The sequence below is a fragment of the Aulostomus chinensis genome, chromosome 13 (genome assembly GCF_037954235.1).
Source record: "Aulostomus chinensis isolate RoL2024-O1b breed Wild chromosome 13, RoL_Achi_v1.0, whole genome shotgun sequence".
NCBI classification, from domain to species: Eukaryota; Metazoa; Chordata; class Actinopteri; order Syngnathiformes; family Aulostomidae; genus Aulostomus; species Aulostomus chinensis.
The window spans coordinates 6,753,309-6,870,000 of record NC_141332.1 but is presented as its reverse complement, the minus strand read 5'-3'; the positions used below and the strand labels follow the sequence as shown (position 1 = coordinate 6,870,000).

Genomic DNA, 116,692 nt, shown 5'->3' with positions numbered 1-116,692 from the left:
GCCCCCCCACCATTACACACAAGTGCTCCTCAGCACTTGAGAGGCCTGTGAGATGGCAGATGGCAAATTTCCTCTTTGAGATCATTCTGGCTCTGCCACACTGTTATGAGGTTCAGGTCTGGGCCACTTAGCTGCACAGAGAGGTTGGCTCTGAAGCCGCCTCGGTTTTGAAGTGCGCTGCAGTGATCACCTGAGATGTGGGGGTGTGGTCCTGGAATCAGTAGAGGGTTCTTGAGCACACAGAGTCTGCATGGTTCTGTGTGTGACTGGAGGACATGAGAAGGGCAAACACAGCTCATTCCAGAGCTCTGGAGGACCATCAGGAACCAGCAAACCAGCTCATGGTGAGTCTGCAGTCCTGCGTCATCCACAGGCTGACCGCCACGCTGGTGCATGGGCGTGGGTAGGAGGTAGGTGGGAAACCCCCTGATGACCTGATGGTCACACTTTAAATATTTGACATCATTTGATTTCTTCAGTGATGGAGAGGCTAACAACTATAAATATCACAGTTAGTGACTTCCCCTGCTAAGTAAATGTTTTCCTTCCTAGTACTCAGAAACAGTCTTCAGCTCACCAAGATGTTTTTCCCACTTCTTCGTGACTCCAGAATGGAATGCAGTAAGAACCAGTCACGTATATTTAGCTTGACGCTAATGGAGGCGGGTAACAACAGCAACTACACAAACTATACACAAACACCTGCACGTGAACTCAAGATTCATCTCCTGAGGACCTGAAAGGTCAAACACACTTCTGGTAGAAGTCCAACTTTAAAATCATCACTTGTGTGTTCGTTCAACCAGTCAGACACGAAAAACCACACGAGTCCCATGTCCTCACAAGTGTGCAATATTCATCACGTGAAAACAACAGCTTCTGTGTGCCATGAGTGCAGTGCATCCCACCGACCAAACAGCAATGTTTTTATTATTATCATTATTATTATTATTATTATTATTATTGTCATCATCATCATCATCATCATCATCCCTCCATGTTCTCCCTCTTCTCCTGTTGAGGGTGGTGGGGGTGGAGCCTATCCCAGCAGCCTTCCCCCTGGACGGGTCACCAGTCCATGGCAGAACTGACTGAACCCCCGAGGTCACAGCTGCAAGCCCACAGGACGCATGTGGACCTGCTATCGTTCCCTCCCTCCCTCCTCCTTCCCCCTTCTGCTCTCTGGTCAGGCACCAGTGAGTAGTCTTACAGCCTCTGTCCATCTCTAGCAGGAGCGAAGCCTCCATTGATCCGTTAGTAGGTCTTCAGCCCATCAGTCGAGAGCTTCCTGCCGTCACCGCTGGCCGTTTCCCAGCGAACCATCACAATGTGTGAAAGCACTCAGCATTGGAAGGGAGGCAGCAGCAGGAGAGTTCCAGCAGCAGGAGAGTTCCAGCAGCAGGAGAGTTCCAGCAGCAGGATGTTCTGTTTGGGCTCTAACGTGGATCCTTGTCATCTCATGGCAGGATGCTGGTTGTTGAGTCCCCCAACACTTTTACCAGCCGGACCCAAAGAGGCAGATGGGAGTTCTGAACCACCGTCTTTATGCTGTATGCTAAACTTGAATTACTTCCTGGTTCAGCTTCATGTTCTACACCGCTGAGGTTCATGGTTCTACCAGCAGTAAGAGGGTTCTAATGGACCGTATTTCTTTGGGATGGCACAGCAGCTGCAGGTTTTTCGAGGTTAAAACCCTCCAAGAATGTTACACCGTGTGGTTTTGGACGATATTGTTGAAGATGTTTTATCTTTATGAGAGAGTGACAAGGCTACATGTTTATGGGGTCTTGTGCTGCAGCCAGGAGTGGAACCGTGAACTCAAATGCTAATCAGTGCTGTGAAGCAGAGGAATTCAACTGCCGGTCGTCCCACACGAGCCCCATCAGAACCAGCAGGTTTCTTCATGTCCCCGCCGCGTTCTTACCCGAGAGGGGGGCATCATTTCCACCAGCCTAGATCTCTGCTGTGCCACATGCAGCAGTGGAACTCAACACCTGAGTTCAAAAGGCCTGAAGAACATTGGCTCACGGAACACTTGAACTCCAACATTCTGAGGGAGGGTTCCCTGTTGTTTGGCTGCTGAGCTTCACTTTGTTACTTTAAGTATTGGAGGTTCTTCATATCGATGCCGACAGCTTCATTTGATCCCATGTCTCAGAATCTCCCAACAAGACCCTGGTGGAAAACAGTGAACCACAGCATTGGTAATCAATAGTGTCTCCAATCAGTGTCTCTGAAGTGAGTGAACCCGACGATCTTCGTAACGAGTGACTCACAAGCGCGCCGTCTCCAGCACGCAGGAGCACAGCTGCTGTAGGCGGCCGTCTTTTCTCTCACACTCTTTTGTATTTCTTCTTTCTTCCCTTAGACACAGGCAGAAATGAGGCGTTTACACATTTAGAGATCATCCCTGGCAATGATTTTCGATCCGTCTGTAGGGGACATGGCCAGTGGGAGATGCAGGAGGAGGCGTGTGCATGTTGGCGGGAGAACGTGTCCCCTGCAGCGTGAGCCTCTGTGTACAGGAACATAGGTAAGAACAAAACAATACCAAGGTAGAGCTTTGAAAGAAGTAAAAGTTGAATTCATCCTTGAATCGCATGACTGACTGAGCTGTCAGCTAAAAACACAGCAGTGTAGTGGAGGCGATGGCAGGGCGTCCCAGTCCGCTCCTGCTCTGCTCCCCCAGTCCACTCCACACCAGTGGAACCCCGCCAGCGGAACCCCGCCAGCAGCAGCAGACGCAGCACAAGACTTTGCTGAGCCATGACAAGTGCAGGGTGACACCAGATAACCTTGGTTTCATTGACACACAAAGACACACTTGGCATGTCACTATGGCAACTGCATCATCATTTTAATGTCTGCAGGCGGCGTGAAGTCGCAGAGTTGAGTTTGCTCACCAGTTCGAGGGGCTGTTTTTAAATGACACTCTATGTGATAAGGTTGTAAATTAAGCGAAAGTAAGAGAGGTGTGTGAATCGTAATAAATACTCTCCACCCTCATTACTCCGTCAGTCCTGGTACTGCACCAGGTCAGGTGACCTGCTGCTGCTGCTCGGCCACGGCAGACAGAGCAGCAGGAAGCCAGAGGAAGACCAGGTTGGTGAAATGGTCGCTGAGCAGCTTCCTGCCTCTGACGGCTGAAGCCTCTCCATGATGGTCCCCTCCTTAATGGGACACCAACAGTTTCACATCGCTGTGGTTATAAATATTACGCCATAATTCCACAGAAGAGAGGCGGTTCATGTGAACATGCGTGAGCATGTAGGGGGGCAGGGAGGCGCGACAAGGCCTTACTGGCTCGAGACTTCAAAAGCATAAACATTATGTGCACACATGGAAGCTACAAACCCCTAAATCACGAAATGAAAGTCCATAAATACTTTCAACAACATTCCAAGAGTCCCTTCCTTTACCCTTTGGAGAGAGAGAGAGACAGACAGACAGACAGACAGACAGACAGACAGAGACAGACAGACAGACAGAGAGAGAGAGAGAGAAAGACAGACAGGGAGAGAGACAGACAGAGAGACAGAGAGAGAGAAAGACAGCGAGAGAGAGAAAGAATGCGAGAGAGAGAGAGACAGACAGACAGACAAACAGACAGAGAGAGAGAGACAGAGAGAGAGAGAAAGACAGAGAGAGAGAGACAGAGAGAGAGAGAAAGACAGAGAGAGAGACAGACAGACAGACAGAGAGAAAGACAGATATAGAGAGACAGACAGAGAAAGAGAGACAGAGAGAGAGAGAGAAAGACAGCGAGAGAGAGAAAGACAGTGAGCGAGAGAGAGAGAGACAGACAGACAGAGAACACACCTCCGGTCAAAGCCCCGCCCATTTCCTCATGGCAGACGAAGGTGTCTGGTTACATTGTTTCATGATTGATGGCTCTCATGTTTTGAGTCCAACTTTATGCAACTTTTTTTATTCTGGGAGCACAAATAGCTGCAGGATGCTAGAGACATGACAAATTCAGTAAAACTGTTCAGTGAACACTTTCACAAGCTGCAATTCCTAAGAGACAGTCCCAGGAGGTCAGAGGTCATGGTGATAACGGTTTACTAGCTACAGTCTCTGAGCCCAGTGTTGCACCATCAGCGGACACCACGCAGCCGATCTGTGTCCTGCCTGTAGTGGGAATGAGGGTGGAACACTTGGGTCATCAGGTGTTCGTCGGGCCTGGTCTGGGCTCTGCGGTGGTTTATCCTGGGCTCTGTCCTCTAACAGCAGCCTCTCCTCTGCAGTCGTGCATGTTACGCATCACTCATCAATAACACACTTGTGGCCAAATGGGTTTCAGGAGTCACACACGATGATCTCACATTGATCGCATTGATTAGTGAAAGAGTTGCTGGGATGAATCCACGTGTCTGACAGTGACATGAGACTCTGATCCAGTGAAGCCCTCCGTCTGCTGGCCTGATTGCTGGGAAGTTCTTGCTTCATTTCGCCTCTATTGAGGCAGGCACTGTATAAATAGGCACGCTGGAAATAGCCCTCCGCTCTCAGAGGAGCCTCTCTGAAGAGGGCCTGGACCAATGGCCAGATTTCCAGCGCTGAGATGTAGGCCAGCACATTACAGACATCTGGACTGGGACGATGGTTCAGTGGAATCCCTTCGCGTTCTGACGAGGAGCAAGACATCTAGAGAATGACTGGACCTGATGGGCCACAGGAAGCTTTCTCTGATTGTTTCCTCCTGCAGCCAAAACCTGCATGGTTCCAGTTCTATTCCACCGTGTCCATGTGCTGCCTCATTGACTGCGAGCTGTGACGTCAGTGGCAGTCGTCCTCTGTCCGTCTCTGTTCTACATAACGCTGCAGTTACGTTGGTCATGGGCGGGCGCGTTCTCCCCAAAGATGTTGACGTTCCCTTCAAGGTGCTAATGAATCACAAGCCAATGAGTTGTTTTGGTGCGTGTCAGGAATCTGAAGACTGCAACTCCTGGATGAAGAACGGAACGGACTACTTTGTTTTCCTGGTTTTAAAACCCTTTGCCTGAGAAAGCAACTTGAGGCTGCTGAGTATAAACCTGTATAAAATACTGTCTCCATTTAGAGAGAAATCCTCTCCTCTGCTGCTGAGTTGGAGAAACAATCTTCCCGCCTTCTAGTTCATCCAATTGTTTCTGAATTACATTTGAAAGGAGCTCAAGTCTCTCACCTGATAGCAGACGGCGCCCTCTGACAGTCCAGCAGTCGTAGAGGGGAGTCAGGGAAGCCCGCCATTGGCTCTTCACCTCACTGCGCATCGGCTCTGTCCCTCTTATTCTTTCCTGCAGAAGTTACTCATGAGTCCCGTTGCTGCCAGAGCAGAGACGTCAGGTGATTCCAGAAGCGTGAGAGTTTTGGGTTGGTACACAAGCACGATTCACTCCTGGTGAGATGAGTGAAACAGTGACTGAGATTGACAAAACACTTCACTTTGCTTTTTTGTGAATGGAAGTTTGTAATTCAGTTTTTCCTCCATCATAGCAAGTAGAAGGAAAACACCAGGGAAGAGAAAGGACAGTGAGGACGGAAAGACCGGAATCCATGTTTATGAATTAGTGTTGTGAGGGAAAAGATGTGCTGACGGCTTCAGGAGGGAGAGGTCACATGAACCAGTCCCCTTAAACACACCTGCAGACCTCCACACGGCAAAACACTCCGTGCAAAACACAGCTAACAGCTAGCATCACACTGACCGACTAGCAAGGGTCAAGAGTTACAAACATTTGTCTCAGAGTCAACTTTGCTTCCTCCATAAACATCCTCCACGTGATCTCCATCCTGAGAATCCCGAGCTGGCTTCTTGAGCCTGAATGCAGCACGACCAGCAGGCAGAGTTCAGAGTCTCTCTCCACCACAAACCACCAAACCAGCACAAAGAAACTAAAAATCTTGCTTCAAGGTGCTGATGAGGCTTCCAGGCTCATATCACACATCCACATCTGGATGTGATAATCAGTTTTGCTGAGGGGAGACTCGCTGATCAGGCGCAGCTTCTATTGTACCTGTTTGAAATGGCAGGAAGAGGAGGAGCTATGTGACCTCCTGTAGATCCTGCGGTTGCCCTCAGTGCAGACACTATGTTGTCAAGCTGGCAGAGAGATGGAGGGAGAATAAACACAAACCCTCAGAGGAGGTCAGAAGGAATCCAACCCATCTCCTTCATTTTTCATCCCAGTGGCATGAAACTGATTTTCACTCAATTGTCTTCTGACTGACTGAGTCCATGCTGAAGCCTCCAGCAGGGGACAGTCTTGGTTTTAGCCCTCAATCCAGTTATGTACTTCCAGGTAGAAATGCGGAATCAGCTCCACACTGGCCTGAATCACTAGATCCAGTATCAGAGACGTGTATAAATATAAAGCAGTCTGACCCAGTTGTCATGGAAATGCTCCAGTAAACGATGGGCGACATGCCGGAGAGAGTCAGACGTAACCAACTTGACAAGTTCACCAATACTTTGAGAGGGTCAGTGGTTTGATGCCCAATTTCTCCTGTATGCAATTCAAAGCGCCCTCGATCGAAACACTGAGCAGCAAATTACTCCCCAAATGGAAGTGACAGGACTGTTCGCCTGCGTTGGTTGTGTAACTTATGGAACCAGCTGTGCCGCTCTCTGGCCCTTCATTGCCCCCCCACGGAAATAAACAAAGGTTTTTGAATCTGAGTCTGAGTTCCACTGGCCTGTAGCAGGCATAAACCACAAAGCAGTATGTGGTCAAATATCGTAAATGTCCAAATTGCATTTTTCCAGCAGCTTTTTATTCAAATCAAACTGCCGCTGAATCCACAGGAAGACAAACAAATATCTGAGAGTCACTGACTGCATGAAAGAATGTTCCTATTCTCTTGGAGTAAATGGTTCCAGATTTAGGGGTATTACTGGGTGTAAATGAGGTAAATTTGTGGGCCAAGGTGAAAGAACTCATTAGCCTTGGTCATTAGTGGTTTGGTCCAAATGGTGGATCCCATAATTCTCAGCAGTCTCTGTAGCAATTAATGTTCCTCGAGCTAAACCATCCATGTACCACCTTTGTAGTTACAACTACTTCCTCTGCGTCAGACAAACAGCTCCCACACAGAGACAAATTGAATGCAAAAAACCCCTAATGTCTATTTTCATTTAGCCAGCTAAACCCTTTGAGATGTCCTTTTGCTGCCAAATTGTCACCCACATATGCAAACACAGACACCATTTTCTCCCAACAAGACCAGGCGTCTGAGTGCTAACAAGTTTTTAATTACATGAGGATTAATTCTGCTGGGATCAAAGCCGACAGCCATGGACGGATCCCCCAAATATTCAGAAGCACATTTCCACTGACATCATTCACAAGTTGCTAAATTTGCTAACGCTATGCATGTCCTCTTTTGGAGTTTTTCTCGCCACCCCACAAAGTTTAGTTCTTAGTCACTTTGGTTTGACCCCTGTTTTGTCAGGTAGGTGACAAACACCGGCCATTAGCTGGTGCTAACCAGCAGTTAGCTTATTCTATTTCTAATTTTTTTCATTTTACATTTGTTTTCATGCTATTCCACTTTAAATCAAGCTTAAAGGTGAGAGACAACAAGTCCTAGAAAACAAGTAATTTCGACAAAGGAACACATCCAAAGTGGAAATTTAACTGAAAGAAAAGATAGTGGTGAAATAATTATCAGAAATGTTACCAGGTCCAAGATCATCATCCATCCACTGTCTTCCGCTTATTCCTTACTAGTAAGGGTCACGGGGGGTGGAGCCTATCCCAGCGTCCATGGGCGAGAGGCGGGGTTCACCCTGGACAGGTCACCTGTCCATCACAGGGCCAACATACAGAGACGAACAACCATTCACACTCTCATTCACACCTACGGTCAATTTAGAGAATCCAATCAGCCTCGTCCCCAAATTGATGTCTTTGGACGGTGGGAGGAAGCTGGAGTGCCAGAGAGAACCCACGCAGGTCCAAGATGTTGTTCATATTTCTACTTACTCTACAGTTGAGGGTCTGTGAGCCAGCAGCGTGATCAGGCTGGTGCCAGGTGTGCCAGGTGTGCCAGGTGTACCAGGTGTATCAGGTGTGCCAGGTGTGCCAGGTGTACCAGGTGTGTCTCCAACCAGGAGTTCTGGAGCTGCAGGTGCAGATTAACCAGAGAAACCTGAGGCTTTGTTCCGTTAGCGTCTCAAAGACTGTCGGCCCGACAAAGGAGCCAGACGAGGGTTGATTCCGGTTCAGCAGATCTAGGCTGGTCTGGGCTGGAGGACCAAAGAGGCATCAGAGGCTGGAACTGGACAGTGCGTTGGACAGTGAGAGAGTCTGGATACAGAGCAAACTTAGGGGCATCACAACACCATGAGATGAGCTGAGTTTGAATGCGCTTCACTTGTGCTTCATCGCTGCCAGGACAGCGGCGACCACTGCAGCTCCTGGAGAGCAGCACCACGACGCAGGAACATGATGAGATGCAAACCACCTTCAAAGACACAGGAGCGTCGAAGAGGAGCTTCGATGGGAGCGCTACTCAAGAAATGACACGGCCATTTAAAATGAGTGAACAAGGAAAAGTGATCCAGGACAATGGTGGTTGGATTCGAGTCCAAGGAAAGATACATTTGTGTTTTATGCTTTATTTCTGCTCAGTGTTTGAAAGTTTGTGTGTGTTCTGTCTATCAAGGGATTTGATAAACCAGCCACCTGTCACTCAAACTGACAATGTAGATGCAAGTGACCAATGAAGCTTACAACAAAAGCATTGTTTCCTGAAATAGGGTTTATAGCAAGTGAGAGAATCTCAGCGAATAAAACATGCCAGCTTGAAAAAGGCAGTTCAGGGCTTGATGTGGAAGCCTGGTTAAGAAACGCAAGTCAAAGTCCTCTTCAGCCGATATAAATCTTGATTAATGTCACAAAAGCTGCACATGAGCAGATGAACTGCGTTATCACCTGTGGAGGGAAAGGAAAACCATGAAATTTGTTGAAATTAAATTGTCTTCTCTGGTGCTGCATGAACATGATTTCAACGAAATTAAGAATGGTTTTGCTTAGATGGTCCAAAATGGGAATTACAGGGTGACTTGAGTTGTGGTGAAAACTGGGTTTGCTATTCCACATCATGGAGTTTACATCCACCCAGGGCCAAGCTGAAGGTCACTTTTGACTGTGGAGCCAAGTTCAAAGGAACCTCATGGAATGATCTGCAAGGTCCAGACCTTACAAGTTCCTTAGTAGGAGTCCCCCTGGGTTCAGACAAGAGCCCATTTACTTTATGTCTAACATTCAAACCATGTTTTACCAAGTAAAAGTGGCAGAGGACGACAAGCACTGTCTTTGATTCCTTTGGTGGCCCAACAGGGAATTAAGAATGCAGGATCGTCGGCGTGTTTGGAGTGCGAAGCTCTTTAGGGAAGACCGGAGACAACTCCCTGCATAGAAACCTCTCTGTTAATGACTGCCTGAAAAGATCACCAGCAGTTTGTCTCCAGGCTTCATGGCATCATAACAACATCCTCTGCCCTCAGAGCCTCACATCGACTGAGGAGAAACTCCATAGAAAACCTTTAACAGGGAAAAATCTGAGAAACCTCAGGGTGAGGAGGGGAGGAGGATCCCTCACCAGGAGGGACAGACGTGCAGGAGATGTTGTTACAGAGAAGAAAACAGTTTATAACACAGAATGGAGGAAACATGGAAATGTTAATAACAGCTGAAGAAGGAAGCTTCTGGTAGGGGGGGCAGGGAGAGCAAGCCAGCTTGATGGGGGACTGGATGGTAGACTGGTTCAAGGGAGGGGAGGCAGGGAGAGCAAGCCATCTTGATGAGGGACTGGATGGTAGACTGGTTCATGGAAGGGGAGGCAGGGAGAGCAAGCCAGCTTGATGGGGGACTGGATGGTAGACTGGTTCATGGAAGGGGAGGCAGGGAGAGCGAGCCAGCTTGATGGGGGACTGGATGGTAGACTGGTTCATGGAAGGGGAGGCAGGGAGAGCAAGCCAGCTTGATGGGGGACTGGATGGCAGACTGGTTCATGGGAGGGGAGGCAGGGAGAGCGAGCCAGCTTGATGGGGGACTGGATGGTAGACTGGTTCATGGGAGGGGAGGCAGGGAGAGCAAGCCAGCTTGATGGGGGACTGGATGGTAGACTGGTTCATGGAAGGGGAGGCAGGGAGAGCAAGCCAGCTTGATGGGGGACTGGATGGTAGACTGGTTCATGGAAGGGGAGGCAGGGAGAGCGAGCCAGCTTAATGGGGGACTGGATGGTAGACTGGTTCATGGGAGGGGAGGCAGGGAGAGCAAGCCAGCTTGATGGGGGACTGGATGGTAGACTGGTTCATGGAAGGGGAGGCAGGGAGAGCGAGCCAGCTTGATGGGGGACTGGATGGTAGACTGGTTCATGGGAGGGGAGGCAGGGAGAGCGAGCCAGCTTGATGGGGGACTGGATGGTAGACTGGTTCATGGAAGGGGAGGCAGGGAGAGCGAGCCAGCTTGATGGGGGACTGGATGGTAGACTGGTTCATGGAAGGGGAGGCAGGGAGAGCGAGCCAGCTTGATGGGGGACTGGATGGTAGACTGGTTCATGGGAGGGGAGGCAGGGAGAGCGAGCCAGCTTGATGGGGGACTGGATGGTAGACTGGTTCATGAGAGGGGAGGCAGGGAGAGCGAGCCAGCTTAATGGGGGACTGGATGGCAGACTGGTTCATGGGAGGGGAGGCAGGGAGAGCGAGCCAGCTTGATGGGGGACTGGATGGTAGACTGGTTCATGAGAGGGGAGGCAGGGAGAGCGAGCCAGCTTAATGGGGGACTGGATGGCAGACTGGTTCATGGGAGGGGAGCGCAGGCCGGTGTAATAGTAGGGAATAAAAGGGGGGGTGGGGGGGCGATGCAGGCAGCGGTTGGAGCTCTGGTGAATCTGAGGAAACACAGAGAGACTGAGAGACACCAAGGAGGAGAGGAGAGGAGGGGAGAGGAGAGGAGAAGAGGGAAGGGCTCCATGTAACCTGATGTGTCCCCCAGCAGTCTAAGCCTGTAGCAGCATAGCTATCAATGGTTCAGAGCTACCTGAACCAGTCCTGACTGAAGCTCTGTCATAGAGGAAGGTCTTAAGCCTGGACTTAAACGTAGTCAGAGTGTCTGCCTCTCTGACCCATGGAGAGATGCTGGTTCCACAGTAGAGGAACCGGTACCTGAAGGCTCTACCTCCCAGTCTGTTTTAGAGATACTGGGAGTCACTAACAGACCTGCATTCTGGGAGCGGAGTGCTCTGGTCGGACAGGAGGGACTAATGAGCTCTTTCAGAGAGGATGGAGCTTCATCATTGAAAGCCTGATGAGTCAGCAGAAGGATTTTGAAGTGGATTCTAGATCCTACAGGAAGGAGAGAAGCTAAAGTGGAGAGATGTGTTCTCTCTTCTTAACTCCCGTCAAAACCCTCGCTGCAGCGTTCTGGACCAGCTGGAGACTCTTTAGAGAGTATTTAGGACATCCTGACAGGAGAGAGTTGCCGTAGTCCAGCCTAGAAGTGACAAATGCATGCACCAGTTTCTCAGCATCACTCTGGGAAAGGATGTTCCTAATCTTAGTGATACTGCAGGTGGAAGAAGGCGGTCCTGGTCACATGATTTATGTGGGAGCTGAAGGAAAGGTCCTGGTCAAAAATGACTCCAAGGTTCCATGCAGTTGTCCTCAGGGTCAGGGTGATGCCATCTAGAGTAGTGATCTGGTTAGAGAGGTGTCCCTGAGGCGTTTAGGTCCAAACAACATTTTTAGATTTCAGAGCTCTCAAGTTTGCATCTCCGCTGTTGGACATTGAAGGGGCAGCAATCCTGACTGTTGCCACGCTGTGGCAGGAAAGGTGACCATTTATCTGGACAACATTGTGGTGCATGGGCCTACGACTGATGTCCATGACGAGCGACTCACCATGGTCTTGACGGCCCTTTCCAAGCACAAGCTGACCCTCAACGCTGAGAAATGCATCCTCTCTGCCACATCTGTGAGTTTGTGGGTTTTTAGCTGTCAGCGAGTGGCGTGACTCAATTCCAGTCCAACATGGATGCCATTCAGGTCATTCCTGAGCCCAGCTCAGCCGCTGAAGTCGTCTCATCTATCAGCATGACGAGCTTCTATCTGAGGTTCCTTCCCCTCTACTCGGAGACTACAGCCCCCCCGCGTGAGCTTCTTTGTAAGGACAGGCCGTAGCTGTGGTCTCAGGCCTGCAGGGATGCTGTGCACAGCCTCAAAGCCGAGCTGACCTCACCGCCAGTGTTGGCGCACTTTGACATATGAAGGCCAACCTTTGTGACATGTGATGCATCTGCGAAAGCATTAGGGGCGTGGAGAAGCCACACAGTCCTCACCTGGAATGGTCTCAACCCTTCAGGATGAGCCGCCATCACCTAGTTATGTATATACAGTATGTATGTGTGTGTGTGTGTGTGTGTGTGTGTGTGTGTGTGTGTGTGTGTGTGTATATATATATATATACATATATATACACACATATACCTGTCAGTCGATTAAAAAAATAACCCAATTAATAGCGTGGTGGTCCAGAGTTAACTCATGATTACTCACATATTTTTTATCTGCTCTAAATCCACCTTAAACTGATATTTTTCCTTTTTTTAATGAAAAATATCAACATAGGAGGAGGCAAATAGTTGCTGTCTGTAAATGCAGCACGTTTATTAGTGTTGGAGCAACGTACTGTCCAGGAGTACAACCAAAACAAAACATCCATCCATCATCCATCCATCCATCCCTCCCTCCATCTTCCCCCTCTTCTCCTGTTCAGGGTGGTGGGGGTGGAGCCTATCCCAGCAGCCTTCCCCCTGGACAGGTCACCAGTCCATATCCTGAGGTTCCAGTTCCCTTTTACACATTTAAAGAATAACAGCAGCTTTGTTTGAGGTGTCGTGGGCAGCGGGCCAGGGGGGCGTTTGGTGAACTGGTGAACTGAGGACACAGGTGAGAGGAGGGGTGCGGCTTGAGTGCAGGCGATTCTGGCAGTGGAGGGACTGGTGGATGTCTGGATGATGGGTGGATGATGGAGGCAGAACTGGAGAGTAAATACATGCCTGGAGAAACTGGAACTCAGCTGGCAGCCATGCGTTCCACTCTTGTGCAGAGGACCAGTGGGTGAGCCACCGCCAGGTTAATGCAGAGGGTCTTGATGAGCTGCAGGTTTGTCAGACATGCAGGTGAGGCTGCTCCTCGGATCTCTCTCTCTCTCTCTCTCTCTCTCTCTCTCTCACACACACACACTCACAGGAGCGGGGGGGCAGGTGGGCCCTGGCCTTCAGGACAAATGGTGTGAAGTTTAAAACTCTTTGCTCTCCTGTTTCTACGAATCTGAATCAAAACCTTCTTCTTCTCCTCTTCTTCCTGTCCTGCGGTGACAGCCAACACTCCCCCGTGTGTTTGCCTTTCTGGAACCCGCCAGCCTGTGGGGGGGCCGGGAGCAGCGGCCTCGCTGAACTGGGATGAGCAGGGGTTGTGGTTCAGCACATTCGCTCACATGTTGGCGATGCAGTCGAGTTCACTTCAGGAGGAATGATCCAGTTCGACAGAGGCAGAGCGAACAGCTCCAGCCAGAAGAACCGCTTTGTTTGTTTGTTTTTTGTGATTTCAGAAACTTTATTCAGAGGTTTGTTGAACAAAGAAGTGTGAACAGGCGTGTAGAAAACCAAGACAGACGTGCCCTCAACAGTCGTGGAGTCAAGATAACAAAGAAGACATAATCAACATCATGGTTGAATAAACACCACTAACTCAGTCTTGAGTCACGACCAAGAACAGAGAGGTCCCGTTGAAGCCACGTATTCATAAAGTTCTTTGTTTTTGCATCAGTACCTCAGTGTTTGGCAGAGTTTTTGCCTGGAACGTTCCAGCTGTGTTCATCCTCCGTCTCCATGATGCTTAGAATTTCACTTTTTCCTTTATTAAGACGGTTTATTATGGACGGTTCAACTCTGTGTTTGTTTTTCCAAAATAAACAAGCATCATCTGCCAGTTGTGTGATTCGAATTTCCTTCTGGAAGGTGGACAGACGTGGACAAGACTGTTCGGACCGCTCAGAACCAACAGAGAAAGTGCGAGGAAAAAAACTGAGACACTGGACAGCCTTGTCTCAGACCCATGAACAGGAAACCCTCAGGAGGTACCGGGATAGAGCGTCAAATTACTGCTGATATCCTCGTATAACATTTTAACAACTGAAATAAAAGTTACCCCGAATCCGAACGATTCCAAAGCCTTGTCCATAAAAGGGCGTTCCACTGTATCGCAGGCTTGACAAGAGTGGAGAAATGCCACGATTGGCTGAGACTCCACAAACTGAGTCGTCAGTGGATCGAAGCCCACCTGATGCCACGGCTCTCCTCTCTTCCGTTGATGAGGGACCTTCGTTAGGGTTCAGACCAATGCTTCCCTGTTTCACTGTCACTGACGTTTCTTTCTCGTCTACATTCCTCATACATGGCACTTCAATAATATTCCAAAAATACGAGTAAAATTCAGCGGGCGACCCGTCGACCCCAGGACCTCCCAGCATTCCTATGTTTCAAAAAGTCCTGAAGTTCACCTTTTAAAAGGATTTCACAGTTCGTTTTGACACAGCAGGCCTTGAATGTCACTGTCACAGGATGTCGGTTCAACTTTCGATGAATAGAATTCCTTGGAGAAGAGCGCTCCATGATTCGCCATTTCTCTGGGATGAGGGCTGGCGCTGGTGTTGATTGACATTGCTGAGATATTATTTCTTTTACGGTTACATTTTTCGAGGGTTCTTTTCTCCACTTCCTTACCAGTTCGCCCTAGAGCGCACAAAGGCTCCTTTTGCAGCATCAGGAAATAATTCATCTGCTTCAATCTGGACTTTCTTTCATTTCAATTTCTCATTTTCTGAAAGATCATCTCTGTTCAGGAAAGTTTCAAGTCCAGTCAGGTTTATTAGGGTGTCACCAAACCCCAACCAAAGTTCTGTCCTGACTCTGTCCAAGTAGAGCAGGTCCAGCACCTCCCTCCTTCAATGAACCTCCACCCAACAATTCTCCATCAGCAAGCACATCCTGCAACAGCAGCCACCAGAACCTTCCTTTACCAGCAGGAAGGTGGAGCAGATCCAGGATCAGTGGGGACGGAGAGAGAGCAGGAGAGCAGGACAGAGACAAAGACAGAGAATGGAGGAGGACAGAGAGACAGAAGGAAAGAGAGGGACAGAGATAAAGAGAGACAAAGGAGGAGAGACTGATGGACAGAGACAAAGACAGAGAATGGAGGAAGACAGAGAGACAGAAGGAAAGAGAGGGACAGAGATAAAGAGAGAGAGAAAGGAGGAGAGACTGATGGACAGACGGGGACATGAGCAGGTGGAGCTACGGGTGGCAGCTGGAGCCTCTTCAGGTCTGGAGCCTCCAGCAGCACCAGGATCTGGGATGAGGGGAGAAGACGAGGAGTTAGTAACACGTATGAGGAGAGGAGGAGGAGAGAGAAGCCCAGTGCATCATGGGAGATCCCAGCAGTCTGAGCCTATAGCAGCAGATCTAAGGGCCAGCCTAAGCAGTCCTGACTATAAGCCTGATCAACAAGGAGGGTCTTAAGTCTGCTGTTAAACCTAGAGAGGGGTCTGGGTCCTGGACTGAAACTGGGAGACGGTTCCACAGGAGGGGAGCCTGATAGCTGAAGGCTCTGGCTCCATTCTACTGTTAGAACTCTAGGAACCAGCAGGAACCCTGCATCCTGGGAGTGAAGGGTTCTAGCTGGATCATAGGGGACTAGGAGCTCTGTCAGGGATGAAGGAGCCTGACTGTTGAGGACTTTGTATGTTAGAAGGAGAATTTTAAATTCTGTTCTGAATCTGACAGGGAGCCATGCAGAGAAGCAGTCCAGGAGAGACCTGGTCTCTGCTACCAGTTCTAGTCAACACGTTGGCAGCAGCATTCTGGACCAGCTGGAGAGTCTTTAGGGACCTGTTAGTCCAGCCTGGTAGCTGCACTGAGATCTAATCAGACCAGCACAGAGACCAGTTCCTCATCTGGTACCAGTAGGAGGTCACTGGTACCTTTGACTAGTTCTGTTTCTGTGCTAGGATGAACCTGGAACCTGACTGAATCCTCCAATCAGCTGTTGCTGTGGAGAAGTCACAGAGCTGTTTAGCAACTGCTTTCTCCAGAGCCTTGGAGAGAAAAGGAAGATGTGATGTTGGTCTGTAGTTGGTAGAACTTCTGGATCCAGGCTTGTTTTTGAGGAGGGTTTAATTCCTGCTACTTTAAACTTTCCATAATTTCCTTTTCCTTAACATTGCTGGATTTTAATGCTTTTGCTACGATTAATTAAAAAAATTCCCATCTTTGAGTATGATTTAATTCTTTTTTTCTAAAAATGTCTTGTTGTATTAGTTTGACTGAATCTTGAATCGTTGCTATTTAGGTTCCAGTATCCTCGTAGTTTCTTCTTATTTTCTTTGGAGCCAGGGAAGTGTCTTCAAAGCAATGCCAAACCTCAGACGTGAGCTGCAGGCGGTCTGGAGAGGTGAACCATGGATCTATCCTAGGCTCATCAGCAGTGTGGGGACTAACGCGTTACTGCGTTATTAGTTACTTGCAAAAAAGTAACTTTGGCAGTAACTAATAATCAAACGCATTATTTTTAAAATTCAATAACTCTGTTATAGTGAGTAAACGACCCGTTTATTAGTTTATTTCACGTTATTTTACTGAGCCACTGTGTTTACTTCCTGTGTGTGTGTGTGTGTGGGGGGGGGGGGGGGCTTGGGGAAGTGCAAGAGACAGGAGGAGAGTGAGACAGGAGGAGAGCGAGCTGCGCTGTGGGGGCGTGTCTGTTTATACCAGCAAGAACGCGCAAGACATCATGGCGGAACCTCGGGCGAGTTTCTCCACGTGGAGGTGCGCTCACTACTTCTCCTTCGTGGAGCAGAAGGACAAACACGTTCGTGTTGAATGCAACTCGTGTCTCGGCCAAAGAGCCTCTCTGCGGCCGCTAACAGCAGCTCTACTCTATTAAAGCATCCAGGCATCATGTTGCTGAAGCTAGCGGGGCAGGGACCGGCACAGATGTCACCTCACCCGTGCACCTGAGTTGTTCTTTTCAACGAGGGAGTGCTACTGCAAGCCAGGCTAAAGTCAATCAATAATCAATCACTTTGAAACATCTTAGTGTTTGTATGAATGTAGACCACATTGCTGAGCAGGGTTCAGTTCAGTGATGAAAATGCATGTCAAGTAGGACAGAGCTCACAGTGTTGACAGTTCTGAACTTTCTTTTGTAACTAAATAGTTAATTTTCATAGTGATGCTTTACTTTTTGGTTTTAATAACTGAGTTAGGAACTGAGTTGCTTTTGAATGGCAGTAACTAGTAACTAACTAATGACTGTTTTGCAGTAACTAGCACAACCCTGCTAATGAGTGCATCCTCCTCACTCCAAGGGAACTCAGGCTCGGGGTAAGAAACGCCACAAGTCATTTGTGGCTTTACAGTGTGACTTTTGATTCCGTCTAGAGGTCATTTGGAGCATCATTCACATCCCCGCCTCTTATCAATACGCATCTTTGTATTTCTCCTGTCAATTTGTAATTTTGGAATAAAGCTGAGTTGACGTCGTTTTTGCTTGTGCTACGGTGACCATATACATGACATATGAAGGAAAGAGAGTTGTCCTGTCTTACAACAACCATGATCCACCTACCATCATCAGAAGAACCGTCCACGCGTCTCAGCAGCAGCGGTGACGTCAACATCCGAGCCAGTCGGGACGCCGGCGAAGTCGATGTCAGATCCGGCGGTGCCACCTGGCGGCGAGCTGGAACATTGGCGTCTGGAACTCTGGAATATGAGTTGGCCAACCAACAAACCAAAGACGCTTTTATTTGAATCGCTCACTTTCCTCCCGGCAGTTGGGGGAGGGAGTCCTCGCATGCTCTCCCTCCACACCAGGAGCCGCGACTGTGGCTCCGGGGCCGACACTAACGAGTGTCTACGGACATTTAACGCTACACGTAGGAGACCGTGAAGGCATCAGTTTCCCTGACAACGGTACACAAACGAAGGGGGGGGGGGGGGTCGGTTTTTTTCGGGGTTTTCTTTCCCTGAAGCGTTACAGACGGTAAGACTACAAATCAACCTGTATTACACGGTAAGACTACAAATCAACCTGAATCAATGGTAGGACTACAAATCAACCTGTATCAATGGTAGGACTACAAATCAACCTGTATTACACGGTAAGACTACAAATCAACCTGTATCAATGGTATGACTACGATTCAACCTGTATTACACGGTAAGACTACAAATCAACCTGTATCAATGGTAGGACTACAAAACTACCTGTATCAATGGTAGGACTACAAAACTACCTGTATCAATGGTAGGACTACAAATCAACCTGTATCAATGGTAGACTACAAAACTACCTGTATCAATGGTAGGACTACAAAACTACCTGTATCAATGGTAGGACTACAAATCAACCTGTATCAATGGTAGACTACAAAACTACCTGTATCAATGGTAGGACTACAAATCAACCTGTATCAGTGGTAGGACTACAAATCAACCTGTATCAGTGGTAGGACTACAAATCAACCTGTATTACACAGGAAGACTACAAATCAACCTGTATCAGTGGTAGGACTACAAATCAACCTGTATTACACGGGAAGACTACAAATCAACCTGTATTAATGGTAGGACTACAAATCAACCTGTATCAATGGTAGGACTACAAATCAACCTGTATTACACGGGAAGACTACAAATCAACCTGTATCAATGGTAGGACTACAAATCAACCTGTATTAATGGTAGACTACAAATCAACCTGTATTAATGGTAGGACTACAAATCAACCTGTATTACACGGGAAGACTACAAATCAACCTGTATCAATGGTAGGACTACAAATCAACCTGTATCAATGGTAGGACTACAAATCAACCTGTATTACACGGGAAGACTACAAATCAACCTGTATCAATGGTAGGACTACAAATCAACCTGTATTACACGGGAAGACTACAAATCAACCTGTATCAATGGTAGGACTACAAATCAACCTGTATTACACGGGAAGACTACAAATCAACCTGTATCAATGGTAGGACTACAAATCAACCTGTATCAATGGTAGGACTACAAAACTACCCGTATCAATGGTAGGACTACAAAACTACCTGTATTACACGGGAAGACTACAAATCAACCTGTATCAATGGTAGGACTACAAATCAACCTGTATTACACGGGAAGACTACAAATCAACCTGTATCAATGGTAGGACTACAAATCAACCTGTATCAATGGTAGGACTACAAAACTACCTGTATCAATGGTAGGACTACAAATCAACCTGTATTACACGGGAAGACTACAAATCAACCTGTATCAATGGTAGGACTACAAATCAACCTGTATCAATGGTAGGACTACAAAACTACCTGTATCAATGGTAGGACTACAAATCAACCTGTATCAATGGTAGACTACAAAACTACCTGTATCAATGGTAGGACTACAAATCAACCTGTATTAATGGTAGGACTACAAATCAACCTGTATTAATGGTAGGACTACAAATCAACCTGTATCAATGGTAGGACTACACATCAACCTGTATCAATGGTAGACTACAAATCAACCTGTATTAATGGTATTGCCAAGCCAACCTGTAATCAGCACCGACAGCCATTTTATGAGCTAGCTAACCTCCCAGCAGTTAGCGTCATCTTCCTGCCCTCCTTGGTAGCTCTGCTGTGGCTTGTCTCCTGCCGGTGGAGGAGCCACATCTGAGGAACCACCGTCCCCAGGAGACTTGCCGCTCCTCCAGACATTCGTGTTGAGAGGATCTCAGATAAAGACCAGCTCAGAGGATCCAGAGTTCAGGTCCTTCATTGGATTTTAAAAGCCCAGCAGCTCAGTTTAGCTTTCCAGGGGCAGTGAGTCGGTCAAGACTTTGTTACCAGGTCGATCCGTCTGCTTGGCAACTCCAAGTTGGCTTTCATCTGTTTCCCTTTGCAATCAGCAGCCATTTTGAATGCTGGAGCAGCTCCTGGCAGACCTGATGTCATCAGCTCGGTCCGGTCCTAAGACAGCGACTTGATTGTGTCCCCATTGTGTCCCTCTGACGTGTTTTCAACAGAGTCCCCCTGAGCCAGGCGCAGCACCCGGTCACTGATCTAGACCACGACCCTTCCTCTCAGATCAGCGTGTGCCGACATGAGGAGGTGGAGGGAGGCCCAGCAGAGTCCTTTCAAAGTGCCTGACAGTAATGGCATTTTTGTACTGAGCTTAAATGAAAAAACAGACCGAAAAGAGGTTGGTGTGTGTGGGTTGGAGCGCAAGAGTGTGAATCCAAGGAGTCTCCCACTGACTGAGTTCTCCTCCGTGCTCAGGAGAAGCGTAAGTTCCTGTCCCTACCAACTGCTGAGAAGACAAGCAGGACTACAGGAATCATGGCCCAGAGGAGGAAGGAGCTGGAGGAAGAACTGGAGGGAGGGAGGAGGAACCAGAGATGGAGCAGGGCTGGGTTCCCTCAGCCTGCTAGACAGGAGCTGAAGATGGCCATGATGAAACCAGGTCTCACGTGTAGACAGACAGCTCGCTCAGTCTTAGTGGAGCAGGGCGCTTGCTAGCATCATAGGTGACGGCTCCTGGTGTGTCTTCTGTCCTCAGAGAGTGTGATGAGGGACAGCAAACATGAAATGATCTCCATGGAGCGGCAGAAGGCGGTGCTGGAGGTAGACCACGTCTCCTGGGACTCTGGCCATGAGCTTCCCTCTGGTTTGAAAACAAATCAGCCGATGTCACCAGCACGTTGGTGCCAGCTGACCTTGTTGTCTCCCCTCAGTCTCTCTGACTGATGGGGTTGTTGCTGCTCTGGTCCCTGGTGGGGCTTTCCAGTGCTGCTAGGAAACGCCACATCTGCTAAACCAGACACAATTATTCATGATTCGTTTTACATTCCTAGTACATTACAACATGGGCTTTCTATATCGTTTAATAATTTCAAATTGGAGGCGGAGACATTTGTCCTGGTAAGTGATGGAGAGCTGAGGGTTTAATGATGCATTGATCCACATTTCAATTCACTGATGCTAAAAGATCCATCCATTCCTTTCGTGAGCGCTCATCTTTGGTGCACATTTATTTTGAAAGTCCCATGACATCTACTTCCTTTTTGCTGCAGCTCCACCACCAGCTTTACTTCATTCTCTCTTAAGGAAGAAAAGTTTGTTTTCATATAATAAGTGGACTTGATTGTGTCTCTTGGGGTTTGCAGATCTGATTGAGACGGACATTCTGAACCAACACAAAACCGACAGCAGCAGGTTCATGAACAGCTGCAGCCTGAAGAGGGCAGGCTAGCGCCGCCCTAGTGTGGCTCTCTGCTGGTCACTGGTACACAAACAGTATTTGGGACACTAAATATGCTAGCTAAAGCTAGCCAGCTCTAAAATTCAGACATTCACTCTAGTTTCAGCGAATGCTGCTGCAAGCAAATATATATGTGTGTGTATACACACATATATAAATGATGAAATACATAAAGAGTACTTACTGAAGCACCTCCCTCCCCCCTTCCTCAGATATCGGTTATGACCACAAGGTCGGAGATTGTGAGGATGGATGAGGCTGTAGCGAAGGAGGAGAGGCAGCTGAATCTGCTGGAGAAGGTCATCGAGAAAGACAATCTGAAGTTCGAAGAATTCCTGAAGGAGAACGAGAAGAAGTCTGTGGAGGCCAGAACGTTGTAAGAACAAGTTTGACTGATGTGTCGTAGCTTCGGAGGAGCTGAGCAGGTATAATACAACTCATATTCTCATATTGGTGGGTGTGTCTGTCCTCAGTTTTGAGCGTGAGGTGAAGGCCAAACAAGAGAAGAACGCAGAGATCAAGAGGCTGACCTCGCAGATAGGGACCGTGAGAAGGTAGCCGTGTTTCAGCCAGCCCGCTGGGGCTGGTTACGGTGGTTTCCATGTCAGTTCCACACTGAAGGCTCTTACCTGAATGCTGTGGTACTTCAACTCAATCAAGTGTTTCCTCTTCAAAGTGAACTCGTCAAGTTGGAGGACATCCTAAAAGACCTCAAACGATACCAGGAGGTTCTGTTCAAGTTGTCTCCTCCAGAGTGGCAGGAGACCCAGAGTGCAAAGCACTCCACCAAAGCCCTGCCTCATAAAAACAGTCAGGATGAACAGGGGCTGGAGCCTGAGTCCACACCCACACACGGCAAGTACTTAAGACGAGTACTTACAAATCCTTAAAACACCTCATGTCCACCTCTCCTCTGTGCTGCACTAGGAAGCTTCGACCCTCAGAGACCAGCTGACTGCTAGCAAGCATAGCATTAGCATACCTCCATCAAAGTCATTCACTATTTGAGGGCTCGGGTTGCGCTGTCCAGCAGTAATCCTCCTCATCCCCCCTCAGAGATAGGGGTGCTCTTTCTGTTCTAGACCAGAGTCGTTGATGATGTTCGACAGATTTGCAACAAAGCTCATCCACTAGCGCTCATTGTGCTAAGCTAGGAAGGGGCCAGCAGGGCAGAGGAGGGTCTCTATCTTCCTGTCTGTCTCTGAGGATGAGGGATCATACGGCTGTTCCCCGAAGAGCTGGCATGTTCCCTTAAACAGGCACTGAGAAGCAAGTGAGCAAATGGAGGCGGTAGACAGTCTGGATCCATCTGCCTTCACAGTGTCAATGCTAACATCTACTCAGGTGTGGAGAGCGAAGCCGCCAGTCCAAGCCACGGCCTGCCGTCCATCAGAGAGCCTGGATGGCCGTCAGAGCGCAGCCCCAGGTCAGCCTCAACACTCCCGTCAGCTGCTCATGTCACCACTGACGCAGCCATAAACGCCCCTGGCTCTCCTCTGGCGTCAACCATCTTGGTTGCAATGAATATAGGATTTGTTTTGCACTCATGCAGTCTTTTTATTTTCCTCTGAACAATGGGACTGACAAAGGTGCTCCTACTGACCCTAAACTCATTTCCTGCTGTTTTAGGGTCATGAACTCTAAACCGGACACTGACAGCTTAGAGTATGAGGTCAGTGCATCTGAGAACCCATGAACGTTTCATCTTCATTTGCAGTGTATAATTGTGTCTTCCGACTGCAGGATGAGCCAGAGCTGTACTTCACCGACCCCCAGCAGCTTCTGTATTTGATGACCGAGCTGACAGAGCAGAACTTGTCCCTCATTCAGAACTCTGCGCGGGTGGAGGAGACGCTGGACGAGCTTCGCCTGTCCATGGAGACGACCAGCATGAAGATGTGAGCTCAGAGTTTGAGGGGTCGCGCTCTCCGAATGAAGGGTTTGACCTGTCGACTTAGTATGATTTTCCTCACACTTGAAATGGTGGTCGCAGGAACGCGGAGACACGGCCATGACCTCCACCCTCGCTTGGCTTGTCACATTGATTCTTGGTCACTGTGGATCAAAGCTTCAGTTACATTTTCAAAACGAGAGGAGCGTGAGAGAGCGAGTCCCACATGTAGCCAAAGCCACCGCAAAGTACAAAAAGTGGCAACAAGAAAACCTCTGACTGAGCGCTTGTTCCTGTCTGTCCCAAGTGAAAAGGATGAAGAACATCGAGAGCTGCTGATAAACGACATGAATCGAAGGATCAGGGAAGAGAAGGGAAGAGCTGCCAAGCTGCAACAGAAGGTTCAGCTGCACGTCTCACTGAACACAGAGGACCAGGTCAGCCGTCCCGTCAGGTGGCGTTAGGTGTCTCCGCTCTCTTTTTCCATCATGTCTCAGTCTTCCTCTGGCTTGCAGGATGACATGTTGGATGCTATCGGTGAGAAGGTGGCGGATGTGCACCGCTGCTGCGTTGATGAGCGGGTGAGCAGCCTCAGCACCCTGGAGAAGCTGGCCAGTATTGAGATCCACATGTCATCACTGCTGCAGAGCCTGGAGAGAATCCCTGAGGAACGCCTGGAGATGATGCAGAAGATCAAGGACAGCGAGAGGAGGAGCCGGTACGTCTGGCCAGGACCGCACCTTCCAACAGGTCACACCCAGTAACGTGACTGGGAGACGATACGGTGTTTCTGTTCACCACAACATCCATCCATCTATCATCCATCCCCACATCCATCTATCCCTTCATCCATCCATCCATCCATCCATCCATCCATCCATCCATTCATCATCCCCCCATCCAGCTATCATCCATCGCCACATCCATCTATCCATCCATCCCCCATCTATCCATTCATCCATCCCCCATCCATCTATCCATCCAGCCACCCATCCATCCATCCACCCACCCATCCATCCCCACATCCATCATCCATCCATCCCCCATCTATCTATCCATCCATCCCCACATCCATCCCCCATCATCCATCCATCCATCCATCCCTCCATGTTCTCCCTCTTCTCCTGTTCAGGGTGGTGGTGCCTATCCCAGCAGCCTTCCCCCTGGACAGGTCACCAGTCCATGGCAGGGCCAACACATAGAGACAGACAACCATTGGCTCTCCCAGCCACGCCTACTGTCAATTTAGAGTCTGGATTAACTTGGTCCCCTCTTGATGTCTTTGGACTGTGGAGGAAGCTGGAGTACCAGAGAGAACCCAGCAGGAACAGGGAGAACATGGAGACTCACCCAGAAAGACCCCGTGCTGCAGCCGGGGCTCCACCCACAACCTTCTTGCGGGGGGGCCACAGTGAGGACCACTGCTCCACTGGGCCTTCCTCATCACAACAGGGACCTGGAAATGTCTCACCAGTGTGTCTGGTTTGTTGTGTTTTTGTTACTCATAGAAGTCTCATTTTTCTGAATGCGTCATGTTGCAGGCAGCGTGAGGAGAAGCAGAGGGAGCAGCGAGAGAAGCAGAGGGAACGGACGAGGAGGTACTTGGAGAGATCGCTGGCTGATGCCCAGAAAAGAGTACGTCATCTTCATTGGTCGTTACTACTACGACTATTATTGCAAGTATTTGGGCAGATAGGCAATTAATATTCAAAACTGAATTAATTACATTATTGATTATTCATTTGAAATAATCACATTTAACTAGAGATCATCCACAATAGTTCTGTTTTGCACCAATTACAAGTTCAGAAGCTTTTGATGTGTCTAGTGAGGGCCAACCTCGTCAGTGCTGGCCCTGCCACAGATCCCCCACAGATCCTCTACAGATCCTCCACAGATCCCCCACAGATCCCCCACAGATCCTCCACAGATCTTCACACTGATTAGGATCCTTTTCAGCTAAAACCATTTCCCTTTCAGAGCGGAAGGAAGCTGATGCCCAGGTGCCTCCCGGGGTCCCGGAAGGTCCGAGGGGATAAGGTGGAGAGCGCTCCTGTGGAGGAGGACGTGCTTGCCTCCCTCTTCACAGCGGATGACACGGACTAAAGAGATTCATGGAAATTGTCTGGAAATAACAAATAAAATGATGCTGTCTACAGAATGTTTGGTTCTCAGCTGTTGATTTGTACATTTAATCTGCATCATTGCCCCATCATGCACCACGCCAGTTCAACATCTGACTATCATTGCAAGAAGTCATCTTTGTGATTGTCAAACTGTCTCCCACAACGACTTTTACTTGATTTTTCTTCGATGAACTTTTCTGCAGCAGTCACATTTTTGAGGACTAGTAGCAAGAAGATACCAGCAGGGGGCGGCGCAGAGGCTCTGTCTGGCGGCCGGAGGAGGGGGAGCAGGACGAGGAAGGAAGTTTGCTGGCTGCCGAGGACTCGCCGGGGGATGTAGCCAGCTGCAGCCGCCGGACAGTGCTCGCTCGCCGGCTGGATAAGCGTCCTCCCCGACCATGCAATGGGTAACTGCTGGGCTCAATGTGTCGGGCTCTTCCGGAGGGAAGCCAGCAGGATCCAGAGAGGAGGCGGGTGAGTCGACAGCAGTTCCGCTAGCACGCTAACTAGCATGGAAGTAGCTCCCACGCCAGCCTGCCGGTCTCGGCTAACGTCTGCCCCCCGGTGTCTGGTCGGAATGGTCTTGTCGGCTCCTTGCTTGAGCCGGGCAGCTGGCAGGGGCAGTCCCGTTGTGTGGGGTCCAAACCCGCAGCTGGGACCTGGACCCCACCCCAGCTGTCACCTGTCAGGACCGGGACCTGCTAGCTAGCGCTGTGGCGGGTTCAGTCACTGGGCACTGGCGTGGGGGACTGGCAGGACCTGGACCTGGACCTAGACCTAGACCTAGGCTCCGGGAGACCTGCAGCCCTGGTTTATCACTACTCGCGTAGGTAAACCATCTACTCCACGTCTGAGAATCAACAGCGATGCTGTGGTCTCAGCTGTACGGTTCCGACGTCATTTACTGGCTGTTGCGTCACCCTTGTGACCAAGCTGGCAGCTGCTGATCAGGGAGCGCTTGCTGGAGAACTTCCTCTCCATGTGCAAGTGCCCCCACCCCAGCTGCAGCTCGGTCGGGATTCCATGTCCTGTGACCCCTCGATCACGTGGGGATGTGTCCTGCAACAAACAGAATAAAGGTGTAACATTATGACGGGAGAGAGTCTTCTACCAAGATTCTACTCAGGCTACCGCGCGCTACAAGACCTGGAATCATGGATTCAGGAGCACGTGACGTCAGCTGGGAACATTAATGGTGACGCCTATCAGAATCAGAACACTTTTTTGATCTCCATGGGGTAATTGAGTCAGTTTCTCCCTAAACATGTAGAGTAGATAAACATCTAGAGTAGATAAACATGTAGAGTAAATAAACATGAAGAGTAGATAAACATGTAGAGTAAATAAATATCTAGAGTAGATAAATATCTAGAGTAGATAAACATGTAGAGTAAATAAACATCTAGAGTAGATAAACATGTCGAGTAAATAAATATCTAGAGTAGATAAATATCTAGAGTAGATAAACATGTAGAGTAAATAAACATCTAGAGTAGATAAACATGTAGAGTAAATAAACATCGAGAGTAGATAAACGTGTAGAGTAAATAAATATCTAGAGTAGATAAACATGTAGAGTAAATAAATATCTAGAGTAGATAAATATCTAGAGTAGATAAACATGTAGAGTAAATAAATATCTAGAGTAGATAAATATCTAGAGTAGATAAACATGTAGAGTAAATAAATATCTAGAGTAGATAAATATCTAGAGTAGATAAACATGTAGAGTAAATAAATATCCAGAGTAGATAAACATGTAGAGTAAATAAACATGTAGAGTAGATAAACATGTAGAGTAAATAAACATGTAGAGTAAATAAACATGTAGAGTAGATAAACATGTAGAGTAGATAAACATGTAGAGTAAATAAATATCTAGAATAGATAAACATGTAGAGTAGATAAACATGTAGAGTAGGTAAACATGTAGAGTAGATAAACATGTAGAGTAGATAAACATGTAGAGTAGGTAAACATGTAGAGTAGATAAACATGTAGAGTAGATAAACATGTAGAGTAAATAAACATGTAGAGTAGATAAACATGTAGAGTAAATAAACATCGAGAGTAGATAAACATCTAGAGTAGATAAACATGTAGAGTAGATAAACATGTAGAGTAAATAAACATCTAGAGTAGATAAACATGTAGAGTAAATAAACATGTAGAGTAAATGAACATCTAGAGTAGATAAACATGTCGAGTAAATAAATATCTAGAGTAGATAAATATCTAGAGTAGATAAACATGTAGAGTAAATAAATATCTAGAGTAGATAAATATCTAGAGTAGATAAACATGTAGAGTAAATAAACATCTAGAGTAGATAAACATGTAGAGTAAATAAACATCGAGAGTAAATGAACATCTAGAGTAGATAAACATGTCGAGTAAATAAATATCTAGAGTAGATAAATATCTAGAGTAGATAAACATGTAGAGTAAATAAATATCTAGAGTAGATAAATATCTAGAGTAGATAAACATTTAGAGTAAATAAACATGTAGAGTAAATAAACATCTAGAGTAGATAAACATGTCGAGTAAATAAATATCTAGAGTAGATAAATATCTAGAGTAGATAAATATCTAGAGTAGATAAACATGTAGAGTAAATAAATATCTAGAGTAGATAAATATCTAGAGTAGATAAACATGTAGAGTAAATAAACATCTAGAGTAGATAAACATGTCGAGTAAATAAATATCTAGAGTAGATAAATATCTAGAGTAGATAAACATGTAGAGTAAATAAACATCTAGAGTAGATAAACATGTAGAGTAAATAAACATCGAGAGTAGATAAACGTGTAGAGTAAATAAATATCTAGAGTAGATAAACATGTAGAGTAAATAAATATCTAGAGTAGATAAATATCTAGAGTAGATAAACATGTAGAGTAAATAAATATCTAGAGTAGATAAATATCTAGAGTAGATAAACATGTAGAGTAAATAAATATCTAGAGTAGATAAATATCTAGAGTAGATAAACATGTAGAGTAAATAAATATCCAGAGTAGATAAACATGTAGAGTAAATAAACATGTAGAGTAGATAAACATGTAGAGTAAATAAACATGTAGAGTAAATAAACATGTAGAGTAGATAAACATGTAGAGTAGATAAACATGTAGAGTAAATAAATATCTAGAATAGATAAACATGTAGAGTAGATAAACATGTAGAGTAGGTAAACATGTAGAGTAGATAAACATGTAGAGTAGATAAACATGTAGAGTAGGTAAACATGTAGAGTAGATAAACATGTAGAGTAGATAAACATGTAGAGTAAATAAACATGTAGAGTAGATAAACATGTAGAGTAAATAAACATCGAGAGTAGATAAACATCTAGAGTAGATAAACATGTAGAGTAGATAAACATGTAGAGTAAATAAACATCTAGAGTAGATAAACATGTAGAGTAAATAAACATGTAGAGTAAATGAACATCTAGAGTAGATAAACATGTCGAGTAAATAAATATCTAGAGTAGATAAATATCTAGAGTAGATAAACATGTAGAGTAAATAAATATCTAGAGTAGATAAATATCTAGAGTAGATAAACATGTAGAGTAAATAAACATCTAGAGTAGATAAACATGTAGAGTAAATAAACATCGAGAGTAAATGAACATCTAGAGTAGATAAACATGTCGAGTAAATAAATATCTAGAGTAGATAAATATCTAGAGTAGATAAACATGTAGAGTAAATAAATATCTAGAGTAGATAAATATCTAGAGTAGATAAACATTTAGAGTAAATAAACATGTAGAGTAAATAAACATCTAGAGTAGATAAACATGTCGAGTAAATAAATATCTAGAGTAGATAAATATCTAGAGTAGATAAATATCTAGAGTAGATAAACATGTAGAGTAAATAAATATCTAGAGTAGATAAATATCTAGAGTAGATAAACATGTAGAGTAAATAAACATCTAGAGTAGATAAACATGTAGAGTAAATAAACATCTAGAGTAGATAAATATCTAGAGTAGATAAACATGTAGAGTAAATAAATATCTAGAGTAGATAAACATGTAGAGTAAATAAATATCTAGAGTAGATAAATATCTAGAGTAGATAAACATGTAGAGTAGATAAATATCTAGAGTAGATAAATATCTAGAGTAAATAAATATCTAGAGTAGATAAATATCTAGAGTAGATAAACATGTAGAGTAAATAAATATCTAGAGTAGATAAATATCTAGAGTACATAAACACGTAGAGTAATTAAATATCTATAGTACATAAACACGTAGAGTAAATAAATATCTAGAGTAGATAAACATGTAGAGTAGATAAATATCTAGAGTAGATAAACATGTAGAGTAGATAAATATCTAGAGTAGATAAACATGTAGAGTAAATAAATATCTAGAGTGGATAAACATGTAGAGTAAATAAACATGTAGAGTAGATAAACATGTAGAGTAAATAAATATCTAGAGTAAATAAACACGTAGAGTAAGTAAATATCTAGAGTAGATAAACACGTCGAGTAATTAAATATCTAGAGTACATAAACACGTAGAGTAAATAAACATGTAGAGTAAATAAATATCGAGTAGATAAACATGTAGAGTGAATAAATAGAGTAGATAAATATCTAGAGTAGATAAACATGTAGAGTAAATAAATATCTAGAGTAAATAAACATGTAGAGTAGATAAACACGTAGAGTAGATAAACACGTAGAGTAGATAAACACGTAGAGTAAATAAATATCTGGAGTAGATAAACACGTAGAGTAAATAAATATCTAGAGTAAATAAACATCTAGAGTAGATAAACACGTAGAGTAAATAAATATCTAGAGTACATAAACACGTAGAGTAAATAAACATGTAGAGTAAATAAATATCTAGAGTAAATAAACATCTAGAGTAAATAAACACGTAGAGTAAATAAATATCTAGAGTAGATAAACACGTAGAGTAAATAAACATTTAGAGTAAATAAACACCTAGAGTAAATAAATATGTAGAGTAAATAAACATCTAGAGTAGATAAACATCTTGAGTAAATAAATATCTAGAATAGATAAACATCTAGTGTAGATAAACATCCTGAGTAAATAAATATCGAGAATAGATAAACACCTAGAGTAGATAAACACCTGGAGTAAATAAATATGTAGAGTAGATAAACATGTAGAGTAAATAAACATCTAGAGTAGATAAACATGTAGAGTAAATAAACATCTAGAGTAGATAAACATGTAGAGTAAATAAATATCTAGAGTAGATAAACATGTAGAGTAAATAAATATCTAGAGTAAATAAATATCTAGAGTAGATAAACATGTAGAGTAAATAAACATCTAGAGTAGATAAACATGTAGAGTAAATAAATATCTAGAGTAGATAAATATATAGAGTAAATAAATATCTAGAGTAGATAAATATCTAGAGTAGATAAACATGTAGAGTAAATAAACATCTAGAGTAGATAAACATGTAGAGTAAATAAACATCTAGAGTAGATAAATATCTAGAGTAGATAAACATGTAGAGTAAATAAATATCTAGAGTAGATAAACATGTAGAGTAAATAAATATCTAGAGTAGATAAATATCTAGAGTAGATAAACATGTAGAGTAGATAAATATCTAGAGTAGATAAATATCTAGAGTAGATAAACATGTAGAGTAAATAAATATCTAGAGTAGATAAATATCTAGAGTAGATAAACATGTAGAGTAAATAAATATCTAGAGTAGATAAATATCTAGAGTACATAAACACGTAGAGTAATTAAATATCTAGAGTACATAAACACGTAGAGTAAATAAATATCTAGAGTAGATAAACATGTAGAGTAGATAAATATCTAGAGTAGATAAACATGTAGAGTAGATAAATATCTAGAGTAGATAAACATGTAGAGTAAATAAATATCTAGAGTAGATAAACATGTAGAGTAAATAAACATGTCGAGTAGATAAACATGTAGAGTAAATAAATATCTAGAGTAAATAAACACGTAGAGTAAATAAACATGTAGAGTAAATAAATAGAGTAGATAAATATCTAGAGTAGATAAACATGTAGAGTAAATAAATATCTAGAGTAAATAAACATGTAGAGTAGATAAACACGTAGAGTAGATAAACACGTAGAGTAGATAAACACGTCGAGTAATTAAATATCTAGAGTACATAAACACGTAGAGTAAATAAACATGTAGAGTAAATAAATATCTAGAGTAGATAAACATGTAGAGTAAATAAATAGAGTAGATAAATATCTAGAGTAGATAAACATGTAGAGTAAATAAATATCTAGAGTAAATAAACATGTAGAGTAGATAAACACGTAGAGTAGATAAACACGTAGAGTAGATAAACACGTAGAGTAGATAAACAAGTAGAGTAAATAAATATCTGGAGTAGATAAACACGTAGAGTAAATAAATATCTAGAGTAAATAAACATCTAGAGTAGATAAACACGTAGAGTAAATAAATATCTAGAGTACATAAACACGTAGAGTAAATAAACATGTAGAGTAAATAAATATCTAGAGTAAATAAATATCTAGAGTAGATAAACATGTAGAGTAAATAAACATCTAGAGTAGATAAACATGTAGAGTAAATAAATATCTAGAGTAGATAAATATCTAGAGTAGATAAATATCTGGAGTAGATAAACATGTAGAGTAAATAAATATCTAGAGTAGATAAACATGTAGAGTAAATAAACATCTAGAGTAGATAAACATGTAGAGTAAATAAACATCTAGAGTAGATAAATATCTAGAGTAGATAAATATCTAGAGTAGATAAACATGTAGAGTAAATAAATATCTAGAGTAGATAAACATGTAGAGTAAATAAATATCCAGAGTAGATAAACATGTAGAGTAAATAAATATCTAGAGTAAATAAATATCTAGAGTAGATAAACATGTAGAGTAAATAAACATCTAGAGTAGATAAACATGTAGAGTAAATAAATATCTAGAGTAGATAAATATCTAGAGTAGATAAATATCTAGAGTAGATAAACATGTAGAGTAAATAAATATCTAGAGTAGATAAATATCTAGAGTAGATAAACATGTAGAGTAAATAAACATCTAGAGTAGATAAACATGTAGAGTAAATAAACATCTAGAGTAGATAAATATCTAGAGTAGATAAACATGTAGAGTAAATAAATATCTAGAGTAGATAAACATGTAGAGTAAATAAATATCTAGAGTAGATAAATATCTAGAGTAGATAAACATGTAGAGTAGATAAATATCTAGAGTAGATAAATATCTAGAGTAGATAAATATCTAGAGTAGATAAATATCTAGAGTAGATAAACATGTAGAGTAAATAAATATCTAGAGTAGATAAATATCTAGAGTAGATAAACATGTAGAGTAAATAAATATCTAGAGTAGATAAATATCTAGAGTACATAAACACGTAGAGTAATTAAATATCTAGAGTACATAAACACGTAGAGTAAATAAATATCTAGAGTAGATAAACATGTAGAGTAGATAAATATCTAGAGTAGATAAACATGTAGAGTAGATAAATATCTAGAGTAGATAAACATGTAGAGTAAATAAATATCTAGAGTAGATAAACATGTAGAGTAAATAAACATGTAGAGTAGATAAACACGTAGAGTAAATAAATATCTAGAGTAAATAAACACGTAGAGTAAGTAAATATCTAGAGTAGATAAACACGTCGAGTAATTAAATATCTAGAGTACATAAACACGTAGAGTAAATAAACATGTAGAGTAAATAAATATCTAGAGTAGATAAACATGTAGAGTAAATAAATAGAGTAGATAAATATCTAGAGTAGATAAACATGTAGAGTAAATAAATATCTAGAGTAAATAAACATGTAGAGTAGATAAACACGTAGAGTAGATAAACACGTAGAGTAGATAAACACGTAGAGTAGATAAACACGTAGAGTAAATAAATATCTGGAGTAGATAAACACGTAGAGTAAATAAATATCTAGAGTAAATAAACATCTAGAGTAGATAAACACGTAGAGTAAATAAATATCTAGAGTACATAAACACGTAGAGTAAATAAACATGTAGAGTAAATAAATATCTAGAGTAAATAAACATCTAGAGTAGATAAACATGTAGAGTAAATAAACATCTAGAGTAGATAAACATGTAGAGTAAATAAATATCTAGAGTAGATAAATATCTAGAGTAGATAAACATGTAGAGTAAATAAATATCTAGAGTAGATAAATATCTAGAGTAGATAAACATGTAGAGTAAATAAACATCGAGAGTAGATAAACATGTAGAGTAAATAAACATCTAGAGTAGATAAATATCTAGAGTAGATAAACATGTAGAGTAAATAAATATCTAGAGTAGATAAACATGAAGAGTAAATAAATATCTAGAGTAGATAAATATCTAGAGTAGATAAACATGTAGAGTAGATAAATATCTAGAGTAGATAAACATGTAGAGTAAATAAATATCTAGAGTAGATAAATATCTAGAGTAGATAAACATGTAGAGTAAATAAATATCTAGAGTAGATAAATATCTAGAGTACATAAACACGTAGAGTAATTAAATATCTAGAGTACATAAACACGTAGAGTAAATAAATATCTAGAGTAGATAAACATGTAGAGCAGATAAATATCTAGAGTAGATAAACATGTAGAGTAGATAAATATCTAGAGTAGATAAACATGTAGAGTAAATAAATATCTAGAGTAGATAAACATGTAGAGTAAATAAACATGTAGAGTAAATAAACACGTCGAGTAATTAAATATCTAGAGTACATAAACACGTAGAGTAAATAAACATGTAGAGTAAATAAATATCTAGAGTAGATAAACATGTAGAGTAAATAAATAGAGTAGATAAATATCTAGAGTAGATAAACATGTAGAGTAAATAAATATCTAGAGTAGATAAACACGTAGAGTAGATAAACACGTAGAGTAGATAAACACGTAGAGTAAATAAATATCTGGAGTAGATAAACACGTAGAGTAAATAAATATCTAGAGTAAATAAACATCTAGAGTAGATAAACACGTAGAGTAAATAAATATCTAGAGTACATAAACACGTAGAGTAAATAAACATGTAGAGTAAATAAATATCTAGAGTAAATAAACATCTAGAGTAAATAAACACGTAGAGTAAATAAATATCTAGAGTAGATAAACACGTAGAGTAAATAAACATTTAGAGTAAATAAATATCTAGAGTAGATAAACACGTAGAGTAAATAAACATTTAGAGTAAATAAACACCTAGAGTAAATAAATATGTAGAGTAAATAAACATCTAGAGTAGATAAACATCTTGAGTAAATAAATATCTAGAATAGATAAACATCTAGTGTAGATAAACATCCTGAGTAAATAAATATCTAGAATAGATAAACACCTAGAGTAGATAAACACCTGGAGTAAATAAATATCTAGAGTAGATAAACATGTAGAGTAAATAAACATCTAGAGTAGATAAACATGTAGAGTAAATAAACATCTAGAGTAGATAAACATGTAGAGTAAATAAATATCTAGAGTAAATAAATATCTAGAGTAGATAAACATGTAGAGTAAATAAACATCTAGAGTAGATAAACATGTAGAGTAAATAAATATCTAGAGTAGATCAACATGTAGAGTAAATAAATATCTAGAGTAGATAAACATGTAGAGTAAATAAACATCTAGAGTAGATAAACATGTAGAGTAAATAAACACGTAGAGTACATAAACATGTAGAGTAAATAAACACGTAGAGTACATAAACATGTAGAGTAAATAAACACGTAGAGTACATAAACATGTAGAGTAAATAAACACGTAGAGTAAATAAGTAGAGTAAATAAACACGTAGAGTAAATAAACAAGTAGAGTAAATAATAATGATTATGTGGACTCCCAGGTACTTGTAGTCCTCCACAATTTCCACACCGACCCCTGGATGGAAACAGGGGTCACTGGTGCCTTGGTCCTCCTCAGGTCCTCGACCCGCTCCCTTGTCTTTGCCACGTTCAGCTCCCGGTGATTCTGCTCACACCATGTGACAAAGCCCTGAGGAGTGACTCCAGCCGGTGGCGGCACGTGCGTGGAGGGTTACAGGAGCCGGGTCATTGAAGACCAACACGTCACCAGTTCTGGCTTTCTGATGTCCCAGCGTAACTGGTTTTGCTGGGTTTGTGAAAAGATAAATTGACACATTTTAAAAGTCAAAATTCTCTTTAAATCTGGACAGAGGCGCAGCAGAGGCACGTTGCAGCTCTGCGGCCACAGGTGCATCTCCCCTGGGAGCCGTGACTTTAAACTAAACACTTATTTTGGCGATTATTAGTATAGTGATATGAGGAGAGATGGAACAGCGAGGCTGAGGTCCTTGCCCCGTCGTACACATGATTAAAACTGACGGAATTCTAGAGCCAAGTACTGGTAGCATGACTGGGTGAGCTCAGGGTCAAAGGTCATTCCGTCAGATGGTCTTGAAAGGTCTTGGCCCTGTTTAGCCTCATTGAAGGTGAGTTTCTGTTGTGCAGCACGTTGACGGTTGTTGGTTCCGTCACACATTTCTTCACCCCTCCCTTGTGTAGGACACCAACTTCATAAACCAGTACACGAACAGAAAACCACCAAAGAAAAAATACCTGAACAGTTCACCTGAAAACTGCCATACCTTACCCAACAAAGTACCTATGAAGTACATTCAGGCTGGCGTACACTTAATTATACTCCTGGCTAGTTTGACAGTGGATGTAGTTCTTTCCAGAGATGAGGATATTTCATTTCTAAAGCGGTTCTCCATGTTCTCCTCATCATCAGGTCCAAGTACTTCCGCAGCAGCACCACGGGGGAGCATTACACCATCGAGGTACGTGCAGCTGACAGGAAATGACTCGGTAACCATTTAGCCTTTCGTGTCAGCATCAGTGGCCCAAACTAGCATGCCCCACGTCTGCCGGATCCGGACTCTCGTGTATTCAGACCGCTCTCCGCACGCCGTAGATCAGGGGTGTCAAAGTGGTCCAGTTAAGGGCCGTGTGGCTGCAGGTTCTCATTCCAACCCAGCAAAAGCAACACCTGATCCAACCAATGAGCTGAGGGGGAGGCAGCTTGATTGATTTAAGTTGGATCAGGTGTTGCTTTTGCTGGGTTGGAATGAGAACCTGCAGCCACACGGCCCTTTACTGGACCACTTTGACACCTGTGCTGTAGATGAAGTGTTTGTGTTGTTGGCTGTGCGTGGTCGTGAGCTCAGTGTGATGCCATCCTGAGTGATTTGTTTGTTTCTGTTTGCAGTTTGAGAATCTGGTAGAAAGCGATGAGGTGAGTGAGACCCAGGCTGATATAAGCTCTCAGTTTAGGTGTGTGTGTTTTTGTGCGAGTGTTTGTGTGAGTGTGCGTAGCAGCATGTCTGATGAGGCAGTCCTCTGTGTGTGGGCGGAGCAACCAGGTGTGTTGTGCTGAGCTTCATTCTTGTTTGTGTCTTGCAGGCTGAGAGCCCGCTGCCCTGCCCCAGGTAAGAGGAGTTGTAGGTGACTGTTGTAACCCTTTCACACTGAAACATGCGGGTCAAAGCAGGTTTTTGTACCCGCGTTTGCTCGGCATCAGGGCGCATTCAGGCTTCCAGCAGACGCGGGTCTGAGCTCCCGCTGTGAGGCTGCGTGCCTGTGTTTTTCTCTCTCGTACGTCATCGCGCTGACAACATCCTCATGACACATAAAAGTGCGCCGGGGTGTCCCATACGGTTGTGATGTGAAGATGGCGGTACAAGTTGTTTGTCAACTCGGTGGCGCCTGCTCAGTTCACGTCAGGGTTCCCGGTTGGTGGGAGTTCCCCAGCAGAGATGAACTCACCTGAGATCATCCTCATGGAACTGTTAGAACAACAGGAGTGGAGTGGCGTCTGGGGACATCAACAGGAGACTGATGTCATGGCAGAGGCCCAAACTTTATTGAGACATGAGTCAGCAGCTCTCACAGCCCCATTTTTAAAAAAATTTTTCCGGAGCTTCCACAATGACAGCCTGACAGGCGGCTCAGTGACAAAATCAGAATGCAACAGGAAGGTCGCTGGAAACTTGAGACAACGCGGGTTGCCTTTTTCTCACTGCAGGCGAGGCGAGCAAAGCCGCTAAACACCCGGGTCGCTTGGAGGGTCGGTGGACACGGGTCGAAATGCAGAGTCGACCCTTTCAGAGTTCACCCGTGTTTTTGGTGCAGTGTGAAAGGAGCTTAACTGATCATGTGACTAGCTGTTTGCCCCCTAGACAAGTTTTGTTGTGTTCTTCTTTGTTCAGGCCCATTAGTGAAGATGAGATGGGTCACCTCAGAGAGCACCGCTACGCCGCCATCTCGGACCAGCAGGTCCTGATAGACCAGAAGCTCCAAGCTGAGGTAAGAGGACGATGTCGCCGGGACAGAGATTCAGCCCCCGTTATTTTGTTTTAAACTTACTTTTGCTCATTTTTCATTTGCTGCATTGTTTTTTCTGTTTAAGTAATTTTCTGTTTTGTCTTTTGTTTCATTTGTGTTATTTCTGCTCAGTTAGAGGAACAAGAGGAGAAGTTAAGGCTAGAAGAGGAGGCTAGAAATGCCGCCCAGCGTGAGGCTGCCAGGCTGGCTCGTGAACGAAAATTGAAGGAGGTGAGGCGACACTGAGCGCTCCTCCCTTCTGCCAGTTTACCTTACTGCTCGAAACAACGAGTCCTCAGACCTGGCCAGCAGGTGCAGAGGCTGCCCAGCATCCTCAAGTCCTCTGTGGCCAGATATCACTCCATCATGTCTTGTTTTTGTCCTCATCAACTTGTTGTCCTGCAAGAGAAATGGTAGTTGTGTCTTAGCCACTAGTATGAATGTCACATAGCCCTCAGTGGGTGCAGGACCTTCCTTGGGGCTATGCTTGTGCTAGCAGGCGTGGAGCAGATGGACGGTTCAGGATGTAATAGCGGTAGACGAAGCAGGAAGGTCACAAGAGCGCAGACTAGTTCTTTGGGTAGTCCCCTCAACCAGAACCAGATTGCCTTGTTCTTTATCACTCCACATTCCACCACGGCTCTGACGTTGCTTTGTTTGTGTCCGATTGAGCCGAGCACATATTTGCTAGAGAGCAGCTTGATTTGACCTGTGCTGCATCTGTGTGCAGCTGCCGACCCACGGGGCACGCGGCAAAGCAGACGGCGGAGAGACCCGGCAAAGCAGGTGAGTTGTGTGTGTCTGTGTGTGTGCGTGCATGTCTACTGTTGTTGTTTTCGTCTACAAAAACCAGGGAGAGAATGAGAGAAGTCAGTCCATGTCCAGCGTGAGTCAGTAGGTGGCGCTATTTTCCTGCTTGGCTGGCCGCCGTCACGCTCTCTTCCCCAGGCCGCACCTACGGCAGGCTTAATTTCAGCCGGCTCTTCAACTGAGACAGTGGACTTTAAGTCCTCGTTGGTCCAGAATTTCATGAGGTTTCTGTACAGTGCTGCTACGATGCCACGCCCCCCATGTAGAACGCCAGGCTGATTAAAGTTTGCAGACGCCTGAGAAGATCGACCCCCAGTCACATCCTTTCGGTGTGTTGGTCTCACTGCATACGAGTTCAGCTGGAGTCGTGAGTTTACCTGTATTTCAAAGAAATATTGCTTTCTCTACCATGTGAAGGCACTGCAGGGCTCCAGGCGACTCGGTTCTGCACAGAAGCATCAGAGATGTGGTGTAGGATGGATGTTGAAGCACATGAAGCTTGCGTGTTCTACCAGAAGCTCTCGGTCTCAGTAGGAGGCAGCGGTAGTGCAGCTGACACAGCTCCTCTCTGCTCCTGTCCAGCCACAGCTGCATCCTTCTTCAGCGACTTGGTTTCTCCATGAGTGAGCAAATGTTCTACAGGTCATTGTCTTCCTGGCCTGTTTCAGACAAACCTCCGGGGAGGGTTTCGCCATCTACCTCCAGAACGTGAAAGCCCAGTCTGAAGCTTTCAGGAGCACCCGTGAGTCAACCAGCTCTGATCATTGCATCTCCAACAACCTTTGTGTAGCGTCTGTGCTTGTCAAGTCGAGCTGAAGCCCAGAGTTTGATACCGTCTGTGTGCGGATGGTCTGTGCTCTTCCAGGTCTGCCCTCAGACACAAACGTGGTGACTCCAAACACAGAGAGCAGCTGGGACTTCACCACCAAGACCCGCTCCACCAATGAAGACGGGACGTCCCTGGATCTCGAGTGGGAGGATGAGGAAGGTGAGGCTTGATGGTTTGGAGGGCTCAGAAAGCTGTCAGTAGCAAAGAGGGTTCTTTTCTTGCGGGGAGTAGCGTTCCTCTCCTGAAACACTGCCGCGGTGCCGTCTCGTTCTAGGAATCAACCGAGGTCTTCCAGCCTGGGAGAGGTCTCGGACGGAGGAGGACATCCTCCGTGCGGCCCTGAGGCCCGCCAGCAAACAAATGCACAGCGGTCCGACCTCAGCCTCCGAGGACTCCAATGCACTGGAGTGGGAGAATGATTTTGTGAGTACTCACCCAGAGGACCACGTAGACGCTGAATTTGAAGGGTTTGTCAATCCTGTCCTGGACACACCCTCTGAGGAGGCCTCGGACACCCAGAACAGATAGTGTCCAGCACCACAGGAGACTGACTCTCCACATCAAAGCTCACCAGCTTTTTGCCTCATGAAATGCAAATCTAGGTTGTACCTGCTCTTCATGTTCTGTGCTGAGACCGATGCTGCAGCGACTCAGACTCTTGTCTTCAGTGCCTTCCTCTCTTGACCGGTTGATGAACTCTAGTTCACCATCAAAGTTCCGTCAGGCCCCGCTGATCACTCATCTAGGGAGACAGTTGAAGGGTGATGGTTACAAAACATCGCTGGTGGTGTGAGAGGTTGTCAGAGACTGCTTGCCCTGATTTTCTGGCATTTACACGTGTGTGTGTGTGTGTGTGTGTATACACGTATATAAAGTATACGCAATAGAGTGGCGCAGGAATGAGTGCTAAAGCTATGGAGTTAGCATAGTCTCTCGGCTCCAACTCAGTGACACTTTGTGGTTCTCACCAGCTTGGGATGTTTTAACATTTTGTTCTACATCATAAAAAATGTCAGTAAATACTCAGACGCACCCTTGTCTCAGGACGGCGTCAGAATTGGCAGATATTGGTCATTTTTGATGAACCGGTACAGTTCAATTTGTGTTGACCCAGATTTGCTCCAGTCTCTTCTTTATTATCTGTTGTTGCATTAATATGATTTACGCACTTTTCCAAATGTTTTGGAAATAAAGAAAAAAAATCACTTTTCCAAATTCACATTGTGTAATCTGTTTGTCAGGATATTCACATGAGCTTGTTTCATAGAGATATTCTCCACATTGGTCGGTACGGGTTAGTAACGATTTGTAAAAATATGATATAAATATCTGATGAGGGCAACAAAAAAATTCCAATTTCGTTCATAGAACATAAACACCAGACGGAGGTTCAGTTCTACATCAGATTCACCAGTAAACACCAGACTGGTGGATGGTGGAGGTTCAGGTCTACATCAGATCCACCAGTAAACACCAGACCGGTGGATGGTGGAGGTTCAGTTCTACACCAGATCCGCCAGTAAACACCAGACCGGTGGATGGTGGAGGTTCAGTTCTACACCAGATCCACCAGTAAACACCAGACCGGTGGATGGTGGAGGTTCAGTTCTACATCAGATCCACCAGTAAACACCAGACTGGTGGATGGTGGAGGTTCAGTTCTACATCAGATCCACCAGTAAACACCAGACCGGTGGATGGTGGAGGTTCAGTTCTACACCAGATCCACCAGTAAACACCAGACCGGTGGATGGTGGAGGTTCAGTTCTACATCAGATCCACCAGTAAACACCAGACCGGTGGATGGTGGAGGTCCAGTTCTACATCAGATCCACCAGTAAACACCAGACCGGTGGATGGTGGAGGTTCAGTTCTACATCAGATCCACCAGTAAACACAGGGCTGTTGGAGTGGTGGAGTCTTAAGAACCTGGGTTGCTAACAAGAGTCTAGAGGAGCCTATAGAGGTCATTAAAGGTCATCAGGGGAAACACAAGAAGCTTGAAGCTTAGTGGTGTGACCTTGAAGTCATGTGACCCTGGTGTAGCTCCTCCATAGGCTAATGTTAGCTTAGCACTGCTAACGTAGCATCCAGGCTTCCAGCATCATCAGAGGGTTCATTAGTGAAGATGATCTTGATGAACTAAACCTGGAAGATCATCAACTTCTGTTCACCAGAGCTGATTTACTGATGCAATCACCACAACCATATGCTAACATCCTGTTGGACTACAAAAGCACCTCATTCCTGACATTTCCTGTGGAACTACAAAAAGGCCTCATCCCTGCGGCACTCTATGAGCCTCGTTGAAACAGCCAACCGGCACCAGTCCAGACAGGTCACTGTCATTGGCTTGGCTCTCAAACTGCTTGTTTTTGATTGGTCCATTTAGATGTGCGTGATTCTCACCTGAGAACCCGCTTAGCATCACTACAGAGATCCTGATGATGAAGACGTCATGTACACTTGAGCCTGGGCTTCCTCCAGTTTTCTGTTAATTGATCTGAGGTCAGAAGTAGCTTGCTGCTCACTCCAGTGTGCATTCTGCATCTGAGTGGATGACTTGAGTGTTAGCAGCCTGTCACTGCTGCAGCAGGGCACAAAAGTCCTTCGTCAGTTTCAGAAAACATTATGGAAAATGTCCATGGGAGTTAAAGCTCGGGAATACGGGAATGTTTTTTTCCAGACCGTCCATGGAAATTGATGTGCATGAAGATAAATGAACTGGACATTCTGGTGGTCCTGACTCCTGGCTGCGTGCTGTGCGCTCTTCCATCATGCGCAGACTGGGAGCGTCTTGTATGCCATTGCAGGGATTTGGAAGCTGCCTCACTGTCTGTTGACCCCGGGACTCTGACCAGTCAGCTGAGTTGGGCGTCCTACAGGGCCACATTCATACTGAATGTTTCTAACATTTTTAAAATCCAAAATGTTTGCATGCTAATTTGCTCATCAGAATTCTTAATGTTTATATTAATGCCTTTGCACAACATGGTAAAAGGTGGGTGTAAATTAGCCCGGTTTATTCTGGTGAATTCCCATTGGAAGTTGAATCCTTCCCAGAATCTTGCAACTGTCCTTTGCAGGATTTCCTGTGGGACCAGAGAGGAGGACACAAGTGTGCGCGGAACCCTGAGCAGCTCCGACCTCACTGTCCAATCACTTGTAATGTTTGAGTGCCTCATTTATTCCAGGAAACTGTCTCAGTGCATTTTGTTCTTGCCTTGCTGTGATGCACCACCTGATTTATCACTGTCACTTTCTGTAAAATCAAATGTAACTTGTCACAATGAAAAAAAATGCCAAGAATGTCTGAGGTGTCACCTGATTGACTGGAGGGACCCACCTGGGGCCGCCGCGTTATCATCTAGCCCTGGAGAGAGAGGTTATTGGGGATGCAGAGGAAGAAGAAATGTTGTGTTTAGGCCGCAAAATCAAACTTCAATTGACCCTTGGCTAAGGCCCCTTAGTTACGGTTACCAAGCTTGCTTTTAGAACAAGCATAGTTTTCCCATTGTTGCTAACGTCTCTCCCAGGAGAAGTACCGTCTGTTTTAGAAAACCAAAGAAGGGACCTCAGACAGAAGACCCAGAACGTGAGAAGGATTTATTCAGGCTGTTAAAGGGACTCAACAACCAAATCCCATTAAAGGCAGAAGCTGAAGCCTCAGCGGGCGACTGAGACAGAGCAGCTGGGAAGCTGGGGGCGGGGCTAGTTGAGGGCCAATTTAATTGATTAGTGAGCTCAATATTAATATTGTCTCATGAAGTTGGTTCGCTTTGATTGAATTGAGGGACTGAGTTCTGGCTTGTGATTTTTGTGTATCTTATCTTTATCCCTCCATGCACAGGAGAAGCGATCTGTGACCTCCGAGGTCTCTGCGTGTCCGTTGTTATGGTGATATTTTTACTACCAAGGAGAGCAAACCCCAGTGGAAGAGTCCATCTGGGAGCTTCATCTGAAAAAGATGTCATTGTCTTTACAAGTGTGAAAACGTCCTGCTGAGGTGGAGCGGTGATGAGCGGCGGTGAGTTGACGCTGCGTCCCTGTGCTATTGGCGATGGCAAGTGTAGTGGCACCACTGAGCCTCAGAGGCCTGGGCTGGCTTCTTCATTCTTCTTCATTCATCCTCCTGGTCTTGGCAGTCAGCAGTGCTGCAGATGCTTCCTAAGATGGACTCCCCACTGGTAGAGCGGCGGTGTGGTACAGGAACCAACACCCTGCTAATGGTGATTCACGTTTAACTCTTAAATTCAGATATCAGAATAAGAATGGTAGAAATACGAAAACGCCTGACTGAGATTAACCACCAACAAATGTTGGCAACACGCTTCCTTAAACAAACATGCGTGTAATCACAATGGCTTGTTTATGGAGTTCATGTCTATTATGTGACATCATTACAGGCCTACCAGTGTTACCTCTTCATGTTTAATGGATGGATTCAAACTAACGAATGGTTTTCCCAGCACGCTTGACTCTTGGCGTCCCAGTTCAAGATCCCAGGAGATGTAAAAGCTCCTTTTGTTTCTGTTGTCAAGCAGAGCGTCTGCAGCATTGCCGCTGCTGTAGTCCAGCTCAACTACTCGCAGACTGTGACCAATCTTCTGCCGCTTCACACTCCTACAAAGTGTGCTGTTTGCTGTCAGCACAGTAACCACGGATCCGTGTGCGTGCAGGTCACACGGGTGCACAGCATGGATGTGACGTCTCAACACGACAAACTCAGGGGGGAATTTGTGTTCTTCCCTCAAAGTGTTCTACAGTAAAACTCAAAACAGCAGAAGCACAGAGGAAGACGTGGAAGAAGGAAGCCTCCTTGGTGGGCGTTGCCAAATGACCTCACGCGATGTCTTGATCCGTGTAGAGAGGTGTGTGTGTATGCATATGTAATTTGTTTATGCAGTACTGTGCAAAAGTTTTTGACAGGTAGGAAAAACTTCTGTGAGGTAAGGTTGCTTTTGAACAGACAAAAGTTTATTTTTTATCAATTTCAAACTGCAAAGTGAACAAGTCTCTTCATCTGGTCAGTGTTTGGTGTTACTTTGCCTGCAAACCAGCATCGGCTCTTCTCGGCACACATGCCCTGAGCCCGGATTTTGTAGGATCCAGTCGGCGTCTGACCAAGCAGGTGCTACTGACCATCTGTTTCACACGTCAGTTGCAACGGTGGAACAGAAACAACCGGACTCGGCCCCCGGTGAGGCTGTGGAGGACAGCTCCATGTCACAGGCCATGGGACCACACCATGGAAGACTGACCAGAGGAACCAAACACAAGGTAGTTCTACTGCACTATGAGTTCCCTCCAGACACCAATTTCACAGCAGCAGACTGGGGACGGGGGTTCAACACACGCTCTTCTCAAGAAACACAAAGAAATGGGTGATGTCGCTGGTCGTAGCCAACGCAGCTGTCAGACGAGGAAAGACGGTGCAGCAGGTTAGAAACCCATCAAGCTTATTTCAGCTCAGAACTCACAGAAACCAGTTGGACCCACCGGTGGGAGGTCTGGCAGGATGGGGTCTTCATGGAAGAGTTGCAGCTCAAAAACAGCCATAAAGCTGCAAACAAGACCAAACAAGACCAAGCAGCTCTCCATGAAATCGTGGGATTCGGGCTGCAGAACAATGGCGGCAGGTTCTCTGGACTGATGTAGCAAAAGAACCATGGTGGAGGTTCCCTGCTGGTGGGGGCTGCACTGTTGCGGTGGAGGTGGAGATGTGGTTCGGACCGGGTGTCCTCCATGCTGAGATATTCAGGCAGATAATCCTCCATCAGGCAGGAGTACGATCGGCCCGAAGTTATTCTGCTGCAGGACAACGACCCCAAACATGCAGCCATGGCATTGAGCACTTTCTTCAGAGTGAAGAAGAAGATGCCCAGGAAGGCGTGGTGTGGCCCCCACAGGACCCTGGTCCCAGCATCCTGGAGTCTTCCTGGGATCACATGAAGAGACAAAGACTTGAGCCCACATCCACAGAGGATCTGAGGTCAGCCCTCCAAGATGTTTGGAACAACCGACCAGCCCAGTTCCTTGAGTGGGGCAGGTGTCCCTGGCAGAACTGGTGCCATTTGAGGGTGGAGGCGGTCCCACCACATACTGGTACCATTGAAAATTCTCCTCTGTTCATTCACTGAATTTTGCTGAATTGATGAAAATAAACAATGAACACTTCCATTTTTTAAATTTAGTTTACAGCATCTTTCAAACCTGCCTAAAACTTTTGCAGAGAGATTTGTGTATACCTGTGTGTTTATACCTGTGTACATAAATATATGCACATATATATATATATATATATATATATATATACAGTATATGTATGTGTGTGTGTGTGTGTGTGTGTATGTATGTATGTATATATATATATACAGATATATATATATATGTATATATATATATATATATACACACACACTGCATATGTGTTTATTTAAAGCCAGAAGGGTTAATATACACTCATATATATCTTATATAAATGTGTGTAGAGGCGGCCCAGTGGAGCAGTGGTCCTCCCTGTGGCCCCCCATCAAGAAGGTTGTGGGTGGAGCCCCGGCTGGAGCACGGGGTCTTTCTGTGTGAGTCTCCATGTTCTCCCTGTTCCTGCTGGGTTCTCTCTGGTACTCCAGCTTCCTTCACAGTCCAAAGACATCAAGAGGGACCAGGTTAATCCAGACTCTAAATTGACCGTAGGTGTGGCTGGGAGAGCCAATGGTTGTCTGTCTCTATGTGTTGGCCCTGTGATGGACTGGTGACCTGTCCAGGGGGAAGGCTGCTGGGATAGGCTCCACCCCCACCACCCTGAACAGGAATAAGTGGAAGAAAATGGATGGATGGAGGGATAAATGTGTGTTCTCCTAGTTCTCCATCTCTGTTAGAAACACAGGCAGACACAGATGCAGGGGTACTAACCCTTCCAATGAGGCCCCTTGTGATACATTCAGGGGCATCATATCTGAGCAGCAAACATCCAGTGGCTGAGCCGGTGTTAGTAGGGCATCCAAGTCCAATATTCGTCTGCACACACCACAAAGGTTTCCTCGTATCTGGCCCTCATGATAAAGTGCTGGGGGTAAAGCAGTGAATGTTGGCCCAGTCTGGCCGCCATGGTTCCATGGACCTCCAGAATCCCCTGAAGATGCTGTGTTTGCCACGTCAAGACTGAACCTGAACCATGCTTCCATAGTCATCATACAGGTTCAGTTTCATCTGCTGCTCTCAACTGAAACTGCTCATATTTTCTGTAACCTTCAATCATCTAATCAATTATCAATACTGAATCTCCCTCTGGGATCAATGAAGTATCTATCCATCACCATCACCACCATCACCACCATCACCATCACCACCATCATCACCATCACCATCACCATCATCACCACCATCACCACCATCACCACCAACACCATCACCATCATCATCACCATCACCACCATCACATCACCATCATCACCATCACCATCACCACCATCATCACCACCATCACCATCACCACCATCACCACCATCACCACCATCATCACCACCATCACCACCATCACCATCATCACCACCATCACCATCACCACCATCATCACCACCATCACCACCAACACCATCACCATCATCACCACCATAATCATCACCATCATCATCATCACCACCATCACCATCATCATCATCACCATCACCACCATCACCATCATCACCATCATCACCATCACCATCATCATCACCATCATCATCATCATCACCATCACCATCACCATCATCATCATCACCATCACCATCACTATCATCATCATCACCACCATCATCACCATCATCATCACCATCACCACCATCATCATCATCATCACCATCACCATCACATCACCATCATCATCATCATCATCACTATCATCATCATCACCACCACATCATCATCATCACCATCATCACCATCATCATCATCATCATCATCACCATCATCATCATCATCACCATCATCATCACATCACCACCATCATCATCATCACCATCACCATCATCACCACCATCATCATCATCATCACATCATCATCACCATCATCATCACCATCATCATCATCATCACATCACCACCATCATCATCATCACCATCACCATCATCACCACCATCATCATCATCATCACATCATCATCACCATCATCATCACCATCACATCATCATCACCATCACATCATCATCACCACCATCATCATCACCATCATCATCACCATCACCACCATCATCATCATCACCATCAGCATCATCACCACCATCATCATCATCATCACCATCATCATCACCATCATCATTATCACCATCATCACCACCATCACCATCATCATCATCATCATCATCACCATCATCATCACCATCATCATCATCATCATCATCATCACCATCACCACCATCATCATCATCACCATCACCATCATCATCACATCATCATCACCATCATCACCATCATCATCACCATCACCATCATCACCATCACATCATCATCACCATCACATCATCACATCATCATCATCATCATCACCATCATCATCATCACCATCATCATCATCACCATCATCATCATCATCATCACCATCACCACCATCATCATCATCACCATCACCATCATCATCATCATCATCACCATCATCATCACCATCACCATCACATCATCATCACCATCACATCACCATCATCATCATCACATCATCATCATCATCATCATCACCATCACCATCACCATCATCATCACCATCATCATCATCACCATCACATCATCATCACATCATCATCACCATCACCATCACCATCATCATCACCATCATCATCACCATCATCATCATCACCATCACATCATCATCACATCATCATCACCATCACCATCATCATCATCACCATCACCATCATCACCACCATCATCATCATCACCATCACCATCACCATCATCATCATCATCATCACCATCATCATCACCATCACCATCATCATCACCACCATCATCATCACCATCATCATCACCATCATCATCACCATCATCATCATCATCATCACCATCATCATCACCATCACCATCATCATCATCACCACCATCATCATCACCATCACCATCACATCACCATCATCATCACCATCATCATCATCATCATCATCATCATCATCACCATCATCATCAACACTTGCAGAGCTCTGTTCTGAGAGGTTCTCCCTCGGCTCGGCTTTGCTTCCTGTCCCAGTTCTAAAATGTCCTTTAGTCAGTGAGAAGTAATTTGTTGGCAGAATATTAATGGGGAAGGATCCAGTGGTCATGTGTCTGCAGTCAGTGACATCATGAGTGTCAAAGGGCTTTCACACCCCCTCCTGTGTTTGTGGGTCAGGTGCTCCCAGGTGTGCACCGAGCACACGCACTTATTTTGTGTGAGACAAGAAACTGAAAATCTTCAATTCAGTTATCTCACACACGCAGGTGATGACACATGGGATGGCGGTAGACGCTGGGGGTGGGGCCAGGGTTTAACTGGACCCTGGACTCACAAGAACAAAGGTGCTCCAGGCTGGCGTCATAGTTGGGCGCATCTCTGCGGAAGGTATCATCAGCACAAGGGAGTGGCAGGAGTGTGTGTGCGTGTGTGTGTGTGTGTGGTGGTGGGGGGAGGGCAGGGACTTGACAAACAGATGACTGTGGCTGAAACGTGTCACATGCTCTGCGTCATCAAAGATGTGCTCATGGAATCCTGGTTCAGACCAGGGGACGTTTTTTTTGTGTTTGGTGCACTGGACTGGAACCCCCCCCCCTCCGGGTGGACTGCTGGGCCAGAGCTGTGAAAGCTGGACCTGCAGATGAAGATCAGTTGTGTGAAATTCTTTTGTTATAATTGATCTCCCCTCCTAAGTTCCATGATGACGTCCTCATGAGCGTCTGCGGCTCCGCAGGTCCTGCTGCAGGGGCCTGTTCGGGGTCCTGCTGCAGGGGCCTGCTGGGGGTCCTCCTACAGGGGCCTGCTGGGGGTCCTACTGCAGGGGCCTGTTGGGGTCCTACTGCGGGGGCCGAGTGTGGCTCCACTCCCTATGGCTGTGAGCAGCATCATGGCAACCCGGCGGCGTGTGGCGTCCACCTTTGAATGGCTGCAGGGCGCTGAGTCTCAATGGTCCGTAGGAGCGTCTGACTTCTGCTCGTCCGGCGCATTTCATGAAGTTTTTGATTTCTTTCTTTTGTGATTCATCAGCTGGTAATCGAGAAACTGCCATGTCATGTGGTCTAGTGCCCTGTCCTCCGGGTCTACAGGCCGGAGTTCAGGCCATGGAACGAAAATCACTCGCGCCAAACAAGGCATCTGTCTGTCACACGCGTGTGTTCGTACGAGCGCGCGACGCCCCCTAGTGGTCTGACGGGGCCGCCGCGTCGTGCGTGGACTGGATGAGGCTCCAAAAGCCGGCGTGCCGGGGGTCCGCGGCCCAACGGGGGAGCCTCTCCTGCCGCAGTGAGTCCCTCCGCCGGTGGCGGGTCCGACGGACCTCGGCCTCCAGAGTGAGCGGAGCCAGCGACTGGCGAGGCGTTCCAGAGCCGCAGCACCACCTACGTAAGACTCGGGCTTCCTAAACACGGAAACGCCGACTCAGACCGAGAGGCGGTACTGGCGACGGGCTCCGGCTGCGTTATTGATCAAGATTATTATTGATCGGAGCTGCGAGTAATGAGGTGAAGTTTCTCTTCCGTCCGGTACGCGAGGGGAGGAAGCTCATGAATCTGAAAGTGTGGTGTTTACTTTTAAATGTCGCAAGCGGTTTGTGTTCTGGCGAAGAAGGTTTGGACGTTGAGTCATAAAACCCTCCTCAAGTGAAACGTCGGCACTAGTTGGTCAGTCCAGCGGCGGAGGGATATGTACTCCGCCTCTCCAGTCTACTTGTCTGCGGGATCTGGAGGACATGGCACGGGCAGAGTGACGGGAGAAAACCTCCAAGAAAGTCGCAAGTAGCGTTACACCTTGGATGGACCCAGAAACCGAACGACTATCCTGCGTGTGAGCCTGGGAGGCAGGTAGGAAACCAAAGGAGGGTCCGTGTGTCTGCGAACGGTGTGAGGAGAACTGAACTACCGAGAGCTTCATCCGCGAAGCCCTCCGCGGCTGGTAGCAGCTAGCTTAGCTTAGCTTAGCTTCAGTTGGGAACTTCAGAAAGTTTGAGGAATGGTGGAAGGGTGAGATGTCTCTAGACTTGTTGCTCCGAATTACAAGGTTTTACTCCCAAAGTCCCATTTACAAGGAGATTTCGCCCACAAAATGTCGGACTGTATGCTTGCGAGGTGTCCAACGGTGTAGTTTGAGTAACTGTGTTAGCGCAGCCTCGAGGCTTCTCACTCCAAGATGCTAACCCAGCCGGGACCCGCTAACTGAAGTCACCTATTGTAAGGCGAGTTCCAGTCAGGGCAGATGTGGGCTCCCGGTCTTGGCCGCTCGGCGTCGGTGGATCATGGGGTGGGTCTGTCCGGAGCCCGTTCCTCCTCATCTGGGTGGGGGTGCCTACGAGGCTCCGTCCTTCCATGTTGTCCGCTCCGGTCGCTCTCGAAGCTTGACAGACTCGCACACCGCAGCGAATACGATGTATCAGCACAACGCTGGTGTCACATTTCAGCAGTTGGACTCGAAGATCAACCTGGGATTGAAAAAAAAAATCAGACCGTCGTTCACTGGCGTTGGCTGGTAGTTTCCCGTGTTCTTTGTCTGGGTTAAAGAGCCTTGAAAGTGCGAGTGCGGTTGATGTGTCCCGTGATTTTGTCTCGACGCTGTCAGATGGACGAGTTGCAGTGAAACTAAACGGATTGATCAGGACGGTCGTCTGTCCTCCAGAGTTCTCTCTCCTGGAGACACAGCGGTCGTGTGTGAATGAATGTCAACCTTTGTTCCATGCAGCTTTTCAGGACTTTTTGGAAGATTGTAACTTTGGTGTCGATGGGTGGGAGGAGGCTTCAGCCTCTCCTCAGGAAGGGAAGAGAACTGAGTGGAGGCCTGAGCCTTCGATGGCGACCGATCTGGAAGGGTTGTGCTCCAGATGTCCACCGGTGCTTGATGATAGCTGTCCGTTCATGCCAGGTATATCAGTGACAGGCTCAATGCGCCTGCTTGTTCCATCAGGATGGGGAGTGTTGGGATGTTGAAACCTCTGTTCATTGCTCATCCTGAACTGGTGAATCACTGCTGATCTGGTCTGGAGCGGTGCAGCTGCGTCTGATCAGGCTTCATAGGGGAGAACGGTCTGAATCTTCGGCATAGCCTCACACCTGTAGGCCAGTAACCTCTAGTCTATGCTGCTTACCTGTCCCTTTGGAGGTTTCCCTCCACTTGAGTGTGTACGTTGAACAATGAACCATGGAAGTGGGCGCAGTGCTGTTGGACAGCTGTGAGCTGAAGGGAGTGATCGAGGCAGAGATGGGATGAGGCAGGAAGCGGCTCTTTGTTGTCACATCCTTTTCTACTAGAGCCGTTTCATAAGCTTCCAAGCAGCTGCTGCTGCAGGCTGCATGTGTTTGTCTGCTCGCTAGGCTGCATGATACCAAGTTGGGATGTAGTTTAGAGGGACCGCAGTTAGTTAAAATCCCTACTCTATTCATTTTAAGGTGAAAAAACGAGTGTGTTTCTTCCCCAGTGTTTATGATTGTAGTGTTGTTGTGTTAAACTGGACTATGACTTTCTAAAATTGAGTTTCTTCCAACATTTGATTCCCTTTTTCTGACAAGTCTGGAAGCACTTCGATGGGCCGCCTCCGTTGAGCCAGAATCACCTTCATCTTAAGGGACTGTGTCTTGATGGCATTGACGATCAGTCTCATCAGGAGAATTGGTTGAAGTCTTTCTTGATTTTGTTTTTGTCTCCTGAATGGTTGTGGATTGACTTACCACTCTCAGCTTAGTGACAACTGTTGGACACCTTCACTGGTGTCTGAAGTCCTAGAAACATGAAGCCATGGACAGATTGATTGTTTCTTTTCTTTAACTTGGCCATCTGTTATTAGTTTGAGGAAAGATTCATTTTAACACTAAGTTCCCTTCAAGTTTGAAAGTACTGATACCACAACTTGATTCGGCATCATTTGTGTTGCCCGTCATGAGCCTTTTTACCTGGTGAGGGTCGATCTGGTCTTCACGGTTGTCTTTCTGTGTTTGTGTTGTCAAAGGCTTCTTACAGGCAACAGATACTTGATCAGGTATCGCCGAGACTCAATAGGAAGCGATTGTGTCAGAAGGCTGGGCGGTGTGGCGCTAATATTCTACTCCAAAGTACTGAAAAATCCAGACGATCATTTTCAATAATCAATTCCACAGATGCTCCTTCCCTATGGACCTGGTGTATTGTCAGCCAGCACTAGAGAGCAGGTTGCGAATGGCGCTAGTGACTATTGAAATACAGTGACTGGATGACACGTAGAAAAAGACTGTCTGTCTGTCTGTCTGGGATTGTAAGGCATCTGCCTGTCACACGTGCGCGTTCGGGGGGTGAGGTAGCACCCAGACCACTGTCACAGTAAATGAAACTGCAACAAGATGGCCACTACAGCTGCAGTGGAGGAACTCTGTTGCTGCTCTAAGTGCCACCAGCCATGATGGCCACTGACTCACTGACTTAATTTAAATGAGTTTTTTCATGAGGCAGTTTCTCTTCTTAAAATTGTTCAGTTAATAAATTGTAGATCTGTGTGTCTTTGCTCTCATTTGCAGAAGGCTGTTGGACTCAACGCTGATTGTGTGACCAGTTGATTGTTTAGCCACGTCGGGTGAAGAGGAGCTGGGAGTTGTTGAGAAGTGGTCTTTTCTTTATTTCTTAGCGTAGCGGCCTGCTGAAGTGAGACCTGCTGCAGCCTGTCAGCACCCCCTCCTCCATCATTGGTGGTGACCCCTCTCCAGACAGCTTGCTGCAAGGCCCTTCCTGAGCAGCAGCAGCTGCGTCCTGCTTGTTGACTCCTCTCCCTCCCCTGCTTCCTGTCCTTGGTCAGACAAGGCTAAAGCCTCATCTCCTCTCTTCTGCCCTGCACTCAAGTTTTTTGTTGTTGTTGTTGTTGACAACGCGCTCCCACACCTTTTTAGGGGACAAACACTCATTGGACGTCATTGGTGCAGGGTGTTGGGTCCCTTTTGGGGTGAGCATCCACCTTCCTGTCAACCTACGCCACAGCCTCCAGCATGACCTCCATGTCCAGTCTCTTCTCCTTCACAAGCCCGGCAGTCAAGCGCCTGCTAGGCTGGAAGCAAGGAGACGAGGAGGAGAAATGGGCGGAAAAGGCAGTCGATGCTCTAGTGAAAAAGCTGAAGAAGAAGAAGGGTGCAATGGAGGACCTGGAGAAAGCCTTGAGCTGCCCAGGGCAACCCAGCAAATGCGTTACCATTCCAAGATCCCTGGATGGCCGGTTACAGGTCTCCCACCGGAAAGGTCTTCCTCATGTAATCTATTGCCGAGTGTGGCGCTGGCCAGACCTCCAGTCCCACCATGAGCTCAAGCCCCTGGAGGTGTGCGAGTATCCATTTGGCTCTAAACAGAAGGAGGTCTGCATCAACCCATATCACTACAAAAGAGTTGAGAGCCCCGGTAGGTACCCATGGTTGTCAAGAGAGCATTGAATAGATTTGATGTAGTTTTGTCATAGTGAAAGTCTGACAATGTACTCATAGTCTGAGATGCATGTACTCTTGAGTATGAGGTGGGAGCTGCTCCCACTGCCACCCTGAGGTGGACATCTCTACGTAGAGGTCCGTGATGGTTAAAGGTCTCGTTCATGTTTCATTCCTATTTCGAGTACATCCTAAAAACCCAGATGAAAAAGAGCTCCTGGACCACAGTGGAGCTGCACATCCTCTAACTGGAGCTCTGAGTAAAGGTCAGAAGGCCATCATCGCACAGGCCTGCTCCACACCCTCCCTTCATTTCACAGAAAATCAATATCACTAGCTCTTTCGGTGTCTTATTAGATTCGGTGCCTCAGGCACTCTAGATGGGGTGTGGCACCGGAGAGTGGCTCAATAAATGCATAAACCACTCAGCCTAAATTCCTCAAACTCAAAACCACCAGCTCTGTCTTTCTCCGTCTGTCACTCACCCTGCGGCTGACCCCGAGGAGCCTGCCCAAGTGACACCAGGCTGGTTTAGGTGTTGTGCCAGCTCTCTGTTACACGTTCAGAGAGGCAGATCCCATGTTGGATACTCAGGTGTCCAGAGCAAACCTCAGTTTGACCTTGGTGTTGAGTGACTTTCAGTTCAGACAGTTGGACTGAATGCACAGATGTGCTTCACTCCAATGCTAATGATCATGAGTGAAGAGAAGAACAAGACGCCTGGCGCCATCTTAGCCGGTAACCACCATCAGGTTTGATGGTGACCAACGTAGCTGGGGCAGGTGATGCACCCGAGTTGAACCCAGGCGTTTTGGACGGTTTTACAATCGACTCCTTGAAAGATGAAGTGAGAGGGAAGAAGCTCCACAAGAGCAAGAGGGTGGCGTCATCCTCAGTCCCCGTTGAAGTTAAATTGCTGTCAGAAACAGTCGTGACCCCCTGAAAAGTAATGTTTGTTTTTTTCAATAAACTCTACCAGCATCTGGATTAAAACGCTGGTGCAAATTTGATTGATTGATGGATTGATTGATGATTGGCAGGTAGCCCATGTTAAAGAACACATCAGGGATTTTGTGCATTATATGACTTTTTAGGGCAGAAAAATTAGCGATTTGTGCAACCGATGAGGTGAATTTTAGTGCCTGAGAGAAGATAAACCCTGTATGTTCACATTGCATCGACTCAGTAAAGGTAGAAGGGCGATTTCTTGAACAAATGACTCACTTTATTAGAAATATTTAACATGGTCAGATATGACCAGTTAAACACTGAAACAAAATAGTGAACTAATCAGGGCGGAGGCCCTGGGGTGCCCTCTGCTGGACACACTATGGTACACCATTCTCAAATCACCATAAGCATTTTTCTGTGCTGTAAAAATGTTTTAATATCTCAAAGCATACACAGAATATCTGTGACAGGCCGATAACGTACGACTTAGTTAGTGTGCGCCTACAAAGCTTCTTTTTCATCATCTGCTGCACTCATCAACACAGAAAAGGCTTAATTATGACAAAGGCTGTGGGTGTTCTGCTGCGAGGTGAGTGGCGGATGTGTCCTCACCACAGACGCTGGGCCGCTGTCTCAAGTCTGTTTCCCACCAGCCCAAACAACGGGATTAATCCACATTCCCTCCTGGGATAAATGAGCCTGCAGCAGACACAGCAGTGTGGTATCTGGTGATCTGCCACCACCTACATGAAACGAGCAATGGGGACTCAAGTACCAACAACAGTGATTTATATCCTTGGAGGCAACGAAAGCTGGTCCCGCCTACCTGTAACCTCAGCAACCTTTGTCACCTCTGCCACAGATTCAGCCAGTCTGCTACTAGCAAAGCTTTCTCATGGTTCTATTCTGGTAGCTCCCGAAAACAAACTGGAGCAAAGATGTAAAATAGGAACCAGAGGAATGGTTGCTGCCACTGCTTTTTGCTACACCAAAGAGTAAAGAAGTCAAAGAGCAGGAACTGTGGTGCTTTTGTGACACCACAGGTTGAATTCTTACTGCTGCGTTGAGTCATGACACTCCAGGTAAAAATAAAATACAGAAGTGCAAATCCTCGTCTACCCCCTGGGGGAATGAGATCAATCCTTTAATCCGTGGTCGTTCCACTGCATGTGCGTGGGTGCATGCCCTGGGTTGAGGCTATAAATGAATAAATTGCACGTCTCTTAATTTCAGATGTCAACTTTCTTTCCCTGCCTCCCAGTGCTTCCTCCTGTCCTGGTACCACGGCACAGCGAGTTCAACCCGCAGCACAGCTTGCTGGTACAGTTCCGCAACTTGACCCACAACGAGCCGCACATGCCGCTGAACGCCACCTTTCCAGAGTCCTTCCAGCAGCCCCATAGCGGCGGCGGCAGCGGTGGAGGTGGAGGTGGAGGTGGTGGGGGCAGCTCTTTCCCCATCTCACCCAACTCTCCCTACCCTCCTTCTCCAGCCAGCAGTGGTACTTATCCAAACTCTCCTGCCAGCTCGGGGCCCTCCAGTCCGTTCCAGCTCCCAGGTAGGCCACAACTCGGATCTGCCCAACCCCGGGCACCGGGCCAAACTATTGTCTTTGTCAGGATCGTGGCTGTCACGGAGCCAGCAGGAGGCATCCTGACAGTCACTGAGCTCCACTGATTTGTTTGTTGAAGTTGTGTTGTGTGAGGGGGAAAACCAAGTTATAAAAGTTCTTGTGTAAACAGGTAAGAGCTTTTAACCAAACGGCTCCATACCCAACACTTCAGCTTAGGCACTTTTTGGGTGCTTTGATTAAAGCATTGATTTCTTCCAGTAGTGTAAAAACATATGTTCATGTTGACACAGTTCATCACTGTCTCTCTAGCATCTTCATAGCACTCCAACAAGGTCAAGTTTTTACATCCATCCACATCAAGCTACACCCTGAAATGAGAACAAAGGAAATGCCATGTAAGCAGTGTCCAGCAGAGCAGGGCAGCTGGCTGCTATCAGGGCCCACACGCTGGACCAGGCAGCCGTTCTCCCTCATTCTTCCTGACTAGAGACAGAACAGATTTATCTAACAGGAATCGTAGCAGACGCCGCTTTCCTGCCGGTGAAACAGTCTTTACAGGAATACCTTTGACCACGTGGATGATTCTGGTGGACCGATGTAGCTGCTGTTCCCCTGTTTTGCTGACTCATCTGGCGTCTCTGCAGTGGGACAGAAAATAATTCAAATGACACTAAAGAACTGTATTTGAACTATTTGTTCAACCCTGATAGTCACTGTCTCCATCTTCTGCCTGTTACTTACATGGAGGTTTTCCTGCATAGTTAAGTGTCTTGAAAAGCTCATTGCATCTCTGTTGATCATAAGTTAGCATGTGGCTGCCCAGCAAGTTTGTAAAATTCTGATTGAGTAATTTAAAAGAAGGGAAAGGACATAGGAATAAACATTTAGAAGTACATGTGCCAGATTGTAGCCACAGGCTCATTCCCACCTTTAGTCCCATTGGCAGGTTGATGCTTCACAGCAAGACAAAGATCCACACATGGATAGAAACCATACAGAACAAAACCCTCCATGCAACAGCTCCAAAACAACCACCAACTACACGATACAGGATGTGGGCTCGGGGCCGCGACTGTGAGAGCGCAGGTGGAGGCGAAGGGCTTGCTTTGATAGAGAGTATAAAGGAATGAAGTGCCGAGGGTTTGATCCATCCACCCGTGAACCAGTTAAAAGACAAAGTGCTGGCAGAAGTGCACATGGACCTGGTGCACTGGTGCACATGGACCTGGTGCACTGGTGCACATGGACCTGGTGCACTGGTGCACATGGACCTGGTGCACTGGTGCACATGGACCTGGTGCACTGGTGCACATGGACCTGGTGCATGCGGACCTGGTGCACACATCTTCAAAGATTATACATGGATGCAAGTTTGGTCAACCCTGCACCAGCTGTAACCAAGCTTGAGGCGCCCCCTCAAAATGATGTGCACCCTTGAAATGACGCAACATTTGAGAGACAGATGTCAGCATGAAAGGGGCGGGGCCACCACCTCTGCCAGGACCTGGTGACCCAGGAAGTGGGGCCTCTGATAGACCTTTCTTAAAAAAAAAAACCCACCAACCTCACTCAGGGCTGGTGGTGCCAAGCCATCTGAGACTGGAGCCAGCAGATTGGAAGTTTTCACATTTGCAAAGTTAGGAAGGAATTGTACTCATAAAAGATGCAGCAGTGTTGGTGGGAGGAGCTTTTCCTGTCTGTGACTTCAGAGGCCTTTCAAGCACAATGCAGTACATTTGAGAGTAGAAGTACACACAAATGAAGCTGCCAATACAGTAATGGATGTGCCAGTGTAGCCTGGAGGGTCTGTGAAATCTCACACCTTTTTTCTTCTGTGTGTGTGTGTGCCACTAACTTGCTCACCACTAACGAGCTCACCACTAACGAGCTCACCACTAACTGGTGCATTCATGTTGTTTTAGCTGACACCCCCCCCCCAGCCTACATGCCCCCCGATGAGCAGCTGGGCCAGGAGAGCCAGTCGATGGAGACGAGCAGCAGCCTGGTGCCCCAGAACATGGCCAGAGGAGGTGAGTGGGTCTGGTTTTGGACACCAAGAACTTCAGAAGACTTATGTAGTCCTGGGCCTGTCTTCAGCCCTCCTGTTCAGGGTGACACATTCCTTTCACACAATGTTGTAGTTTCCTTGAAATGAACGAGGAAGCTGAAGTATCGCGTGACACACACGTTATTGTTGGTTTCAACTGAAAATGTCAGATATTTGCTGGTCCAGGACTCCTCAGACTGCTCTTGTCTTTGTAATTTGGGATAGAAAATCAAGAGTTTTATTAGGGCCTGAGCCAGAAGGTACTTCAGGCGAAGACCCTATGGTGTTTGTTAGCACACTCAAACACTAAAAACTCTAAAAAATCACACTAAACGAGCTCCAAATGTCACAGGCAGGTCAGGGGTCGGGAGAGGGGGTGAGGTATAACATTGGTTTCAATGGGGGGGCAAGAGAAGATCTGTTTCGCAAGGAATTGTTTCTTTCTTTATTATTCTTTCTTATAACGTCACTTCGATCCTTAATTTGACCCCTAAACATGCTCCGATTTTTGCAATTTTTGGCACACACGTTGGCAAAAAATTTGATATTCTGAAAAAAAATTCTGGAAAACTCAATAGCGCCACTTAGGGACAGAAAAAACACCATAATACACCATAGGAACGTCCTAGAGACATGGGACTGACACCGTTGGATTCGTCTCGTCGAGACCGAAAAATCACACACACACTGCTCTAACTCTGACCAAATCTGCACAATTTGGACACAAAGGTCCAATTTTGGCCGATAACACTCCCCAAACAAAATCTATCTCCTCCTACATCGTTCACGCGATGGCTTCCAAAATTGAACACATGACTCAAGACACTTGAAGGATCAAAAGTTCTGTAAGGCTACATTATAACCCACTCGGTTCCCATTTTATAAGCCCTCAAAGTTGGGACACTTTTGTCACTTATAATGGAAGTCAATGGGGAGCAGATGTCCTCTCAGGTACATAGCCTCAAACAATCACTGATCACATCTAAACTACAACTCCCATAGCTTAGAGAAACACACCGCTGGATTCCTGACAAAAATCCCTACAAGACTGTGCTATTTGATGACACTTTGGGCCAGGATGTGAGGAGTTATTAGGCTTTGAAACAGTAAAACTGTCTCAGTCCTCCTCTGCTCTCCAGTGTGACCCAGCTGGTAGAGAGCAGGGGGGGAGGGTTTATTTGAAGGCCAGCTCTCAGCTCAGCACTCAGACCGAGCATCGCACTGAGGCTTCTATCTCCTCAACTACAAGTCGCACCGATTTCGTTCTCACACCGTTGGATTCGGGCCGGTGTCAACAACACGGCTGCGGGCATGCGGGGGCTCAGGCCCTAACAACGCTGCTTGCAGCTTTAATTTTGAACTGTATTTTTATTAAACATTGAAAGACGATACTGAACATTCCTTGGCGACGTCGCAGAACAAATATGACAGTGCGAAAAAAATTTAAAAAGAACACACACACACACTGGGGCCCAGGAAGCTTAACAACAATAATAATAAATGAAAAGTAAACAAATAAACGGGCAGTAAAGACATGACAGCACAGCGGGGGGTCCCCCTCAGATCGAGGGGTGTCTTCCTGCGGCAGCCTCTTCCTCACAGACACCAGACCTCAGCTGTGACTGAGGGTTACGGGATACGCCTCCCTCAGCTGCTGTTGCCACCGTTGGAGGCTGTGAATTCATCCATTTTATTGTCGCCATTTTCCTAGCAGTCATCAAGAGTATTTGTATCAGGTACTTTTGGCCTCTGGTGTACATGTCTTTAGGAGTTAAGTCAAAAAGAAACTGACTTGGGGTGAATCGTAAATCAGTTCCCAGAATATTTTCTGTCTTGCTCTTTACCCCCCTCCGAAAAGGAACCAGTATTGGCCAATCCCAAAGTGTCTGCGAGTGGTCGCCAACCATTCCACGTTTGCCCCATTCCAGCTGGGTCATCCACAGATTTGGAAAGCACTGAACGCGTCTTCAAGAGCCTTGTCTTCATCTTCCAGTCAGACTCCTTCCACACGTTTCTAAGTACCCTTATGACATTGAGTGCTCCTTGTTCCCCACTCTCCCTTTTCAGTCGTAAGATTTAACTCAAGCTCCCATTTATTTTTGATATCTTTGGGGGGGGGTCTGGATTTCCAGGAATCTGCATAACCTGTGAAAGGGAAGCTGTCCCTCTGATTCTCTTTTGGATTATGGACCAAACTTTTAAGGTGTGTTTCCCCCAAATATTTTTGATTTCCAGTTTCCTCAGGGGCGGCTTGCTCTAAAACACTGGAGCGGATAGAGGTGTAACTGGTCGTGGTTGCCCATCCCGAATCAGTGTCATTGTTAATCCAGCCTACCACTGCTGTTAGCTGTGCTGCCCAAAAATAATATTTCATGTTGGGGAGGCTGAGTCCACCCCTGTGCTTCCGAAGAGTGAGTTTTTTCAGACTCACTGTATGAATCCAGATACCAGGCTGATGTCAGGACCCCAACTGGGAGAGACTGAAACAAGAGGCAGAGTCTGGGAGGCAGGTTCATTTTAACAGCCTCTGCTCGACCCTAAAGGGATAACGGTAGCACAGCCCATCCGGCTAATTCATTTCTAAATATCTCAAATATTTTTTATAGTTCGCCTTGAATAGTTGTGTTAAGAGGGGAGAGAGTGTGATCCCTGAGAGGGCGCTGTATCATGAGGCTGGCCGGGCCGGGCCCCAGACACCATCATCGCTTCCCATGTACACTGATTCATTTTTTAACCACAAACTAGACCATATTCGTCAGGATTTTGTTGAAGAGCAAGGATTGAGTGGACAGGCATTTTATGTTGATTTCCACCTTCATATCTTATTCATGTATAAGGAGGTTGCTTCTAATCAATTCCACGAGGGGCTCAGTGCCAAGAGGGAACAGGACTGGCGAAAGTGTGTCCCCCTGCCTGGTCCCCGTCCCAGATGGATGAAATCGGAGCTTTGGCCATCTCCTCTAACTCTCGACCGTGGGTTTGTGTAAAACACTCCAGTCCAACTCTGAAGTTTCATTAAAGCCCTTATGAGCCAGTGTTTGCTCCACAACAGTCCAGTCCAGCCCACGAATGCCTGTCAGCACTGTGGCTGCGCTGCCGTCCGGTGATGAACCCTGTTTGATCTGAGCTAACTGATTACCCGATGTGTCTTTGTACTCCGTTTGCCAAGGTAGACATCAGGACTTTTAAATCCTGACCATGCAAACTTATAGGCTGATATCCCCTACATTGAGGGGGTCCTTTCCGTCTCTGTGTGCGAACCATGAGGATTGCCTCTGACCAGGTTTTTGGGGGGGTCCCTTTCGTTCAGTGCACAATTATATACCCGACATAAAATTGTGGCCAGCTTGTTAACGTAAACTTCACTTTTTAGATTTACTGTTCTTTAACTTATTAATACTATCTATTATTTCTTGCAGGAACAAAGCATCTCACCTCCTCCTGTAATAATCTATTCAGTTGGATCGAATCTAGAAGTTTTATAGAATTGTCTCCTTCTTTCCGAATAACTCTTGACCTTCATATAAGTCTTTATAATATGAGGCAAACGCCTCCGAGACGTACTTCTGTTGATGTCAGGGTGTTTGAGTGTAGGCACCACACGGTTGGATTGAGCTTTCTGGAACTGAAAGCCAGTCACGTACTTGCTTTATTACCACTTCATAACAATTTCTTCTCACAAATCTGAGCATTCCCTCTGCTTCATATGTGAGGGAATCATTTAAGTTTTGTTTCTCCTGGTTTAATAGTTCTAATATATTCTTTCTTACTATTTTGTGTTCTTTCTGACCTCATAATTCAGGTCTCCTGGCTTCTCTTTGTTTTTTAATCTTGATGTAATTTGAATTTTATACATGCATACATACATGCATGTATACATATATGCATGTGTATATGTATGCATGTGTATATATATACATGCATGTATATATACATGCATGCACACATACATACATGCACACATACATACATGCACACATACATACATGCATACATACATACATGCACACATACATACATGCATACATATATGCATACATATATGTATGCATGTATGTATGTATGTATGTGTGCATGTATGTATATATATGTATATATATGTATATGTATATATACATGCATGCATGTATGCATGCACGCATATATACATGCACACATACATGCATGCATGTATGCATGCACGCATATATACATGCACACATACATGCATGCATATATGCATGCATACATACATATATGCATGTATGTATGTGTGCATGCATATATGCATGCATACATATATGCATGTATGTATGTGTGCATGTATATATGCATGCATACATATACGCATGCATACATATATGCATGCATATGTATACACGCATACATATACACATGCATACATATATGCATGCATACGTATACACGCATACATATACACATGCATACATATATGCATGCATACGTATACACATGCATGTATGTATGCATGTATGTATGCATGCATGTATGTATGCATGCATGTATGTATGCATGCATGTATGTATGCATGCATGTATGTATGCATGCATGTATGTATGCATGCATGTATGTATGCATGCATACATATATGCATGTATGTATGCGTGCATACATACATATATGCACGCATATATACATGCACGCATACATTTATACATGCACGCATACATACATGCACACATACATACATATGCATGCATGTCAATGATGAAAGTGACTGTTGGTCGCCGTCTACAGCACTGAGGACATTCACTAACAGAGGGAACCCCTGAACAGGAACCTTTGTTTGAGATGGTGCAGCCTCTGTGTCGTATGCTCGCTCAAAGATTTGTGTGGAAACATTAATAGCAGAGTTGTGACTCGTCTGTTCTGACAGATGTTCAGCCGGTGGAGTACGAGGAGCCAAGCCACTGGTGCTCGATTGTCTACTATGAACTCAACAACCGTGTGGGTGAGGCTTACCACGCCTCGTCAACCAGCGTGCTAGTGGACGGCTTCACTGATCCTTCAAACAACAAGAACCGCTTCTGCCTTGGACTGCTGTCCAATGTCAACCGGAACTCCACCATTGAGAACACCCGCCGACACATCGGCAAAGGTAGGGAGAACAATCCTACAGCGCCAAGGCAGAGCCGTGCGGTGCTTGTGGCTGAACATGCTGACCGTCTGTTGTCCTGGTTTGCCAGGAGTTCACCTGTACTACGTGGGAGGAGAGGTGTACGCTGAGTGCCTCAGTGACACCAGCATTTTTGTCCAGAGCCGTAACTGTAACTACCACCATGGCTTCCACCCCACCACTGTCTGCAAGATCCCCAGTGGCTGCAGCCTGAAGATTTTCAACAACCAGGAGTTTGCGCAGCTTCTGGCCCAGTCGGTCAACCACGGCTTTGAGGCAGTTTATGAGCTTACCAAGATGTGCACCATCAGGATGAGCTTTGTCAAGGTAAGATCTTTGTCATGTAATCACCTGAGGAGGGAGGAGAGAGGGGGACCTGCCCAGGGAACCTGCTCATTCAGTCTAGCTCACATTAGTGACCGGCTGCTGCTGCGTCATCTCCTGGGGTTGTCACAGCTCTTTTTAACTGGGGGTCTGGGCAGCCTGCATCATGTCCAGTTCTAGCTGGGACTTCAGGACAGTTACTGATGGAAACACTCCTCTCATGACCTGCCACATTTCCTGTTTACATAAATCTGCTTGGCAAAGAAAAGAGAAACAGCTGTTTTTGAGGTAATTCTGTCATTTGCTCTGCTGCATCGTCTCAGGGCTGGGGAGCTGAGTACCACCGGCAGGACGTCACAAGTACCCCCTGCTGGATCGAAGTGCACCTGCACGGGCCCCTCCAGTGGCTGGACAAGGTGCTAACACAGATGGGGTCTCCTCTGAACCCAATCTCCTCCGTGTCCTAATGACGGCACTCTTCGGCGCTCGGGAGTCCTCTTTTTGTGTGTTGCCCCCCCCCCCTTTTTTTCTTTTAAACTTTTTCTTCCTAAGTGATTTCTAATTTAAGGTGGTCTTAATGGCTGAACTGTTTACACTTACTGTGGGGGGACTCTGGCTGGAAATGCAACTGCAGACAGAATCCAGTTGTTCAAGCAGTCATGTTACAAACACCTGGAGGGGGGGGCTGAGGAGGCCCAAGGAGCAGTCGCCCCCCGGGACACACTACTGCTTGACAGAGCTGCAACCCCTGCTAGAGCTGAGGGCTCCACTGTCGAGCTGGAACCTGTTCTTTTCTGCATCAAACGTTTTTGTCTGCTCACCTGATTCTACTTCTCTGGAAGTGTAGTTTTAACAAAGCAGTTGGCCTGCTTTGCCTTGTCCGACAGATTAATTTGAATTTTACGGAGCAATTTTCTTACAAAGTTGTTTCAGTGTTGGATATTTACATGTAAGATATAGATGCGATCACGTGTACCGTTAGGCTCGGACAAAACACACTTTCTTTTTGTAGTCTCTACTTCTAGAAATGAACACTGAGCTACTGGCTTTTTGAGGAAGTTCTGTCTGCCAGCCTAATAGTTTTGATATGGGAGATCAATCACTGAACAAGTTAATCATGCCATAAGCTAACAAAATTGTGAATGTTACATCTGTTGCAATAGAAGTAGACGTTTCTGATGTAATCAGCCAATGAACATCATTATGATTCTTGTTTGTACGCTCAAGTTCAAGTAAGGCTGACTGCATTTCCATACTCACTGTATTAACAATATTGTGCACTCATGGATTTTGTGGAGGCATGTTAAATGTTGCCGTGGGTACCAAGGCATTATGTTGTTAGGTAATTAACTTCAATAGCTCGATGAAATAAACAGGTTATTTGGTAACCATGACTGTGTATTTTTCCATGCGTCCAGTTGTGCTTTTCACATCAGTCGGAGGTGGACCTGCAGCGTATTTTCTGAGAGGAGCTTCATGCAGCCATGCTTGTGTGTCACGTGGCTCCTCTCGTCTGAGAATGTTTGTCATCACAAAGCCAGCAATGAGCGATCCAGGCTAATGTCATTTCAAACTATCAGTCAGGACGATCGGGAATGAAAGTCTTAAAAGGGTTACACTCTGGAGCTGCTGTTTTCCAGAGGGCCTTTAAACACGAGAGAACAGCAAGACGATCAAGGCTGTAAAATCAGTGGCTTTAGAAAGCAACCTGATGAGTTCAAAACAAGAAAGAGATTGTGGGAGGAGAACATCCTGCTGAGTGTGGAGTGAGAACGGACAGGAACGCAATGAGATGAACAACTCAGGGTTAAAATCCCTGAGAACAAAGTATCAGTGCAGCATGGCAGCAGTGGAAGTCAACAGAACTGCTCGTCCGACCGGATTGTAACCGACATGTCACTCAGTCTGCATTTTCATTCCCTGGTTGCTGCTGGAACTAAGTTTTTTTTGTCAATGAACTCGAACGCAGCATTGGAGTCTGACAACTTCCTATTGGTCCACGTCGTTAAGTACCGTAAATATCCTAAAAGGTGGTCGGCTCGGTGGTGTAGTGATGCTTTTTAAACATCCTACATCAGGATAAAAATCCACACATTACTTTAATCTGACTGACCGTTTCACACATCGTATCCCACTTCTTTTAACACCAAACACCTGCCGGAGAAGCCGGGTAACTTCTCTCTGGTGGGAGGGATTGGTCTTGCGCCCAATTACCGTAATAGCCGGATGTGATGTGGCTGCCAATAGCGAGCCAAAGATGAACACGTAGCCCGACGGACAGGGGCGAGGATCATAATTATCACAGGGGATCGCAGTAAACGGTGGAAATGGAGTAGCTGTTGAGAGCTCAGAGTTCATAGCAAGCGAGTCAAAGCCCGTCTTCTCTAACCAGGCCCCGCGCTCCCGCAGGCATCGAGTGGGTGAGTCCCGCAGAGTCCAGACAGCTGTAACCGCACTAGCCAAGCTAGCCAGCGGTAGCTAGCACTAGCTTACCCAACTAGCCGCTGGGGTCTGACAGTCTGGTGCGGTGTATTGACATTACTGGTACGAACAATATATGGATTCAGTCGTCTGGAGAGGCGTCAGGAGCTTGTTTACCGTGATACATTGGTTTCTTCTGGAGAAAGGTGGTCAACATTGGTCGGACTTCACGTTAATTTCAACAAATTAGCCTCCGTGCTCGCAAGCTACGCTAGCCAAAGGAGCTTCATCCTGCCCGGTGAAGTCCATGTTAGGGGTTCCCTCGCTGTGAGGGTGCACGGAGTGACCAGTTTGTATTTTGTTTCTGTCGAAACGACACCTATCAGGTAAGAGAAGGACACGGACTTAGTGGAAGTGTCTGGCGTCAGTCCCTGTTGCCTCTGTCCCGGTACAGCAGGTGTAGAACCTCCCTCCTAGTAGAGCAGATGGTAGGAGGTGTCTGTGGTAGTACTACTGGTACCAGTACTACTAGTGGTAGTACTCCTAGCACCAGTAGTACTACTAGTGCTACTAATGGTAGTACCACTTGTACCAGTACGAGTACTGATGGGTCATTGTGATCGGATCAAGCAGATGACCAGACTCAGAACCAAGTCAGAGAGGTTCGGTGACATCACTCGCGCTTTAATTCTGTTGATCTGGCTTCTTCTCTCCGTCAGCGGCACCACCTCAGCCACAACCATGGCAACAAAGCGTTTGCCAGTTCCCCTGTGCTCCAACCTCAGACTTGTTCTGGGAGAACAGGAGCAGGGTTTCACAGGATGCCTCAGCTCCGCTGTCTGGTGTCAGACATTTCAGGCCTGTGGCGTGTGACGCTGACGACCACCGCCCGCCTTTCATTCCAGCAGCAGCCAGATATCGAACCTCAAGTGGCACAAGCCAGGTGCCATGGCCTTGGTGCTTGCTACCATCATTCGCAGTACTTGGATACTGCAGACGTATCAAGGCCACTTGTGACTACATGGCTATCACGTATGTTTGAAGAAGCCAGTTGTACTTTGTGTCATGAAAATGAAAAGTAGTCGATCGCTACAAGACAAAGTCGGCGAGGCGTCAGGCCTCATTTGCATGTGGCTCTGCGCGATATGCCAGCAGCATCCTGTTCTTCTCTGTCCCCTCTGCAGCGTCTGGAGCTCAGTCCATCATGGTGCGAGCAGCCTTGGTGACCGCCACCAGTCTGGCGCTGACTGGGGCTGTGGTGACACACGCGTACTTCCTCAAGCACCAGTTCTACCCCACTGTCGTCTACCTCACCAAGAGCAGCCCCAGCATGGCGGTAAGAGAGCGCCTCCAGCTGTCCTGGACTTGCGTGTTGTGTTGTCCTGACCCGATGTGCTCAGGCTGCTGCTGTGTTTCTGGTTGAAGGTGTTGTACATTCAGGCCTTCGTGCTGGTCTTCCTGCTGGGAAAGTTCATGAGGAAGGTCTTTTTTGGACAGCTAAGGGCTGCAGAAATGGAGGTACATTGAATTAATTGTGCTCTTTAAATTAAAAACGTGTTGAAAATGACGACAAACTGCCCAATCGTGTGTGTGTGTCCTGGTATCAACATGTACTCGCCCTCCCCCCGTCAGCATCTCATCGAGCGCTCCTGGTACGCCGTGACGGAGACGTGCCTGGCGTTCACTGTGTTCAGGGATGATTTCTCCCCTCGCTTCGTCGCCCTCTTCACCCTCCTGCTCTTCCTCAAGTGTTTCCACTGGCTGGCTGAGGACCGGGTGGACTTTGTAAGTAGAGATGAGCTGGACACGGATTCTGCTGTTGAGACAAAGCCGACTGATACCCAAGTAACAGAGTGTCATGATCTGTGCTGGGGGGATGAGAAACAACAATGATTTTTGTAGTTTTTGAGGGGGGGAGGCCTCGTTGGCTGTGTGTGTCCCACAACTTCCTCTGATAAGCAGCCGGCCTGCCAGTGTCTCCCAGCTCCAGGAGTCGACTCCAGCCCCGGTAGTCGTCCCCTGCTGATCGAAAGCATCTCAAGCTTCATCTCAGGCTTTGGGAAACGATGACTGGATAAATGAGGATTCCAGCAACTTCTGATCAGTCCGTATTATTTCCTTAAAGGGTTAACTCTCATCCTTCCATATGAAGCCCCGCCCCCTCTGAGCACAGTTGTCGGTGTTCTCGCTCACCCCAGTGGAGCAGCTCTCTCCACTTGTACATTTTAGATGTGTCTCATGGACATTATGAGATTTTTGATCTGTGCTGTTGTGATGGCGTTGCTGCCTGAACGCCAATGTTTCTTTCATCCTATCAAATGTTGACCTCCGTCTTTTTGAATCCTTGTTCTGTCAGATGGAACGAAGCCCGAATATTTCTTGGGTGTTTCACTTCAGAGTACTATGTAAGTACACGGTCTCTTCCTGCACTTCTCTTATTTCTCAGTCTTTCACTTCTTTCGCTCCTCTTTGTTTCCGTTGATTGCACTTTTGAAACGCGGCGTCTGTTTAAGTGAAACTATGCAAATTACAACCCGTGTTTACGAGGCCAGGTGCAGCACGCAGCACAACACGAGAATGAGCACAGCACATTGCAGGTCTCATCTGCAGTATAAGTATATTCCAGTACCCTAAAATGTACTGGAACAAGTCAGTTGGGTCCTAACATTGCTTTCTTCTCTCCACCAGCTCTCATGGGCCTGCTGGGGGTCCTGGACTTGCTGTTTGTGAACCACGCCTGTCACAGCATCATCACCCGAGGAGCCTCAGTCCAGCTGGTCTTTGGATTTGAGGTTTGATATTTGTAGTTGTATGAGTCGGTCCTGGAGACAGGTGCATGAGCGCTGCAGGCAGAGTGTGGTGGTGTGCTGGTGGTGAGGCTGCAGACCTCAGACCAGTTTACAGGAGCAGACTAAGAAGCAGGGGACCTGGAGAGTCCTGACTCTGGAGGCTTGGAGGCCTTTACAAAAGTCTACTGATGCTTTTGGAGGAAAAGAGCTCACATGTTGTGTTGCCTCCAAACACAATTATAACACAACACATGAGTAAAGCAGTACAAGTACTGCATCAGAACCAGTACTTGAGGATGTGACGTGTACCAGAGAGTCGGGGAATGAGACCTGAAGAAAAAGTGAGTCTGGACCAATGAGGGTCTTCCTTCTATGTTCCTGTGTAGAAACCCGCGTGTTGTTGGCCTACATGCTTCTGACACGTCCATGTTACATGCTTGTGGGACCACAAGTGTTTGTGTAGCGTCGCGGTTGCTGCGTGACAACAGCGTAGACGTGTAATCGCTGCGGAAGCACGTCACCGTCACGCTGATGCAGATCAGCTCCAGCTCCCACCATGACGAGGGTCCCGATGGCAGAGCGGCGCCGTTGTGGACTCAGAACAACAAGATGGGGATAAAACTACTGATCGATCAAGACTGTTGACCACCAGCCGTGTCACTCTGTGTGTGGTGCTTCTCTGGTCATGGAAATTGCGTTGTGGTTTTGGTGACAGAATCTGACCCTGCAGCGGATGGTGTCTACCCTGACTTCACTAGCTTGATGCTGCAGGTGTGATGTCATCGTGGGGTCTGTGGGTGTGGTTGGGAGATTCGTGTGTTTTTCACAGCAACATGATTGATGAGCGTGTGACCATACACAGAGATGCCGTGCCGCTGGGGACAGAAACAGGACATCCGGCAGCGATGGCAGTTCATTGGAACATGGCTTCTGTTTGTGTCTCCGCTTGTTCTTCAGTACGCCATCTTGTTGACCATGGTGCTGACCACCTTCATCAAGTACATCCTGCACACCGTGGACCTGCAGAGTGAAAACCCCTGGGACAACAAGGCGGTCTATATGCTCTACACCGAGCTCTTCACAGGTAGCAGGACCACACCTGAGTGTGGAGGAAGCCTGCATGTTGGTGCTCGTATTGAAACGATCCCTGCTTTCCCTCCAGGTTTCATCAAAGTGCTCCTGTACATCGCCTTCATGACCATCATGATCAAAGTTCACACCTTCCCCCTGTTCGCCATCCGGCCCATGTACCTGGCCATGAGGTGAGGGCGTGTGCGTCCGGCTGCTCTGTCACTCTGGGTTGGGCTCATACACACAGCGTGTTGAAGAGGTGCGTTGCTTCTGTCTCTTCTCAGGCAGTTCAAGAAGGCTGTGACGGACGCCATCATGTCTCGGAGGGCCATACGCAACATGAACACGCTGTGAGTCCTCGCTGTTTTGTGGTTGTTAAAGAACGGCTCTTCAGTCTTTCTTCATTCCTACCTTGATAGGTTGAGCAGACGTGGCGGCAGGAACTTTGCCGTGGCGATGAGGCGCTTCAGCTCATGAGTGAACTGAAGCGCTTCTTTCTCTGAATCCAACAAACCGAGTCCGTACCCTCGGTGCAGTCATAGACTCAGATCTGACCTTTGACAGCCACATCAAAGCAGTCACCAAAACTGCTGTTTATCACCCAGAAACACCAAGGGATGCTCATCCATGCGTTAACATCCAGCAGACTGGACGATTGTCACGGTCCGCGAACGGGCCTTCCTAAAAGAGCATTGAGCAGCTGCACCTGATCCAGGATGCTGCGCTAGGGTTCTGACTCGTACCACAAGAACAGAACACATCACACCAGTTTTGAAGACTGTACACCGGCTTCCAGTGAGCCGGAGAATGGACTTCAAAGCATGACTGTGTGTGCACACATCACTCAAGGGCTAGCGCCCGATGACCTGTGTGACATGTTTAGAACATAGACACCTTGTAGAAATCTTAGCTGTGTGAACTCAGGAACACTGGTGCTTAGAGTGACAAAGAAACAAGCTACCAGTGGAGGTCCAACTGTCTCCAGGCGTGGATTCCTTCAAAACCAGGCTGGACTCTCCTCTTCTCGGGTGCCTCTTCTTTGTCTGCACTGACGTTCTCTCTTTTCTTTTCTCTTCATTTCATTTGATTTCACGTGATGTCTTTCTTTTTCCTTCCTGTATTTTCATCTGTTCATGTAAAGCACATTGAATTCCCTGTGGATGAAAAGCGTGATACAAATAAATTTGCCTTGCCTTCTTTCAGGCAGTTGATTGGGTTTTGAAGCTCATTTTGCTGAGTGTCTGTAGGAACCAGAGTTGAGAGCCAGTTCAGTGGAGAACTGGTTCCAGATTCTCTAGCTGATGGAATTGTACGCTCATGATTTCCTTTAATCAGTGTCGGTTCTTCACGGTGAGACCAAACATCGGTGCCGTGTTCTCCTGCGTGCCGATGTGGTCGGCGTGTGTTTGCGCTGCCACACTTGGCTTGAACACGCGTGTCCACGTGTCTCCTGTGATCAGATCTGTTTGTCAGTCAGAGATGAAAGGTTCCTTCTGATCCTCCTCGTGCTCAGATACCCTGATGCGACTCCTGAAGATCTGCAGGCTTCTGACAACGTCTGTATCATCTGTCGGGAGGAAATGGTGACCGGAGCCAAGAAACTGCCTTGTAATCACATTTTCCACTCCAGGTGAGTCGTGCTGTGAGCGTGGCTCAGCGCGGCGATGCTGCGTCACAGCCGACTGGCACACAAGCGGTGCTGCTCTTAGTGTCCGGCCTCATGCATCCGTCTCTCCGCCCCTCACAGCTGCCTGCGCTCCTGGTTCCAGAGGCAGCAGACCTGCCCCACCTGTCGCATGGACGTCCTCCGGGCTTCCAATCACAATCAGACTCAGGTCCCGGCCCAGGCCCCTCCCCCTGCGCCAGTGGCCCCTGTCAACGCTCCGGCGGCTCCGCCTGCCAATGGTGAGACACTACACCTCTGCTCCTGTGGGTGGAGGAGAACTGCGACTGTAGTTTGAAGCGACGTTGTTTCATTCCCAGCCACAAGTGAACGTGCAGGCTTGTGTGTACTTGTTCTCCTCCATGGAAGTGTTTTGTTCTGTCTCCTGTCCAGTAGCTCCAGGAATGCTTCCTGGCTTTCCGCCTGGTGTCTTCCCGTTCTGGGGTCCCTTTCCTGCTGTGCCCCCCCTCGCTGCTGGCCCTGCCGGTCCCGCCGGCCCTGCTGGTCCAGCTGATGCTCCACCAAACAGCGCTGAGCCTCAGCCAGCTGCTGGTAAGTAGTCAACATTTATCGAAGTTGCTCTGTGAATGTTGGAGACCTGGATCCAGGACCTGGATCAGCATCATTTATTTCCACCAGGTACCAGCCAGCCCACCTCCTCCACTGCAGACCCCGCCTCAGCTGCTGCTGCTCCAGGCTCAGCCATGCCAGGATTCCCCTTCACCTTCCCTCCACCGCCTTTCCCTTCAGCGCCCTGGCTGCCCATGCCTCCACCGCCTCCCTTTGGTAAGCACTTGAGCCCTTCACGCTCCAGTCCCCCGTGTGCTCCACCTGGCTGCTGACTGGCACCTCTCACCTTCACTGGGTGGATCATTAACCCGCCGGTGGTAAAATCAACAGTTTCTCTCTCTGTTGTATCTTTCAAGTCTTCTTCTGTCCCTCAGTGTCATCAATGCCGCCGCCGCCTCCGTCTCTGTCCCGCTTGTCTGAGGAGGAGCTGAGGGAGCTGGAGGCTGAGGGTCGGCGGGGACTGGAAGCCAGACTCCAGTGTCTCCAAAACATCCACACGCTGCTGGACGCCGCCATGCTGAACATCCACCACTACCTCAGCACCGTGGCCACGCTCACGTAACTGAAGCTCCCTCCAGCCTCGCTAGCTTATTTGATTCATTCATGAGAAGAGTTGAGCTCAAACTTTTGATCCCAGCAGGCAAATTTACACACCGCAGCAGCTAACAAGTACAGCTAGGAGAAGAAGTGATAGGAAAAAATAGACAGTGTATAATGTACTGCACAAAGTACATCCAGTATTACACCTTTTACTTTTTACTGAGAGGAACTTGCAGATGTGTTGCAGTGCAGCGTGTGGTGTTCATCAGTTCTAGCGCCGTGTGGATGTTGACTGTTGTGTGGTTGCTGCAGACCTCCGCGGGCCGACGGCAGCTCTGGAGAGGCCAGCGGAACCGACCCGTCCCCTTCACCCCCCTCAGCCGGGAGCGGCACACAGGCCGCCAGCCGTAAGTCACCTAGCATCCGCTGACGCCACAGCACTTCAGCACCGTGCGTTGGTTAAAGCACATCTGATGTGCTGGTCCTTGTGTTGTAGCCGACCACGGGAGCGGAGCTGCCGTCCCCTCGCCGCCTCCCGACTCCACTTCCTCCGAAATGGAGAGAAAAGAGAAGCGGGATGAAGGAGCAGAAGAGGAGGACGATGGAGAGCCGAACGCCGCGGAGCTGAGGCGCCGCCGCCTTCGCAAGCTAGAGACATCTTCATCATCATCATCACCTCCACCTCCAGACAATTGACCCGTGATTCAGGCGTGTGGCTGTGGACCAGCAAGACCTGTGACCATGTATGACGTGTTGCTTTGGTTCTTCGAGGCCTCTCGTCCTGGCGCTGGGAGGCGCGGTGACCTTTAGCGCTCATCTGGGCTGGTGTGTGTCAGAAAGCAATAGCATGTTTTCTTTTCTGTTTTCTCTGCTGCCCCCATGACTACTGGACTGCTGCAGGCGTGTGGTGTCGACTTGGAGGAGGAAGTGGTGCGTCCGAGTGAGAGACTCGTGTTTGGTAGTTGTACGCCGTGGCGGTTGCTCCTCACCCGCCCTGATGTCCACTGGTTCAGTGGAGACGCGCTGCAACCATCAGTATCACATCAGGGGGGTTGAGCAACTTGTTCTTGTTTTCTCTACTTCTCATCACTTCTGTTCTGGTTTCTCAACATATTGTAATTTGGATTATTTGAATGTGTACATATGTATAGAGTTTTAATAGGATGATCTGTACATACAGCAGAATAAACTGTTTGACTGAAAGACTGCGGCGCAGCCCTCCGTTCACCTGGAACCTGACAGCAGGTGGATGAATCATTTCACTTTTATTATTCAGGTGTTGGGGAGTTTCCTGGATGGAAGTCTGTCATCTGGTACTGGCAACAGCAGAAGAGCAGTACGGCCCAGTAGGCGCCGTCTTGAACTGAGTTCTGCGTTGGAGTTTTACTTGTTCTACTTGGTGCTTGTGAGGTCAGCCTGCTGACAAAACGAGTGGCGTCGTTCTGTCCTGATACTTTCCTACACGAGAAGATTAATTCAAGAAGTCGGCCCTGAAGAAGCAACCAAAGACAGTAGAATCAGACGTAACGTTCAGATAGCAACACCTGACAGCAAATATGAGTTGAAGCAACCTTGAGTTCAGGGCGTCATCTGCCCGGCAACCAGATGGCCCAACTGGTGTTTATTGGCTGGTTGCTCACTGAGAAAGAAAGGTGAGAGACCCACTGCAATTATAAGAACTATTATTCAATAAATTAAACGTCCATAGAAACACAGATTCATCATGAAGCAGGGATCAAAGTCAAACCTGGAACGTTACAAAGAGACACACTGATCAAAAGATTAACTACGCCCTAAAACTAGGAATGTTTTCACCATGTTCACCAGACCAGAGACTGAGGCTAAGTCTCAGTTCAGGAGGTCAAGTCTGGTGGTTGGGTCCTGCTGCTTCCTGGAGTTTGTTGCCTCTGAGCTTCAAAACATCTCCTCCTTAAAATGCAGTTTTTCTGTTCAAGAACTAGAAGGTGCAAAGGTTCTCAGTGCAAAGAACACTAGCGGTCCGTAGAGGGAGGTACTGTTGTGTCAGCTTGGTCCTTGCTGCCCCAGGGTCGCGGTGACCCCGACCAGGAGTCGCTCAGTTCTGGGGGGTGGAGTAGAAAGAGTGGTGCTGGTGGCTTTGGTCTGGTGGGTGGCTGGCAAAGAGAAGAGGGGCGGTCTCTGATCCGTACCAGCTGGAACGCAGAGAAGAGAAGCAACACGCTGTTACACAAAGACCTGTGTGTGTGTGTGTGTGTATACTGGCAGGACGGTACCTTGTGGGTGTGTGGGAGCCGCTGCGAGCCCAGGGGACAAGCGTGTCCTCATCACTGCTCTGAGGGTCATCAAAGAAATACGGACGAGGCAGAACCCTGTTGTTGACGCTGCTGCTGACCTGAGTGACACACACACGTTCCCCTCCTCTCTGATATCCTCACAGGTTCATGAGACACACACACACACACACACACACACACACACACCCTACCTCTTGATTTGGCCGACGAACTCTGAAGATGAGGATGAGCAGGCTGGTTGGCAGCAGCTCCCAGACGAAGAGGATGGCTCCGAAGGCCAGGTAGCCGCGATCTCCCAGGTTGTTGTGCAGGTCGGCCTGCAGACCAACACACCGTCAGCGCCGCTAATGGTCACTAATGGTCACAGCACTCGCTCATGGGCTCAGTGTTCCACACCACGCTGGGTAAGTGTGCCAACAGGTTAATTTTCCATTGGAAGTTAATCTCTGGAATGTTGTGAATGTTCACCTCTTATTGAGGGAAACACTTGGAAGCATTTCATGGAAATGAACATGATTGACACGATAAACTGGACATGGAGGAGCCGAGAACTGAGCTCTCCACTGACAGCACCAGGTGTTCTAAACTCAGAGGTCTGTCTGAAAACGAGTCTTCCAGTGAGCGCCGACCGAGGACGGACCCTTGGTGACGGAGGAGCTTCTCTGAGATGCAGGAATCTGTGAAACAATTTTCAAGGACTCCTTCAAAATTTTCTGGCTTATTTTTCTTAACTCTTCCAAGCTTGTAAATTTCTCTCTTCCAATTCCAGGCTTTTCAAGGTTTTTCAGGACCGTATGATCAATCTTGCACGCTTACGCAGGGTTTTTGAGGCCATGCCCCTTTCATGAATTGCGTTCTTCATTGCTGTTCAGGGAAAGAATCCATTGAAATTCCTCTCATGCACTTGTGGCAATGTTGACATTTATGTCTGTGTGACGAGGTAGCAACATTTTGAATAAATAATCCTGATATTCCAGGTCATTCCTGTTAATTCCCATAGACATTTTCCTACTTTGCAATATGCCTGGAATTTTCCTCCCTGTGAAACCCTGCCTCCCAGCATGCACCTGGCCAGCCACCCCAGGATCAGCTCTGACGTCTGTCTCCCTCACTGGCCAGTGAACCACCTCCGTCCATCACTGAGCTGATCACTCTGACAGTTCTGGAGGAAATCCAGAACCAGCTGAGAGGAACCGACAGGTACAGATTCTGATCTCCATAAACTGCAAGTGTACCTGGTCAGAGACGTTGTACCAGTCGAAGTCGAAGGACTCCACGTGGTGGTTCAGGGACAGAACCAGGACGCTCAGGTTGTAGCAGGCCCGGCTGGTGAACAACAAGATCACAGCTGCTCCGAGCGCTGCAGTTCTGCACACCGTGGACCCCTGCTCAGGTACAGAGGACAAGTTAGACTGTCACAGGAGGCGTCTAGGGGCGGCGGCCTCCCCGGGCACTGCTGACGCAGAGACGTCTTAGCGCACCTTGCTGGTCAGGAAGGGGCTGGTGGATCGGGAGTGTCGCGTCAGCAGCAACAGTAGGGCTGCCAGGAACACCGCGTCCAGGATGAAGAGCAGGTCGTTGACCAGAACTCGCACTAGGACCAGATTCCAGGTCCGCCCCCCCGACCCCCCGCCGCCAACTCTGTCCCCGAGAGCTGCGCAGCCCACATTAACACAGAGGAAGATGGCGCTCAGCACGCCATACGTGCACCGTGCCAGCCACCTGAAACACACACACACACACAGTGTATGTACACACACACACAAACACACAGTATATATACAAACACACACAGTGTATATACACACACACACACACAGTGTATATACACACACAAACACACACACAGTATATATGCACACACAAACACACAGTATATATATATATATATACACACACAAACACACAGTATATATATATATATACACACACACACAGTATATATACACACAGTGTATATACACACACACAGTGTATATACACACACAAACACACACACAGTATATATGCACACACAAACACACACAGAGTATATATACACACACAAACACAGTATATATATATATACACACACACACACAGTATATATATATATATATATATATACACACACACACAGTATATATACACACACAGTGTATATACACACAAACACACAGTATATATACACACACAAACACACAGTATATATACACACAAACACAGTATATATACACACACAAACACGCTATATATGCACACACAAACAGTATATACACACACAGTATATATACACACACAAACAGTATATATACACACACAAACACAGTATATATATACACACACAAACACAGTACATATACACACACAAACACAGTATATACACACACAGTTTATATACACACAAACAGTATATATACACACACAAACAGTATATATACACACACAAACACAATATATATACACACACAAACACAGTATATATACACACACAAACAGTATATACACACACAGTTTATATTCACACAAACAGTATATATACACACACACAAACAGTATATATAAACACACAAACAGTATATATACACACACAAACACACACACAGTACAAAGACATACAAGTGGGACACTTACATTCCTCGGTCCACATCTGAGCTGTACGTCTCTCTAGCCTTCAGTAACACCTGTGGAAGCATCAGCATACAAGTATCAGCTCCCAGGTGATGGACTCACTCACACACACACACACACACACACACACTTCCACCAAGGGTCATACCTGAGTAAAATACAGGTTAATGAGGCTCAGTGTGAAGAACTGCAGGCAGACAGGGAAGCAGTAGAGCAGCCAGTATCCGGCCACAGGAAGCTGGTTGGCTTCCAGAGCGTCACAGAAGTAGAAGGAGAACAAGGTGGTGCGCAGTGCTGCCCAGAGCAGGCAGAGGAAGAGGAAGACACTCTGGTAGCTCCATCTCTTGTGTCTGTAGAAGTAGAGGAGCCAGAGCTGGGCGTACACCACCAGGAAGAGCCCGGCATACAGCGCCGTGTAGAGGGCAGTGAAGCCCAGCTGGACCGAGGGGGCGAGGGCCGGCCGCAGGGGGAGAGGGGGGGTCTGGGTGGAGGAGTTGGAGGCGGCGGCTGTGGCAGGAGGTTCCATTGGAGTCCTGATGGGACTAAATGTCCATCATCAGAGGACGAACCTCGGTGTCCACCTGAGAACAGACGTCAATCACCTCAGCTGGAGGAATAAATACTGGGAGGGTTGATCGTGAGGAAATCCATTAATAGATCCATCGTTAATAGATTCCCTCATCAATAAATCCCTCATCAATAGATCCATCGTTAATAAATCCCTCAATAGATCCCTCGTCAATAGATTCCCTCATCAATAAATCCCTTGTCAATAGATCCCCCGTCAACAGATCCATCGTCAATAAATCCCTCATCGATAGATCCCTCATCACTAAATCCGTCATCAATAGATTCCCCGTCAATAAATCCCTCAATAGATCCCCCATCAATAGATCCATCGTCAGTAGATCCCTCATCAATAGATCCCCCATAAATAGATCCATCGTCAATAGATTCCCTCATCAATAGATCCCCGTCAATAGATTCCCCATCAATAAATCCATCATCAATAGATCCATTGTTAATAGATTCCCTCATCAATAAATCCCCCATCAATAGATCCCTCGTCAATAGATTCCCTCATCAATAGATCCCCATCAATAGATCCCTCATCCATAAATCCCTCGTCAATAGATCCCCCGTCAACAGATCCATCGTCAATAGATTCCCCATCAATAGTTCCCTGTGAATAGATCCCTCATCAATAAATCCCCGTCAACAGATCCATCGTCAATAGATTCCCCATCAATAAATCCCTCATCAATAGAACCCCGTGAATAGATCCATCGTTAATAGATTCCCTCATCAATAAATCCCTCATCAATAGATCCCTCATCAATAAATCCATCAACAGATCCCTCACCGATGGAACCAGCAGCAGTGTTGCTTCTCAGCAGACAGGGTTCTCCTTTGGTTCCTCTTTGGTTCTCCTTTGTAAATGGAATATTTCTGGATTATTGATGGTTCAACACAAATTGATCAATAATAGTTTTGATCGGTAGAACTGAACAGATTAATCAAGAACAGCAGTTCCCTGGTTCTCAGTGAGATCAGCTGGTTGATCAGCGATCAAACACGTCATTGGGGGCATGACAGTGATTGACAACCCTCACGACTTCCAAAGCCAACCAACAACCTCCCGACCACCTGTAGGTCGTGGATGGGGACGTCAGCGTGAATCCGTTCTCTCCTAAACTTCTCCTGCGCTTACGTCACAGTGTCACCCGGATGTAGTTTTCTAACCGGCGGGTCGATCTCTCTCAACACCTCCAGGACCTCGGTGACTCTCGAGAGGGTTTAGTTTACCATTAATAACTTAGTAACACACGCGCACGCGAGCCTGTGACGTCGCGGCCTAGCGGGAGGAGACTCGTCCCCAGCAGGTGGTGGTTCTCCAGCAGCGCCCGCGTCTCATCGTGTAACCGCGGCTGCGGTGGTTGAACTTCATGTAGACGCGAACGTTTGCGTGACCTTTGAAACTTGTAGGGACTAAAACCCTGACAACCTTTAAAGCCGCCGCTGGGCTAGCAGGCGAGCAGCTAACTAGCATGTAGCTCATCTTTCCGGTACCGAGTCCAGTGAGTTCTGATCTGCGGGTGTCGGTCACCGGTCGAGGATCAGTCCGAGTTACCAGACCTGATATTGGAGGCTCGGGGTCCGCCGGAGACCAGGCGCGGTAATCCGCGTACTTCCGTGTTGTCCGATCTGCGTCATGTTCGATGGGCGGGGCCAACATTTGGATTTCAACCAGTCAACCGCCAATCAGCGGTGACAGGAAATCGCGGTTTCTTCAATTTGCTGCTACCGCATTTTAACCCTTTTAACGAGCTCGGGTCGGTCGAGTGGCCGCCACTGGGACGGCGCCCGGGGAACTACAGCCCCGCTCCTCAGCGGAACCACCGGCGACGGCGACCGCTCCTCTCTCGGGATCGCCGGCTGGTGTCGAGTCCAGGGATGCCGATGGTTCTACGGTCCAGAAAATCCATCCACCGCGGTCAGACGGCCGGGGCCGGCACCCCCGCCACAGCGAGGAGGTCGACCCGCCTGCACGGGGCAGTCCCGCACGAGGTGGGTACGATTACTCAGCGCTTCCGCCTCCGCTTCCTCCGGCAGCCCCGACGAGCGGCCACGTAGCTCGCTCACCGCCCCGCGGACCGACCCGGACAAAGACGCCTCCCAGACCCTAAAACCAGTTTGAGCCGTTTAGCCTTGAGCTGGTCGGCTAGCTGGACCCAGACTGTACTAACGGCGAGCGCGAGCCCGCTGAGCTCAGCCAGAAATTACCACGTTAACGGTACCGAACCGCTGCGACGTGGTGAGTTTACGGTTCATTAGTTTGAGTTTTCAGGCGCCGCCGGTCACGCTGCTGCCGTCTTCTCCCCCGCCAGGACCCCGACGACACCGAGGAGTGGGCCTCCAGTCACCGCGGGACGGGAAGTCAGATGGATCCCCCGGTAGAGCAGGAAGAGGACGCCGCGGAGGACGGAACGGTAGGCCATCACTCAACTCCCAGCCCGCGCGCGCACGTACCCCCCCCCCCCCACACACACACACACACACACACACACACACGCACACACACGGACTCGCAGGTGCGAGCCCGGGTGTGGCTCTGCTGCTGCAGCGCAGCGGTTAATCATTAACCTGCCGATGAGGAAGAGTCCTCATAGATGGAGGGGTGGATAGAAGGGTGGAGGATAGGACAGCAGGGTGGAGGGTGCGGCGGATAGAAGGGTGGAGGATAGGACAGGAGGGTGCGGTGGATAGAAGGGTGGAGGATAGGACAGCAGGGTGGTGGATAGAAGGGTGATTTAGGCCCTCTTCTTACAGGCCAAGCCAGGTGGGAGGTTGGGGGCGTCTGGCACCTCCCAACTTCTTCATGTCCTGTCACTACATTTCTATTGGATTGAGGTCCAGACCGGGCCAATCCAGAACCCTCTTCTGGTTCCTTCGTAGTTCTGCTAGAATGCGTTGGGTTGTTGTCTCGTCACTTTTGTCCCAGCTTCGCCTCCCTGGCTGACAGCAGACATTCTGCTCAAGCCAAGGCAGTTTTCTTTGTAGCCTGTTTTCACCACCAGTTTGTCTCCAGGCTTCATGGCATCATAACAACATCCTCTGCCCTCAGAGCCTCACATCGACTGAGGAGAAACTCCATAGAAAACCTTTAACAGGGAAAAATCTGAGAAACCTCAGGGTGAGGAGGGGAGGAGGATCCCTCACCAGGAGGGACAGACGTGCAGGAGATGTTGTTACAGAGAAGAAAACAGTTTATAACACAGAATGGAGGAAACATGGAAATGTTAATAACAGTTGAAGAAGGAAGCTTCTGGAAGGGGAGGCAGGGAGAGCAAGCCAGCTTGATGGGGGACTGGATGGTAGACTGGTTCATGGGAGGGGAGGCAGGGAGAGCAAGCCAGCTTGATGAGGGACTGGATGGTGGACTGGTTCATGGAAGGGGAGGCAGGGAGAGCAAGCCAGCTTGATGGGGGACTGGATGGTAGACTGGTTCATGGAAGGGGAGGCAGGGAGAGCAAGCCAGCTTGATGGGAGACTGGATGGTAGACTGGTTCATGGGAGGGGAGGCAGGGAGAGCAAGCCAGCTTGATGGGGGACTGGATGGTAGACTGGTTCATGGAAGGGGAGGCAGGGAGAGCAAGCCAGCTTGATGGGGGACTGGATGGTAGACTGGTTCATGGGAGGGGAGGCAGGGAGAGCAAGCCAGCTTGATGGGGGACTGGATGGTAGACTGGTTCATGGGAGGGGAGGCAAGGAGAGCAAGCCAGCTTGATGGGGGACTGGATGGTAGACTGGTTCATGGGAGGGGAGGCAGGGAGCACAAGCCAGCTTGATGGGGGACTGGATGGCCTTGAGTCCTCTGGGTCCAGAAGCAGGAGACCAGCCGAGACCTCCACATTTCCTCCACCATACCTCACCATGGCGGAGGTTCTTTCCTTGGGTTGCGGTGTTGTTTGGTTTTGATTCTGCCACGTTTCTTCTCTTCTGAACTCATCTGTCCAGTGAAAGGACACCTGGGAGGCCCCTGGAGTGTCCAAGTGCTCTCTGGCAGCCATGTTCTTTTTCAAGAGCTGAGGCTTCTTTCTCGCACCGTCCCGTTCAGTTTGCTCCTGAGGGTGGATGCTCCAGACACACCTGAAGCCCCCCCTGAGTGATTCTTGCTGTGGTGCTTCTGTGTGGTACCTTTGACGGGCGCCCTCTTCTGGACAGTCGCTGTCACATTGAAGGCTTGGATGGAGCCGGAACCTTTGGTCTTGTCGCCCTCCAGACTGCTGGGCTGTCCCAGTCCTCTTCCTCCTCGTAATGACATGACATTACAGCAGATTTGTAGTTGAAGATCCCTGTCAGTCATTCATGTGTCAATCATTTCCTACAGTAATAAGTGATAAATGTGATTGACAGGAGGAGGAGTGGGAGCAAACATTCTGTGTGACATCATTTCCTGTAAGATGAATGTTTACATTTTCATTAAAAAAAAGGTGAAGAACCTAAGACAGCTGTTCTGTAGTCCATCCACCGAACGTTGTAGTTCCATGAGGCAGACGCACGGCAGTGACAGGGCCATCGCCACATGGCGTAGTTTAGTGAGAGTGTAGTCGGGTTCTCTCAGCACCGCCGCCCCCTTCGACCTCCCTCTATATTCTCCTACCCTCTTTCACTTGACCCCATGACCTTTCCCATCGGGGTCCAGGAGTCATGGAAAGGAGGAGCAGATAGGAAGGACTATGGAGTCCAGGAGCAGAGCCTGCAGGGTCCAGGCCTCAGGTACACACGTGGGCAAAGACGCCATCAGGAGACCAGACCTAAATGAACACGCCTCTCTAACATTAGCAAGGTTCTGATTGGCTCTGCACAGCGGCGCAGCCTCTGCTAACCAACCAGGTCCTCTGTGTTTGGTCCTGTGCTGTCTTCCTGTGACATCATCTTAAACAGTTGCGTCATGAACGATCCCAGCGGTGCAACGGCGGAGAGTTGGGTGTGGTTAGCAGCTGCTGTTCTCTCGGAGCAGAGCCACTGATGCCTTTCAAGGTAATAGACAGTTGCTGTCGCCGTACCAGTGTTGTACTTTCTAATTAAAGTTCTGTCCGTCTCAGGTGCTGAAGCACTGCAGTGTGGTCCTGGACCGGGTTGACGAGAGGTCTCTGAAAAGAGAGCTTGACGAGAGAGAAGACACGAGTCGTAAAGGTGGGAAGCCTGTCTCTCGAATTCCTACTTTTCAGAAGCGGCCTGTGAATGCCAGCCAGAGTGCCGAGCTGCCTTTGTCCAGGAGGGATCCTCCCATCCACGGAGTTCAGCCTGCTGAGAAAGCTGCAAACGTCGAAGCTTTGCAGTTCAAACTACTTGATGTCAGAGACAAAGGACTTCCTCTGCCATCGGCCCACATCCCCACATCAGGCTTTGAAGAGGCATCTTTGTTCAGCTGCCCATCAGACGCTGCACAGCAGCTGGTCAACCCCAGGCCTCCCCTGAGAACAAGCCATGGGCTGGAGGAGGACCAGGGTGCAGAAGCTGACGCTGTGCTGTATGAGCCCATGAGCAGTGACCTTCCATGTGAAGTGTCCCTCAGCCAGAGGCCACAGCAAGACGCACCACAGAGGTATGAGGTAACCAGCAGGATGACCCCCGCTGGATCAGGAGACCACGCAGGGTCTGCAGAGGTGGCTCACACTCCTGAAGTTAGCCACGACGAGACTATTATGAATGAAGAGCCGCCATGGGGGGCAGACACGACAACAGCATCTGCCCTCAGATCTGAGAGCCGATCTTCATCAGACACGGATGACGAGGATGAGTTAGCAGCTAAAGAGCCTGATAACTGCACCTCAGTGGAGGAGAGGGAACGTGACGAGCCGCGTGTGTTCCAGTCTGAGTCTGAAGGTCTCCCGCACACTCAAGCCACCACTGACAAATCAGCCGCTGACGCACCACAGAAGCCTGCCAAAGCTACAGCAACCCAGCCTGCCAAGGTCAGTCGTTGTAGTTCCTTGTGAGCTCACCAGTCCGTCCCATGTGAAGGAACTGAGCCACCGCTCCAGAACGCTGGTTGGCAGCAACCCTCTGGAGCGGTGGGCGCCTCCTTACCAGCCCTCTTTAGAAACATCTCCTCTCTCGTTTCACAGAGCACAGGGTGCTCCAGTTTTGTTCTCTTCTGCTTCCTGCCCACCACTTTGCTGCTTCTCGGGGGGTTTGGGCAGCATGTCTGGCACTATGGGCTGCCCTTGTCCGTGGCCCAGCTCAGCGCCCAGCTCCATCTGCACTGGCTGGACGGTCTGGGTTTGGCGGCAGAGCCTTGCAGCACCGACTGCAGGTGAGAGCCTCTCAGCAGCACTGCCCGGCCGCACAGTGGCACACATACTGAATGTTTAATAAAACTACGATGGGGGTGCAAAATTATGCTCGAAGCTCAGTGAAACACCCCCCCCCCCCCAAACATCTGTATCAGGTAGGAAGAGGACACATGAGAGGTTAGAGGTCATAAAAACTCTCTTTAGGGGCTGGTCTAGTGATATTTAGAAGTTAAATTTGAGAATGCAACCTGTCTCTCCAACCCTGCACCATCATTCATGTATATTTGGACAGTTCTTAAAGGTTTGTACTACTTCTAGTACTACTATGAAGTAATCTGTGAATTTTGAGTGTCTGGGCTGCTGTAGAGGAGCCGGGGTCTCAGAGATGCTGCACACACAGCTTTCATTTCAAGTGTCAAAGAAACTTGACAGGGTGAAAAGGTTCTGACTGAGCCTTGTGTCCCTGGTCAGAGTGCGTCTGGTGGAGAGCATCCCTGTGGGTCTCTACCCAAACATCCCCCCCTCCCAGCCCAGCATCGCTGACAGCTGGCTCCACCTGCTGGACAAAGCCAACCACTCCGTCCACATTGCTGCCTTCTATCTGACCCTGCGGGCCAGCGACGAGGAGCGGGCTGAGGCCACTGACTCTCAGGTGAGACGCTGGCACGACCCCACGTCCTGATCCACACCTTTTCTCCTTTCACATGTCTGATGAGACGTTGACTTTTAGGGAAAGAAGGTCTTTGAGCGGCTGAAGCAACTTGAATCCAAAGGTGTGGAAGTCCAGATCGCAGTTAACTCCCCCCAGACCTCGACTGCGGACACAGCCGAGCTGGCCGCTTCAGGTACGTCCTCATCGCCGCGTCTTCTAGGTTGAGCCGGTGGCTGAGACTGACGTGCTGACGTGTCTTGGTCAGGTGCCGATGTCAGAGAGGTGCACCTGAAGGCTGTAACTGGAGGCATCGTCCACACCAAGCTGTGGGTGGTGGATCAGAAACACCTGTACCTGGGGAGCGCTAACATGGACTGGCGCTCTTTGACTCAGGTAATGAAAGACTCTCAAGCACTGTTCTGAGATGAATAATCAGAAGGGTTCTGTGGGTCCAATCAGGCTCCCGGTGCCGCCGCCGCCGCCGCCGCCGCCGCTGGTGGACTCACCAGTCTGAAGCTGTTATGTTTGTGGGACGCAGGTGAAGGAGGTGGGCGTGTCTGTGGAGAACTGCAGCTGTCTGGCTCAGGACGCCCTGCGGATCTTCGGGCTGTACTGGAGCATTGGTGGTTCAAACAATGGTTCCCTGCCTCTGTACTGGCCCGCTCGCTTCTCTGCCTTGTCCAGCTCCCAGCATCCCTTGCACCTGAGCTTCAATGGAGTACCTGCCCGAGTCTACCTGTCTGTGAGTCCATGTCCCTCCAAGCTGCAAATGGACCAAATGGCAAGAAGTGAATACTTGGTGGAAGAGGAACATTTTTCTGAGTCTGATCCAAATTTGTTGAGAATCATAAGAGCCATCATCAGATGTTTACCATGCACTGTTTGGTCTCTCCGGCAGAGCGCCCCCCCTCAGATCTCCGCCCGCCGCCGCTCCGACGATCTTACCACCATCTTGTCAGTCATTGGCGACGCCCAGAAGTTCATCTTCATCTCCGTCATGGACTACCTTCCTCTGTCTCAGTTCACGGAGCCGCTCAGGTGACAGACCCACTCAGCACATACCTGATGGCGGGGAGTGATTCTGTGTTCACTCCACTGGGAAACAACCGTCACAGTGTCTCTAATGAAACCGTGCATCGGATTCAACACGCCAACGACATGATGTCATCAGTCAGTGTCAGGATGCCGTTGAATAAAGACACAGGGAGATTGTAGTTGAGCCTCTACAGTAATGAGGAGGGTCATGACTGGCTTCATGTAGGCTGCTGAAGGGGTGTGTGTGTGTGTGTGTGTGTGTGTGTGTGTGTGTGTCAGCTGCTTTCTACTGCTGTCACTTTCCGCACTAAAACAACAGGATGATGAATGTCTCCTCCTCACTCTGCTGCCTTCCTTCTACTTTGACTTCACATCGTTTCAGTTTCAGACCTGTTTCTGGAACTGTTCTTGCCACGCCGTCTCCATCTGATAACCCACCGTTTGGTGTGAAAGGTGTCGTAGAATCTGGCATCAATTGTCCACCTCATCATCTGTGTTGGCTCCAAAATGTTGGTACTCCTGGTTCAGACTTTACGTACCGGTGCTTATTCTCCCGTCGAGTGTTTTCCTAAATCACGACTGTCACGTGGGAAGTGGCGTACGCCAGTTTCAGTGGCGCTTGTGCACAGCATGTATGTCCTGCTCTCAGGTTCTGGCCCGACATTGACACGGCCCTGCGCGCTGCAGCCTGCACCAGAGGGGTGAAGCTGCGTCTCCTGGTCAGCTGCTGGAAGCACTCGCCCGCCTCCATGTTCCCCTTCCTGCAGTCACTGGTGGCTTTGAACCGGCCGCCGCTGACCTGTGACATTGAAGTGGTACGTAGCAGATGAGCCTCGCTGGCCTGAATGAAAGGAGGACGCATGCTAAGCTGTGTGTTCCATTTCCGTGCAGAGAGTCTTCACTGTGCCTTCAACAGCGGAGCAGATCAAGATCCCCTTCGCTCGGGTCAATCACGCCAAGTACATGGTGACGGACAGAGTCCTCTACGTCGGTATGCTATGATGATGCTGTGACGCCCTGCCATGGACTGGTGACCCGTCCAGGGTGAACCCCACCTCTCACCCAATGTCAGCTGGGATAGGCTCCACCCTCATGACCCTAACAGATAAGCAGTAGAAAATGGATGGATGGATGAGATTTTCAGAGTAATAATCCTTCCAAGTACTCACTTAAGGAGTCCTGTGCTCTCCTGATTCCTACTTGGAGACGCCAGGGTGCAGGAAGAGCCAGCCATGTTTATTTAGCTTGAAGCTAACGCTTCCGTGTCCATGAGCAGCTGGCCGACCACCATGTTACTGCACTGATAAACCAGGGGATGTTTAAGCAGAGAAACCACACTCTGCACCCCCAAGCAAGTCCTGGTTTCAGTAGGTGGTCAGACTGGACAGAAACTACCTAGCTGGTGATTGTGATGTTAGAAGGGGCCGGCAAAGACCTGGCAGGTCCGCTCACACCAGGTGTGCCACTGCCATTTGGGGCTAACTGATCGGTCCTCCCCACTCTGCACCCGTCACTCAAGTCATAAATCAAGGAGGAAGTATGGAGGCTCACGTGCAGGTTCTTCCTCTAAGCTGATTCTGTCCCTGCAGGCACGTCCAACTGGTCGGAGAATTACTTCACCCGGACGGCGGGAGTGGGCCTGGTGGTGAACCAGACCGGCTCCTCCATCAGAGAAGACCAGCTGACTCTGCAGGCCCAAGCAGAGCAGCTCTTCCTCAGAGACTGGACGTCCCAATACGCCAGCGCACTCGCCGTCAATGACCTGCACGTCTGCCCTCACGGCCAACACTGACGATTGGACTCAAGAGTTCCTGCCGACAAGACCCTTGCTTGCTGCCATCATTAAACATCTCAGCTTGCTGAACCGCCTCATGAACACAGTAGACTGGACTCCTGGCTGCTGACGCATGGGTTCTGTATATAATTGCGTTTTTATATTTCGTTCCAAAGCTGTTATTTTTATACCGTTTCTCGTTCAATGTTCTCAACTGAGTTGATGCGCTAATGAACTCTGTACATTTTAATTTGTGCCTGGAGCAGTTTTAGTTTCCTAAACTGATGTTTGAGCTTGAAAAACCTCCTGCAGGACGACCAAAGACACACACACACACACTCACGCTGAAGTTGCCTAACGTATCTGATGAGATCCCAGGACGTGGATCCGGTCCAGCTGATCCTTTCGCTATGAGGACTGAAAATGTGATGAGTGAACATTGCATCTCAAAGCAAAATAAAAACCCAGACGAAGCCGCTGACTCGTTTACTGACTTGCTGGCTTTATTCATGCGTCTTGACTCACAGTTACAACATGAAACTTCCCACCTGAAAGCGAACACCTAGAATGTTCATGGACTGTGTTCTGCGTGGATGAATTTGTTCATGGTGGACTCGTCACAAAACAAAGGCCTTCATATCACAGGTCCAGGCTCCAGGACGCCGCGCTGAGTCAGCTTAAGTTGATGAGGCCCCGCCTCCTCATTCCATGGAGAGCTGCACACTGTCCGTCTGGCCCTGCTGCTGCTGCTGCTGCTGCTGTTGCTGCTGCTGCTGTTGCTGCTCAAATTTCCTGGCTGCAAGATGAGAAACCAACAGATCACCGAAGTGATGAAGGCGCTACTCCTCATCAGAAGTGGTCCTGGTTCAACCCCTGACCACAGGTACCTGAACCAGGATCTGTAATTCTGGACCTTCACTGACCCACAGCAGACCCAGCTGGATCCCGACACTCACCCAGGGAGTACATCTCCAGCTGCTGCCGCAGGCGCACCTTCTGCAGGCTGTCGTAGAAGTTGGGCTCCGGGCTGCTGCCGGCGGCGGGGGGCAGCGTGAAGATGCGCATGATCTTCCGCTTGTTCCTGCAGGAGAAGAGACAACAACATCCCGTCCCAGCGGTTATTCTCATGCCGGAAAAGCTTGAAGACCCTGCGGGTGCTTATGATTACAAAAACAAAGATTCATGACGTGCACAAGTGTCCCTGTGACGTAGAAATAAAAAAACGGCCGCTTCTCTTAAGGAGTCTGGTGCGCCTCTTTGCTGTTAGTGGACGTGGTTGATGGCGTCATCTCACTTTTTGGCGTACATCAGCAGGCCGAAGCTGACCAGGATGACCAGCAGGTAGACGTTGGTGGCCTCGTTCCAAGCTTCGTGCACCGAGTAGTCGATGGCCTCGGGTTCGCTGCCCAGAAGCCCGTGAGCTCCCATCCTGCCGCCGCCGCCGAGCCGCACGGGACAGAACCGCGGGTTCGCTCGCGTTGACTGGAAACTCGACGGCGCCTCAGCGACGTCACATCGTAGATCGCGCTTCCGGTGTTTGTGCGGCTTTCGTCTTCTTCGTCTTCTTCTATGAAGGACGAATTGTGAAGGTGTGGAGCGCACTAGCGCCACTTCGATCCGGAGGAACCGGAGAGACGGGCCGCCGGTGAGGAGCTCGAATCCCGGTCACGTCATGTTTGGTTGCCTGAGAAACCGGAAACTCCTACGACGATAAAAATGGTTTCTTATATACGGGACCTGGGATTTAAACCCTGCTGGCAAATATGTAGATGAAGAAGGTTGAAGACTACAACTGTGAAAGCACGAAGCCGTTTCTTCACCAGAAGAATCATCAGTCAGGCAAACTGGACTCACCTGACTCACCAGGACTCACCTGATTAACCAGGACTCACCTGACTCGCCAGGACTCACCAGATTAACCAGGACTCACCTGACTCGCCAGGACTCACCAGATTAACCAGGACTCACCTGACTCACCTTGCTGCTCTGCTCGTCCCAAGTGAAGGGTTTCACCTTACAAGCGGAAGAAGATGACTTCAGGTTCTTAGCAGCTTCAGAACTTCATTTCTGTTGGACGCTCCTTGGACTTGTGGGTAGGTTGCAGGCTGTCAGAGTGGATGTCTTAGTGACTTCCATCAGATATGGAAACGCGTTCCCTCCAGGCAAAGCCATCTGGCCCAAGTCTATACATTATTATGTAACTATATCAGTTCTGTTAGACAGAAAACCACGAGACCTGTGAGCGGATGCAACATGATTTATTTGTCAGATTTTACACTGCAAGAACATTTGAGAACCTCTGGGTGGAACATTTGCAGCCGCAGCAGCAGCTCAGGTCACGTGGGAACAGAGTTCTATCTGTTATTGCAGCTGATGGTAGAAACGTGTGTCAGAACATGTCAGTTGATGTTTAATCACTTTATTAATCTTCAACAATTACACAGCACTTTATTTACACAGGTAACCGGTGCATCACGCCAGGCTACTTTTCAAAATTATCTTATTTTCAAAATAGAGTTTTACTGATTCAATTCTACAGAATACATAGAGCTGCTTTTCACATGATTGCTGCGAGGAACATGTATGGAGGAGAGAGACCAACACGTTACAGCGAGGAGAACCACGGGTTCCTTCCAGGTGGAGCGAGTACAAACAGAAACATGGAGACTAGAACTCAACGAAAGGCTTGTCTTTGTGTTGGTGGTTTGTCAACGAGACCGATGTCAGAATGCGGGGAAGGAGCTTGTGGGAGCTGAGTTAGAGGCTCGCCGTACAAGTGTAGAAACCTTGGGGTCAGACTGAAGACCAGGTCCAGGTCCTCCCAGGAGACGGTTCTGACAGCAGGAGTACCTGCATGTGCGGCATTAGGAAACCTACCAAAGATCGTGGTCGCTACAAGTCGCTAAAACGATGGCGGCAACGACTCAACTCAAGAACGAGACATTAACGTGACAAAATAAGACGAAATGATGCCATTCAGAGCGTTTAAGCTTTGATGACCAATGAGTTCATTAACTTGTCAGAATAAACACACACAAAGAAAAAAAATGAAGTTAAACCTGTCAGCAACATGGAGCAAGCAGTAATTATCATGTATTTACAACACTGCAAATGATGACGCCAGTTGGATACGCAGCTGCACGGAGACCTGACGCGAAGAAACCCTGCCGCGTTTCAGTGCTCCCTCTAAGCCTCGACAGTGACGTGGCACCACAACACTGAGCAGACAGACCACAGGGCAGCTCACTTCCTGCCCCAGCTGCAGCTCACTTCCTGCCCCAGCTGCAGCTCACTTCCTGCCCCAGCTGCAGCTCACTTCCTGCCCCAGCTGCAGCTCACTTCCTGCCCCAGCTGCAGCTCACTTCCTGGCCCAGCTGCAGCTCACTGGGGTCCAGGGCCTCAACTTCAACCTGTCACCATTTCAAGACCTTGTTCACATTTCAGAGGTTTTAAGTTCTGGATTTTGGTTTTCCTGGCTTGCTGGACAACAGCTGCAGGTGATAATGAAGCCGAGCTCCGCCCTCCGCTGCCTGACCGGTCGGTCTGCCAGTGGTGTCTCCATCACAGCAGTGGAGTCCTGCCCTTTCTGCATCTACTAGCAACCCTCATATGACTGCATGAAGCTGAACTTGTAAGCAGCAGCATTCTTGGTGTGTGTAGCCTCCTAGTATCGTTTAGCGTTAGCAGTACAGCGTAAACAGTCCAGCTCTTTTAGAAGCTCCTGCTGCCTATCTTGTGCTATTAGCATGCTAGCTAATGCAAAGCTAAAGCGTGCAGCCATCTGCCTGTGGGCTTGGTGTTAGAGTCTTGATGCGGAGGGCAGGCGTAGAGGGAGCACTGAGTCCTTCACTGGTGTCACATCAGTATGTCCAGGTCGTCGCCGTGGTCGTCCTCCTCCGTCACCCGCAGCGACAGCACCTCCTCGTTCAGGAACAGGCCACTAAGACGCTCTTTGCGGGCCTGACGCTGTTCTTTCAGCTGACGTTTGCGGAGTGCTTTCTGCTGCAGCTTACGCTGCTTGGAACGTTTCTGAGGAGACAAACAGCAATGATGTGAACATGGATGTTTAACAGCAGACGCAACAACAACAACTGTAAGCACAACAGACTCCATTTTGATATTTCCCAACTTATGGAGAATATTACTATCATTAAGAACTGCGTACTTTAGAGTCTCGTATACGTTCTGCGGCGCTGGACAGGTTCCCATCGCTGTGAGCTCTGCTGATGTTGGCTACGCTGCTCCCACTACAGGCTGACGCTGTACCACCTTCAACACAACACGAAATCCGTTACAACCAAGAGCGCCAACATGAAGGCTGTGTCCATAAATTCAATGTTATATTGTGGATAAATAAAGCAGGCTTCTCGGTCTTACCAGCTACAGAGTTGGAGGCTGTGGACCCAGCGGAGGAGCTGGCCGAGCTGACCATGCTGGCGTTACTGCTGCTGGCGCCACTGACACCGCCGGTGCTGGCGCTGCTGTGGCTGCTCCTTTTCCAGCCCTCCCTGGTGCTGCTGGCGCGCTGCCTGGGGCTGTGCTCCCTGATGTAGCTACGCACCTGGTGACCACACACAGTTGGCAAATCATTCTCACGTGCTGGAGCGCCATCTTTGCCATCCTGATTTACTGCTTCTGCTTAGCCCCGTGCTAATGGTGTGGTGGATAACTAATTTAATGGTGTGGCACGCAAGACTCCCCAGATGTTAGCGACCAAATTAAGATGGCGAAAGGCGCCAATTCCCTGAGGTTGTGTGCTGCAGCTCCGTCGCGTCAGAGTCTCCATCGATTCATCTTCAATTCATCCCAACAGCAGGAGACCTGCACCTGTGCTCCAACCCTAAGAAGAGTCCTGACTCTGAAGGCAGTGGTTGGAGGTGTCAGCGGGGGTGGGGGGGCTCACCTGTTTGAGTTTCTCATCAGTGAGGCAGTTGAGCTCAATGATGAACTCACTGTCGGTGGGGGAGATCTGAGCCGAGGGGTCGATGATCTTGATGATGTCCAGTTGCTCTCTCAGACCCATCTCTGTACTGACCTTTCGACTCAGGTACTCGATGTACTCCACCTGCAAACACACACACACACACACACGGAGGCTACAGTTTCCTTCCTTTTGTTCTGACATTTGATTACATGTACTGACTGTGGCTCAAGTACTCTAGTACTCTAGCACTCTAGCACTCCACCAGAGTACAGAAAGGTGTTGGCTTGCTTTACTTGCTCATCGTTGGTCATGGCGCTCCAAGGCAGCTCATCCAGGTTGCGATGAGGGTGGGCCTTGGGCTTCCTCTTGGAAAACAGACAAGGTGAACTTGGCACACTTGGGATGATGTCAGAGAGAACATCACTGCCACTGGCGATGTCACTTCCTGGCAACTGGGGTGAAACGTGACAAGTTTTAGTGCATTGTTTCAGAAGTTGATACCCAAACAAATGACAGAAGAACAGAGACCCCTGCAGGACTTCAGCTGAACCTGCAAGTCTTCGTAGTTCTCCACCAACCTGCCACTCGAACTCGCTGTCAGACCAGTCCCAGTAGGTGCTGATGGAGGAGGACACGTCGCTGCAAACGCTGCCCTCTGGGAACAAGTCCAGAGACGTCAGTTCCTGGTCATCCAGAAGGGAGTAACAGTCGTCCTGGTCACCCACAGACACGGAGGAGAAGAGCTCCTCGCTGCACTCTGAGCTGGCAACACTCGTTCCACAGGAAGTGAGGTTCCACCTGGAGAGCACAGGCAGCTCATTAGCATGGACCAAGCACTGTCCCCACCAAGTACTCCCCCCTCTATGGAGGGGAACAACCCCCAGGAATCACTGTGCAGCAACATCTTCACTCACAACGGGAACCCTTTCATTCAGTGGGAAGAGTTCAAGGGTAAATGTCTGAGCAAAGATGGAAGCTCCAGCACAAGAGGATGATGGGAAATGTAGAGCTGTCACATCTGGTCCATTGACAGGAACACGGGAAGGTTGAGGTTAGGACTTCTGGTCAGACAACAACAAGGACCAGGTGCCCCCTTCTAGGAGGTTATGGTCATGTGTTGGCCCTTTTTGTTCCTTTCAAAATACTGGATCTCCTCATCAATAAAACAAGAGGATCATCAACGAGGAGTACAGCGCTCCTGTAGCAGGTGAGAAGAGATCACCACAGACGGAGACCTCAACATATGACAGCTTCAGTTCCTAAACAATTATGGTAAAGGTGACTGATGTCCACACACACACACACACACACACACACACACACACACACACACAAACAGCTTGCCTGTTGCTGTGGAAGCGGTGCAGAGGGTCTGTCCTGTGACAGGATGAGAGTTGACATCCAAAGTCACTGACATCCAGCGTCCCTACGTCGCTGAGGTTGGCCCTCTGGGAGAGGAGAGGGAAAGGCTCCTCAGGGGCCAAAAACTTCTCATACAGAGAATCAGACATGGTTACCTGCACCTGGGACGGGTGTGAAAACAGTCGGATGCAGAATGTCAGACACAACACAGCAACAGTGGACAGACTAAACAAGGCCTCCAAGAACAGTAGAAGGTGTTACCAAGATCACGAGGACCGCAAAATGATTGACGTTCTGTCAGGAGACGTTACAAAGCTTCGACTTTACTGCCTCCAAAACTTTGAAGGCTTTTTTGTCAGAGTTCAACCACAGAATGTCTTCATGGACGGCAGCAGGCTGATCAACTAGATGACCCTCTCTCGCTCCCATGGTTACGCGTTTGACCGAACAAAGATTAGTTACCCACCAGATTGATGTCACACACTGATTTGAATTTAAGGCTCAAGGCTGGTCCAGCTAACGTTACCCAACAAGTGTGTGTGTGTGTGTGTGTGTGTGTGTGGTGACGTGCTAATACTGAGTAAATCCTGATATTGTTATCCTCCAGCACTAGATGTCACCCACTCCCACGTCCGTCTCGTCTTATCGATCACTTGTCCCGTTAGCCCCGTTAGCTAACAGCTAAACCTGCTGATCGGCTTCGTTCAATTCTCCATTTTTGGTTGGAGGCGCGTCTCCGCGTTCGGGAGAGTTGGTGGTTGTGTCGTAACAGCGACAGCGATTATCGTTAGCTAGTTGCTAATGCTCCAAACAGCCCAAAATGACTGAGCTCGTCTTCCTCCCCTCGGGGTGGTTCTGGTGGAACCGAAGCGCGCCAAAATAAACGACGGTGTAGAAACGCCAACAACAACACGAACCTTTTGTCGTTCACACGGTGGACATTTCTGCCACCTCCATCTGCAAATCCTTTCTTTTCCCCGATGTTATCGTTGCTGTCACCGCGAGACTCCCGGGAGCGAGACTCGCGTCACGTGACTGAAGGCGGAAGTTGCCAGGTAGAAGGACCTAAGCAGACGTCGGACCTGAGCTCGTGTTGGTGGTTTGGCTACTTAGTGTGCGCTCGGATCGCCCAGCCATGTCCCTGACCCCCGCCAAGGTCTCCAGCTTCCTGGGAGGCAGAATACCACCGGAGATCGAGTCCATGTCCAGGAACCTGAAGGATGTGGACCAGGAAACGTTCCGGAAACTCCTGAAGGGTACATGCCAGTTGAGCATTATCACACATCAAGCAGCTGCGCGGGCTGAATCCCTGCTACAAGGCTGGTTTGTTTATCTACGTACTATGTGAGGTCACCAGCAGCAGTTATTGACGGCGAATGACGTAGCCGGAGCGATCAAATCCCGCAGCATTCTGGGAGCCCGCCAGTGGGGGTGAGGCGGCCCAGTGCGTGCAGGGGGGTGGCAGGAGCGTCCTCATGCGCCGGTCTGCTCTTGTGTTTGCAGCGGTGGTCAGCGCCCTGGAGGGGAGGGACTGCAGGGGGGCGATGAAGGCACTGGCAGAGAGCAGCGTCCTCCCCCAGGAGAGGCTCGGTCTCATCGTGGCGGGGATGCACCGAGTGTTGTCCGAGGCCGTCCGCGTCCCCACGTCACTGCTGAAACAGGAGGTGAGCAGTCGCCGGGAGTTCTACGGTAACACCAAATAGCCGTGGAGACACACTTTAACCTGCCGTCACAACGGGGCGGGGCCAGCCGAGCCTGCTGCAGCTGTCACGGGTTCATTCGCAGGAAAGTTAAGGGAGTCTTCAATCAGCGGCACGAGAGTTATCACGGATGCTTCATTCGGTGTGGGCGGTAAATCAGTTAAGATGTTTAGCTCGATTATGTCTGTAAACGAGCGATAAAGTTAATGATTGTACAGTTTCGTTCGGCAGATACTTTGGTCCAAGGCGACGTACAACACCAGCGAGGATTTAGACCGGAGGGGAACCGTAAGCTCCTTTCACACTGCACCAAAAACACGGGTGAACTCTGAAAGGGTCGACTCTGCATTTCGACCCGCGTCCACCGATCCTCCAAGCGACCCGGGTGTTTAGCGGCTTTGCTCGGCTCGCCTGCAGTGAGAAAAAGGCAACCCGCGTTGTCTCAGGTTCATTCTGATTTTGTCACTGAGCCGCCTGTCAGGCTGTCATTGTGGAAGCTCTGGAAAAATAAAAAAAATGGGGCTGTGAGAGCTGCTGACTCATGTCTCAATAAAGTTTGGGCCTCTGCCATGAGATCAGTCTCCTGTTGATGTCCCCAGACGCCACTCCACTCCTGTTGTTCTAACAGTTCCATGAGGATGATCTCAGGTGAGTTCATCTCTGCTGGGGAACTCCCACCAACCGGGAACCCTGACGTGAACTGAGCAGGCGCCACCGAGTTGATAAACAACTTGTACCGCCATCTTCACATCACAACCGTATGGTGCTGCTTCCTAACTGCCAAGCAGGTCGTAGGCTGTCCGAAACCACAACTGGGGTGAGAAGCGACCCACTTTGTAACCTAAATTCCAGCCTAAACACGCCCACATTGTAGGTCGGTTCAGGTGCATCCTGCGAGCAACCCATGGCCCACAATGCACCGCGACTACTTCTTCGTCCCCTAAAAACTTGTGGACGCGCAAGTCAAGTTTGCACCACCAACAGTCTCCCATTCTTATGCAGCACTAACATTTATAGTCGTTGATGACTAAACTTTACAGGTGTGTTAATGTGCTTAATAATAGAGACTGAGTGAAAGGTGCTCAGAGTGGAATGCAGTGTGACAGCCAGGCCAGCAGGTGGGGCTTCCGTTGGTGCTGTCTACCTATTTGCAGTATCGGTGCTCTGCCAGCAGAGGTCGTGCTTCACCAATCTTCTAGGGTGTCTGAATGGTGCCGCCGTGTTTAGGTTGTAGGAGGACGACGTAGGTTGCTACTTGGCGATTCAAACGCAGCCTGGGACACCCCGGCTCACTTTTACGTGTAATGATGATGTTGTCAGCGCGATGACGTATGAGAGAGAAAAACACAGGCACGCAGCCGCACAGCAGGAGCTCAGACCCGCGTCTGCTGGAAGCTTGAATGAGCCCTGATGCCGAGTAAACGCGGGCTCAAAAACCTGCTTTGACCCGCGTGTTTCAGTGTGAAAGGGTATGGAGTGAATAGACAGAGGGGTTCAAGCTGGGGTGGCCGCGGGTGCTGCCGCCTAGTGGCGGAATAAGTGCCAGGGTTCATGTTGTTTTTCACGATGGCTGAACTCCACATATTTCGTGCACCATGACTACAAGCTGTTCACTGTGGAGGTGGAAAACCTCCCAGAATTCCTGCTGTGACGCCCTCGTGTGCTCCTGTGTTGCTGTTGTCTTTTCCCTGGTGTGATGGGTTTTGTGACCTCACGTAACTCGCAGCATGCTGAGGGTAAGCCGCCGTCTCTCGACCAGGTTAACCACCATACTCAGACGCAGAGCAAATATTGACTGTTGTTTATCATAAATGCAGAAATAAATATTGAGCTTGTGTTTCCTTGTAGGCCTTCAAAGAAGATCTCCGAGAACTGAGGCAAGACTCTCCTTCACGCTCTCTTGCTCCCTCCTCAGTCCGAGCTCCCCCATCGTGCTGACTCTGCCTTTCTGTCTTGCATCAGGATTCCGGAGGAGTTCATCACCGATTTCTCCAGTGTGGTTTTTGGGACTCGGTATGTTTTTACCACTCGCTGAACCTCAGCGGAGCTTCCATCTCCTTCCTGACTGCAGTCTCACCGTAGTCTCACGTGTTGTGGTGTCTGCAGGCGTGTGGCTCTCGAGGCGGCGACGTCTGACAATGATCCCCACCTGCCATCAGTGGAGGAGTTCAGATGGAGGGTTGACGTCGCCATTTCTTCGAGGTAAGACAGGGACGGCGCCGAGAGCGGCTGTGTCTTTGAACCTCTCGTCCCAGAAGTTCCTCTGTCGGGTGTCCGGACGAGCCCAAGAACCAGCTGAGGGTGGTGGGGTGGAGATGAACCCCCCCTGGAGAAGATGGAACCCCAGCAGAGACTCGGGGAGACTGAGATCAGCAGTATTTAGAACATTCATGACTGTCAGCTCAGCAGGAAGTCTGCTAGCACGGCGACTGCTCACAAGCATGTCCTCTGCCCCCAGCTCCCTGGCCAGGGCCCTGCAGCCGTCGGTTCTGATGCAGATGAAACTTTCAGATGGAAGCTTCCACCGCTTTGAGGTATTTAAACCGTTGAATCACTTCTGGCTGCGCTGCTGATCGGGCGTGGCTGGAGCCTCCCCCTCAGCGTCACACGTGTGGAGGTGGAGGCGTAGGGTGAGGAGAACAGAACCTGGCGGGGCGTGAACACTGAGCGAGTCCAGACTAACAGTTGCATTGTCAGGTACTTTGGATTCGTCAGTGAGGGAGAATCAACTTTTGAACTCACAACTATTTATTCTAAGTGTTGTGGGATCCAGACCTGCAAGTTTCCTGGCAGAAAGCAGGAGACTCGGGACAAAGACACAAATCCACTCAGGTCTCATGAAACCATCACCGCTGAGGTTCAACCCCTCCAGGTAGACTCGTCTTTGTCCCAGAAACCCTGGGTCAGGTTAGGAAAGCATTTGACTGGAACCCAGAAGATAATTCCTGGGTCCGCCAGGTTGGGCTGTGCTGCTGAGGGAACATTTACATGAATGGGATAGAAACTCTTGACCTGTGCTGACGGCCCCTCCCCCTGCTAGTGCCGGCAGCCATCTTTGCTCTCACCCCCATGACCACACCTCTACTGATCTCCAGAAGCTTGACTATAAGACCCCGCTGCTCACCTGTCAGGCCACTCATGACCTCACTCCTCCACACCTCTGAGCTGAGGAACATCGCCCCCCCCCCCTCCCCCACAACGCCTTTGTGTCCGCTCCACTGGTTTTTCTTCTGTCAGGTGACCTCCGGGCTTTGAAAGGTGCCTTCGAATAAAACGTGTTGTTATTTTTATCACAAATGAAAAAACTGATACCTCAATGGATCAGTGAGGCGCTCCAGTCAACAGGGGGCGCCACACGCCATATCTGCCACCTCATCCCAAAAAAGACGGAGCCTGAGTTCCAGCACAGCTGCCATGAGGCAGCCTGGTCCAGCGGTCCCCTCATCAGATGACAGCAGAATCACAGGTGAGATGCACAGGTTCTGTTGGCCGATGCACCGCATGGCCACCTGATAGTTGCTGCTGACTGGATCAGGACCAGGCTGGCGTCCGTCAACCAGCACAGCTACAAACCACCGCGCCGGAACCTTTGCCATCAGAAAGCAGACTCACAATTACTGTGGGACTCGCACAACATGGCCCCAGGGCCAGAACCGGCCCACTGAGGGCCTCCATGTTGTGGTGGTGTCGTAGCAGCCGCCGCCATCGCAGTCAACCCACCATCGCCGTCGACCCCCCCCCCCCCCCCCAGAAACCATCTGACTTCTTCAGTTTTTGTTTTTAACATTCAAATAAAGGTGATAACACCCTGAGAAGTCCAGTCTGCTTCCCCACCCCGTCCTGGACTTGAAGGGTCAACAATGAGAACTGACCCCCCAGATTACACCAGTATCAGTCTGACTGTGGGTGATGCTGCTGTTCTCCTCTTCAGGTGCCGGTGTCCAGGTTCCAGGAGCTGCGCTACAACGTGGCTCTGATCCTCAAAGAGATGAACGACCTGGAGAAGAGGGGCATTCTAAAGATCCAGGACTGACCCAGCACACGCTGCCGGCCCGCTGTGGTGATGACGGACTCCAGCTGCCTGGCTGCCAACCGGGGGAACTGGGAGACCATCAGTGTTGAGACGGCCAGGAAGACCCTGGAAAACTCCTGGAAACCAGCCATCTCCAGTCCTGGAGAGTTTTTAGAAAGAAAAAGAAATCTAGAAAGTTTTGTAAACCTGTACCTGCTGACCCAGAAGTCAAGATCAGCTGAGAACTGCGTCGTCCGTTCACCATCCAACCACAGAGGGAAGTAACTGTACATGTGGACCGGGGTTTTATTTGTCTGAGAATGGCAGGTTGGTGGAGATCAGTGACCAGAAGGAACTGGTAGAGTGCTGGACCAGCAGGTGGTGCTGCTGCAGGTATCAGTGCCGGTGGACTTGTCCCTGGTCTCGGCCTCAGGATCGCTTCGGCGGTCAAGTCTGCTGGCCGGCAGAACAATCGGCACCAGGCTGTGGTGGGTCCAAACATTCCGTCCTAATGATTATGTGAATATATGAGCTGCTGGAACCTGGGGAGCTTCCCAGGAATAAAACCTCCCCCTCAGTCTGGACTCTCTCTCCTCTGTGTTCACTGAAAGCTCATCCAAGGTGAAGATTTGTTGTGTTTTTGAAATGAATCGCTTCCAAAACTGTCACGTTTTATTATTGATGGAAGTAGAGCGAGGGTAACCGGGCTGCTGGTTACTGGTGAGTAACGGTGAACTAAGTTCTGAAGTTACCCTTGGTAACACTGGCAGAAAACCAATGGTTACATTTAAAGTCACCATTTCACCAAAGTACTTGTTAGACGAAGTGTGTGCTAATTCTACTTCAACCATGATCCTCCTCTGTAGATCTGCACAACGTTCAGCTTCAGAGGTAAAGGTACACGTGTGCGTGTACAAACACTCATGAGTATATTTCGATACACACACATATATATATATATGTATATATATGTATATGTGTGTGTATATATATATGTATATGTGTGTATATGTGTATATATATGTGTATGTGTGTATATATATATATATATATATATATATATATATATGTGTGTGTGATGTCTTCTATATGCATAAAAGACTCTCGAAGCGTGCAGGGTTGTGGTAACAGCAGGTTTATTCCACCTGCATTTATGACAAAAAGGGAACCACACGGAATGTCATCAGCTTGGACACAGCGCATGCTCTGTTGGAAAGGCAGCATCGTGTTAATACTAGCTGGCTAGCCCGAAAGGATATTTATCTTACTAACGATTAAAACACATAAAACAAATAAATAACTAAATAAAAACATGGCGAATTTACTCAAAAAATATAGTGACTAACCAAATAAAGCCAGCTTAACTTTTATATGCTTTTCTATTTAATTAACATTGTTTTTGTCCACCGACATTCCAGATACGTTACCTCGTGAAAATTCCTCCGTCGCTTTGAAGAATACCCATAAATCCTTGCGGTTACTATCTCTTGCAGGTACAAATTGTGAACAGCAGGTGGAACAGTTGTCCAATTTAGCGGGATTTAACCAAAACCTTTTTAACTATGTTTATATATATATATACACACACCCATGAGTGTATATATATATATATATATATATATATATATATATATATATATATATATATATATATATATATATATACATATATATATATACATATATATACATATCTATATACATATATATCTATATACATATCTATATACATATATATACATATATATATATATATATATATATATATATATATATATACACACCCATGAGAGTGTATATATATATACCACAGGTGTCAGTAATAACGCGTCATGTACAAGTTAATCCAACGTCCCTTTATCGCCGATATTTTTTTTATCGTGATTATCGCGCACGGTGCTTTCTGACCCTTTGCCTATTCCGCAGTTCACGGAAAACCAGAAGTGAACGCACCACTCGTCCCTCAGGCGAGATGCTGCCGGTTGCTGCTTGTAAACAAACAAAACAAACAGAGCAGAGGAGCGTTAAGGTGGGACGTACATGGAAAAGAACACGTTAGTTTTAAATGGACGGTTCAACTTCAAAGCCCTACCAGATGGAAGTCTTAACAGGAAACACGTGACATGCATTCACTGAAAAGCTGAATTTAGTTTCCACCGGAGGACAGCAGTCTTCAGTGGCGCCGTGAAGCACACAGCTGAGGCAGAGAGCCCTCCCTCCCTTCTGGCTGAAAATAACCACGACCATTGGAGGCGTCCACCACCCGCGACACCCCCACCACATCATTGGAGTCCTGACCTGTGTTGCACTGCCCCCTGTTAAATGAGCACTTTGTTTATTGTTGTTATTTAATTTATTCTGTGCATCACAGTTTGATGCAATGGATCAGGGTCATCCTTTAGTGTTGATGGCTTCATAGTTCAAGTACTTCAGTGAGTACTTGTAATCATTACTAGTATATTTGTTGGGCTGGAGTTGATCATTTATTTTTTTAACCTGTGCATCTTTTGTTTTGGGGGCAGCACAGTGCAGCAGTGGTCAGCACTGTGGCCCCCAGTAAGAAGGTTGTGGGTGGAGCCCCGGCTGGAGCACGGGGTCTTTCTATGTGAGTCTCCATGTTCTCCCTGTTCCTGCTGGGTTCTCTCTGGTACTCCAGCTTCCTCCACAGTCCAAAGACATCAAGAGGGGACCAGGTTAATCCAGACCTGTCCAGGGGGAAGGCATATATATACATGTATATATATATATATATATATATATATATATATATATATATATATATATATATATATGTGTATATGTGTGTGTGTGTGTGTGTATATATGTACATGTGTGTATATACATATATACATATATGTATATATGTGTATATATGTACATGTGTATATACATATATATGTATATATGTACATGTGTGTATATACATATATGTGTATATACATGTGTATATATATACATATATGTATATATACACATGTGTATATATACATATATGTATATACACACACGTGTGTATATACATATATTTGTATATATGTATATACATATATATATGTATGTATATACACGTGTGTATATATACATATATGTGTACATGTGTGTATATACATGTGTATATATATACATATATATGTACATGTGTGTATATACATGTGTATATATACATATATATGTACACATGTGTATACATATATGTATATACATATATATGTACGTATATACACGTGTATACATATATATGTATACATGTGTACATATATATATGTATATATGTACACATGTATATACACACATGTACATATATATGTACACATGTCTATACATATATATGTACAGATGTGTGTTTGCATGTGTGTGCCAATTATTTGTATATGTACTAAAAAGTATTGTTATGCAGCAAAGTACAATATTTTCAAACAAAATACGGTTTTATTTCAGAAGTGGAATAAAGACTTTCGAGTAGTAGTAGTAGTAACTTGAGTACTGACAGTCTGTTGTCCCATTGAAATTTTTATTGATTTATGATTTGTTTCACACCTTCTTATTGTCCAGATCTGGAGAGGTGCACACAGATGTGATACCTCTTTGTGTGTGTGTGTGTGTGTGTGTGTGTGTGTGTGTGTGTGTGTGTGTGTGTGTAAGAGAGAGAGACAGAGACACTGACTGGCTGCATGTGGGGTCAAAGTGTATTTGTGACCCTCAGTAACTGTGAGTGTCCTGGTTAGCATGTGTGTCAGCGCGTCTGTCCCTGCACGTGTCCACGTCTGTGTGTGGTATTGAGTTCAGGGTCTAGACCGCTCGACCTACATTAGCTGCTGCACTGCTGCCACCAGCATGGACACGGATCCACCCTCACTCTGCTCACCTCTCAAGCAAACAGGTTTTATTTTGAAACTGCAGGAAATACAAGCGATTGGCTTCAGGTGCTGCTAATAATAATATGTGATCTATTATTGGAGTAAACTGGAGGACAATCCCTAAACCAGAGAGCTGAACTTTGACCTTGACCTCAGTGTAACTTCCCAGGAGGAACACAGAGTGATGCTACCGTCACCAAACACCTATAATAACTGCACACTAGTGAGATATTACAGTCAGGCTACATAAAACACTACAGCTCCTTTACTGGGACACAAGTACAAGTACCCAGATGACATAGTACTCTGGTAAACATAGAAGTTTCCATTAAACTCAAACTGAGTTGAAGTAGAGATGGATTCACACTGAGTTTAGTAGAGTAACTGTACACAACTGCTGACCTTTAAAGGTGGTACGCACTCCAGGTGTGTTTGAAGTACATCATCTCTTTGTCTGATGTGTTTCTGGGCAAAAAAACAACCTTTTTCCCAAAGAGTAACAACAGTTCTTGGATAAATATTGTGGTGTAAAAGAACTGTATTCACATCGAAAAGTATAGTACCCGAACGCACAAATACTCAAAGAATGGATGCCTTGAAAGCTGTACTTGAGTAAAAATACTACAACTGGAGAGGGAATGGCTTGGGTGGAGCGCAGCGTTCCTACTCACAACATCCTGATCAGTGAGGGGCAAAGGTCAGCTGGTGACCCACTGTCCCAGTGTCTGCTGGTTTAACTGGTTCATTCATCACATAACCAGAGGGAACCACCGCAGACCTCATTCTGCTCACTATATAATAATGATGTCACTTCCCTCAGAGATTGGGGGGGGGGGGGCATGGTGACCCGCCACTGTTTCCCGGAGCCTGCATGCAGGTCAGACAGCCCCCCCTCCCCCTCCCCCTCCCCCTGTTACATGGCAGGTTGTTTTGTAACAGTTTCGCTTCGGTCGTCCAATCACAGCACTTGACCGGCGTCATGTGACAACTTTTACATAACCGTTTTTTTTTCCTCTGCCGCGGCTCGGTGGAGGATAACACCCGCCCCTCCCGGCGTCCTCGGCGAGCATGCAGGGGGGTCAGCAGCGCTTCCCGGCACACACCAACACGCAGCGGCAGCAGCAGCGAGATGCGGGCACAGCCGCCGGACAGAGGCTCGGAGGCGGCGGCCATGCTGCAGCTGGCGGCCGAGGCGTTCCAGGCCGGGAACTTCGACCTGGCGGCGGATATCTACGAGTGCCAGCTGGCGGGGGCCGGAGACCCGGTGAGCCGGCAGGAGCTGATGGTGAAGCGGGCGGACGCGCTCGCCTTCGGGGGCGATTTCCCCGCAGCCTTCGAGGTGTACCGACAAGCTGCGGAGGTGGATAGGCTGCTGCCGGCTCACCTGGCCAACCTCATAGACTACCTGGCCGGCCTCGCCAGACAGGAGGGCGGCGAGGTTCAGCACAGCATCCCGAGGAGAGGCGAGGAGCAGGCGGCGGGGGCGGGGAGCCCGTGTGTGGGTGCCGCAAGTTGCGGGTTCGAGGATTTCACCTGCCGGATCTGCCTGAGCTCGCTGTTCGAGCCCGTGACTCTTCCGTGTGGACACTGCTTCTGTAGGAGGTGTCTGGAGAGGGAGAGGAAGGAGCGGCCGGTGGTATGCCGGGAGTGCAGGGACAGCTCCAGAGTCGCCGACGTCCAGAGCTACCGGGTGAACGTGGTGCTCAGCGGCCTGCTGGCCAAGCTGACCCCGGGCCTGCACCGCGCCGGTCGGCTGAGGCGGGAGGGCAACGGGCTGTACGCGGAGAGGAAGATGGAGGCGGCGCTGGAGAAGTACAACCAAGCCATCCTGATAGGTAGAACACCTCCACCTCCTTTCGTCAAGATAGAGCTTTACAGAACGTGTCTGTACCGGTAACCGCGAGGCTCATCGACCATGCTGATGTTTGACGTCAGCTGCCCAGTCATGACATAAAGACCCACAGACGCGCGCGCGTGTGCGCGTCATCGTCTCCACGTGTTGGATAACAGGTTTATGTAGGCTGGCCTAGTGAACCAAACATTGCGTAAGCACCCCCCATTGTGTAACGTGAGATCGCTGCGAATGTGGGTCAAGGGTATTATTGCAGGTCACCACTAGGAAGACTGAGCTCCCAGCAGTGGGCGGGTCCCAGACCTGGACCCAGACCCGGTCCTGTTTTTTAGGGACAGGGTGGTGATTAGTGTGGATCACACCATAAGCTGACTACTGCCACCAGTACTGCTGTTGCTGGTTCTGTACTCCGTGTCATCTGGTACCTGCTATGACCTAGTTTTAGTTGATGATGTCAGATGTGGGAAGTTCATCTTCCCAGATGTTCCAGTCCTGTGAGCAGGAGGTGGCGGTTAGCTGTCCACTGTCACACCACAGTGCAGGAACACGTTGTCTGCTGCACTCTCACTTGTCTTAGCGAGGTGTTTCGTTTCCTGCTCTGACAGTTTGACCTCTGCTGCCCTCCAGCCTGCAGCGTCTCACGGGTTTGTTGTTAAAGCTGAAGATACTGAAATCAAACTGGCACGTCACTGTCGAGTTTGTGTCACCAGCGCCACTGACTTGATGGAAATATGACTTGTCCAATAAAAACATAGGAATCTGCTTGTGGCAGACCCAGCCTAGAAGGTGTGTGTGAGGCTCACTGTCATATTTGCATAAGTTTTGAATAGTTATGAAACCTAGAATGTGGGTGACCTTGATCGTGCTGCATGGGTTTGGAAGGCAGCCTTTTTTTTTTTCCTGCAACACATTTTGTGAGGCAGCATCAGAGCTGTTAGAAAATGTCCTTTCAAAAGACCAAAGGAAGGAAGCAGCATTGTCAGCATAGCCGTGAAGTTTCAAGTCACCGCACCAGGGTGTGAAAGAGCAGTCTCAGATTAGGGTCATGAACCACGCAGGTGGAACTGGAACATCCTTCCTCAGTCATTGATCCTGCAGGAATGCCACCCGCTGATTCCCGCTCTTTAAATCTGCTTTTTCTGATCACGCTGGAGTGACACGCTTGTGAGTCAGGTGACCAGTTTGGTTGAGATGTTGTGTTGGTGCGAGCATCGACCTCCAGACTCCAGGAAGGAAAAACTCTCAGTGAAAGAGAATAATAGTGTTCATAAAGAACATTCCTCTCTAGTCACTGATCATTTTGCAGGATCAGTCAAAATAATCCCATGAGATGTTTTTTCAAGTCATGCAGACTGAACCAAACTACAATCAATGAAAAACTGATGATGGATCCTTCCGTGTCACTGAGTGGTCTCAGGTACGGAGCAGTGTAACGTGTGAGATGTGTAACCATCCCTCCTGTTGACTCCAGCCCCCATGGACCACATCCTGTTCAGTAACCGCTCCCAGATCCACTCCAGCCTGAAACACTACGAGAAGGCCCTGATGGACGCTGAGACGGCCTGCGCACTCAAGCCTCTCTGGTCCAAGGTACAAAACATTCACCCGCTCAGATGTACCGGCTGCAGTTAGAGAGCAGACCCCTTCATGTGAACCGTCCTGTGGTCCTGCCGACAGGGTCATGTCCGTAAGGCCCAGGCGCTTGTGTCTCTGGGCAGGACGGATGAAGCTCTGAGGGAGTTCCTGCTGTGTCTGTCCATAGAGCCCGACTGTAGACTGGCCAGGGCGGAGGCCCACAAGGTAACCCTGCCCCTGGTTCAGGTTTATGTCCCAATCATTTCAAAACCACACTACAAAGATTTGGATCTGGAACTTTTTCATCAACCCAAACTGTAGAGGAATTTTGTGTGAAGAAGGAATTGTCAGACACCAGAACCAGGCTAGAGACTCAGACTGGACACTGTACTGGATGTCCACGACAGACGATCGAGGTTGGCTGTGAGATGAGGTCCAGTCGGCTCCCCCAGAGCATCTGAGTTCCTCCCTCCTAAACAGTCATACTGGTAACGTCAGGCACACCCAGTAACACCTGGGTGGAACGTCCGGCACAATGCGACCTTCACACAGTCTAAACACACAAATTCACGATTATGAAAGGTACCAGAGGTTCCTCCCTGACCCAGCTCAAGGCCCTGGGGTCAGACCAGCTTTTAACGTACAGACAAATTAGGAAGGTTCAAACACAGGACGCCAGATAAAACTTATCACAAACCTGAAGCGTTAATCTTCGGTGTGCCGCGTCCAGCTGACTAATCACGGCTGTTCTAACCAGTGACTAGAACCTGTGAATACACAAGAAGTCTATTCTGATGGATGGCGCATCACTGCACCAACAGATTGAGCCGGACAGGAAGTCTCCATAGTTATGCCACTGTCGATCTGGTCAGTGTCCAGAATAAAATAACACCAGGAGCAAACTCCTGATGGCAGGAACAGAGCAAGGACACGTATGACCTCCAACCCTACGAGCCCTTGATACAAACACGTAAATTGGAGACAACTGCCGAATAAGCAGAGTCTGAGATGGTTGGCTGAAAAGCTGCAGCTGTGCCCGTATAACCTAGCGATTCCTCTCCCAGCTCCTCAGTGATATCCTGGCTCCAGTGACCGACCAGGTCCCTGGACACTTCCTAGACTACACTACGTCCAGGGTTCACATCAAGACCAGCATCATGACCCCCACCCAGGTAAGAGACCCCCTTACTGTTGTCAGTCGGCTCTGTCCCAGCTGGTTCACCCTCAGACCCCATGACTTTGTATGTTTGACTCTTAGACCCACAGCCCCACCCAGCCATCATCAGGGTCCAGTCCTGCCTCCACCCCTCCTGCAGCAGAGCAGGCAGATGGCTTGGAGGGCAAAGGTCAGGGGACGCCGGAGGCCAGGGGACTGGACCATTGTTTCCTCCTCAAACGAAAACGAAAGAGCCCAGACTCGGAAGAGGAGGGAGGACGAGAGAGAAGCGACGATTACAAGAGATCCAAGTCAGGTGAGACGCTGGAGGGCAGAGCACATCTCCATGGTGGCGCCGTGATTTTATCCAGCATGAACATTCACATTAGCAGAAGGGCTGATCCCACTAAGATTTCCTCACATTCTGCAAATGCTAAATTCAAACCAACCATTGTCTTCCGCTTACTCCTGTCGGGGGGGGGGGGGCTGGAGCCTATCCCAGCGGCTATGGGCGAGAGGCAGGGTTCACCCTGGACAGGTCACCAGTCCATCGCAGGACCAACATAGAGAGACAGACAACCATTCACACTCACAGTCACACCTACGGTCAATTTAGAGTATCAATCAGCCTCGTCCCCTCTTGATGTCTTTGGACTGTGGAGGAAGCTGGAGTACCAGAGAGAACCCAGCAGGAACAGGGAGAACATGGAGACTCAGACAGAAAGATCCTGTGATGGAGCCGGGACTCGAACCCGGAACCTTCCTGCTGGGGGGCCACAGTGCTGACCACTGCACCACCGCGCCACCGCTAAATTCCATATTAAACTCAAATAACCTCGATTGTCAAACTTGTGATGTTGTGCCTCATGTTTCCCATTTTGTCACCTCATGTAGATCCAGCAGCAGCACCTGATTCTCTGGTTCTGGACCCGACTGATCTGGAATGTTCTCTTTGTATGAGGTGAGCTTCACTTCATATCAGCTCATAGGAAAATCCTTCACTTGCAGCTGGTCTTGAATCATAAAAGTGAGATTTGATAGAAAGGTGCAACCGTCCTCTGTTCCCCGTCCAGGCTGTTCTACGAGCCGGTGACAACCCCCTGCGGTCACACCTTCTGTCTTCAGTGTCTGAAAAGATGTTTGGACCACAACCCCAAGTGTCCACTCTGCAAAGAGGAGCTGTCTGAGGTACGGATGCAGTGCAGTCACAGATCGGTGGTTATTTTTGTACAGCTGCGTAGCCTCAATGTGACTTACAAATGTAACAAAGTATTCTTATGTAATTTCCTTGCAGTATCTGGTCCAGAGGCAGTACTGCAAGACAGTATTAATGGAGAACCTGATATCGAAGTATCTTCCCTCTGAGCTCATGGAAAGACAGAAGATCCACCAGGAGGAGATGGCTGAACTTTCCAAGTACGCTGAATACTGTCTCTTCCTCCTCCTCCCTCCTGCCCTCATAGACGATGTCTTATGTTTGAGCCGTGACATAATTGCTCCTGTGTGAATGTCCTTGTCTATTGTTTGACCTCTGACCTCGCTGACCCCTTGACCTCTTCAAAATCATCAAGTATCATGTTTGCTTCAGTATGGAGCAACCCTGATTCAGCCAGTGCATTTATAGCTTCAAGGGTCAAAAAGTCAATCACACACACACACACACACGCATGTAGAAGCAGTGGTCTTAATGGCCGTTGTTGATAGTGTCATGTATTTCCCTGATTGTGGGAAGTATTTTGATCACATGGTTTTTGCGTGTCTGCCACCACATGCGGGAGGCAAGTCATTGTGCTTCAGTATGCACTTCCCTACTATTCTCATCAAAGTCTGCAGGACTCGAAAGGGTCCTGGCACATTTAACCGGCGTATCTGTTCTGGTGTCTCTAGTCTCAACACCAACGTGCCTATATTTGTGTGCACCATGGCCTTCCCCACTGTGCCGTGTCCTCTCCATATCTTCGAGCCCTGCTACCGACTGATGATCCGCCGCTGCATGGAGACAGGAACCAACTGCTTCGGCATGTGTCTGGGAGACAGCTTGAAAGGGTTAGTGCTGGAGGGATCTCTGCCTCACCCGTGGCTGTCAGTGTGTGTACCAGTACATCCAGGAAGTGTAATCCCGCCTCCCTCTGTCTCCAGGTTTGCAGACTACGGGTGCCTGCTGGAGATCCGTGACGTGAAGTTCTTCTCTGATGGCCGTTCAGTGGTGGACTGCATCGGCAGACGGAGGTTTAAGGTCCTTCAGCACCGCGAGCGGGATGGATACAACACTGCTGATATTGAGTACCTGGAGGATGTGAAGGTATGAGCAAGAGGCAGGGGAGGGTGGGGCGGCTGAAGAATCGTAGCTCATAAGAGTGTGTGTGTGTGTGTGTGTGTGTGTGTAGGTGGAGGGTGTGGCAATGGGTGAGCTACAGTCTCTCCATGATGTGGTGTACGACCAGGCCCTGGTGTGGGTCAACTCCCTGAAGGCTGAACAGAAGGCACGGATAGAAGGACACTTTGGACCCATGCCTGAGAAAGACTCTGAACTTCCGGTACACACACACACACACACACACACACACACACACGCGCCCACAGTAGATGTTGGCATCTTGGTGATTTGTCTGTCATATTCAGACATTCACAAACACTCCTCAAACCAACCGTGACCTCCTCTAATTCGAGCTTGGACTCTGAAACCCTCCAAGCTGTAAGAACAAATGTGTTCCTTGAACAACTTCTTTAGCTTCCAGATTGTTTTCTTGATTTTAAGTTGCATCATTTGAATTGTGAGAACTTTGTTAAAATCAAGTACTTCCTTCCTGTTGTACTGCGTGAAGCACTTGTGTCTTTGAACAACCTACATTTTTTTCTGGTGTTTTTCAGCCTGGACTCTCTGATCTTGAGTGAGTCCGACCTGGTTGACCAATTTTCAGAGTGGCCCCAGCTCTAATAATTCTTTGACTCTTTGTCCTCCTGTGTGTCCAGGCCAGTCCCAACGGTCCATCGTGGTGCTGGTGGTTACTTGCCGTTCTTCCGCTAGAGGGCCGAGCTCAGCTGCCCTTCCTGGCCATCACGTCTCTGAAGGATCGCCTCAGCGGGATCCGCAAGGTGCTACTCTTCATGGCCCAGAGCAGACACCGGTGACCAACGGTTCCAGCCCGGCGTCCTCCTTCCTCCAAGCAGCAGTTGAGCCGTTGTTCTCCCTCACATGCACAAAGAACTGATGCTGATGTTGTAGCGCTCCCTCGACACCTCAGAGTCGGACTGATGAGACGTTCTTCACACCTTCCGCAGAGCAACGCCTGTCAGCTGGCAGCAGATCACGTTCAGACTGGAGGGAAAGGGACTTCTGCTCCAGGACGATTCACTGTCGTTTGGATGTGAGCTTTAAAAGCATCCCACCATCCTTTGCACCCTTGGGTGTCGTAACTATGCTGATGATAACGCGCACACATCCAACAGCTTCCTGACTCCTGCAGCATCCTGGAAACGTGGAGCTGGTTCTGTTGAGAAGTTTTCATCTTTCCACTATTGCCTTTCTGGCACCCTTCCATTTTGTAGTTCTCTGCTCTTCCTGTTGCATTGCTTGTTAGTAATGTACGTTTTATGTGTGTGTGACACATCAAAATGGGAAAGACAATCTTCCAAGTCTGATGATGCTCCGAAAGAGCGAGCAGCTTCTCTGGACTGAAGTTCTCTGGCTCCAGGTGACCCCTCTACTGGTTTTTCACACCCTTGATAGTGAATTCAAGACCAAACCCACTGCAGGTGAGTCAGTAATGCTGATTCAGCTGCAGTCACTGATTGAACCTCTAGATTCTTCCATCTCTTTTGCCTCCTCGGGGGGAGGTTGTGGTCTTGTCTTTTTTTCATTCTGTTTCTTTTCTATTTGTTGTATTTTCTCCATTATTTATTTTTCATTATTTATGCATGCAGTGACATTGTTTACATTTCACAGAGATATGCTGAGCTGCTTATTCTCCAAAGGCATATTTTTTTATTTGACCTTTGCCCCCCCACCATGTGCTCTCACACACACACACACACACACCAGTAATAATGCCCTGGTTCCTGATGGCAGGACACTGGCCCACCTTATTTAACCTTCATGCTTTCTGGCATTGAGACTCAACAGCAGAGGAACACTTCTCCATCAGATCCAGATGTTTTTTTTGGGGGGGGGGGTGCTGCTGCGCTCCCCCAACGTCTGGATTTGAATCCACTACCAAGAATCCAAGAACGAATGGATGGAATTACTGGGGTGAACTTTGTCCCCAAGCATGAGAAGCTCAGTGTCTTTCCATCAGGCTGAGCCTGCTGGTGCGCTGCCCCCCCCCCCCCCCCGTGTGGGAATGAAATTAAAAAGGAAACAAGTATGAAAACACATTTTGACAAAACTCTCAATGAATTTGTTTCATGGTTTTTACTTGGCAAAGGTTGAGCTTTGCCTTCCTTTTCTATTAACTTTGGATTCCTTTGTTCATGAATTGTTTGCATTTGTGTCATTTATTCATAATCGAAGAGGGAGCTTCATGTCAGGCCATGGCTTCGGTCTGTTCTACAAAAGGGCCACGTGATGATGTAAAACGGTGGAACAATGAGTCGTTGATGTCATACTGATGCACTTCTGCGTCCTCTCTGGTTGCAACATGACACCAAATCACACAGCTTCTAGGTGAGGGCACGTGAGCTTGGCCCCAGAGTGGAGTGACCCTCCTGAGTTCAGGTCAGGCTCTCTGGAAACCGGCAGAAACAAATCCCAAATAATTGCCCCTGTAATGTTTTGCTGAAAAGGGAAAAGTCATCAGTCACATGTGATCCGATCTGCACTGTAGAAGGATCGCAGGCAGTTCTCATTCTGAATCCAGACAAATGTGAAGCCTTGAAGGTAAAGGGAACATCCGCTCTCAGACAGATGCAGTGACTCCTCCTCAGACTAAAGCAGCGAGTGTTTCTCAGCTCCTTCACCCCGCGCAGGTGCAGCATGACGCCGTGGCTAAAAACGGATGCCTGTGAGTCCTAGTTCACCTGTGAAAGCAGCTCTAGTGCCTTAAGTTGGACTTCTTTGGTTTTCACATTGATGTAAAGCTGTAATGGTAACTTCTACTGTGTGCAGAAACCAGTGTGGTTCCTAAATAATATTTGAAGACAATACGATTTGTTGGTGTCATTAATTTGGGATCTGGCTGGATCTCTGTGTCATGTAGCAGAGCCTGAACTGGCGTCGTCTCCCCGCAGCAGAGTTTCTTCCCTCGTTATTCTGCTCTGACTGATGAGACACTCGGACCTTCAACAGTTGCTGCACTCCTCACTTTGAAACCTGGTGTTAAGATAACTTCATTTATTCACTCAAAAACTAAATCCAGGAACACATGAAGTATACAATTATAGTTATGCACATATACGTATATATACACATTTACAGGTGTGTATATATACATACACATATACGTGTGTACAAACATATACATGTGTTCATATATATATACACATATGTACATATATGAATGCGTATATATACATATACCCCCATGTGTGTGTGTGTGTTTGAAAGAATTTGTTGTCTTGCAGTGATTATGAGACGATTGATATCACTCTCCTGTATGTACAGTCAACATGAAGCTACTGCTAGCATCTGCTAATTTAAGCTATGCTTAGTTGATTAGATGCTACAGCTAGCATCTGCTAATTTAAGCTATACTAAGTTAATTACATGCTACAGCTAGCATCTGCTAAATTAAGCTATGCTTAGTTAATGAGATGCTTCAGCTAGCATCTGCTAAATTAAGCTATGCTTAGTTAATAATATGCTTCAGCTAGCATCTGCTAAATTAAGCTATGCTAAGTTGATTAGATGCTACAGCTAGCATCTGCTAAATAAAGCTATGCTTAGTTAGATGCTTCAGCTAGCATATGCTAAATTAAGCTATGCTTAGTTAATTAGATGCTATAGCTAGCATCTGCTAAATTCAGCTATGCTTAGTTAATTAGATGTTATAGCTAGCATCTGCTAAATTAAGCTATGCTCAGTTAATTAGATGCTACAGCTAGCATCTGCTAAATTAAGCTATGCTTAGTTAATGAGATGCTTCAGCTAGTCTCTGCGTATAGCAGAGCATAGCTTTACCTCATTTTCTGTGTTGACTAAAAGACAAAATCGAGGCCTACATTAATAAGTGCTTTTTTCACTGCTGGTGGGTGAAAATGGCGGCTATGAAACAGAGGCAGTTCTCAGTATTCATGCTAACTACTCAGCTGCTGTCTGTAGCTTTACACTTTGCGGAAACATACTGAAGGAGGTCCAGTCTTTTCTCACTGAAAAAGTGACTTTAACAAAAGTAGTAAATGCTCTGATTTTACTGACCTGGTTCCCCCAAACCAGATGATGTCACCAAGGCTAAAATAAATTGGTGTTTATGATAATGCGCTGTGAATATTTGCTTTAGAGTCTTCAGGTCTGTCCATCACATAAGAACTACAATGTGAATGTTGAAAAGTTCTGATCATTTCTCTTCTATGCAAACCAGAAGGATGAGGCTCAGCGTTCTGCTCATGGGCACTTGAAGAAGTGTTACTACCTCTAGCGTCCTCCATGACAACGTGAGACAGCACAACGCTGTCAGAGTTGTTGTTCCACCTGTTTGAAAGCAGAACTGCAGTCCAATCAGTGCTGAAAGTGTATCCGTTGCTGTTTGTGCCCATTTAAGAACTGAGAGTGAATTTGTAAAAATACAAACTTAGTTGTGATATGAATATCTGACCTGAGGGCCAGCGTTTGAAGCTCCAGCGTCATCCTTTCTAGAAATGACGCTGCCTCCAGGTCGGTATGATCTCACATCTGATCACAAGAACTATTTTGTGGGACTTCAGAAAACGGAGAGTCCTACTCTCTCCATAGAGTACATTCACACCCAGAACAGTCTGTTCTATGTTCTAGGACACTGTCCTCTGCTAGAGAAAGAAACCATTCTATTCCTTATGTCATTTTATCTCCGCAAACAGTTTGACAGCTGCTACTTCGCTACTTAGCTACTGCTGCTACTTAGCTCCACTTTTGAACGCTGGCTGAAGCCCTCCTGCTCTCAATCTCTGGGTCGACCTCAGTCACCACTTTGCAATACTCTCATGGTGTGAAACTCCTGGACACTCCTCACACTGAGAGATGAGAGGATCCTGGACATCTTTGTGATGCTTTGTGTTCCTGTCTGTTTGAACAGTAAAACTTGAGGATGCAGTTTGCAGAAGCTGATGAATAAACAAGAAGACTGGAATAAAGACTGCCTCTGTTTGTGTCCTTCAGGCCCTGCTGGCACTCACAGTTTAGATCATCTATCAGTCTATCTATCCATCTATCTATCTCTCTATCCATCTATCAATCTATCTATCTATCTATCTATCTCTCTATCCATCTATCAATCTATCTATCTATCTGTCTTTCCATCTATCTATCTATCTATCCTTCCATCTATACATCTATCTAACCTTCCATCTATCTATCCTTCCATCTATCTATCTATCTATCTATCTATCTATCTATCTATCTATCTATCCTTCCATCTATACATCTATCTATCCTTCCATCTATCTATCTATGGTCATCTTTTCTCTCTCTCCCTCCAGAAGGTCAAAGCAGACGTCAGTCTACCTTCCTGCTCGTAAAGGAAGGATTTAATCTCTGCTGTCTCAGATGTGCTGGTTCATTGAAGGAGGGAGGTTCTAGACCTGCTGTACTAGTCCAGTCAATTTTATTTCAAGAGCACCAAACCCCAACCAAAGTTCTGTCCTGACTCTGTCCAAGTAGAGCAGGTCCAGCACCTCCCTCCTTCAATGAACCTCCACCCAACAATTCTCCATCAGCAAGCACATCCTGCAACAGCAGCCACCAGAACCTTCCTTTACCAGCAGGAAGGTGGAGCAGATCCAGGATCAGTGGGGACGGAGAGAGAGCAGGAGAGCAGGACAGAGACAAAGACAGAGAATGGAGGAAGACAGAGAGACAGAAGGAAAGAGAGGGACAGAGAGAAAG

The 116,692-nt window shown here is 47.6% G+C and overlaps 10 protein-coding genes across 32 annotated transcripts; 7 read left to right on the top strand and 3 right to left on the bottom strand.

The window, feature by feature from the left end:
- The first annotated feature begins 17,829 nt into the window (after window positions 1–17,829).
- Window positions 17,830–25,409, top strand: cfap100 (cilia and flagella associated protein 100). 8 transcript variants are annotated; one of them, XM_086222886.1, is made up of 14 exons: window positions 17,830–18,024; window positions 20,129–20,304; window positions 20,382–20,565; window positions 20,662–20,726; window positions 21,576–21,739; window positions 21,837–21,917; window positions 22,040–22,218; window positions 22,708–22,789; window positions 22,993–23,035; window positions 23,107–23,261; window positions 23,562–23,691; window positions 23,770–23,972; window positions 24,796–24,889; window positions 25,235–25,409. In XM_086222886.1, the coding sequence occupies exons 2-14, from the start codon at window positions 20,206–20,208 to the stop codon at window positions 25,358–25,360; spliced, it is 1,605 nt and encodes a 534-aa protein (XP_086079012.1). In that variant the 5' UTR covers window positions 17,830–18,024; window positions 20,129–20,205; the 3' UTR covers window positions 25,361–25,409. The 8 variants fall into 8 exon arrangements, with proteins under 8 accessions (XP_086079012.1, XP_086079010.1, XP_086079014.1 ...); XM_086222884.1 differs by lacking the exon at window positions 17,830–18,024 and adding an exon at window positions 18,043–18,094; XM_086222888.1 differs by lacking the exon at window positions 17,830–18,024 and adding an exon at window positions 18,095–18,124.
- Window positions 25,410–25,632: 223 nt separating this feature from the next.
- Window positions 25,633–42,732, top strand: ap1ar (adaptor related protein complex 1 associated regulatory protein). 3 transcript variants are annotated; one of them, XM_086222892.1, is made up of 11 exons: window positions 25,633–25,854; window positions 36,217–36,265; window positions 36,694–36,720; window positions 36,888–36,913; window positions 37,694–37,790; window positions 37,941–38,039; window positions 38,539–38,594; window positions 39,287–39,360; window positions 39,484–39,606; window positions 39,722–39,870; window positions 42,534–42,732. In XM_086222892.1, exons 1-11 carry the CDS (start codon window positions 25,784–25,786, stop codon window positions 42,621–42,623), a joined length of 861 nt encoding a protein of 286 aa, XP_086079018.1. In that variant the 5' UTR covers window positions 25,633–25,783; the 3' UTR covers window positions 42,624–42,732. The 3 variants fall into 3 exon arrangements, with proteins under 3 accessions (XP_086079018.1, XP_086079020.1, XP_086079017.1); XM_086222891.1 differs by lacking the exon at window positions 42,534–42,732 and having other exon boundaries at window positions 25,634–25,854; window positions 39,722–42,504; XM_086222894.1 differs by lacking the exons at window positions 37,941–38,039; window positions 42,534–42,732 and having other exon boundaries at window positions 39,722–42,504.
- A 7,093-nt stretch (window positions 42,733–49,825) lies between these two features.
- smad5 (SMAD family member 5) lies at window positions 49,826–65,427 on the top strand. Of its 3 annotated transcripts, none has more exons than XM_086222873.1 (7): window positions 49,826–50,009; window positions 53,141–54,005; window positions 56,241–56,537; window positions 58,475–58,582; window positions 63,476–63,697; window positions 63,786–64,042; window positions 64,363–65,427. In XM_086222873.1, exons 2-7 carry the CDS (start codon window positions 53,603–53,605, stop codon window positions 64,504–64,506), a joined length of 1,431 nt encoding a protein of 476 aa, XP_086078999.1. In that variant the 5' UTR covers window positions 49,826–50,009; window positions 53,141–53,602; the 3' UTR covers window positions 64,507–65,427. The 3 variants fall into 3 exon arrangements, with proteins under 3 accessions (XP_086078999.1, XP_086079000.1, XP_086078998.1); XM_086222874.1 differs by lacking the exon at window positions 49,826–50,009 and adding an exon at window positions 50,027–50,128; XM_086222872.1 differs by lacking the exon at window positions 49,826–50,009 and adding an exon at window positions 50,136–50,467.
- An 839-nt stretch (window positions 65,428–66,266) lies between these two features.
- Window positions 66,267–74,311, top strand: syvn1 (synovial apoptosis inhibitor 1, synoviolin). Of its 3 annotated transcripts, none has more exons than XM_086222870.1 (16): window positions 66,267–66,459; window positions 67,645–67,796; window positions 67,886–67,978; window positions 68,093–68,245; window positions 68,817–68,865; window positions 69,149–69,252; window positions 70,207–70,333; window positions 70,412–70,511; window positions 70,605–70,670; window positions 71,834–71,950; window positions 72,068–72,225; window positions 72,380–72,535; window positions 72,623–72,769; window positions 72,928–73,111; window positions 73,406–73,500; window positions 73,590–74,311. In XM_086222870.1, exons 2-16 carry the CDS (start codon window positions 67,665–67,667, stop codon window positions 73,787–73,789), a joined length of 1,881 nt encoding a protein of 626 aa, XP_086078996.1. In that variant the 5' UTR covers window positions 66,267–66,459; window positions 67,645–67,664; the 3' UTR covers window positions 73,790–74,311. The 3 variants fall into 3 exon arrangements, with proteins under 3 accessions (XP_086078996.1, XP_086078994.1, XP_086078995.1); XM_086222868.1 differs by having other exon boundaries at window positions 72,377–72,535; XM_086222869.1 differs by lacking the exon at window positions 66,267–66,459 and adding an exon at window positions 66,468–66,846 and having other exon boundaries at window positions 72,377–72,535.
- gpr137 (G protein-coupled receptor 137) lies at window positions 74,219–80,980 on the bottom strand. 4 transcript variants are annotated; one of them, XR_015119102.1, is made up of 10 exons: window positions 80,113–80,980; window positions 79,340–79,406; window positions 78,125–78,557; window positions 77,980–78,029; window positions 76,848–77,088; window positions 76,602–76,751; window positions 75,558–75,683; window positions 75,346–75,464; window positions 74,665–75,264; window positions 74,220–74,583 (listed from the first exon to the last, which is right to left on the bottom strand). XR_015119102.1 is itself a non-coding variant. In XM_086222878.1 (9 exons), the coding sequence occupies exons 3-9, from the start codon at window positions 78,500–78,502 to the stop codon at window positions 75,168–75,170; spliced, it is 1,161 nt and encodes a 386-aa protein (XP_086079004.1). In that variant the 5' UTR covers window positions 78,503–78,557; window positions 79,340–79,406; window positions 80,047–80,980; the 3' UTR covers window positions 74,219–75,167. The 4 variants fall into 4 exon arrangements, 3 of the variants coding, with proteins under 3 accessions (XP_086079004.1, XP_086079002.1, XP_086079003.1); XM_086222878.1 differs by having other exon boundaries at window positions 74,219–75,264; window positions 80,047–80,980; XM_086222876.1 differs by having other exon boundaries at window positions 74,219–75,264.
- On the top strand, window positions 79,720–88,724 carry pld7 (phospholipase D family, member 7). 5 transcript variants are annotated; one of them, XM_086222865.1, is made up of 12 exons: window positions 79,720–79,859; window positions 80,865–80,966; window positions 83,586–84,458; window positions 84,612–84,799; window positions 85,251–85,431; window positions 85,510–85,624; window positions 85,697–85,824; window positions 85,970–86,212; window positions 86,330–86,469; window positions 87,116–87,281; window positions 87,358–87,457; window positions 88,056–88,724. In XM_086222865.1, the coding sequence occupies exons 2-12, from the start codon at window positions 80,919–80,921 to the stop codon at window positions 88,256–88,258; spliced, it is 2,385 nt and encodes a 794-aa protein (XP_086078991.1). In that variant the 5' UTR covers window positions 79,720–79,859; window positions 80,865–80,918; the 3' UTR covers window positions 88,259–88,724. The 5 variants fall into 5 exon arrangements, with proteins under 5 accessions (XP_086078991.1, XP_086078993.1, XP_086078989.1 ...); XM_086222863.1 differs by lacking the exon at window positions 79,720–79,859 and adding an exon at window positions 79,890–80,544; XM_086222864.1 differs by lacking the exon at window positions 79,720–79,859 and adding an exon at window positions 79,892–80,544 and having other exon boundaries at window positions 85,970–86,173.
- On the bottom strand, window positions 88,708–89,815 carry smim19 (small integral membrane protein 19). Of its 2 annotated transcripts, none has more exons than XM_086222881.1 (3): window positions 89,547–89,815; window positions 89,197–89,321; window positions 88,708–89,036 (listed from the first exon to the last, which is right to left on the bottom strand). In XM_086222881.1, the coding sequence occupies exons 1-3, from the start codon at window positions 89,666–89,668 to the stop codon at window positions 88,942–88,944; spliced, it is 342 nt and encodes a 113-aa protein (XP_086079007.1). In that variant the 5' UTR covers window positions 89,669–89,815; the 3' UTR covers window positions 88,708–88,941. The 2 variants fall into 2 exon arrangements, with proteins under 2 accessions (XP_086079007.1, XP_086079006.1); XM_086222880.1 differs by having other exon boundaries at window positions 88,710–89,036; window positions 89,535–89,802.
- Window positions 89,816–90,472: 657 nt separating this feature from the next.
- On the bottom strand, window positions 90,473–95,747 carry fam199x (family with sequence similarity 199, X-linked). Its single transcript, XM_086222875.1, has 8 exons — window positions 95,444–95,747; window positions 94,509–94,687; window positions 93,743–93,962; window positions 93,458–93,616; window positions 93,144–93,305; window positions 92,618–92,801; window positions 92,406–92,509; window positions 90,473–92,269 (listed from the first exon to the last, which is right to left on the bottom strand). Exons 2-8 carry the CDS (start codon window positions 94,673–94,675, stop codon window positions 92,096–92,098), a joined length of 1,170 nt encoding a protein of 389 aa, XP_086079001.1. The 5' UTR covers window positions 94,676–94,687; window positions 95,444–95,747; the 3' UTR covers window positions 90,473–92,095.
- On the top strand, window positions 95,231–100,840 carry commd5 (COMM domain containing 5). Its single transcript, XM_086222879.1, has 7 exons — window positions 95,231–95,782; window positions 96,030–96,190; window positions 98,075–98,103; window positions 98,189–98,239; window positions 98,333–98,428; window positions 98,685–98,760; window positions 100,158–100,840. The coding sequence occupies exons 1-7, from the start codon at window positions 95,662–95,664 to the stop codon at window positions 100,257–100,259; spliced, it is 636 nt and encodes a 211-aa protein (XP_086079005.1). The 5' UTR covers window positions 95,231–95,661; the 3' UTR covers window positions 100,260–100,840.
- A 4,271-nt stretch (window positions 100,841–105,111) lies between these two features.
- LOC147250691 (LON peptidase N-terminal domain and RING finger protein 3-like) lies at window positions 105,112–113,818 on the top strand. Of its 2 annotated transcripts, XM_086222860.1 has the most exons (12): window positions 105,112–105,930; window positions 107,419–107,537; window positions 107,625–107,747; window positions 108,587–108,694; window positions 108,781–108,994; window positions 109,573–109,639; window positions 109,752–109,866; window positions 109,973–110,094; window positions 110,566–110,724; window positions 110,818–110,980; window positions 111,066–111,215; window positions 111,652–113,818. In XM_086222860.1, the coding sequence occupies exons 1-12, from the start codon at window positions 105,225–105,227 to the stop codon at window positions 111,808–111,810; spliced, it is 2,205 nt and encodes a 734-aa protein (XP_086078986.1). In that variant the 5' UTR covers window positions 105,112–105,224; the 3' UTR covers window positions 111,811–113,818. The 2 variants fall into 2 exon arrangements, with proteins under 2 accessions (XP_086078986.1, XP_086078988.1); XM_086222862.1 differs by lacking the exon at window positions 107,625–107,747.
- The last annotated feature ends 2,874 nt before the right edge of the window (window positions 113,819–116,692 follow it).

What these genes read in the sequence shown, in the direction of transcription:
- cfap100 (XM_086222886.1), top strand. Translation starts at nt 20,206, where the DNA reads ATGAGGAGGTGGAGGGAGGCCCAGCAGAGTCCTTTCAAAGTGCCTGAC. An exon ending in GGCAGAAGGCGGTGCTGGAG is followed by an intron (nt 20,727 to 21,575) that starts GTAGACCACGTC and finishes CCCCTTCCTCAG; the next exon opens with ATATCGGTTATGACCACAAG. An exon ending in GACAGCGAGAGGAGGAGCCG is followed by an intron (nt 23,973 to 24,795) that starts GTACGTCTGGCC and finishes GTCATGTTGCAG; the next exon opens with GCAGCGTGAGGAGAAGCAGA.
- ap1ar (XM_086222891.1), top strand. Translation starts at nt 25,784, where the DNA reads ATGGGTAACTGCTGGGCTCAATGTGTCGGGCTCTTCCGGAGGGAAGCC. An exon ending in ATCTGGTAGAAAGCGATGAG is followed by an intron (nt 36,721 to 36,887) that starts GTGAGTGAGACC and finishes TGTGTCTTGCAG; the next exon opens with GCTGAGAGCCCGCTGCCCTG. An exon ending in AGCCCGCTGCCCTGCCCCAG is followed by an intron (nt 36,914 to 37,693) that starts GTAAGAGGAGTT and finishes TTCTTTGTTCAG; the next exon opens with GCCCATTAGTGAAGATGAGA.
- smad5 (XM_086222873.1), top strand. Translation starts at nt 53,603, where the DNA reads ATGACCTCCATGTCCAGTCTCTTCTCCTTCACAAGCCCGGCAGTCAAG. An exon ending in CCAGAACATGGCCAGAGGAG is followed by an intron (nt 58,583 to 63,475) that starts GTGAGTGGGTCT and finishes CTGTTCTGACAG; the next exon opens with ATGTTCAGCCGGTGGAGTAC. An exon ending in TCAGGATGAGCTTTGTCAAG is followed by an intron (nt 64,043 to 64,362) that starts GTAAGATCTTTG and finishes GCATCGTCTCAG; the next exon opens with GGCTGGGGAGCTGAGTACCA.
- syvn1 (XM_086222868.1), top strand. Translation starts at nt 67,665, where the DNA reads ATGGTGCGAGCAGCCTTGGTGACCGCCACCAGTCTGGCGCTGACTGGG. An exon ending in CTGAGGACCGGGTGGACTTT is followed by an intron (nt 68,246 to 68,816) that starts GTAAGTAGAGAT and finishes TTGTTCTGTCAG; the next exon opens with ATGGAACGAAGCCCGAATAT. An exon ending in AATCACATTTTCCACTCCAG is followed by an intron (nt 71,951 to 72,067) that starts GTGAGTCGTGCT and finishes CGCCCCTCACAG; the next exon opens with CTGCCTGCGCTCCTGGTTCC.
- gpr137 (XM_086222878.1), bottom strand. Translation starts at nt 78,502, where the DNA reads ATGGAACCTCCTGCCACAGCCGCCGCCTCCAACTCCTCCACCCAGACC. An exon ending in TCAGATGTGGACCGAGGAAT is followed by an intron (nt 77,089 to 77,979) that starts GTAAGTGTCCCA and finishes TGTGTGTTTCAG; the next exon opens with GTGGCTGGCACGGTGCACGT. An exon ending in GGTACAACGTCTCTGACCAG is followed by an intron (nt 75,684 to 76,601) that starts GTACACTTGCAG and finishes GTTGGTCTGCAG; the next exon opens with GCCGACCTGCACAACAACCT.
- pld7 (XM_086222863.1), top strand. Translation starts at nt 80,431, where the DNA reads ATGCCGATGGTTCTACGGTCCAGAAAATCCATCCACCGCGGTCAGACG. An exon ending in CAGCAACCCAGCCTGCCAAG is followed by an intron (nt 84,459 to 84,611) that starts GTCAGTCGTTGT and finishes CTCGTTTCACAG; the next exon opens with AGCACAGGGTGCTCCAGTTT. An exon ending in GGACAGAGTCCTCTACGTCG is followed by an intron (nt 87,458 to 88,055) that starts GTATGCTATGAT and finishes CTGTCCCTGCAG; the next exon opens with GCACGTCCAACTGGTCGGAG.
- smim19 (XM_086222880.1), bottom strand. Translation starts at nt 89,668, where the DNA reads ATGGGAGCTCACGGGCTTCTGGGCAGCGAACCCGAGGCCATCGACTAC. An exon ending in CTGCTGATGTACGCCAAAAA is followed by an intron (nt 89,322 to 89,534) that starts GTGAGATGACGC and finishes CTTCTCCTGCAG; the next exon opens with GAACAAGCGGAAGATCATGC. An exon ending in GCTGGAGATGTACTCCCTGG is followed by an intron (nt 89,037 to 89,196) that starts GTGAGTGTCGGG and finishes CTCATCTTGCAG; the next exon opens with CCAGGAAATTTGAGCAGCAA.
- fam199x (XM_086222875.1), bottom strand. Translation starts at nt 94,675, where the DNA reads ATGTCTGATTCTCTGTATGAGAAGTTTTTGGCCCCTGAGGAGCCTTTC. An exon ending in AGCCTCCAACTCTGTAGCTG is followed by an intron (nt 92,510 to 92,617) that starts GTAAGACCGAGA and finishes GTTGTGTTGAAG; the next exon opens with GTGGTACAGCGTCAGCCTGT. An exon ending in AACGTATACGAGACTCTAAA is followed by an intron (nt 92,270 to 92,405) that starts GTACGCAGTTCT and finishes TTGTCTCCTCAG; the next exon opens with AAACGTTCCAAGCAGCGTAA.
- commd5 (XM_086222879.1), top strand. Translation starts at nt 95,662, where the DNA reads ATGTCCCTGACCCCCGCCAAGGTCTCCAGCTTCCTGGGAGGCAGAATA. An exon ending in CGTCACTGCTGAAACAGGAG is followed by an intron (nt 96,191 to 98,074) that starts GTGAGCAGTCGC and finishes GTTTCCTTGTAG; the next exon opens with GCCTTCAAAGAAGATCTCCG. An exon ending in GACGTCGCCATTTCTTCGAG is followed by an intron (nt 98,429 to 98,684) that starts GTAAGACAGGGA and finishes CTCTGCCCCCAG; the next exon opens with CTCCCTGGCCAGGGCCCTGC.
- LOC147250691 (XM_086222860.1), top strand. Translation starts at nt 105,225, where the DNA reads ATGCGGGCACAGCCGCCGGACAGAGGCTCGGAGGCGGCGGCCATGCTG. An exon ending in CCAGGGCGGAGGCCCACAAG is followed by an intron (nt 107,748 to 108,586) that starts GTAACCCTGCCC and finishes TTCCTCTCCCAG; the next exon opens with CTCCTCAGTGATATCCTGGC. An exon ending in GAATGTTCTCTTTGTATGAG is followed by an intron (nt 109,640 to 109,751) that starts GTGAGCTTCACT and finishes TTCCCCGTCCAG; the next exon opens with GCTGTTCTACGAGCCGGTGA.